Here is a 144179-nt window from a genome sequence, read left to right as displayed (position 1 = left end):
CACTACCTCTCACATGACCCCAGCTGACCACTACCCCTCCCATCACCCCAGTTCACCACTACCTCTCACATGACCCCAGCTGACCACTACCCCTCCCATCACCCCAGTTGACCACTATCTCCACCAAAACCCCCGTTGACCACTACCTCCTCCAACACCCCAGTTGATTACTACCCCTCCCATCACCAACGTTGATCACTATCTCCCACATCACAACCGGCTGACCACTACCTTGAAGAAGATGATGATGGCGCTGACCAGCACGCTGATGCTCTGGAGCAGGTCTCCCACCACGTGCACGAAGGCGGCACGCACGCTGGTGTTGGCCTGAGGTCGCGACTCCGACAACTCATACTGCTGAACGTCCACCCTACCGTGCTGCTCCACATCGCCGTTTCCATGGGAATGGTTTTCCTGGTTACCATTACCGTGTGAGTGGTTACTTTTGTTGCTGTGCCCGTGCCTATTGCCCACCGCGTGGCTGTGACCGTGGTTGCCCTTGTCATTGTTGCCGTGGCTGTGGCTGTGGCTGTGCCCGCTACTGAGGCCCCCGTGGCTATGCCCATGCCCGGACTGGTGCAAGGTGAAAGCCATACTGCCCACAGGACATTCAGAAAGAGATAACATATTAAAAGCCTTGTTATTAGGCATTATAAATGTTTGTATATGCTTACAACAAGTTATAAAGCATTATACCAGGATGCATTACTGCAACATTGAATTTTCATGCTGTGGAAGATATCTGTAGGCTGTTTACATGACAATACTTGTATATCCTTGCTACTGTCACATCTACTTGCTACTGTTGGGTAACACTTTATTTGGATAGTCTGTAGATCATCTATAGATGGACTATCTAGACTATCAGTAATATTTCAATGAATTGCTGTATCTACTAACCCTAAACGTAGCTCTAACCCTAACCTTAACACTAACCTTAACACTTATCCGAACCCTTTCCCAAACCTTAACCCTTACCCTAACCATTATTCTAAACCTAACCCTAACCCTAATAGTAACCTTAGCAAGCAGTTGCTTATTAACAGATAGTTTGTTAATAGTATGAAAATACGGACTATCCAAATAAAGTGTGACATACTGTGGTTTGATTTTCACTTGTGAGTCACTAATATCTAGTCCTGAGCGGGAACCGTTAACAACCCGAAAATACTACTTACAGGGAATAAACCCCACGGCAATCCACGTCAGTTTCTGAGCTTGTCTGTCATCAGTAGTCGTCAATAGTAAATACTACATTAGTCATGGTAACAGCAGACCACGTCAATTCATGAATGGAATAGAATTTCTCTACGAACATCTCAGTTCATGAACGGTGCTGCGTTTCGGGTCGGTGGACTCACATGATGTTTGCAAGCACAGCGCAGCCTGAGGTAATGAGCATGATGGTCCCCTCGATCTCGTAATTATCTCTGATGAGGCGCTGCACGGCCAGGTAGACCAGCACACCTGTCACAAGCCAGATGGTCACCACCGAGAGGAGAGCGCCCAGGATCTCTAGAGGATAGAGGGAGAGGACACACACACACACAGGAGAGGAGAAAAAGAGAACACATCATGTTTAAATCAAGGGAAAGGCAGAGATATATATTATAGAAATGTCATGGACAGATATATTACAGTAAAGAGCTGCAGGAAAACACATTTGATATTGCCAGCAGTCCCCGGCACAACCATGCGGTGCCAGACATACTACATAGTGAGTGCCAAGAGGAAAGGTCTCCAATAAGAGGCACAGGTAGCCTAGTTTTACAAAACTCCAGTTGAAAAGTGAACCATGGTACTATTCACCTGAAAGGGAATTGATGCATGTGATTTTTTTAAAGTATGATTTGTCAGGTTCCTATTGTAAAGACCATGATACACAATCACAACGCTAAAACAACCATTAGGTATGCTCTTCTATAGACATATTAAATCACTCCACTTCTGCTTATTTGTTCCAGAAAGCATGTGAGAGTATGAAGCACACGCATTATGACAATGATGACAACAATGATGATGAGGATGATGATCTCACCTGCACGATGCCAGCCGTAGCTGAGTGTGCGTGTGGCGGGTCTGGACGAGAGCCACAGAGACACCAGGCTGATGATGAAGCTGGCGAAGTCTACCAGCAGGTGGGCGGCGTCTGTCATCACCGCCAGACTCCCCGCAAAGTAACCACCTACAGACAAATAGAGGAGTGAGAGAGAGAGAGGTGAGTGAGTGAGTGAGTGAGTGAGTGAGTGAGTGACTGACTGACAACTAACTAACTAACTAACTAACTAACTGACTGCTGACTGACTGACAGACACATAGAGTCCCTGACTAACTAATCGACAGGCTAACCAATAGTCATGTGTCATTTTACCCCTCACCCAGGATCTCTCCGATCATGAAGACCAAGCAAACAGCCGAGACCACGTAGAGCCTCTTCCTGGCCAACTGCTTCTCCCACTCCCTGTCCTCCGTAGCCTTGCTGTTGTCATGGCAATGATTGATGTTGCTGCCCTTCACCCTCTGCATTATCTCATCTGTGGACACACTGTAGGGGGGGGGGGCAGGGAGGGAAGACAACAGACATATGGTTTATCCAAAAAGAAGGAGAAGAGGGGGTGAAAAGGAGACTAAGAGGGAAGACAAGATAGCTGGACATCCTGAACTTGGTCCAAGAAGGAGGAGGAGGAGGGGGGACAGTGGGGAGAGAAAAGATTTAGGCAGAGCCTGTAAGAATGGCTGTCCCTCTCAAGTTGTGCCCAGAAAGACCAGACAAGCAAGATGGATATCATGAAAATCATCCAAGAATTAGGAGGAGGGGGAAGAGGGGGAATGGAAAGAAGAGAGAAAGACTGAGGCTGAGCAGAGTTTGGAAGAAAGGATGGCGCTCGAGTTGTGCCCAGGTGTGCATGTGGCTAAGAGAAAAAATGTTGCTGTTTTAAAGCTAATTTCCTGCAATTCTACACATGTTGCAATGAGGCAGAGAAAAAACAAACGCCAGTGCAGGTGTTTTTTTCTCAAAATGTAAATTCTACATCTGTGATGTTAATTACATTGTCTGGGATGTTAATTACATTGTATGTATTAAGCATGACATACATCTTTTTTAGTAATATGTTTTGTCTGTCACATTTAAGTGAGTGAGGGTCATTAAAACTGTAACAATGTTGTATGTTGTGGCTACAAATTGTAGTATGCCCAGTGCCTCAAGTGTTTTTACTGTCTTGTCAACAGTGTGTTCTTTCCAACACCCCAGGGAGAATACTGCTGTACCAAATACAGTCACCAGCATATACAGAGCGCCTCCATTTCAGAGCCTGTTTGGTACATGAAAGGAAACCCATCAGGAAAACCAGGTTGGTAGGGGGCCTTATTAGCGCCAATGTTGATAATTTACATTATTTAGGTTAAATCCATAGCTAGGGGCCTTATGAACACCATGCCTTGAACACTGAACCAGTTTCACCTGTTAGGCTAACTGACTAACTGATGTGTCTCTGTTTGTTCAACCTTGTAGCTCCAGAGCTATCCTCCCTTTAAATCCCCAACTAGGGACCAGATAATGGATGTGATGAGAGAGCTGTGTCGGGGAGTAGTGAGTAGTTCAATTAGTCATTTAAATACATTTTGTAGCTTGGTGATAGTTAATGACTTTTTTGCCATGTAGTGGTGTAGCTAACTACTGGAACTACACACTAAAATATGGTTGACGTAGGAAATGTCCTTTCTTTCCTAATTATCACTTGAAACATAGTTTGTGTGTTTAATAGGACAATTTACACATTCTGATAAAATCTGACTCCAGAGAAATCTGTTCTTGCAATTTGTAGTCTATGACATTTCAGATTTAGATATGATAATTTATCATAATGTAGTTTGGATGTAGTGAACTCGCTTTTCAAAGTAATGTTAGTTAAAGTGGAAATCAGCAGTAGAAACAATAACAAAGCATAATGTTTCAGTAAAAAGCTGAGCTATGGATGCAGGGACTGACCATCAATGATATCAAAATTATAGTTTTAACCATGTTTTGAGGTTATATAGTGTTTGTTTACATTTACTTTGTTTACTAAAATTGGAATAAAACAAGCTTATATTTTGGGTTCTGATGGGGTATGACAGTTAAACTGAGCTCATTTAGGTATTTATAAGTTATATTCTTCAAGAATCAATATATCATTAATTTATAAGTCCAAAAATGGATGTAACAACTGCCGATTGCCCCTTTAAGTAAACTATATTTCTTAAGGGTAGCTTTGGTGTAGCTTAACTTCTGCCAGTGTTAAGTAATTGGTCAACTATATTTTCAGAGTAGCTTCCCCAACACTGTGGGAGAGCGTTAATACCACATTTGGTGAGAATACTATGAAATAAGGAAAGATACCTGCGCACTTTAGCATGGCAATTAGGTCTAAGTTACGTTTAACATCGGAGGCAGAAGGACGGTGAACTGACAGTAAGTTATTACCACGACAACGGAGCACTGGTGGGGTGTGACACTTGTGAGTAGTCTCAGCTGAGCTCCTATCATCCTTACTGTGGGGTAATTGCAAACCCAGAATTAGAACCCGTGCGCAAATCTTTTTTTTTCGCATGACTGGAGTGGGGGTATTAGGCTGTCTAAGATTCTCAAAAAAGTTTGTTTTATTCTATACATGAAAATACCAATTCAAATAACTCACCATGGGCACTCAACACCCTCCTCGTACACCAATGACATCTTCCAAAGTTTATTTTACAACATCACAAGCGGTCTCGAACCTCCAAGTTTGCGCAACACTACAGCCAGCCAGAACCAGACCCGTGTGTACAATATTGTAGGCTATAACCCACCCAACCTTGCAGGAGGCGAGGCTGAGCTTGAGGACAGAGAACGCCTAATAAGGTGATCTCAAGGCTGTCTGCTGTATAGAAAACATTATAAAACAAACTGTCACATTAAACAGACTAAAATAAATGTGAAATAAATGTGACTGCAGCGTATGAAATGTGAGAACTAGGCCCAATCACTCATTGGCATAATTCAATAATCAAGTAAAAAAAAATAACAACTAATTGTTGCTGTGGAAATGGAGGAACAAATTCAAATAAATAAACCCTACTTATATGTCTATCAAATTATATTTAGGCTAAAGTTTAAAATTAAATTTTGGTTATTTATCAGACGCCCTTATCCAGTCATATTTCGATGTCATTTTGTTTTCAGATATCATAAATGTAAATAACATAATTGAAAACAACAGACTGACACTTTCAGACAATAAATAAATGGTCTACTTTACCTTTCCATGGTGATGCTGTACATGGTGCCTTTCTCGGTGACCAGTTGAGATCTCTCTGGATCCTTTCTGAACATGATTGAGTGCTTCAGGGACGACAATAAACAATATAAAACTGGTTACAGTAAACAACATAAAACTTGTTAAACTATTAACACCCAGCCAATATATTAGACGGAGAAATAAAAACAGACAAAATAAAAATGCTATTTTCTTTTTTTAAATTGACTAATGTAAAACAAATAGGCACATTTCAAGTGTTATCATCATCTAGATCTCCTCTCAGAAAAGAGGACAAGTTCCATGCATCTTCAAATATTGTTTGAGTGACAATGCAAGCAGTGTTAGTATTTGAAGCCTTGTGACCAAGCACCGTGTGCAAATGGAGCCTCTTGCAGCAACACCTTTAGGCAAAAGTTTCTCATTGAGGGAGAGGGTAGCAATTTGAATAAGATATGTTCTGTTTTGAAAAGGTAAGATTCAGTAAAATAGGCAGTGGTGGAAAAAATACTCAATTGTCATACTTGAGTAAAAGTAAAGATACCTTAATTGAAAATGACTATCACGTTTCAAGGTAAGACCCAGATGCAGACAGATTTAAATTAACAACAGTTTATTAATCCAACAGGGGCAGGCAAAATGACAGGTCAAGGGCAAGCAGGGGTCAGTAATCCAGATAGGTGGGGCAAAGGTACAGGACGGCAGGCAGGCTCAGGGTCAGGGCAGGCAAAAAAGGTCAAAACCGGGAAAAATAGAAAACAGGAACAATTGCGAGACAGGAACAGAGGGAAAAACGGTGGTCTGCTTGACAAAACAAAACGAACTGGCAACAGACAAACAGAGAACACAGGTATAAATACACAGGGGACAATGGGGAAGATGGGCGACACCTGGAGGGGGGTGGAGACAATCACAAAGACAGGTGAAACAGATCAGGGTGTGACCCCACTCTGGGGTGCCACCTGGCATACTACCTGGGCGCATACCCGGTTGACCGGGGTGTCGGCGTTGGAAATCCGCGATGAGGCCTGTATCCAGGATGTCCCTGGCGGGGACCCAGCACCTCTCCTTCGGGCCATAACCCTCCCAGTCAACCAGGTACTGGAAACCCCTGCCCTGAGGCCAGTTGGCCGTTGATGAGACGGGGGAGTGGGGTAGGCCTGGAAACAGGAGACAAAGGGCTGTAAGACATGGGTTTAAAACCTCTTAAGGATCAGGCCCCTTTGTTAAAATGTTTGCCTAAAATGACATACCCAAATCTAACTGCCTGTAGCTCAGGCCCTGAAGCAAGGATATACATATTATTTTTTTATTTTAATTTTTTTATTTCACCCTTATTTAACCAGGTAGGCCAGTTGAGAACAAGTTCTCATTTACAACTGCGACCTGGCCAAGATAAAGCAAAGCAGTGCGACAAAAACAACAACACACATGGGATAAACAAACGTACAGTCAATAACACAATAGAAAAATCTATATACAGTGTGTGCAAATGCAGTAAGATTAGGGAGGTAAGGCAATAAATAGACCATAGTGGCGAAATAATTACAATTTAACATTAACACTGGAGTGATAGATGTGCAGATGATGCTGTGCAAATAGAGATACTGTGGTGCAAAAGAGCAAAAATAAATAACAATATGGGGATGAGGTAGTTGGGTGGGCTATTTACAGATGGGCTATGTACAGGTGCAGTGATTGGTAAGCTGCTCTGACAGCTGATGCTTAAAGTTAGTGAGGGAGATATAAGTCTCCAGCTTCCGTGATTTTTGCAATTCGTTCCAGTCATTGGCAGCAGAGAACTGTAAGGAAAGGCGGCCAAAGGAGGAGTTGGCTTTAGGGATGACCAATGAAATATACCTGCTGGAGCGCATGCTACAAGTGGGTGTTGCTATGGTGACCAGTGAGCTGAGATAAGACAGGGCTTTACCTAGCAAAGACTAATAGATGACCTGGAGCCATTGGGTTTGGCGACGAGTATGAAGCGAGGGCCAGCCAACGAGAGCATACAGGTTGCAGTGGGGGGTGGTATACGGGGCTTTGGTGACAAAACGGATGGCACTGTGATAGACTACATCTAATTTGCTGAGTAGAGTGTTGGAGGCTATTTTGTAAATGACAACGCCGTAGTCAAGGATCGGTAGGATAGTCAGTTTTACGAGGGTATGTTTAGCAGCATGAGTGAAGGAGGCTTTGTTGCGATGTAGGAAGCCGATTCTAGATTTAATTTTGGATTGGAGATGCTTAATATGAGTCTGGAAGGAGAGTTTACAGTCTAACCAGATACCTAGGTATTTGTAGTTGTCCACATATTCTAAGTCAGAACCGTCCAGAGTAGTGATGCTAGTCGGGCGGGCGGGTGCAGGCAGCGATTGGTTGAAGAGCATGCATTTAGTTTTACTAGCATTTTAGAGCAGTTGGAGGCCATGGAAGGAGTGTTCTTGGTACCATTTGAAAGGAAACACTTTGAAGTTTGTGGAAATGTGAAAGGTATGTAGAAGAATGTAACACATTAGATCTGGTAAAAGACAATACAAGTGAAAAACCAAACATTTTTTTTGTATTTTTGAAATGCAAGAGAAAGGCCATAATGTATTATTCCAGCCCAGCTGCAATTTAGAATTTTTCCACTAGATGGCAGCAGTGTATGTACAAAGTTTCAGACTGATCCAATGAACCATTGCATTTCTGTTCAAAATGTTGTATCAAGGCTGCCCAAATGTGCCTAATTTGTTTATTAATAACTTTTCATGTTCAAAACTGTGCAATCTCCTCAAACAATAGCATGGTATTATTTCATTGTAATAAATTGGACAGTGCAGTTAGATTAACAAGAATTTAAGTTTTCTGCCAATATCAGATAGGTCTATGTCCTGGGAAATGTTCTTGTTACTTACAACCTCATGCTAATCACTTTAGCCAACATTAGCTCAACCATCCCGCAGGGGACCCACCAATCCTGAAGAAGTTTTAACTCTGGACACATGAAAGGTGGGGTGTATACGAAGTGTACGGGGCAACAGAAGACGAACAGCAGAGGGGCTAATCATTTTAGGAAGGGGAAACGGGCCGATAAACCGGGGGGAGAGTTTGCGGGATTCCACCCAGAGGGGCAGATCCCAGGTGGTTAGCCATACCTTCTGCCCGAGATAATACCCGGGAGCAGGGGTCCGATGGCGATCCGCTTGTTGTCGATACCTGGAGGTCGTCTTGAGGAGGGCTGACTGGACTCTCCTCCAGGTACAGCGGCGGTCAAACATCTGGGCAGAAGGTATGGCAACCTCTTCTTCATGCTCGGGGAAGAGCGGGGCCTGATACCCCAGGGAACACTCAAATGGCAATAGGCCCATGGCAGAGCAGGGAAGGGTGTTGCAGGCGTATTCCACTCACACAAGCTGCTGGCTCCAGATGGTGGGGTTGGCGGAGACCAGGCAGGGCAGAGTAGTCTCAGGGTCCTGGTTGGCTCACTCCGACTGGTCATCGGACCGGGGTTGGAACCCAGAGGACAGGCTAGCTGACGACCCAATAAGGGTGATGAATGCCTTCCACAACTGGGATGAGAACTGAGGGCTCCTGTCGGAGACCATGTCCATGGATAGTCCATGGATCCAGAAGACAAGCTGCACCATGAGCTGGGCCGTCTCCTTGGCCAAGGGTAGTTTGGGGAGAGGAATGAAGTGGGCGGCTTTGGAAAACCGGTCGACCACAGTCAGGATGGCAGTGTTGCCCTCAAACGAGGGGAGACCCGTGATGAAATCTAGGGATATGTGGGTCCAGGAATGGTGAGGGACAGGCAGTGGTTGCAGAAGACCAGCCGGAACTTGCCGAGGAGTCGTCACAAACACGGACCTGTTTCCCTATACCCCAGCTGAGTGCCGTCACCAGGCATGAGGTGGGAAGGACGGTCTCGGACTCTGGGGTGGTAACCGTTGGGCTATACAAGACAGGGCATCCGGCTTGACATTCTTGGACCCCGGCCGGTAAAAGAGGGAAAAGTTGAACCCGGTAAACAGCAGAGCCCACCTCGCTTGCCTGGAGTTGAGGCGCATGGTGGTGCGGAGATGCTCCAAGTTTTTGTGGTCGGTCCACACAATGAACGGATGTTCCACCCCTTCCAGCCAGTGCCTCCATTCCTCCAATGCCATCTTCACCATGGCATTGAGACGGTGGGAGAAGAAGGCGCAGGGATGCAGCTTAAGGTCCAGGGTAGAACGTTGGGACAGGGCAGCCCCCACTCCGAAATCCGAAGCATCGGCCTCCATCACAAACTGACGGGAAGGGTCAGGATGAACCATGATAGGAGCGGTGGTGAAGCGGTGTTTGAGGTCCTGGAACGCCTGGTCAGCGGCAGAGGATCACGTGAATGGAACCTTGGTCGAGGTGAGTGCAGACATGGGGAAGCCAAGGTGCTGTAACCCTGGATAAAGCGACGATAAAAGTTGGCAAACCCCAGGAAACGTTGCAGCTGCATCCTGGACATAGGCTGAGGCCAATCCACCACCGCTCTCACCTTCCCAGGATCCATCTGGACACTCCCAGCAGAGATGATGTAACCCAGAAAGGGGATGGTGGAGCGATGGAACTCGTACTTCTCCGCCTTCACAAACAGCTGATTCTCCAGAAGGCATTGAAGAACCTGAAGGACGTGGAGCACGTGTTCCTGGGGGGAGCGGGAGAAGACGAGGATGTCATCAATGTAGACGAAGACGAACCAGTTCAAAATATCGCGGAGAACATAATTTACCAGAGCCTGGAACACAGCAGAGGCGTTGGTGAGGCCAAAAGGCATGACCAGATACTCGTAGTGGCTGCTGGCCATGTTGAAGGCGGTCTTCCACTCATCCCCCTCTTGTATCCGCACCAGGTGGTAGGCGTCCCCACAATGATGTCCACATCATTAAGGAATTATCATGGTCCACACACACCAACAGACTCATGAAGAAGGCACCAAAACACCTATTCCCCCTCAGGAGGTTGAAAAGATTTGGCATGGGCCCTCAGATCCTCAAAAACTTCATCAGCTGCACTATTGATGGCAACTGCTTGGCATCCGCCTGCAAAGCACTACATAGGGTAGAGCGTACGTCCCAGTACATCACTGGGACCAAGTTCTCTGCCATCCAGGACCTCTATACCAGGCAGTGTCAGAGGAAGGCCCTACAAATGTTCAAAGACTCAATGCCACCTGAGTCATAGACTGTTCTCTGCTACCACATGGCAAGCGGTACCGGTGCACCAAGTCTGGAACCAACAGAACCCTGACCGGCTTCTACACCCAAGCCATAAGACTGCCAAATAGTTAGTCTGGGTACCTATTGGTTAACTATTTAACTACAGTTCATTTGGGAAGTATTACGACCCGTTGACTTTTTCCACATTTTGTTACATTAATGCCTTATTCTAAAATGGATTAAGTCGTTTTTTCCTATCTACACACAAAACCCCATAATTTTTTATTAAAAACAGAAATACCTTCTTTACATAAAAATTCAGACCCTTTGCTATGAGACTCGAAATTGAGCTCAGGTGCATTCTGTTTCCATTGATCATCTGTCGTGACTTTATTTTCATTAATCTGATGACTGTTATTTACCCGACTAAATGAATCATGTAACAATTAACTCATTAGGAATTTGGGGCACCACGAGAGCGGTTGTTTAAAGAGTTACCATCTCTCGAATTAAACTCTAAAAGTCTTTACCTATCACATCCATAAAACAGTCAACGTATTAACTTATCATACCATCATTCTGAACAGTTGTAACCTCCTGCATTTGAAAAAACCCCAGCCTTACTTATGATTCAGTACTACATACATTCAGTACTACAAACTATTCTCACAGTAATCATATACTTTGCACACGAACTGCCACCCGTTTGAAGTAATAAATCATGAATGTATTTACGTGCAAATGCCTTCGTTTGCCGTTTATCTCTGTCGGAAACCAGGCCTTCTTAGGAAGGATGTGGGCCTTTCAGCGGCACGCTTGTAAGGCTCTGATTGTCCAAAAGAACAGTCTTCTACTGTTCTTCACTCTGGAAGATGCTCCTTGGAAGATAGGCTAGCCAGCCGTGTCAACAGTTCCCACTGGTGATGTAGTAGAGTAGTAGAATATGGTGATTTGAGAAGAGTAGTGGGATAGGATGGTTTGAAAAGTAGTAGGATGGTCCCACTTAAATTCGCTTTTCTAGATATTGGATTTAGGACAGCTAATCAGCTGTACCAGTGATTGTTTGAGAGGTGAGCTTCTCGCCTCCTCCTCGTGTTGATATTTAGAGTTCAAACCACTGAAGAGTCTCAAATATAAAATATATTTAGATTTGTTTAACACTTTATTGGTTACTACATGATTCCATATGTTATTTCATAGTTTTGATGTCTTCACTATTATTCTACAATGTAGAAAATAGTAAAAATTACGAAAAACCCTTGAATGAGTGGGTGTTCAAAAACTTTTGACAGGTAGTGTATATAAGGTCCCACAGTTGACATTGCATGTCAGAGCAAAAACCAAGCCATGAGGTCGAAGGAATTGTCCGTAGAGCTCTGAGACAGGATTGTGTCCAGGCACAGACCTGGGGAAAGATACCAAAAAATGTCTGTAGCACTGAAGGTCCCCAAGAACACAGTGGCCTCCATCATTCTTTATTTGTTTTGATTTAGAATGGACCATTATCATGCACCTGTCTCGAAAAAGGGGCAGGGGGAAAAAAATACATGTCATATATGCACTTAAATAGCAAATGGAGGACACTTTTCCCACGGTTCATTTTCATGACAGCCGGGTAGGCTATACTCCTGTTGTAAAGACAAGCAATGTGCTTAATATTAGGAAGGTTGATAAATAAATATAGTAGGCCTAACCTATAGAAAGCTGATGGGATCCTCCTCTTTTTAATAGAAGCAATCACTCTGTTTTCTCACGCAATTGCATAGCCTATAGAAATGTTGCGCATGAGCTCATGGGCTCTCATTAAGTGTTTGATTAGATTTTCAATCACATTTGCATTGCTGTCAGAGTGATTAGAGGGACAATAGAGTGCTGAGTACCAGGCAGTTAGCAAGTTTGGTAGGCTAATAATGACCATCAGCAGCATTAGCGCTTGGAGAAGCCTAATTACCTTAGTCACGTGGAATTTGACTGCCTTAACTTCTCTAGGGTAGGGGGCAGTATTTTGACGTCCGGATGAAAGGCGTGCCCGTAGTAAACTGCCTGCTACTCAGGCTCAGAAGGTAGGATATGCATATTATTAGTATATTTGGATAGAAAACACTCTGAAGTTTCTAAAACTGTTTGACTGATGTTTGTGAGTATAACAGAACTCATATGGCAGGCAAAAACCTGAGAAAAATCCAACCAGGAAGTGTGGAAATCTGAGGTTTGTAGTTTTTCAAGTGATTGCCTATGCAGTATACAGTGACTTAGGGTTCATTTTGCACTTCCTAAGGCTTCCACTAGATGGCAACAGTCTTTAGAACGTTGTTTCATGCTTCTATTGTGAATAGGTCGAGAATAAGAGGTCCTGGAGTCAGATGACTGAGAGAATGACATGAGTTCAGAGGCGCACACTCACGTGAGAGTTAGCTGTGTTCCTTTTCTTTTTTGAAGACAAAGGAATCGTCCGGTTGGAATATTACTGAAGATTTATGATAAAAACATCCTAAAGATTGATGCTATGCATTGTTTGACATGTTTCTACGAACGTAAATATAACTTTTAGTTGACTTTTCGTAGTGACATTTGCGCGCGCTTCCTGCATTTGGAGTAGTGGACTAAACGTGTGAACAAAAAGGAGGTATTTGGACATAAATTATGGACTAATTCGAACAAAACAAACATTTATTGTGGAACTGGGATTCCTGGGAGTGCATTCTGATGAAGATCATCAAAGGTAAGTGAATATTTATAATGTAATTTTTGTCATTTCTGTTGACTCCAAAATGGCGGGTATCTGTATGGCTTGATTAGATATCTGAGCGCTGTACTCAGATTATTGCAAAATTTGCTTTCGCAGTAAAGCTTTTTTGAAATCTGACACAGCGGTTGCATTAAGGAGAAGTGTATCATAATTATTTGAATAACTGTTGAATATTTTATCAACGTTTATGATGAGTATTTCTGTAAATTGATGTGCTCATTCACCGGAAGTTTTGGGAGGCAAAACATTTCTGAACATTACACGCCAATGTAAAATGTGGTTTTTGGATATAAATATGAACTTTATCGAGCAAAACATACATGTATTGTGTAACATGAAGTCCTATGAGTGCCATCTGATGAAGATCATCAAAGGTTAGTGATTCATTTTAGCTGTATTTCTGGTTTTTGTGACGCCTCTCCTTGCTTGGAAAATGGCTGTGTAGTTTTTCTTGTCTCGGCGCTGTCCTAACATAATCTAATGTTATGCTTTCGCCGTAAAGCCTTTTTGAAATCGGACAATGTGGTTGGATTAACGAGAAGTGTATCTTTAAAATGGAATATAATAGTTGTATGTTTGAGAAATTTGAATTATGAGATTTTTGTTGTTTTGAATTTGCCGCCCTGCTATTTCACTGGCTGTTGAATAGTGTGTCCCGCGGGTGGGATGCTAGCGTCCCACATACCCCAGAGAGGTTTTAATGACTCTTGACTGCCGGGTAACAGCCACTCAGTGGTGGTGAGATAAGATAAATTATATCAGACTCATATTCAATTGACTGTCATAGCCCCACATTTAAAAGTATTTGATTGTGAGTTCAGAAATACTGTTATAATGTTTTGCAATTGACTGCCAATTACAAAAGTAAACATTGGCTGTTAATTACATAATAATTTTTTACATGGTTGGGGTCATGAGAATTTTCAGATATCAAAATGGGGTCGTGGGCCAAAAAAGTTTGGAAATCCCTGTCTTAGAGACTTACCCATAAAGACTCACAGCAGTAATCACTGCCAAAGGTGATTCTAACATGTATTGACTCAGGGGTGTGAATACTTATGTCAATTTATATTTCTGTATTTCGTTTTCAAAATATTTGAAAAAAATTCTAAAAACATGTTTTCACTTTCTCATTATGGGGTATTGTGTGTAGATGGGTAAGAAGAAAAAAAGATTTTATCAATTTTGAATTCAGGCTGTAACACAACAAAATGTGGAATAAGTTGAGGGGTATGAATACTTTCTAAAGGCTAGCTATTTAAAGGTTAAAAACAGACTTGCTTATTTTTGTATTCATTTTTATTTAAACATAGTGCATGTTTTATTTTTTTCAAATACAAGTCAATGTTTTAGTAGGACTATTTTAAATACGGAGAATGTATTATATTTCTGCACTTACAGTACTTTCTAGTTTTTATATTGACAAAGGTTTCATGAGTTTCTAAAGGGAAAACAGACCAAGTTGAATGTATTTCATTGTGGTTTCTCATACAGTATATGTGAATTTGTATTAGAATATTGGAATAGTAATTTGTACACGTGATTTTTTGTAAAGAAAATATGATTGAGTGCTTTATCAAATGAAAAAATTATAAACACTAGAGTAAAGACGTCTGTGACAACTTTAACCATTTCTTCCTGTCTCCCTTTTATTTCTTGTGTTAAACAGAAAACACAAAATGATTTACACATTAGTCCCCATCACTTGGGACCTGTAACACATGCTTGGGTTTTGTTTTGTTTCCCAATGCATTTATGGCACAATTCCAATGCATGTCATGGTATGGCTCCGTACGCATATTAACAAATTGACGCTCTCCTACATATGGCAACCACTTAGCAGATTCAAGGTCACTGAAGAGAGGAGAGGACGGACTTTTGCCCAATTGAGAATTTCCCCATGGTGAGGGTTGAACCGGGATGCGGACATGAAGCTAGGGTTAGGGTTGTGGTTAATGCTTGGGTTATGGTTGCACAGGGATGTGGACATGAAGCTACAGTATGGTTAGGGATAGTGTTAAGGTTTGGGTGAGGGTTGAACCGGGATGTGGGCATTAACGTAAGGTTGGGATAGTGTTAGGGTTAGTATCACGGATCCCTCGGTACTGCTCCTCATTCCGTTCACCAGCTCCGGAGGTCTACGTCACCGGCCTTCCAAGCGTCACTGAACTGGATTCATTATCACCAACCCCAGACTGTCTTGTCTCATTACGCACACCTGGTTCCCATTCCCCTGATTTGTATGTGTATATATGTGCCCTCTGTTCCCCATTGTCCTTGTCGGTTATTGTTACCATGTCCATTGCTCTAGTGAGTACCTGTGATGTTGTATCCGCTTCCATGCTACGTGTTATTGTGCACTTGTTTTACGGGTCTCGTCCCGTGTATTACTTAGAGGTTTACACCTTGCTAAAAAAAACGATTTCATATTCCTGAGCCTGTCTCCAATCATTATACAACGTGACAGTTAGAGTTGACCTGGGACGTGGACACTAAGCTACAGTTAGAGTTGAACTGGGACGTGGACACCAGGCTACAGTTAGAGTTGAACTGGGATGTGGACACCAAGCTACAGTTAGAGTTGAACTGGGATGTGGACACCAAGCTACAGTTAGAGTTGAACTGGGATGTGGACACCAAGCTACAGTTAGAGTTGAACTGGGACGTGGACACCAAGCTACAGTTAGGGTTACTGCTGTAAATGCAGTGTAATAATAATGAGTCCTTACAAAAAATAAAAGTATGACATAAGCTTATAGATCATTTGCTAAGCTTCTGTATATACTGTGGGGTCTGAAATTATCGACACCCTTGATAAAAATGAGCAGTAATGACTGTAAAAAATTAATAATTAAAATACTGAGCTATATTGTAAGCGAAAAAAATATACTAATACAATTGCTCAGTGTCACGTCCTGACCAGCAGAGGGAGCAATTGTATTAGTTTTGGTCAGGACGTGGCAGGGTTGTTGTGTGTTAAGTGTTGTGTTGGTGATTGGACTCCCAATTGAAGGCAGGTGTGTTGAGTTGCCTTTGATTGGGAGTCCTATATAGTAGTGTGTGTTTTTCTTTGGGGTTGTGGGTAGTTGTTTTTGCACTGCGTTTGTTAGCCTGCAAAACTGTTCTTGTCATGAGTATCATTTATTGTTTTGTCACTGTGGATGCTTTGCGTGTTTTTTTCATTAAAATAATATGAGTCTCCCCATTCCCGCTGCGCCTTGGTCTTCTCTCCACTACGACACTTGTGACACTCAGAGAAAGAGTTTTTGTTAAACAATTACTAAATATTTTTCTCAAAAAGGTAAGGCTCAAAATGATTGACACCCGTAAAGATTGTTATAAATAAAGTAGTCAAAAGTTTTGTATTTGATCCCATATTCCTAGCACGCAATGACTACATCAAGCTTGTGACGCTACAAACTTGGATGCATTTGCAGTTCGTTTTGGTTGTGTTTCAGATTATTTTGTGCCCAATTGAAATGAATGGTAAATAATGTATTGTGTCATTTTGGAGTCACTTTTATTGTAAGTAAGAATAATGTGGATGCTAGCATGCTACCATGATTACAGATAATCCTGAATTAAATGTGAATAATGATGAGTGAGTAAATTACAGATGGTCAAAGATCATACCCCCAAAACATGCTAACCTCCCCTGTTATTGGTAATGTATGCTACACTACATGACCAAAAGTATGTGGACATCTGCTTGTCGAACATCTCATTCCAAAATCATGGGCATTAATATGGAGTTGGTCCCCCCTTTGCTGCTATAACCGCCTCTACTCTTCTGGGAAGGCTTTCCACTAGATGTTGGAACATTGCTGCGGGGACTCAGCCACAAGAGCATAAGTTAAGTCGGGCAGTGATGTTGGGCGATTAGGCCTGGCTTGCAGTCGGAGTTCCAATTCATCCCAAAGGTGACACCGATTTTGACAAACCATATCTGTATGGACCTTTCTTTGTGCACGGGGGAATTGTCATGCTGAAACAGGAAAGGGTCTTCCCCAAACTGTTGACACAAAGTTGGAAGCACAGAATCGTCTATAATGTAATTTAATGTAGCGTTAACATTTCCCTTCATTGGAACTAAGGGGCCTAGAACGAACCATGAAAAACAGCCCCAGACCATTATTCCTCCTCCACCAAATTTTACAATTGGCACTATGCACTTGGGCAGGTAAAGTTCTCCTGGCATCCGGCAAACCCAGATTTGTCCGTCTGACTGCCAGATGGTGAATCGTCACTCCAGAGAACGTGTTTCCTCTGCTGCAGAGTCCAATGGCGGCGAGCTTTACACCACTCCAACCGACACGTGGCATTGCGCATGGTGATCTTAGGCTTGTGTGCGGCTGCTCGGCCATGGAAACCCATTTTATTTTGCTCCCAACTAAGAGTTTCTGTGCTGACGTTGCTTCCAGAGGCAGTTTGGAACTCTGTAGTGAGTGTTGCAACCGAGGCCAGGCGATTTTTACGAGCTACGCGCTTCAGCACTTGTTGGTCCCGTTCTGTGAGCTTGTGTGGCCTACCACTTTGCTGCTGAGCCGTTGTTGCTCCTAGACGTTTCCACTTCACAATAACAGCACTTACAGTTGACCAGGGCAGCTCTAACAGGGCTGAAATTTGATGAACTGACTTGTCGGAATGGTGGCATCCTATGACTGTGCCACGTTGAAAGTCACTGAGCTCTTCAGTATGGGCCATTCTACTGTCTGTGTTTGTCTATGGAGATTCCATGGCTGTGTGCTCGATTTTTCCTCCTCCTCCTCCTTCTTCCTCCTCCATAGGGGCCTCATTTTCCTCCTCCTCCTTAGGTGGAGTGTGTGTGTTAAAAAGAGACCCTCAAATGATAAACAAGCTCTGGTCAAAAAAGCTGACATCACTCCTGCTGCATCACACTAACACATGACTGACGCCACTCTACTGTCCCACAAAGGAGGGGGAGGAAAACAGAGGAGAACCTCTTAAGTTTCCAGTCCAGTACAGAACTACCACTGATATGAGAGAGGACACAAGGAAGTGAGAGCAGTGAAGCAGAAAGAGAAGAATTCTCCAGAAAATGCTATGTCTTGCTACTGCCGAGAGAAGCTTAGACCAAACATAGATTCTATAGAGACACTGATTGTTTTTTAGCTCAGATTGTAGAACTTGAAGCCTATCATGATGGAAGTGGTCCTGACTAGACTGAGAGATTTCTCCTCTAAGGACGCCACCTTTGATGCCTGTAAGTCAGCCGGGCCCGTTGTGTCCAGGGACCCACAGACCACCAGAGACCCCTGCCTGGAGGAAGAGCTCCAGATGGAGGGCTGCATTCCCGGAGAATAGGGCAGCTGCCCCTACAAACTGGACTTTGAAAGTGCACTGGCCTGGCTGCACAGGGAACTGGTAAGACTGGACAATTGACTGAAGTCTTAGATTGTGAAATCAGAATGATTACGTCTCTCTAGAACTGATCAAACATGTAGTCTGTCTCCATGGACTTAGATGAGTAAACATATACTCAGCAACATTTACTATATGAATATATTGATGTGTTTGTATTTGCAACAGAAATACAAATTTGGTCTTTCCTGTATGTTTACAGATGATCATGGAAAATGGATTGCGATTATTCAGCACATTTACTGTGAGTTACTGTGAGACTCAAGAGTTATCTTGTCTTTCCATACTTTATATTTGTAGAGAAAGAGGACATGTTAACATGATTCTATGCTAGATATGAATACTCAAGCCCCCAAATCTATGACCTGTATGTGGTCTTCTGGCTCTGTGGGACTAGAGTGGAAATGGAGACATTTTTGTTGGCTATTAGGGCTAAGGTCAACGTATCGCTCACCTAATGAAATGATCCACTTGGTCAGTCATATCGTTAGTGTGTGAGAGTGTCCCGTTAATGCATTCTTGTAATTGAGATGTGCAGACAGGCTGGCGATGTTACGATGTCAACCGCTTGCCATTTAGTCCTTGCCAATGCCTCGTCATGGCAACCAAGTGTCCCGAGCACACAAAACACACTCGGCGTCAGACAGGACAAAGACACACTGGTTAAGGGAGAGAGCTGAAGACTATAGGTTACTTTACTGGCATAGCTCTGGCTTAGTTGGTTGAACAGAATGTGCATTGGACTACAAAACATACAGTACTGTGCATGGACAATATATTTTACATTTGAGTCATTTAGGAAAGATTCTCTTATCCTGAGCGACTTACCTCAGAGTTAAGTGCAGCACATTGACAGATTGTTCACCCAGTTAGCTCTGGGATTTGAACCATCAACCTTTTGGGTACTGGCCCAATGCTCTTAATCGCTAGGCTACCTGCTGCCCAATGGCCAAAACATTTTATATAGATACACTGGTCCACAAAGAGACCATGTTATAAAACCATCTACACTGTCAGATGCACTGCAGGTCTTCGTCCTCTTTCATTTTCGGACCACCAACACATAAGACACCCACGTAAACTCTATCCAATTACCTCCACCTCCCAGTGACCAATGATTGCCGGCCTTTGATTTCATGAGACGTGGGTTTGTGCAGATGCAGTGGGACCGGCCCAGTTCCAGTCCCTGTGTCCAGTATTCAGACAACCATTGTGCCATAGCTGCAACACAGCACAAATAGAAGTGACCTCCACCAATTAGAACCATCGCCTCTCATCAAGTCTCATGGCCCAATATTCAGTGGTTCTCAAAAGAAAAAGCAAGAACTCCAGCAGGAACAAGCACTTGTTTACTGTGTATCCCCCATGGTATATTAGGCATAGTTTATCTGCTGCAATGGCTGGAATACACACAGAAAACACACACACGTCAAGGGGGATATCATCCCACAGGAAGCCCACTGCTCATACTTCACTCAAAGGAAAGTTCATGTTTCTTTTTCTAAAGCTTTTAAAGCCACATCACATCCTTTCAGTCGGAGCCCAATCCCAGTCTGATGCTGTAATTAACAGAGAAAGAAATGCAGATCTGATCATGGTCGGTTTTTGTTTGAACATTCCTCTCCCTGGGACAAACTTGGACTTGGCGATTCAGGGGAATTCCGAATATTCTATTCTCACAATGAGGGCAATTAGACTGGCTCTCAAGAATAGAGAAGAAAGAGAGAGAGAAAAGCATTTGCATCTGAAAGAGGCAGCGCTCAACTGAAATGGTTTAACCAGGTCATGTCAGGGAAAGGACATGAACTTCATCAGCTAAAAGAGACTAGAGGAAGCCGCAGCGCTGTTCAAAAAGAGAGATTTAGGCCTACAAATCAGTAGCTTACTACAAATCAGTAGTTTACTACAAATCAGTAGTTTACTACAAATCAGTAGCTTACTACAAATCAGTAGCTTGCTACAAATCAGTAGCTTACTACAAATCAGTAGCTTACTACAAATCAGTAGCTTACTACAAATCAGTAGCTTACTACAAATCAGTAGCTTACTACAAATCAGTAGCTTACTACAAATCAGTAGCTTACTACAAATCAGTAGCTTACTACAAATCAGTAGCTTACAGATGTGTCCTGCACTGTTTTTTTTTGTTACATGACATTTGGTTCTGTCTTTTGAACTATTTTTGTAAACTACTTGACAATTGTTTCTGCTATCTATGTCTTTCTCTGTAATAGCTAGTATTTGCCTGTGAATACTATATGTCACAGCCGACTAACAGTATTTTACATTTGCTTGTGTCCGTTTCAGTGTATGTTACATCTGTGTCTGTCTTTCTCTTTTATGTCTATTTTTATTTCTTTATTTGATGTGTCGGTGTCTTTGTCGCTCTGTTTAAAATCCTAACTCTTTTGTGCAGATGGAAATGCAATTTCAGGACCAGGCCTTGATACAACAGCTGATGGACCTTCACACAGCAATCCAAGAGCTCAAGTTTGAGAGTGCCGAGGAGGAGGAGGAAGAGGAGAAGGAGGAGTAGGAAGAAAAGGAATAGGAGGATGAGAAGACAGGAGGATAGGAGCTGGGGCTTTGAGAGCGAGGCAGGGGGCAGTGGTAGTAGTGTTTACTCCAGCTCAGGGGAAGTGGGTTTTTCCATATCCTGCCTGTCCACTAGAATGACACCATCTCCTCTTGGGTCATCTCTACCAAAAATGACTTTCAGCAGAAGAAGCTCTGTGCCTTAATAAAACCACAAAAAGTACTCTCTTATGGACTGACCACATAGTCAATGTCAGGCATATACCACAATATCATCTATGCGCACGTGCGTGTGAGAGAATAATTCAACGTCTGAGACTGCAGAGCTTAAGTAAGCTGTGTAATTTTAAACTCTAACTAGATGGAAGAAACAACAACAGCTGCTATCACTGTACAAAGGTCATAAAGGTATCATAGTACATTTAAGAGAGAATAACCATTACTTATGGTAGCATATTGCCTGTAATGTCTCAACAATTTCAATATCATGACTGCATATCATTCCAATAAGCTCTAATACTCTTCCATATTACTTGAAATGGTCTGTTACTGAAATTGTCACATTTCCTTAAGGGCAGGGAGAAGGGGCAGAGTCAAGAGCAGGAGACTGAGGTCCAATAGTGCCGAAGTTTATTTCCACCGAAACAAAGGTGATCAAAAGGCACAGGGTGCGCACAACACCCAAACGGAAAAGGTGATCCAAAAATGATAACGCACGGGGCGCAGCCCAGCAATAAAAATATAGAATGCACCACGCTGAAAACACAAAACAGCGTACACAAAATCACTGCCCGTCGACATACAAATAATCCCGCACGAATAGAGAACACAAAGGAACAAACTAAATACCCCCCCCCCCCACTAATGACAGACAAGAAACAGGTGCGGACCTAGACAGACAAAAACCAAAGAACACAGAAACATAGATCGGTGGCAGCTAGTAGACCGGCGACGACGACGACCGCCGAGCGCCGCCCGACCGAGGAGGGGCGCCATCTTCTGTGGATACTGTGACAGAAATACAGTATTTTTAGAAGGTCAAATTAATATGCAATTTGTATCATCCACCCACATGCTGTATATATTGATTTGTTGTACAACACTGTAATTGCACACCAATGTTTGTAGACTAAAACATGAATGTCAGTAACATAGTGTATATATACTTACTATAATGAATGACAACGCACTTTAGATTGAGATTATGTGTCTGTTCATTGATGGCACACAGGTTGGCATTTTTTAGTAATATCCAGTTGGCTGATCCAGCAGAATCATACTGTCACAAAATCCTTTGTTGTGTTGCAGGGAAGACCAAAATGCAGCAGAGTTGTGGATACTCATATTTTAATTACCAAAAAAAGAGTAAAACATCCACTTGACAAAACAATAAATGATACCCACAACACGAAACAGTTTTGCATGCTCACCAACGCAGTGCAAAAACAATTCCCCACAACCCCAAAGACAAACACACACACCTATATAGGACTTCCAATCAAAGGCAACTATACACACCTGCCTTCAATTGGAAGTCCCATCACCAACATTAAACAAGCACAAACCACCTGCCACATCCTGACCTAGACAAAGCAATTCGCCCTCTGCTGGTCAGGACGTGACACATACAATACAATGAAGGGTCAAGTAAAATGTTTTTTTGAAGAAAGGGCATCAAAGTGAACAAGATAGGATACTGTGTAATGGATATAATGTTTAAGGGACAAGTGGAGGTGTTTATCCTTGCTACTGTAACTGCATTTGGGATAGGTACTGTACATAGCATGCCAGAACAATAAAGATAAAAAAATATGATGTACCGTACAGTTATTTCTGTCATATCCGAAAACATGTGAAGTCAAAAGCCCAACTGTTACCGAGACTTTAAGTTTCATGGTTTATTCTTAAAAAATATATACAGTGGGGGAAAAAAGTATTTGATCCCGTGCTGATTTTGTACGTTTGCCCACTTACAAAGGAATGATCAGTATAATTTTAACGGTAAGGTTTATATGAACAGTGAGAGACAGAATAACAACAACAAAAAATCCAGAAAAACACATGTCAAAAATGTTATAAAATGATTTGCATTTTAATGAGGTATAGAAATACCTATATAAATGACCCCTCTGCAAAACATGACTTAGTACTTGGTGGCAAAACCCTTGTTGGCAATCACAGAGGTCAGACGTTTCTTGTAGTTGGCCACCAGGTTTGCACACATCTCAGGAGGGATTTTGTCCCACTCCTCTTTGCAGATCTTCTCCAAGTCATTAAGGTTTCGAGGCTGACGTTTGGCAACTCGAACCTTCAGCTCCCTCCACAGATTTTCTATGGGATTAAGGTCTGGAGACTGGCTAGGCCACTCCAGGACCTTAATGTGCTTCTTCTTGAACCACTCCTTTGTTGCCTTGGCCGTGTGTTTTGGGTCATTGTCATTGTGGAAAACCCATCCACGACCCATTTTCAATGCCCTGGCTGAGGGTAGGAGGTTCTCACCCAAGATTTGGCCCCATCAAATGATGCGGTGAAGTTGTCCTGTCCCCTTAGCAGAAAAACACCCCCAAAGCATAATGTTTCCACCTCCATGTTTGACGGTTGAGATGGTGTTCTTGGGGTCATAGGCAGCATTCCTCCTCCTCCAAACACGGCGAGTTGAGTTGATGCCAAAGAGCTCCATTTTGGTCTCATCTGACCACAACACTTTCACCAGTTATCCTCTGAATCATTCAGATGTTCATTGACAAACTTCAGACGGGCATGTATATGTATTCTTGAGCAGGGGGACCTTGCGGGCGCTGCAGAATTTCAGTCCTTCCCAGCTGCCTTGAGATCATTGACAAGATCCTCCCGTTTACTTCTGGGCTGATTCCGCACCGCTCTCATGATCATTGCAACTTCAGGAGGTGAGATCTTGCATGGAGCCCCAGGCCGAGGGATATTGAGAGTTCTTTTGTGTTTCTTCCGTTTGCGAATAATCGCACCAAATGTTGTCACCTTCTCACCAAGCTGCTTGGCGATGGTCTTGTAGCCCATTCCAGCCTTGTGTAGGTCTACAATCTTGTCCCTGACATCCTTGGAGAGCTCTTTGGTCTTGGCCATGGTGGAGAGTTTGGAATCTGATTGATTGATTGCTTCTGTGGACAGGTGTCTTTTGTAGACGTAACAAGCTGCGGTTAGGAGCACTCCCTTTAAGAGTGTGCTCCTAATCTCAGCTTGTTACCTGTATAAAAGACACCTGGGAGCCAGAATGTGGAGGCAGAGGGCTCTTAAGGGGTGGTCGAGGGAGTGCTCAGGTAGGTGTATAGGAGTTTCCATCGGTGCAACCACGGTGGAAAGTCCAGACCAAGTCTCCACCGTGCACATTCCCTCAAATACTTATTTCCCTCATTAAAATGCAAATCAATTTATAACATTTTTGACATGCGTTTTTCTGGATATTTTTGTTGTTATTCTGTCTCTCACTGTTCAAATAAACCTAACATTAAAATTATAGACTGATAATTTCTTTGTCAGTGGGCAAACATACAAAATCAGCAGGGGATCAAATACTTTTTTCCCCCACTGTATATAGTAGCTTGTTGCTTCTGCACAGCAAATTGGCCAGCGTAACCTAATGTTGGTTTTTCTGTGTAACAGTTCTAGTATTGATTCGGGAGTTAAATTAACCCTGTAAGTGTAAAATTAACACTCGTTGGTGTAAAAGTGTTGGTGTTAATATCCAGTGTTAAAGCAAAGCCACGCCCATCGTTATCATATTTCCCAGCATGCTCTATTGCAGGTTTGTTTCAATATCTATGTTTTTTTATTGATGTAATCTTATGCTACTCAAATATAAATTACATAAATTTTTCTAAACTAATCCAATCTATTACTTATTGCACCCATTACTGAAATGTTTTTTACAGTTTAGATGCTTTAGGTAGTCTCATATCTTAGGGTGTTTTCACACATCAAATCAATCAAATAAAATAAAATGTATTTATATAGCCCTTCTTACATCAGCTGATATCTCAAAGTGCTGTACAGAAACCCAGCCTAAAACCCCAAACAGCAAGTAATGCAGGTGTAGAAGCACGGTGGCTATGAAAAACTCCCTAGAAAGGCCAAAGCCTAGGAAGAAACCTAGAGAGGAACCAGGCTATGAGGGGTGGCCAGTCCTCTTCTGGCTGTGCCGGGTGGAGATTATAACAGTAGTTGTCGAGGGTGCAACAAGTCAGCACCTCAAGAGTAAATGTCAGTTGGCTTTTCATAGCCGATCATTGAGAGTATCTCTACCGCTCCTGCTGTCTCTAGAGAGTTGAAAACAGCAGGTCTGAGACAGGTAGCACGTCCAAGGAACAGGTCAGGGTTCCATAGCCGCAGGCAGAACAGTTGAAACTGGAGCAGCAGCACGGCCAGGTGGACTGGGGACAGCAAGGAGTCATCATGCCAGGTAGTCCTGAGGCATGGTCCTAGGGCTCAGGTCCTCCGAGAGAGAGAAAGAAAGAAAGAAAGAAAGAAAGAAAGAAAGAGAGAAAGAAAGAGAGAATTAGAGAGAGCATACTTAAATTCACACAGGACACCGGATAAGACAGGAGAAATACTCCAGATATAACAGACTGACCCTAGCCCCCCGACACAAACTACTGCAGCATAAATACTGGAGGCTGTGACAGGAGGGGTCAGGAGACACTGTGGCCCCATCCGATGATACCCCCGGACAGGGCCAAACAGGCAGGATATAACCCCACCCACTTTGCCAAAGCACAGCCCCCACACCACTAGAGGGATATATTCAACCATCAACTTACCATCCTGAGACAAGGCCGAGTATAGCCCACAAAGATCTCCGCCACGGCACAACCCAAGGTTAGTTCGAATCAGAGTTTGATTACTTGTTACATTGTATTTTTTTTATTTGGTCCGCTTGGTTTCGCATTGCCAAATGTCAAATAAACTGAAGTTCAACATTGAACACTACCTCAAGAGTTTGAAACAATCTTATGACTATTACTCATCACATCATATCCAGTCCATTGGGTCCCTTACAGCCAACATCAAACATGCAATGTGACCTTTACAAGGGAATCTTCATTCCATCCAGCAAGGTCTCTTTTGAATAGCACTTCCCCGTATCGGTCTTAGAAATCCCAAATTACAGTCTGGTCATGGGTTCAGACAGGGTTCCATGAACTTCCAGCAACATACCCTCACCCTCACTCTCTGTTTCCCCCAAGGGAGGTGTACTGGTTGGGGATGGTTAGTGGTGTTCATCCCCCTCTGGCTCCAGAGCCCCAGACATTCTCTCCCGCCTCTGGATATCATTGATGAGTCCCAGCAGGGTCTGGGCCAGCTGTTGGTCCTGAGAGCACATCTTAAGCTGCATGGTAATGATGGCAGAATAGATCAGCTTTTCATATCCAACACACATATTCATCAGGTGAAGAATAGTTCATTCAGATAAAATAGGCAGACTGATTCATTGGTATGTTGTTTCTTTATTTACATTACATTGGCACACTTTAATAATGCCTTTGAATGATTCCTCATAAAACAAAGACAAAAAAATGCCATGATATTTTGGGATAATCATGAGATTTAATCAATAGAATGGTACTTCGGAAAAAGGATTGTTGACATATATTTGACATTTGTATCTAAAAGCATAATTGAGAATGAATTAATCAAAGTTGGCATAATAGTGACAATGTGGCCTTACCCAGTCCTCCTTTAAGACCCCATAATATTTCATTTGTAGGTGCTAAAAAGCAAAAATCAACGTCATATGAAGCTTTACCGCTTGCTCTGTAACATGAGTAGTAATTTTGATTTCAATGACAATTTTCTTACAAACAGATTTTTTTTTAAATATCACATTTTTGATATGGCAGATGTTTCTATATATTGTTGAACATAATGTACTCTACGGGCATATCAAAGTTCCAGAGTGGGATCTCTCATAGTTTTAAAGTTATGGCCCATTTTATACAAATAAATTGGCATAGTAGGCAATGCAGCCAATCACAGTCCTCCTTTTACTTGTATCATTGCACATTCTGCAAATTACCAGCAGAAGGCGACCATTTTGTATCCATTTTCACATTCACTCTGTTGTTAATGTTTACAAACTCTAAAAGTAGTAGAGATCCGACTCTGGAATTTTGATATGCCCGTAGATAATATTATGTTCAACAAAATGTTGAAACATTTCCAATATATACAGTTTTTCTTTTTTCTTGTTTATATGTTTATATTAATGTAAGAAATTGGATAAAGACATCAAAATACTACTCATATTACAGAGCAAGCGGTAAAGCTTCATAAGACACCTTTTTTTTCCTACAGATGAAACATTATGGAGTCTTAAAGAAGGCCTGGGTAAGACCAAAATGTCATAAATATGCCAACTTTGATTAATTATTTCTTAATTAGGCTTTTAGATACAAATGTCAAATATATGTCAACCTTCCTCCAAAGGATCCTTCTATGGATTAAATCTCATGAAAAATCCCCAAAATCATGTCCTTTTTTGAGGATTCCCTCCTTTGCAACACAGACATTTCAGGTATTTTGTTCACTGAGGGCTAGATGACTGAAACAGCGCAGAATCACAAGAACAATAAATAAAACACAAATTCATTCTTAGCCTTGGGTTGCACATCTACAGTAAACAATCCAACAATGCTCAACTCTATAATGCCGTACAACAACATATTACACTGTCAAAGAGTCAACAGTATTGTAGGTGCAGATAATTCACCAGTTCAGATCTTAGCCAGGTTATGGCTCCATCTACAGTTGAAGTCGGAAGTTTACATACACTTAAGTTGGAGTCATTAAAACTCGTTTTTCAACCACCTCACAAATTTCTTGTTAACAAACTATAGTTTTGGCAAGTCGGTTAGGACATCCACTTTGTGCATGACACAAGTAATTTTTCAAAGAATTGTTTCAGACAGATTATTTCACTTGTAATTCAGTGTATCACAATTCCAGTGGGTCAGAAGTTTACATACACTAAGTTGACTGTGACTTTAAGCAGCTTAGAAAATTATGTCATGCTTTAGAAGCTTCTGATAGGCTAATTGACATCATTTGAGTCAATTGGAGGTGTACCTGTGGATGTATTTCAAGGCCTACCTTCAAACTCAGTGTCTCTTTGCTTGACATCATGGGAAAATCAAAAGAAATCAGCCAAGACCTCAGAATAAAATGGTAGACCTCCACAAGTCTGGTTCATCCTTGGGAGCAGTTTCCAAACGCCTGAAGGTACCACGTTCATCTATACAAACAATAGTACGCAAGTATAAACACCACAGGACCACGAAGCCGTCATACCGCTCAGGAAGGAGACGCGTTCTGTCTCCTAGAGATGAACGTACTTTGGTGAGAAAAGTGCAAATCAATCCCAGAACAACAGCAAAGGTCCTTGTGAAGATGCTGGAGGAAACAGGTACAAAAGTATCTATATCCACAGTAAAACGAGTCCTATATCGACATAACTGACATAACCTGAAAGGCCGCTCATCAAGGAAGAAGACACTGCTCCAAAACCGCCATAAAAACGCCAGACTACGGTTTGCCTTTGCACGTGGGGACAAAGATCATACTTTTTGGAGAAATGTCCTCTGGTCTGATGAAACAAAAATAGAACTGTTTGGCCATAATGACCATCGTTATGTTTGGAGGAAAAAGGGGGAGGCTTGCAAGCTGAAGAACACCATCCCAACCCTGAAGCACGGGGTGGCAGCATCATGTTGTGGGGGTGCTTTGCCACAGGAGAGACTGGTGTACTTCACAAAATAGATGGCATCATGAGGTAGGAAAATTATGTGGAAATATTTAAGCAACATCTCAAGACATCAGTCAGAAAGTTAAAGCTTGGTCGCAAATGGGTCTTCCAAATGGACAATGACCCCAAGCATACTTCCAAAGTTGTGGCAAAATGGCTTAAGGACAAAAAAGTCAAGGGATTGGAGTGGCCATCACAAAGCTCTGACCTCAATCCTATAGAAAATTTGTGGCCAGAACTGAAAAAGCGTGTGCGAGCAAGGAGGCCTACAAACCTGACTCAGTTACACCAGCTCTGTCAGGAGGAATGGGCCAAAATTCACCCAACTTATTGGGAAGCTTGTGGAAGGCTACCCAAAAAGTTTGACCCAAGTTAAACAATTTAAAGGCAATGCTACCAAATACTAATTGAGTGTATGTAAACTTCAGACCCACTGGGAATGTGATGAAAGAAATAAAAGCTGAAATAAATCATTCTCTCTACTATTATTCTGACATTTCACATTCTTAAAATAAAGTGGTGATCCTAACTGACCTAAGACAGGGAATTTTTACTAGGATTAAATGTCAGGAATTGTGAAAAACTGAGTTTAAATGTATTTGGCTAAGGTGTATGTAAACTTCCGACTTCAACTGTACATGTAGGTAGGGGTAAAGTAGCAGCAGTGAAAATAAAGGGGGATCAATGCAAATAGTCCGGGTAGCCATTTGATTAACTGTTCAGCAGTCTTATGGCTTGGGGGTAGAAGCTGTTAAGGAGCCTTTTCGACCTAGACTTGGCGTTCCAGTACCGCTGCCGTGCGGTAGCAGAGAGCAGTCTATGACTAGGGTGGCTTGAGTCTTTGAACATTTTTTGGGGGCCTTCCTTTGACAACGCCTGGTATAGAGGTCCTGGATGGCAGGAAGCTAGGCTCCAGTGATGTACTGGGCTGTACGCACTACCCTCTATTTTTGAGGATCTGAGGACCCAGGATCTGAGGACCCATCTTTTCAGTCTCCTGGAGGCTGAACCATGGTGGTCTCGGCCAGCATGGAACTATCAAGAGCAGCTGGTGGTCCATCAAGAGGACCCTGTTTAGCGTAGCAGTAGATCAGGGAAAACGGTGGGAACGCGTAAAGCATTGTTGCTGGCGAGAGCGAGAGCAAGGGCGTCCAGACCAAGAGGGCCTGTAGGGTCCGACATCGAGAACCAGCTGTGGCAATGAGTGTTCTCCTGAGATGCAAACAGGTCCACCTGTGCTCTCCTAAACCTGTCCCAAAGCTGTAGCACCACCTGAGGGTGTTGACTCTAGTCCCCTTCCATCTCTCAAGATCATGTCCGCTGCATTGTTCAGGACCCCGGGGATATGTGCTGCTCACAGCGATGCCAAGCGGGTCTGGGCCCAAGGCAACAGTTCCCATGCCATTGGACCAGGAAATGCTGTCATTCCAGGTAGGGCTGGATCTCTTGGAGAGCTAGGTGAACCACCCTGAGCTCCGGCACCTTGATGTGTTGACCACTCCATGGGGGGCTCGAGCGGCCGCTGGCTGCCATGCCTCTGAACACGGCACCCCAAGTCATCAGAGAGGCGTCACAGCACACACCAGCTCTCTGCAGTGGAATCTGATCAGGCTCACCCCCTTTAACAGGAAGAAGTGGGATAGCCACTTCGATAGGGTCCTCAAACATGCACTCATCACCAACAATTGATGGTGTCTGTGTTGTTTTGGGTGCCGGCCGTGGGAGTTGAACCATCGCTGGAGAGCCATGATGAAGTATCCCCAGTGGAACCAACAGTGAGGCCACTGTCAGTAGGCCGAGTAACTATTGGCACACTAACACTAGCTAGTATAGTTACTGTAAAGTAGTGTAACAGAAAAACTGTTGAACACCAACTCAGCTACGCACTGTCTGAACAACAGCAGTGTAATAGACCTGTAATGTGACTTTCCAATGGAAACTAGTATAGTTACTGTCTGTACTAGTAAAGTAGTGCAACAAAAAAACTATAGTAAACCCAGCTACACACAGTGCAATACTGCAGTGTAATATAGCAGAAAAGTACATTTCCAAGGAAAACCAGGATAGTTACTGGAAACTAGGATAGTTACTGTCTGTACTGTAAACTAGTGCAACAGAACTATAGTAAACACAGCTACACACTGAAACTCTCAGTGTAATAGAGCTGAGATGTGAGTTTCCAAGGGAAACTAAGATAGTTTCTGTTTTACTGTATGTACAACAGAAAACTAGTAACCCCAGCTACACACTGTGCAAGACCACAGTGTAATAACTGAAAAGTGAGTTTCAAAGGGAAAACTAGGATAGTCACTGAAAACTAGCATAGTTATCATATGTAGCCTACCTTAAGTAGTGCAACAGAAAAACTAGTAAACCCAGCTACACACAAAAACTAGTAAACCCAGCTACGCACTGTGCGAAAAATAACAGTAGTTACAGAGCTGTCAGTTTCCAATTAAGGGATAGTTACTGTCTGTACTGTAAAGTAGTGCAACAGAACTATAGTGAACCCAGCTACACATTGAAACCCTCAGTGTTATAGAGCTGAGATTCGAGTTTCCATGGGAAACTTTGATAGTTATTGTCTGTACTGTAAAATAGTAACAGAAAACGATCACCACCCAGCAACTGTGTGAAAAAAAAAGTGTAATCTCACTATGGTGAGGCAGAGCATAAACTCAGCCCAATAGTGGAAAATGAAACCAACAGTGTAATATTACTGTGCCTATAGTAAACACTTTGCAATACTGTATGATAGTAAAGATTACTACGGACCCATTATCGGCCTTTGTCTCTTACACTATCTGAAAGAGAGGAGACATGAATGGCTGTAGCTTTTCCTTGTGGAAAAATAATGAAGTCAACAGTGTAATATACTATGTCTGTAGTAAACACTGCACAATGCTATATAATAGTAAAGATTACTATGGAGTTACACTATCAGCCTTTGTCTCATACACTATCTGAATGAAGGAGAGGAGATATGAATGGCTGTAGCTTTCATTAATTAATTAAGCCAACAGTGTAATATACTATGTCTATGGCAGTGGTGTGTATTCATGGATGCCAAGGGAAGCCAGGCTTCCTCAAAAAAATAATGTATCTTTCGTTCCTCTGTATTTCATCATTTTCCTGAATGTATCTGAATGTATCTCACCGGAGAAAACATCAGAGCGAGCGAAACAGCGCTCCTCTGTTTCTGTATGTGTAGTCCGTCTAGCTGATACTATCTGGTCCAAAAGAGTATGAAATAGTTGCCACCCGTAGCATTGAATGCAAGGGAAGCCAGCGAGCATTTGACCTCCCTTGATAAAATGTTTTTTTTTAAATAATAGCCAATCAGCATTGAGCTAAACTGAGTGAGCTCAACTGTGAATGGTCCTGGTGCACCAAAAAAAAGTGTCAAGGGAAGACAGTTTGGATTTGGCATCACTCCTATCAAATCGCATCAAGAGCATACGTCATTGACAGCAACAACTTGAATTGCTGCATTTCATTGTGTGGTTGTCCTCCGGTGGCTAGCTAGCTAGCTAGCTAAAATTGGCCCTTTCCTAAATTAGCCAAGGATAGAGATAGGGAATTGGACTCGTGGTTTTACTTAATTCTCTGTACTGGACAATGATTATAATGGCAATTCTGATCCAACCATTAATTCATACATTGTGCCCCTGGTCTGAGAGGACGGCATTTCAATATGTAGCTAGATGTAGAAGGCTAATGTTAACTAGCTAACGTTGCCCTTGAAATAAAGTTAGGCTAGCGAGCAAGCATTTTAGCCAGGTAGCCTAAGACAACAAAAAATAAAAGCGTGTACTGTATGACAGCGTGATAGACCATTTCGTCAACATGAAAGAGAGGAGGATGGGATTGGCTTTTCTCTAAAAGTAGGGTGAGTCAACATGTTTTTTCTACTTGCACGAACGAATCATGGAGGGCCACATCATACGTATTTAGCTTACGTTGATTGGACTAAATTGTTATTTTATATCTTTTAGTTGTCACAAGCATAGGTGATTTGAGGATGTTGAAACGTTGAAGATGAAATGGTGCTGGAATAGTGAAGGCAGCTCCTGTTTTATTTGCGACTTGCATTAACTCTCTGTGGTTCTAAATCAATATGTTTAGTGGTTCGAAAATGTCTGAAACTTGCTGGACCATGCTGTAGGTTATGTAACTGTTTGTTACATTCAATAAATGCTTTGTGGACTGCTTTATGGACTGACAGAGGTTGCTCTCTGGTTTTGTGATGAAACAAAGGTGTGGTTGAATTTATTCTGCCACTATGTCTTCTTATCGTCTTGACCTTTAGGCCAATACTGTATATCATGGTCGCAAGGCATATGAACTAACAGGTTATAGAGCAAACAACGCAATTATCACAATACATAGGTTGTAATATGGCATTTTTTTGGCTCCCCCAGTGATTTTACCCACACACTACTACCGGTCTATAGTAAACACTGTGCAATACTGTATAATAATATAGATCAATATGGACCTACAGTATCAGCCTCATACACTATGTGAAGCGCCATTCGTAAAGAATGGCGCCGGAGAGGATGGCTGCCATTTTACTGGCTCTTAACCAACCCTGTTATTTTGTTTGTTTTTTCGCAATGTTTGTAACTTATTTTCTACATAATGTTGCTTCTACCGTCTCTTATGACCGAAAAGAGCTTCTAGACATCAGAACAGCGATTACTCACCTCAAATTGGACGAAGAATTTTTCTTTAATGAGTCAGACGGGAAGGATATACTCCAAACACCCGAACAGGCCTCATCCCCGTCATCCGCAGGAGAAAGAAACTGAGATTTTGGTAAAGAGATTGGGGTGCCTTGTGAGGATCTGGCGACGAGTGGCTAATCTGTCTTGGCCATCCGTACTGTTAGCCAACGTTCAATCGCTGGAAAATAAATGGGACGAACTAAAAAAACGAATAAATGGGACATTAAAAACTGTAATATCTTCTGTTTCACCAAGTCGTGGCTGAACAACGACATTAATAACATATAGCTGGCGGGTTATACACTCTATCGGCATGGTAGAACAGCAGCCTCTGGTAAGACACGGGGCGGGGGCCTATGTAAACAACAGCTGGTGCACGATATCTAAGGAAGTCTCAAGGTTTTGCTCGCCTGAGGTAGAGTATCTCATGATAAGCTGTAGACCACACTATCTACGTAGAGAGTTTTCATCTGTATTTTTCATAGCTGTCTACATGCCACCACAGACCGCACTCAATCAGCTGTATACCGCCATAAGTAAACAGGAAAACACTCATCCGGAGGCGGCGCTCCTAGTGGCCGGGGACTTTAATACAGGGAAACTTAAATCAGTTTTACCTCATTTCTATCAACTTGTTAAATGTGCAACCAGAGGGGAAAAAACTCTAGATCACCTTTACTCCACACACAGAGACGCGTACAAAGCTCCCCCTCACCCTCCATTTGGCAAATCTGACCATGATTCTATCCTCCTGATTCCTGCTTACAAGCTAAAATTAAAGCAGGAAGCACCAGTGACTCGGTCTATAAAAAAGTGATCAGATGAAGCAGATGCTCAACTACAGGACTGTTTTGCTATTACAGACTGGAATATGTTCCTGGATTCTTCCGATGACATTGAGGAGTACACTGGCTTCATCAATAAGTGCATCGATGACGTCGTCCCCACAGTGACTGTACGTACATACCCCAACCAGATGCCATGGACTACAGGCAACATTCGCACTGAGCTAAAGGGTAGAGCTGTCGCTTTCAAGGAGAGGGACTCTTACTCGGAAGCTTATAAGAAATCCCGCTATGCCCTCCGACGAACCATCAAACAGGCAAAGCATCAATACAGGACTAAGATCGAATCGTACTACACCGGCTCTGACGCTCGTCAGATGTGGCAGGGCCTGCAAACTATTACAGACTACAAAGGGAAGCACAGCCAAGAGCTGCCCAGTGACACGAGCCTACCAGATGAGCTAAATAACTTATATGCTTGCTTTGAGGCAAGTAACACTGAAACATGCATGACAGCATCACCTGTTCTGGACAACTGTGTGATCACGCTCTCCGCAGCCAATGTGAGTAAGACCTTTAAACAGGTCAACATTCACAAGGCCAGACGGATTACCAGGACGTGTACTCTGAGCATGCGCTGACCAACTGGCAAGTGTCTTCACTGACATTTTCAACCTCTCCCTGTCTGAGTCTGTAATACCAACATGTTTCAAGCAGACCAGCATAGTCCCTGTGCCCAAGCACACTAAGGTAACCTGCCTAACGTCTCCAGCCATGAAATGCTTTGAAAGGCTGGTCATGGCTCAAATGAACATCATTATCCCAGAAACTCTAGACTCACTCCAATTTGCATACCGCCCCAACAGATCTGCAGATGACGCAATCTCTATTGCTCTCCACATTGCCCTTTCCCACCTGGACAAAAGGAACACCTATGTAAGAATGCTATTCATTGACTACAGCTCAGTGTTCAACACCATAGTGCCCTCAAAGCTCATCACTAAGCTAAGGACCCTGGGACTAAACACCTCCCTCTGCAACTGGATCCTGGACTTCCTGATGGCCGCCCCCAGGTGGTAAGGGTAGGTAACAACACATCTGCCACGCTGATCCTCAACACGGGGGCCCCTCAGGGGTTCGTGCTCAGTCCCCTCCTGTACTCCCTGTTCACTCATGACTGCATGTTCAGGCACGACTCCAACACCATCATTAATTTGCAGATGACACAACAATGGCAGGCCTGATCATGACAACAATGAGACAGCCTACAGGGAGGAGGACCGAGCACGCCCCCATTCTCATCGACGGGGCTGTAGTGGAGCAGGTTGAGAGCTTCAAGTTCCTTGTCGTCCACATCACCAACAAACTGACATGGTCCAAGCACACCAAGACAGTCGTAAAGAGGGCACGACAAAACCTATTCCCCCTCAGGAGACTGAAAAGATTTGGCACAGGTCCTCAGATCCTCAAAAGATTTTACAGCTGCACCATCGAGAGCATCCTGATGGGTTGCATCACTGCCTGGTATGGCAACTGCTCGGCCTCCGACCGCAAGGCATTACAGAGGGTGGTGCGTTCGGCCTAGTACATCACTGGGGCCAAGCTTTCTGCCATTCAGGACCTCTATACCAGGCGGTGTCAGAGGAAGGCCCTAAAAATGGTCAAAGACACCAGCCACCCTAGTCATAGACTGTTCTCTTTGCTACTGCAAGCGGTAACGAAACGCCAAGTCCAGGTCCAAGAGGCTTCTAAACAGCTTCAACCCTCAAGCCATAAGACTCCTGAACATCTAATCAAATGGCTATGCAGACTATTTGTATTGCCCCCCCCCCCCTCCATTTTCTACGCTGCTGCTACTCTCTGTTATTATCTCTGCATAGTCACTTTAATAACTCTTCCTACATGTACATATTACCTCAATTACCTCAACACCGGTGCATTTTATAAAACCAAAAGCTTACCTTGACTTGGAAGAGTTCCAATGTTGTGTTGGATAGTCATAGTCAGCTAGCTAACATAGCATCCCTCTGTTTGAGCCGGGTGTTTGAGTAACTAAACTAGCCAGCTGTATTTGCTAGCTAAGTAAGTGAAACTGAAAGTGAAAAAAATGATAAAATCTTTCTCTCTCTCTTGCTTCTCCTTCATTTTTTAATAAATTAATTTGTTGAAAACTTTTCAACTAATGTCTTTCTCTCTCTGAGTCAACTACTCACCACATTTTATGCATTGCACTGCTAGCTAGCTTCAGCTTATGCTTTCAGTACTAGATCCTTTGATTGGGTGGACAACATGTCAGTTCATGTTGCAAGAGAGCTGATAGGTTGGAGGATGTCCTACGGAAGTTGCCATAATTACTGTGTAAGTCTATGGAAGGGGGTGAGATCCAAGGGCCTCCTAGGTTTTGTATTGAAGTCAATATACCAAGAGGAGGACGGAAGCAAGCTGTCCTCCGGCTACACCATGGTGCTACCCTACAGAGTGCTGTTGAGGCTACTGTAGACCTTCATAGCAAAACAGTGTATTTTAATCAATGATTTGGTGACGTGAATATATTTTGTATAGTTTTATCTAAAAAGGATAACTTTTTCAATGTTTTACAATTTTCATTTTTTTGAAATTCACTGAGGAGGATGGTCCTCCCCTTCTTCCTCTGAGGAGCCTCCACTGGTGGGGGTTAAGGTTGTCAGGACGTAAGGGAAAGTGGATTTATACCTGTGCTCAATCCTGTGATGTTTACCTCTCGTTAAGATAGCTACTTTGCATAACTTGTTCACCGTGGAACACACAAGAGTCTAGGCAAGATGGCTGTACCCTGTGAGAAATGAAAATGTGGTGCGCCTCGCGACACCTAGCTCACTCTCAGCTCAGGGGAGAACTGCAAGTCCGCAGGAGTGAAACATACACAGTCTCCCGATCTTGTGGTGTAGGCGCGATTCCCGAACCCGAAGGCTAAAACAGGGAAGGTTCCGGTAGACAGACAAGTCACACAAAACGAATACAAACCTTCAACCAAACTGAGTATCGCCCAGGTAAGTACACTGTCACAAATAATAAAAACAAGGACAAAACCCAAATGAGATGGCACAAGCCAAACCGAGTGGGGAGACAGCAGAGCACCCAGATGGACAGGCTATCTAGCTAGCTGCTCGAGGATATTGAATAGGTGCGGGTATACTTCTGTGCTTAAAATTTCTAGCCCAATGACCTCTGAAGGCCTGAAAACTAGCCCCCAAAAAATGTTCGCAGCAAGAGAAGAGTTGCCACATTTATCCATGAAACTCTTTTTCCATAAAATTATCAAGCGAATTAAGAAGGAATATCTACGTCATTTTTAACGAAGCTAAATTCAGTTTTCCATCAAATAATAATTCTTGCAAGTTTAAAAATATGTCGCAAGAGAAAAGTTAAATGTCCCTTTGTCATGCCCTAACCATAGAGAGCCCTCTGGGTTCTCTATGGTGTATAGGTCAGAGCGTGACTAGGGGGGTTTCTAGTGTTTGTATTTCTATGTTGGTGGTTTGTATGGTTCCCAATTAGAGGCAGCTGGTAATCGTTACCTCTAATTGGGGATCATATTTAGGTAGCCCTTTTTCCCACCTGTGTTTGTGGGATATTGTTTGTGTTAGTGTTTTGTTGCACTACGGCTTTCACGTTCGGGGTAATGTTTATTGTTTTTTTGTAGTTTCACTGTGAAATAAAGTATGTGGAACTCAACTCACGCTGCGCCTTGGTCCGCTCATTACGACGAACGTGACACCCTTATTAAACTTTCAAATCAAATCAAATGTTATTCGTCACATGCCGAATACAACAGGTGTAGACTTTACCGTGAAATGCTTAGTTACAAGCCCTTAACCAACCATTCATTTAAAAAAATAGACTTAAGAAAATATTTACTAAATAAACTAAAGTTAAAAAATAAAATAAAAAAGTAACACAGTAAAATAACAATAACGAGGCTATATAAAGGGGGTACCGCTACCGAGTAAAGGGGTACAAGTTAGTCGAGGTCATTTGTACATGTAGCTAGGGGTAAAGTGACTATGCATTGATAATAAACAGGGAGTAGCAGTAGTGTAAAAACAAAGGGGGCAGTGTAAATAGTCCGGGTGGCCATTTGATTAATTGTTCAGCAGTCTTATGGTTTGGGGGTAGAAGCTGATAAGGAGCATTTTGGTCCTAGACTTGGCGCCCCGGTAACACTTGCCATGTGGTAGCAGAGAGAACAGTCTAAGGTGACTGGAGTCTTTGACAATTTTTGGGGCCTTCCTCAGATCATTTTCTATCAATGGATGTTGATTTAATTTGTTTTGACTGCTATGATTAAACAATAAGGCCCTAGGAGGTATGGTATATGGCCATTATACGACGGCTAAGGGCTGCTCTGTGGACATAGCCCTTAGCAGTGGTATATTGGCCATATGCCACAAACCCCTGAGGAGCCTTATTGCTATTATAAATTAGTAACCAGTAAAAAGTTTTTTTTTGTCATTCCCATGGTACAGTCTGATATACCATGGCTTTCAACCAATCTGCATTCAGGGCTCAAACCACCCAGTTTAGAATTGTAAATAAATCCTGTTTGTGCGTGTACATTACTATAGATAAATCAGACAGAGTTTGAGTGATGAAAGTTGGAAAGAGGATCTCAATCTCTGTGCAAGAAATACTTGGATGAACTTAAAAAAACGAATGTTAGGTTATTTTCTGGCAATTGTGCCTTCATTATGTGCCAGATGTTAAGACTACAAACCGTTATAAATGGCCTATTTGCGAGATAAACGTGTTATTTCAATAGGCATAGGCTAGGCCTACTGACTAAAATATGGGTTTGTAATTGTAATCCAACTTTGCCATGGTTTGCTTAGCTAGATGCAGGTAGCCTACAGCCCCTGAAAGGACAATGTTTCATTTCAGGGAAAAGTCTACAACGGGGATGTCATTAGACATTCAGAACATCCAGGGCTCACCCCCTGAAGACCTGGGGCTGACTCAGGGGTGATTTGATCCCTGCGCGACCGAAATTAAGCAACCCCCACTCTTGGCCTCGCTAGCTAGAAATGAACATTTTCCAGAAACATAACCCAATGTTGTATATCTCACTGCTTTCTTCCATGCGCTGTGCTCTCCTGATGACTAAAAATGACTCCATAATGAAACTGACATTAAATGTGGCCAATGATACATTCACGATAGAGCTGTGACCATGATCGTAATTGATAACTTCCTATTTAATTAACTAAACATGGCCATTAACAATTTCCTAATAACACAAGGCTACAACAACAAACGGAGTTAAAAGATATTTATTAAATCCCTTTGCCAGCTGCAGGAAGGCTGGCACAAATTGAAAATGAATAACAAATGAATAGCTTACTTGATGGCCAACAGATGCAAATTTAGCCTATCATTCTCCACATTTAATATAATTTTAAATGTGGATTTATTTCCCTTAACAGAAGCATGTGAGGGAGTTCCATAACTTCCATTTCTATTTACACTCGGGCAGCACTACAGACCCTAGAGCTGAGCATTGAGTAAAACCCTTCGCTTGACAGGGTTATCCATAAGGAAAGTCGACATTTGAATGCAGTTTACTTTAAACCACCTCTGAGCGAATTTATCTAAAGAGCTCTTGTTCGCCTAAAGTGTCACAGAGGTCGTAAAATGGAGACCAAGACGCAGCGTGGATAGTGCTCATTTTCAAACTTTTTAATGATGATACTTGACAAAATAACAAAAACGACCAACACAGTCCCGTCAGGTACAAAGACTAAAACGGAAAACAACTACCCACAACCCCAAAGGAAAAACAGGTTGCCTAAGTATGGCTTCCAATCAGAGACAACGAAAGACACCTGCCTCTGATTGGAAACCATACCCGGCCGAACATGAAAACCAACACATAGAAAATGATAACTAGAACAAACCCACAAACCCACATAGAAACAGAAAACCCAAAATACCTACAAAACAAACCCCCCTGCCACGCCCTGACCACTCTACTACAGCAAATGACCTCTTTCACTGGTCAGGACGTGACATAAAGACCTTTTCCAATGCTTTGTCGCTGTTCTATCAGTTCTAGCGCATTAATATGTTTTATGGAAACAGGTGTCTCCATAATGACCAATCTAAATAGCCACCCTACAACTGGTAAAAAGTTGTCACGATGTGTGTGCATGCTGCTCTGTCTCGTTGACACAGTTGCCTCTGCTGCAGCACTCTCTCAACCAGTGCTCTCAACGCATACACACACCTCTGGCCCTCCCCACCATTCATTCACCCACTCACTCACTCAGTAACAACCTGCTCACTGCCTGATAGTCAGAAGCAGCAGGTTACAGTTAATATATATATCAGTGGAGGCTCCTCAGAGGAGGAAGGAGAGGACATCCTCCTCAGTGAATTCCATAAAAGTAAAAATGGTAAAAATTTAAAAATGTATGCTTTTTAGCTAAAACGACACTAAATATAATCAAGTCACCAAATAATTGATAAAACATTGTCGTGACTTGACTTCTAACATTAATTTGAAGACTGTTATTTATCTATTCATCCTAAATGTTTAATTGTTACTCAATTAAATGAATCATGTAACAATTAACTAATTGGGATCTGGGGCACCACGAGAGAGGTTCTTTAAAGAGTTACCATCTTCTGAATTAAACTCTGAAGGTCTTTACCTGTCACATCCATAAACAGTCAACTTATTAATCATAACCTCGTATCATATCATCCTTCTGAACAGTCGTAACCTCCTTGCATCTGCAAAAACCCGAGCCTTACTTATGATTCAGTACTACACAAAGGCTCTAATTGTCCAAAAGGGGTTCCTCTGTTGTTCTCCTCTGCAGTCGTCCGGTATCCGGTGACTTGTGTAGTCCTGAACCGAACTACAGAGTTTATTCTACTTCCATAAAATGAATAGAAATTAATTGAATTACTTCTTTGAAGATAGGCTAGCCAGCAGAGTAGTGTAATACAATGGTTTGAAAAGAGAAATAGAATGGTCCCACTTAAATTCACTTTCCTAGATACTTTACTTAGGACAGCTAATCAGCCGTACCAGTGATTGTCCAGGAGGTGACTTTATCGTCTCTACCTCGTGTTGAGATTCAGAGTTCAAACTACTTTAAACTTGAGCTGCAACTCTACGTCTCTCTGGTCTAATATGTTAATTCTTAACCCATAATTTTATACAGTTTGTTCAAAAGGGGTGGTTCCATCAGGCTGGCACGCTACGCTCTCTGACCTCACTCAAAGTGTCACGTGTGCTCCCTCTCCGGCCTCTAGGTCACCAGGCTGCTCGTTATCGTGCACACCTGTCACCATCGTTATACGCACCATCAGACTCATCTGGACTCTGTCACTTCCCTGATTACCTTCCCTATATGTCACTCCCTTTGGTTCCTTCCCCAGGCATTATTGTTTCTGTTTCAGTTTCATGTCTGTGTGCTGTTAGTGTTTTTTGTTTTGTATTATGTTCCGTTTATTTTACTAAAACACTCACTCCCTGAACTTGCTTCCCGACTCTTAGCGCACATCGTTACAGAATGGCACCTCACCTAAGGGAAGCATCAGGGAGTGTTTTTTTTGTTTTATGGAACGTTGTTGGGTCCAGGAGCCGCTCCAGGCTCTCATGATGCCTCAGACAGATCGCCAGGCTCCCCTGCCTCCGCCGGCTCGTCAGGCTCTCATGCCTCAGCCGGATCGCCAGGTTCCCCTGCCTCAGCCGGTCTGTCAGGTTCCCGCACTCCAGCCGGCGACAGGTTCCCGAGTATCAGCAGGGGTGACTGGTCCGCTCCTGAACCCCGGGATCGTCCCTTTGGTTGGCGCCTTGTGGCTGGAGCCGAACACGCTGGGGAGGGGGTACCGTCACGTATGCTCTCTCTCCGGCGCGCTAGGTTGCCATGCTCCCACGTCTCACCCGGACTGACAGGTTTCTCGCGCCTCAGCAGAGGTGACTGGTCCACTCCTGATCCCCGGGATTGTCATTTTGGTCGGTGTCCTGCGGCAGGAGCCGCGTGTCGGGGAGGAGGTTCTGTCATGTATGCTCCCTCTCCAGCCTCTAGGTCACCAGGCTGCTCGTTAAGGCGCACACCTGTCACCATCGTTACGCGCACCTGCGCGTCATCAGACTCCTCTGGACTCCATCACTTCCCTGATAACCTTCCCTATATGTCACTCCCTTTGGTTCCTTCCCCATGCATTATTGTTTCTGTTTCACTGTACTGTTAGTGTTTCTTGTTTTGTATTATGTTCCGTTTATTTTACTAAAACACTTATTCCCTGAACTTGCTTCCCGACTCTCAGCGCACATCATTACACAAGGGGGCGATGATTACTTACTGTGCACAGTTATATAAACAATTTCCTCTTAAAGTTTCTAAAATCACATCCCTCTCTCAACAAAAATATTTTCATCATTTTTCATATAGCATGCACATACCAGAGAATGGAAACTTCGTACATGTAGTGTGTATACTTTTCAAGTTACAGTATTTCCTTAATAACATTTTTAATGACCTCACAAAATAACACCCAAAATGACATTAGTGTTCTTTTAGGTCGTCTCTGACCATTCCCCAATAAATATTGTTCCAGTAGTTATTTTTAAACGTGTTAGAGTTTCAGCGGTAAAAGTATTCTTAAAACAAAGCACATGTGTGAATTTGTAGAGGGATTTCTGAGTGTTCTCTCCTTGATTTACAACACAGGGTGTGAGGTGTTAGGGTGTGAGGTGAGCAGTTCCCTCCTCCCCCCTCTGTGGGTGACAGTCATGACAAAACATTATTTTGCAAAGAAGATCTACAGTAGTCTACAGTAACAACACTCTGTAGGGTAGAGAGTGCTGTTCCATCCTCCTCTTGGTACATTGCCTTCAATACAAAACCTAGGAGGCTCATGGTTCTCACCCCCTTCCATAGACTTACACAGTAATTATGACAACTTCCGGAGGACGTCCTCCAACCTATCCTGTAGCATGAACTGACATGCTGTCCACCCAATCAAAGGATCAGAGAATGAATCTAGTACTGAAAGCATAAGCTACAGCTAGCTAGTACTGCAGTGCATAAAATGTGGTGAATAGTTCACTCAAAGAGAGAGAAAGACAGTAGTTGACCAGTTTCTAACAAATTAATTTATTCCAAAATGAAAGAGAAGCAAGAGAGAAATAGAGAATGATTTCGTCATTTTTTCACTTAACGTTACTTAGCTAGCAAACGCAGCTAGCTAATTTAGCCTATTGGAACACAACAGAGGGATGCTATGTTAGCTACCTTGCTATGAATTTCAAGCACAACACTGGACTCTGCTGACTATGACATTACTTTAGCTAATATGGGGACAACGATGTAATCTGTGTGTAGCTGTTTGGGTTGGAAAGGTTTTTTCGCCTGGTCACATACAGCTGATGTGTTGTGCATTGAAGTCCACACGTGAAGGGAAGAGGTGAGAAGGTGCAAAGATGCAAGAATGACTACAGAGTGGTTTCTATGAAAGTGAACTGTGCTTAGTGAGTGATCAGGGGTGTATTCATTTCACCGATTCTGTTGAAAAACATTTCTTAAACGTAAGCCAATGGAACAAAACGGGGATAAACATACCGGAATTTGTCAAATAGAAACTCTCGTTTGCAACTGTTGGAATAATGATTACACCCTATATCAGCTAGATGCAGGCAAGAGTGTGCAAGGCTGTATTGAATGTCACTGTCTGTCCATGTGTCACTGTCTGTCAACTCGAATTTGTCTCTCGACCTGTGTGCACCTACGTTGTAAACTTTCATTCATAGGCTAGGTTGTAGCAACCTCATGATGGGTATGGGGCAAATTATGGTATGAGAGTATCATATAGTAGCCTAAACCTATCGATGTTACATTGAACTGGGTGAATGGAATATGAATGACAGTAATCCGACATGCTGTAATAGAAATAAGGCCATGCTCATGAAAAAAATGTGTCCTCCGTCATTATTAACAGCACTGACCGCCACTGATATACAGTACCAGTCAAAAGTTCGGACATACTTACTCATTCAAGGGTTTTTCTTTATTTTTACTATTTTTTACATTGTTTAATAATAGTGAAGACATCAAAGCTATGAAATAACACATATGGAACCATGTAGTAACCAAAAAAGTGTTAAACATCTCAAAATATATTTTATATTTGAGATTCTTCAAAGTAGCCACCCTTTGCCTTGATGACAGCTTTACACACTCTTGGTATTCTCCCAACCAGCTTCATGAGGTAGTCACCTGGAATGCATTTAAATTAACAGCTGAACCTTGTTAGAAATGTATTTGTGGAATTTCTTTCCCTCTTGATGCGTTTGAGCCAATCAGTTGTGTTGTGACAAGGTAGGGGTGGTATACAGAAGATATTTGGTAAAAGACCAAGTCCATATGGCAAGAACAACTCAAATAAGCAAAGAGAAACGACAGTCCATCATTCATATTAAGACATGAAGGTCAGTCAATACGGAAAATTTCAAGAACTTTGAAAGTTTCTTCAAGTGCAGTTGCAAAAACCATCAAGCGCTATGATGAAACTGGCTCTCATGAGGACCGCCACAGGAAAGGAAGACCCAGAGTTACCTCTCCTGCAGAGGATAAGTTCATTAGAGTTACCAGCCTCAGAAATTGCAGCCCAAATAAATGCTTCAAAGAGTTCAATTAACAGACACATCTTAACATCAACTGTTCAGAGGAGACTACATAAATTAGGCCTTCGTGTTCAAATTGCTGCAAAGAAACCACTACTAAAGGACACCAATAAGAAGAAGAGACTTGTTTGGGCTAAGAAACACGAGCAATGGACATTAGACCGGTGGAAATCTGTCCTTTGGTCTGATGAGATTATCGGTTCCAACCGTCGTGTCTTTGTGAGATGCAGAGTAGTTGAACGGATGATCTCTGCATGTGTGGTTCCCACCGTGAAGCATGGAGGAGGTGTGATGGTTTGGGGGTGCTTTGCTGGTGACATTGTCAGTGATTTATTTAGAATTCAAGGCACACTTAACCAGCATGGCTACCACAGCATTCTGCAGCGATACGCCATCCCATCTGGTTTGCGCTTAGTGATACTATCATTTGTTTTTCAACAGGACAATGACCCAACACACCTCCAGGCTGTGTAAGGACTATTTGACCAAGAAGGAGAGTGATGGCGCGGGCAGGTAGCCTAGTGGTTAGAGCGTTGGACTAGTAACCGAAAGTTTGCAAGATCGAATCCCTGAGCTGACAAGGTAAAAATCTGTCGTTCTGCCCCTAAACAAGGCAGTTAACCCATTGTTCCTAGGCTGTCATTGAAAATAAGAATTTGTTCTTAACTGACTTGCCTAGTTCAAAAATTAAATGGAGTGCTGCATCAGATGACCTGTCCTCCACAATCACCTGACATCAACCTAATTGAGATGGTTTGAGATGTGTTGGACCACAGAGTGAAGGAAAAGCAGCAAATGCTCAGCAAATGTGGGAACTCCTTCAACACTGTTGGAAAAGCATTCCAGGTGAAGTTGGTTGAGAGAATGCCAAGAATGTGCAAAGATGTATCTGCGGCTATGTGATGTAGTATGTAATTTTCAGGCGGGCACTTTTGGCTTGTGAGTGATACTTTCTAAAAAGTATAACAAAGTACCGAGAATCTCTTTAAAATTTTGGTCAAAAAAGAAATACAAGTATTATCGGAGTCTTCAGGGGTGAATGACCACTGAGACTGTGTCCAAAATGTGCTATCATTATGTAGCACTATTTTGGATCACTCTAACATGGCATTCTTCCGCACGGCAGGATACATTCCGAGAAGGATTTCAGATTAGTCCCGTGTACATTATAGTGCTGATGCTGCGGCTGACCCCCTTAAATAGCTGCCGCTGCCCTACTTCCACCTCCTAGTTTTGGTGGGAAAAGTTGTGTGTGTCAGCTGTAGGGGTGCTCATGTTGCTGGGGATCGGAGGTGTCCGGTGCGTGAGGCAGGTTGAGGTGGCCAGGTCAGAGTAGTGTCGAAGGTGTCGTATGCTGAGGTAGTGAAGGAAGTAGAGTAGGGTGGATCAAAGGTGAGGGATTCTGAGAGGATCCCTGTGAGTAGTAGATCTGTGCCAGAGCACTAGGATAGGCCAATGAATAATATATGCTTCCGTAAGCTTGGCTTCTTAGGATTCATAGCAATGGTTGTCAACTGTACCATAGAGATGGAACATCAGTCACAGAAAATTGATTTTGTGGTGGCAGCTGCAGAGAAGTACTTGGGGGTATGAGATTTGACTTCAGAAGAATTACAGCGTGTGTTGAGTGGTAGTGTCCAGTCCTATCAGGCTGTTCGCCTGGGTTAGGAACAGATAGGGTTAAACTCCACCGAAGAAGAGGCAGACTTCCACCTCTTCAGGGATGACTAGTTCGCAGTTTTCTCGCCAAATTGGACTACTTTGAAAACGTCGGTAAAAATGTCGCCGGTAAAAATGTATTGGCTGGTGTCGGGTTTTTGGGCTACTACTAAATTGTACCACGGTCGCCATGGCATTTCTCTTAAAAATGTATATACGGTTCCAGTCAAAAGTTTGGACACACCTACACATTGAAGGGTTTTTCTTATTTTTTTAGCTATTTTCTACATTGTAGAATAATAGAGAAGACATCAAAACTATGAAATAGTAATGTAGAAACCAAAAGAGTGTTAAACAAATCAAAATATATTTAATATTTTTCAAAGTAGCCACCTAAAACCCTCACAAACTTTTACAGATGCACAATTGAGAGCATCCTGTCGGGCTGCATCACCGCCTGGTACGGCAACTGCATCGTCCATAACTGCAGGGCTCTCTAGAGGGTGGTGCGGTCTGCACAACGCACCACCGGGGGCAAACTACCTGCCCTCCAGGACACCTACAGCACCCGATGTCACAGGAAGGCCAAAAAGATCATCAAGGACAACAATCACCCAAGCCACTGCCTGTTCACCCCGCTACCATCCAGAAGGCGAGGTCAGTACAGATGCATCAAAGCTGGGACCGAGACGGAAAAATAGCTTCTATCTCAAGGCCATCAGACTGTAAAACAGCCATCACTAACTCAGTGAGCCTGCTGCCTACATACAGACTTGAAATCATTGGCCACTTTAAGAAATGGATCACTAGTCACTTTAATAATGCCACTTTAATAATGTTTACATATCTTGCATTACTCATCTAATATGTATATACTGTATTTTATACAATCTATTGCATCTTGCCTATGCTGCTCGGTCATTGCTCATCCATATGTTTATATGTATATATTCTTATTCCATTCCTTTACTTAGATTTGTGTGTGTTAGGTAGAAGTTTTGGAATTGTTAGATTACTTGTTAGATATTGCTGCCCTGTCGGAACTAGCGAACAAGCGTTTCGCTTCACTCGTAATGACACCTGCTAACCATCTGTATGTGACCAATTTGATTTGAGTATGTGTACTATGTCATTGCTCTGTCTCGTGCTCGCTCTTTCTTCTTCTTCTTCTTCTTCTTTAAAGTTTTAAGGCAGACTACACCTATTGGTGTATTGCCAACACCTACTGTACGGGGTATTGAAACAAAACAAAAATAATATATTCCATTGCAGGAAGGTGGGTCGATCCGAGATAATACAAAAATAAATCCAGTCACATTCAAATCACATCCCTACACAGGCTCATATTGTACAAGCTTTCATTGTCTGCTTATATATTTGGGCTCCTGATTGGCGCAGCGGTCTAAGACACTGCATCTCAGTGCTAGAGGTGCCACTACAGACCCTGGTTCAATTCCAGGCTGTATCACAACTGGCTGTGATTCTGAGTCCCGTAGGGTGGTGTACAATTGGCCCAGTGTTGTTAGGGTTTGGATGGGGTAGGCCATCATTGTAAATAAGAAATTGTTCTTAACTGACTTGCCTAATTAAATAAAGGTTAAACAAAAATATGCCCCCTTTATTTATCCTTCGCTTCTGACTTGGTGTACAGGGAGAATACTGTAAGAAAGGCCCATGTTCTGAATTGTGTCGCTGTACATTTCAAAAGTGCTGAACAAATACACTGCTCAAAAAAATAAAGGGAACACCTAAACAACACAATGTAACTCCAAGTCAATCACACTTCTGTGAAATCAAACTGTCCACTTAGGAAGCAACACTGATTGACAATAAATTTCACATGCTGTTGTGCAAATGGAATAGACAACAGGTGGAAATTATAGGCAATTAACAAGACACCCCCAATAAAGGAGTGGTTCTGCAGGTGGGGACCACAGACCACTTCTCAGTTCCTATGCTTCCTGGCTGATGTTTTGGTCACTTTTGAATGATGGCGGTGCTTTCACTCAAGTGGTAGCATGAGAAGGAGTCTACAACCCACACAAGTGGCTCAGGTAGTGCAGCTCATCCAGGATGGCACATCAATGCGAGCTGTGGCAAGAAGGTTTGCTGTGTCTGTCAGCGTAGTGTCCAGAGCATGGAGGCGCTACCAGGAGACAGGCCAGTACATCAGGAGACGTGGAGGAGGCCGTAGGAGGGCAACAACCCAGCAGCAGGACCGCTACCTCCGCCTTTGTGCAAGGAGGAGCAGGAGAAGCACTGCCAGAGCCCTGCAAAATGACCTCCAGCAGGCCACAAATGTGCATGTGTCTGCTCAAACGGTCAGAAACAGACTCCATAAGGGTGGTATGAGGGCCCGTCGTCCACAGGTGGGGGTTGTGCTTACAGCCCAACACCGTGCAGGACGTTTGGCATTTGCCAGAGAACACCAAGATTGGCAAATTCGCCACTGGCGCCCTGTGCTCTTCACAGATGAAAGCAGGTTCACACTGAGCACGTGACAGACGTGACAGAGTCTGGAGAAAGTTCTGCTGCCTGCAACATCCTCCAGCATGACCGGTTTGGCGGTGGGTCAGTCATGGTGTGGGGTGGCATTTCTTTGGGGGGCCGCACAGCCCTCCATGTGCTCACCAGAGGTAGCCTGACTGCCATTAGGTACCGAGATGAGATCCTCAGACCCCTTGTGAGACCATATGCTGGTGCGGTTGGCCCTGGGTTCCTCCTAATGCAAGACAATGCTAGACCTCATGTGGCTGGAGTGTGTCAGCAGTTCCTGCAAGAGGAAGGCATTGATGCTATGGACTGGCCCGCCCGTTCCCCAGACCTGAATCCAATTGAGCACATCTGGGACATCATGTCTCGCTCCATCCACCAACGCCACGTTGCACCACAGACTGTCCAGGAGTTGGCGGATGCTTTAGTCCAGGTCTAAGAGGAGATCCCTCAGGAGACCATCCGCCACCTCATCAGGAGCATGCCCAGGCGTTGTAGGGAGGTCATACAGGCACGTGGAGGCCACACACTACTGAGCCTCATTTTGACTTGTTTTTAGGACATAGTGTGGTGTGGTTTCCCACTTTAATTTTGAGCGTGACTCCAAATCCAGACCTCCATGGGTTGATAAATTGGATTTCCATTGATTATTTTTGTGTGATTTTGTTGTCAGCACATTCAACTATGTAAAGAAAAAAGTATTTAATAAGATTATTTCTTTCATTCAGATCTAGGATGTGTTGTTTAAGTGTTCCCTTTATTTTTTTTAGCAGTATAGTTATATTGACTACATCCGTCCTAGCTTGCTGTCTTAATCGAAGTTGCAGATTGCCTCTTACCCGCTCATCGTCCCCTTATGACATAGTTTGTACATCAAATTGTCAGTAGAAACCATATTTGTTTAAGCAAGTCAGCCATATCAGCTATGTTTTTTTTAAAGGCAGTAAATTAGGCTGAATTACATTTACATTACATTTAAGTCATTTAGCAGACGCTCTTATCCAGAGCGACTTACAAATTGGTGCATTCACTTTGTTTCACTGCCAGAGAAGGCTCTGCTGATAGCCAGGTGTAGCAGTGGTAAGGATTCACTCCAAGGTGCTGAAAAGAAAGCTCTGCTGTTCGAACAGCTTTATGTAGGGCCTAACATTTGGTCACCGTTGTAGTGCAATTAATGTATTGTTCAGTGGCTTTGCTGGCATGCATCTAAATAAAACTAATATTTTCAGTTTGCCCCACCAAGATATACATGCTAAAATCGCCACTGGCCACAGATAGACCAATGAAACAGATATTTCACCGGATGTATACATGTGAAGCAACTGTTTGGAGTTTCCACTACCTATCAAATATGGTAGTGAAGGAAGTCCAGTGGCCAGGAGATGGACTTTGGGTGACATTCTGCAAATGTTCTCATCGATTAAACATTTTATCTCAATACGGTTTTCTGTTCCCAAAACTGGAATATGTTTTGAACAGAGTGGGCTAAGTTCTGTAGACTTAATTCTTTGCCAAAGTTTTAAAATATCGCGTTGTTTAGAAGGACTGCAAAGGCGAATTTAGCTATTGCACATTTCAGAGTAGGCGTTCCCTAATGGAAATATGCAGATGTATGCTTTAGAACAGGCAAATGGGATCTCGTTAGCTCGTGTTTGGTTCTGCCTACCATGACTCATTAGTTCCCGTTGGAAACGACAGGGTTTGTTTGATCTTGGTTTAGTTCTAAAAAAATATTCGCTGTTGCCTGACCCCACCCGCTGACTTGAGTCGGCACTAGTAACCACAGCCACAAAGTCATAAACCCCGCCTATTTAAAAAATGTATCTGATTAAAATGTAATTTTAAACCTAACCACATATTAAGACCTAAAAGCCAATTTTTTTGGTTTTCATACATTTTTACCAGATATACAATTTTGACTTCATGGCGGTAACTAGTAGAAACCGCTGATGGTCTTTGTAAACATCCTGTGGATTTGAAAATAATCTTTGGGCGGGCGGAAGAAAGTAAAAAGTCAGCGCCATTATGTTTGTTTTTAGTGGGAGGAGTGGAAAAAAGTAAACTACGGCCGCCAAAAAAAACTACAATTGGAGCGTAATTGGTGAGTTGTTTACATTTTAAATATACTTTCATGTACTGTACTGGAATGAAGAAAACATTTTGCAAGTTAGATTCCGATTTTGTAGACACGAACCAACAAAATCATATCAGAATACGCGCTCTGTTTTGGAAATGACAGGAGGTTGTTGATTACTGTACGTTGCACACAGTGTCACTGGTCGGTAACATTAGTTAGCATATTATGCTAACTACCTACATGTTATTCTGTGGGTATTTAGCTACAGTACCTTCACATCGGTTTATTAAACTGGAACGCTATATTGTACCAATATGTATCGAAATGAATTTGGATCACTGGCGTGCGCGTTTCCTGCAAAACCTCAAAAGATAGCTGGCTACCGTTAGCTAGTTGGGTTCGCGCCGAGGTCCCGGATCTCTTATTTTTCTTTACAATTCAAACTATTGCCTTCCTAACTAATTTAAGTAGGTAATCGAGTTTTCTATGTATCATTTTTGACAACTGAGCTAGTTGTCCATTGTTAATAAATGTTCCGATGTGTTTAAATACAGTATGTGGTTGAATTTACGAAAAGCAGCTCTGTGCCAACCTACGCCCCCCTCCACATGGACGGTGTTAAGATAATGGGCATAATGCCAACCCAGAGATGGCGATAGTGGGGCACCTATTTAGGATATATAAACAGGTGCATTATGAGTGTCTGATTAGGATGTTGTGACCTGTAACATGTTATTCCTGAGTAAAAGATTATGCTTGAACTTTACCAAACTCTCCGACGTGAGTTATTCACATACACATAAAAACAATATGCTACCAGTTCGACACTAGGACAAGGGCTAACATAAGACCGCCCCTGCGGTATGGGGACTATGTCCCCTAAGAGATGGACAATTATGTTCACTGTGGTATGAAGTGCTCAAGCTAATTGTATATGAAAAGGAAGATGTTAAGATAATAGGCATAATGCCAACCCAGAGAGAGCGCCAGTGGAGCACCTATTTAGGATATATAAACAGGTGCATCATGAGTGTCTGATTAAAACAAACGGTACCGAGAGTCAAGATCAGGACAGCGCTCATATTGGGCCTCAGTCGCTAACTAGTCAGCTTGACCGATATAGCGGCACATTCTTCGGTTAAGTAAACAAATCACAAAATTACCCAATTGTTATTGATTTAATGACTTAACTTAATTTCTTAGTATTCAATCATTATTTGTTCATTTAATTAGCATTTATCCACAACGCACTTTTTTCATGCAATGTAGTGCGATTTTTTTTTTTTGGTCGGCCAGCAGAGAGGACTGATAACACAGTCAAATTGAGTAATGCAAAGTGTAAATTAAATTAAATGTATTTCTCAAAGTCCAATCTTTCCTTATTCAATATGACCATCAAAGTGTATCACTTCTTGTGATTGGATGTTTTTTCTAACCTTTGTCCCTGCAGGTTGGTGTCCCCCCCTCACCCTTAGGTGAGAAGGTGCTGGGACAATGTTTTATGCTCACTTTGTCCTCAGCAAACGTGGGCCGCTGGCCAAGATCTGGCTAGCGGCCCACTGGGATAAGAAGCTCACCAAGGCTCATGTGTTTGAATGCAACCTGGAGAGCAGTGTGGAGAGCATCATCTGCCCCAAGGTAAACAAGCGATCATTAATACAGGGCTTCTATTATGTGTTTCAATCATGTGTCTAGTCTCCATTGAAGTAATGCTGCCGTAAGGGTACTTTGACAGACTAGTGTTGTGTAGACCAGTAGAAGTCAATTTTCAACTCACTGGCTGTGGGTCAAGACTAGAGGTTGACCGATTAATCGGAATGGCCGATTTAATTAGGGCCGATTTCAAGTTTTCATAACAATCGGTAATCAGCATTTTTGGGCACCGATCATGGCCGATTGCACTCCACGAAGAGACTGAGTGGCAGGCTGACCACCTGTTACGCGAGTGCAGCAAGGAGCCAAGGTAAGTTGCTAGCTAGCATTAAACGTATCTTATAAAAAACAATCAATCTTAACATAATCACAAGTTAACTACACATGGTTGATGATATTACTAGTTTATCTAGCGTGTCCTGCGTTGCATATAATCGATGCGGTGCCTGTTAATTTATCATTGAATCACAGCCTACTTCGCCAAACAGGTGATTTAACAATCGCATTCGTGAAAAAAGCGCTGTCGTTGCACCAATGTGTACCTAACCATAAACATCAATGCCTTTCTTAAAATCGATACACAAGTATATATTTTTCAACCTGCATATTTAGTTAATATTGCCTGCTAACATGAATTTCTTTTAACTGGGGAAATTGTATCACTTCTCTTGCGTTCTGTGCAACAGAGTCAGGGTATATGCAGCAGTTTGGGCCGCCTGGCTCGTTGCGAACTGTGTGAAGACCATTTCTTCTTGACAAAGACAGCCAACTTTGCCAAATGGGATGATTTAACAAAAGCGCATTTGCGAAAAAAAACACAATTGTTGCAGGAATGTACCTAACCATAAACATCAATGCTTTTCTTAAAATCAATACACAGAAATATATATTTTTAAACCTGTATATTTAGTTAAAAGAAATTCATGCTAGCAGGCAATATTAAACTAGGGAAATTGTGTCACTTCTCTTGCGTTCATTGCATGCAGAGTCAGGGTATATGCAATAGTTTGGGCCGCCTGGCTCGTTGCGAACTAATTTGCCGGAATTTTACATAATTATGACATAACATTGAAGGTTGTGCAATGTAACAGGAATATTTAGACTTATGGATGCCACCCGTTAGATAAAATACTGAACGGTTCCGTATTTCACTGAAAGAATAAACGTTTTGTTTTCGAAATGATAGTTTCCGGATTTGACCATATTAATGACCTAAGGCTCACATTTCTGTGTGTTATTATATTATAATTAAGTCTATGATTTGATAGAGCAGTCTGACTGAGCGGTGGTAGGCAGCTGCAGGCTCGTAAGCATTCATTCAAACAGCACTTTACTGCGTTTGCCAGCAGCTCTTCGCAATGCTTCAAGTTTGTTTATGACTTCAAGCCTATCAACTCCCGAGATTAGGCTGGCAATACTAAAGTACCTATTAGAACATCCAATAGTCAAAGGTATATGATATACAAATGGTATAGAGAGAAATAGTCCTATAATAACTACAACCTAAAACTTCTTAACTGGGTAACGGTGAATATTGAAGACTCATGTTAAAAGGAACCACCAGCTTTCAAATGTTCTGAGCAAGGAACCTAAACGTTAGTGCAATATGTGCCATGTAAAAAAGCTGTTACTTTCTTCTCCAACACTTTGTTTTTGCATTATTTAAACCAAATTGAACATGTTTCATTATTTATTTGAGACTAAATAGATTTTATTGATGTATTATATTAAGTTAAAATAAGTGTTCATTCAGTATTGTTGTGATTGTCATTATTATATATATATCGTCCGATTAATCGGTATTGGCTTTTTTTGGTCCTCCAATAATCGGTATCGGCATTAAAAATCGTAGTCGGTCGACCTCTAGTCAAGACATGGAGGATGAGCATACTAGAGTTGTAGATGCTGATTTGAAGTGAGTTATCTCGCCATGGGGGGGGAGTGTGTATTTCTGAACACGATGTTCTTTCTTATTCTTTAATTGTCCAGGTGAAAATGGCCCTGCGTACGTCAGGTCATCTGCTCCTGGGGGTGGTGAGGATCTACAACAGGAAAGCCAAGTACTTGTTGGCTGACTGTAATGAGGCGTTCATTAAGATCAAGATGGCCTTCAGACCAGGTAATGTATTGTCTAGGGGGCTGGACTGGTCCAACATATTCTTCGGGTTTTTTTACATTCAAGACTCAGAGTTACAGTTTGGCTCAACCTCCATCTCATTTAAATCTTCATTTTACTGTTGATTTTTGGCATTTTCATATACTGTTGAATGAACTGAAATTGGGGTCTCCTGAAAGAGTCCCAATATGAAACTTGTAAGAGGCACACTGGGCTGCTAGGCTGTACTGACATTGTAGGAAGATGTTATGGCTGTGTATTGTGTGGGTCTGTGCTAGCCTGACCCCTGCCTCCATCCCTGCCCTCTCAGGTGTGGTGGATCTGCCAGAGGAGAACAGAGAAGCTGCCTACAACGCCATCACCATGCCAGAAGAGTTCCACGACTTCGACCAGCCACTACCAGACCTAGAGTGAGTCCTGCATGTCATCAGAGCCCAACAAGTTGAAATGTGTTTTTTGAGATTTTTCATGTAGCATCGACGAGTGCTCTGTCGCCATTGATGTATATGTTCTGTATGCTCTTACGAGTATTGATTTGCTTGTATCAAGTGCATTAATGTTCCTTCGTTCAGTGTTAGTGATTTATGTTGTCTTTGCAGCGACATCGACGTTACTAAGCAGTTCACATTGAACCAGAGTCGAGTGGAAGAGATCACCATGAGGGAGGAGGTGGGCAACCTGAGCCTGCTGCAGGAGAATGACTTCGGTACATAGCCAGGCCTCCTAGTCCAATCCTTTCACCACCTCACTCCTCAAACTAACCTTGGCTGCATCTCATTACTCATTACTGCTGTATGTACACTTGCAAAAATGCATTCTAACATACTCAATGTTCTCCCCCTCCAGCTGACTTTGGAATGGACGACCGGGAGATGATGCGTGCGGAGAGTGCCTTCGAGGTGGACATCATCCACGGGCCGTCAGCCTCTAACCTGCTCCTAGACCCAGAGACCTCGGTTGCCCAGATCCCAGACAACTCCAACCACCTGGAATACGACGACCAATACAAAGATGACTTCGGAGAGGACCCCATGGCTGAGAGCGAGGGAGGCATGCTGGGTAAGAAGGAAGGATATCCTGGGTTGTGATATGCCAAAATTCTGTTAAAAGCTTTTCTTTCCTTGTCTCTTTGTGTGTGTCCCAATAATATCTCCTTCCTCCTGAAGTGTGCACAGGTGTGGGAGGAAGGAGATGTAATTGGGACACAGCCCTTGCCTTGTCCATTACTGTGGCCAATTAATTGTTTACATTAATGAATGTATCTAGTGTAAAAACCCTGTTTGCTAAGGTTTTAACTCCTGCTGAGCATTGCCACTCCTGTCTCTCTAGTTGACAAGCTCCTCAGTAACGAGGATGGGGGTGGCATTTTCGACGACCCTCCCGTCATCACCGAGAGCGTGCTGAGACTGCAGGACCACGATGACGAAGACGACTTTGATGCCTTCTCACGTGAGATGCAACACTTACCATATGCTGTTCCCAAAAGTGACTTTAAATTTTCAAGCTGCAATATGTAACGTTTTGGGCGACCCAATTAAATGGACATAGAAATGTGTGTTATAGCTGTCGTTCTCATTGAAAGCAAGTCTAAGAAGTGGTGGATATATTCTATGTGCGCTATTTCTATGCTTTCTGTACTTAAGTTTTGTACACCAGCTTCAAACAGCTAAAAACACTTTGTGGTTATGGAAAATATATTTCACTGTGATTTTGAGATGGTACAAAAAGGTCACCAACCTTTTTTGAGTCAAGATAACTTTCTGTGTCAAAATGCAAGCTGAGATCTACTGTTCAGATTTTTTTTTAACATGACTTAAAAACGTGAGCCTATGCAACATTAACCTATTAAAAACAGTACTGTAGTAATGAGGTTTGTGCAGTAGGCTATAGGCCCAAAACATCATTGCATATTGTCTTTGCTTGTCTTGCCAATGCATTGTTCTTCTCAGAATAATTTTTATAATTCAACATTTGAGATAGGCTATATGATCAGTTGTTGTATTACTTGTGATGCACAGCTGAGTGTGCGTACATTTTTTATAATTAGCTTTTTTATTTTACTGGGCTGATGGAGCCTGCATCAGATGGAGAGGGGAGCAGACAGGATCCGCCTCTCAGCGTCCCTCCACTCTCTTTCCTCCACTGACACTGACTGAAAAGGGACACCGTCTTCCAGCTGATGGCGAAACTCGAGTTGCACCGCGTTATTTCTGCCTCATGCACAAATTGATGATGTTACTCCTATGACCAGAGAAAGTGAAATGTTCATGTATATATATGTGTGTGTGTGTGTGTGTGTATATGTGTATATATATATATATATATATCAAAAAAATTGCTTTTCTTTAAAAAACAAGGACATTTCTAAGTGACCCCAAACTTTTGAACGGTAGTGTACATATAAAAAAGACCCACTGCGCTAATAATAACACAAGCCTATCAATACACTTTCCTACGCATTCATTACCGCTACAGTGCTGGTTGTAGGTAGAATGTGGCTTTTTTTATGGCTTATAAGTGTTGACTAGAAAGTGTTGACAGTGCTGAGTAAAACTTAAACATGAACTCACTCATATAAACAGTCTCCTCCCCTTCATCTACGTTTCTTATGTTTTGTACACTGTGTGTGTGTGTGTAGCGGGAGGTCCAGACAGCCCAGACTCAGGCCCGGCGGAGCCCCTGCCCGCCATGCAGGACCAGACAGAGCAGACCACGCTGGTACACAACGAGGAGGAGGCCTTCGCCCTGGAGCCCATCGACATCACAGGTCCGCCCACAACCTCAATAAATATTGATATTCATGTTATATTATAACAAACCCGTACTGTTATGTCTGTCACTGCATCAGGTAGGCCTGTGCCATAACATATTCAATTAGTAGCACCACTGCACTCAAGAAATCTTCAACACTTTGAGCTCTGCTTGTCAATCAAGGCATCCCTTCCACCCTGGATCCTACTTCTGCCACCAAATGTCACTATTCACTTACAAGTTATTTTTCTCTTTACAACTCACAGTGAAGGAAACCAAAGCCAAGAGGAAGAGGAAGCTAATTGTGGACAACCTGAAGGAGCTGGACAGCAAGACCATCCGTGCCCAGCTCAGCGACTACTCCGACATCGTCACCACGCTGGACCTTGCGCCGCCCACCAAGAAGCTGATGATGTGGAAAGAGACGGGAGGTGTGGAGAAGCTCTTCTCCCTGCCAGCACAGCCCCTCTGGAACAGCAGGCTTCTCAAGGTAACCCAGCAACTGGTCTGGTAGTTAGACAAACAAGGGCTGTTTACTGTGTTATTGTTCTCAATCCAGCACCTGGCAATGGCTTTCTGTTTTCGCCCCAGATGTGTGCTTGTTAGTTCCTCAACCTCTTTCATTAAAGCTTTTCTAGATATATTTCTATTCTCGACAATTAGTTTGAGGCCAATGTAGCCACTACTTTTAGGGGCTTGTGCATGTTGTTGCCACCTAGCCTCTTCATTTTTTCAGCACTGACTCTATCCTCTCTCCCTCTCTTTCTTCCCCTCTCACTCTATGTCCCTTTCTTTCTGTAGATGTTCACCCGCACCCTGACCCCCCTGGTGCCAGACGAAATGAGGAAGAGGAGGAAGGGGGGTGAGGCAGACAGCCTGGATGAGTTCCTAAAGGACTTGGAGAACCCTGAGGTGCCCAGAGAGGAGGCCATGCAGAGGGACATCATCGGTGAGATACTCCATTCAGTTAACGCACTACTGAATGGCAACAGTCCACCCTCTACATTGGATGCCATTATAGGCTAGAGGGCAAACTCTCAGCATGGATATAATATCAAGATATAGGCTACTATTCAAAGTAGACACATGGATAAATTCAAAGTAGTAGACACATTCAAAGTTGTACACTGGGCGTCGGTCTCTACCCAAATCTGACACAAGCACCTCATCCATAACAGTCATGTACTTGTACTCAATTGCCCTTGTTTGGTATAGTTTTTAATGTTCTTTCTGTGTGTAATTGTATGTGCTCCAGACCAGACCATCCTGGAGGAGCTCAGTGTGCTGCAGGCATCAGCCATGGAGGGCAGCAGGACCACCCTGGACGAGTCAGTCATGCCCCCACCATCCTCCACGCACGGCCAGAAACGCAAGGCACAGGACACAGAGCCAGGCTTGCCCGTAAATGCCTCGTTGCTCCTCTCTTCGCTCAGGCCCTGTTTAACCATGGCTAGGGAAACTTTAAAGACAGTTTGTCAAGCATACAAGGATTTTGGGGGTTTGATATTATATGCACTGAGAGATCTCATTAGTGTTTTTTGATAGAAGTTTGACATGCTTTTACCTTTTTGCCCATACTCAAGCCCCTACTCAATCACTCTCTCAAACATTCTTCCTCTCTCCATCCAGATGGGTACTCTGGAACAGGCCACCAACCATTCAGGCGTGTCCCAGCAGTTGGACATGACAGTGTTGCTGCCCCCCGAGGACAGCACCAACCTCAGCCAGTTCCCTGAGCTCGACCTGATAGAGGAGAAGAAGGACAAGGACGGAGAGGACGGCTCAGATGAGGTGAGATAGACACGAAGCCGCCAACCCTGGTCCTGGAGAGCTACAGGGTGTGCAAGCTCGTGTTCCAAGCACTAAACAGCTGATGGGATTGCGTGCGTTAGTAAAGGGCTGGAGGAATAGCCTGGAAACTAGCTTTCTTGGGACCATGGCTGGTGACCACTGATCTATTCTGTCTTATGTTCCTTTGGAAGCTAAATATGTAGGCCTACTACCGGTCTTGTGTTGCTTGTACATTGGCTAATGTGTAGTATGTATGTAGAGTTAATGTTATGTGTGTTCAATGACAGGATGAGGAGGGTCAGGCCGGTGACCAGGACCGAGAGGAGAGGAGGTGGAACAAGAGAACCCAGCAGATGCTCCATGGCCTGCAGGTATGTCATAGGAGAGCTTTTACGAGAGAACTTGATTAAATGTTGACCCACCAAGTGAACAACCCCTACATTACTAACCAGAACCGGGTCTTACGCCATGCCGAAACCGGACGCCATCGTACGCAAATTGATTTTGTCCCCCCACACCAAACGCGATCACAACACGCATGTTAAAATATCAAAACAAACTCTGAACCAATTATATTAATTTGGGAACAGGTTGAAAAGCATTATACATTTATGGCAATTTAGCTAGCTAGCTTGCAGTTGCTAGCTAATTTGTCCTATTTAGCTAGCTTGCTGTTGCTAGCTAATTTGTCCTATTTAGCTAGCTTGCTGTTGCTAGCTAATTTGTCCTGGGATATAAACATTGAGTTATTTTACCTGAAATGCACAAGGTCCTCCGACAATTAATCCACACATAAAACGGTCAAATGAATCGTTTCCAGTAATCTCTCCTCCTTCCAGGCTTCTTTTTCTTCTTTGGACTTTGTATGGCGATTGGCAGCTAACTTTCATAATAAAGTGCATTACTACAACCGACCTCAGTTCATCTTTCAATCACCCACGTGGGTATATGTTCTAAAAAACCAATGAGGAGATGGGAATGGCTGCACTTGCAGCGTTTTCTGCGTCACAAATAGAATCAACTTCCATTTTAGCACCTGGCAACGCATATGCTCGCAATGATTGAAAAACATGTATGTGTCTATTTTTGCAACGCCTGCGCACATGACCGGTGTTGTAAGCATGTTAGCTGTGACCTAACAGTTCTCTCCCTCCCTTCAGAGGGTGATGGCCAAGACAGGAGCCCAGCAAATTAGCCTGCTGGATTTGTGCAGGAACAACAACAAGAAGCAGGCCGCCGCCAAGTTCTACAGTTTCCTGGTTCTGAAAAAGCAGCAGGCGGTGGAGCTCAACCAGACCGAGCCATACAGCGACATCATCGCCACCCCTGGAGCCCGCTTCCACCTCATCTAGACTCAACACTGGCTGCTTTTACTCAAAAACAGTTTTTTTCTTCTCTTACCTATGTGCTTTTGTCTTGAGATTAAAAAACATTCTTAAGGTCAAGTGTGGGGATGAAGTCTCTGAAAGACATGATTGGTGGGATTATTGTAATTCTGTGTATTTTGGGCTTTTGTTATCCAATGAAAGCACTTTGTGTTTTGCTAGAATGTGAGAGTGATAATCCAATCATGTTGCATTCCAAGGTTCTATTTCTCTCCCATTAAAAATAGTTACTAAAATACTATTGGTCTTCAAACTAAGATTGCTGGTGGATGCAATTCAGTTGAGTGTTTCAGAAACTTGCTCAATACATGTTCCTTTTGGTTAAAGGGTTTCTGAAACACTCAACTGAATACCCTTTAACCAAAAGGAGCATGTAGTATTGAGCAAGTTTCTGAAACACTCAACTGAATTGCATCCACCAGCCATCTTAGTTTGAAGACCAATAGTATTTTAGTTGCTTCAAGCATTCCAATAGGTTTGTTCCTAATTCTACGTTTACAGTCCCTGACTGTAATTTGTTTTTATATCGGCATACATTTAGGTCTCCATTGTGGGATTTGAGAATGGGCTCCTGAGTGGCGCAGCGGTCTAAGGCACTGCATCTCAGTGCAAGAGGCGTCACTACAGTCCCTGGTTCGAATCCAGGCTGTATCACATTCGGCTGCAATTGGGAGTCCCATAGGGCGGCACACAATTGGCCCAGGGTAGGCCGTCATTGTAAAGAAGAATTTGTTCTTAACGTACTTGCCTAATTAAAGGTTAAAATCATGTAGATTTAAAAAAAAAAATAATAGAAACTGTCTACCCTCATTGCCTGCTCCAGTTTAAAATATACTTTATTCCAAGTAATTGCTCCTGAATTGCATTTTTATGGTATTACTTCAATAATTCCCTTTAAGTCACATACTGTGACAATGAAAATACTTGTATCAATTATCTATGTTAATGGTTTGGCCAGAATGAGACTTAGTTGAGGCTGCATTTTTCACATAAGCTATTTAACAATCTCTACACTTCAAGTCAACTGTGGGTGTCCGGAAATTACATTTCATTCAACTCTTTGATGCAGCTGAATGTCAAGTAATCTCTGGCATATCAACTTTTATTTGGTATTAATAATCTAAAAGACAGTTTTGATGCAATGATAACTACTGGGAAACATCATGGCCAGTCTTTATGTGCTTAGGTGTTGTGACAGTCATTCTTCGATAGCTTGAATACAATATTGCTCATCTTATGGTTCATAGCTGCAGAGCACAATTTATAATCATTCTGACCATCCTTTACCAGTCTGTCCTTTACAAATGCATTGTTTTGAAATCCACAAGCTTCTGAAATTGTATATCATGTAATGTTTCAGCTCATCCCTTTTAAACTCTGCGCCGGTAAACTTACATTCTCCTTTTTGTATAAAACCCAAAATGACACCTCTTGTAGATACTGTTGCTGAAGTGTATTATGATGCCATGCCTGTAGTCCTGAGGCCCAGCAACATGTTACTTTTCTAATAAAATGAATACTGTTTCAACAGTTCGTGTCAATGAATCCTTTTCATAGCTGCTTCATTGAGCATAATGGCTATGGACTTACTATAATGACTTAGATCAATACCTTGATGTTCAAAAAACAAGAATGAACTGTTTAAGGATACATTTTTAGAAGCATGCTGACATCATGGCTGTGTGCTTCAAAATATGTTCTCCAGACATTGAATTGGGATACCTTTAAACTGGCAAATACAGAGGAGCAAATTGGTTTAGTAAAGATATAAACGGTCATTATCTATGTATAAAAAAAAATATGTACAGTCTTTCTTATATTCAGTTGTTCAACCTTTGGGAATAGTGGGGGGGGGGGGGGGGGCATTGGTTATATCCTGCCCTCAAAACATAAGTCTCTTCCCACCACTAGGGGTTTGGGGTTGGTTTTAGGGATGGACCCTCCCCTCCCTCTAGCTTGCGGCGTTTCCTTTGCCGGCTCCGTTTCTTCTTTTTGCCCTCAGTCTTAAGCAGCTGTGTCTGTGGCTGTTTTTTCTTCTTCTTCAGACAGCTGAGCGGGTTGGGGATTTTCCTCTTACGCTTCTTGCCCTGGCGCTCTCCATCCTGCCCAATCCCCTGCACCTCCTTCAGGCTGTTGATGCTCTGCTGCTGGGCTGGGGTGACCATCTCTCTCAGAGCCACAGCCTGCACATGGTTCACAGAGCATAGGCTGGGCTTGTCCAACACTATGGTGTTGAGGATAATATATAGGAGTGGCACGCCTAGGATCTTCTTTAGGCCTGATGTCACCTCTTGGTCCTGAAATTTAAACATCAGACAGGAAGAGGTGAATCAATGCATCTGGTATAAACTGGATGCATGCAGCTAGATAGGGGGCACTATTGGTTGTTGACGCTGATGAGACAAGTGCCTAGCACAGGGATCATCAACTAGATTCAGCGGCGGGACGATTTTTCTTGAGCGGTTGGTCGGGCGATGGAACATAATTACAAATAATTTATAGACTGCAAATTGACCGCAAAAAGCCCAAACATAGAACATTTGACTAAAACAATAATTTCAATCCTTGCTTACATGAGTCTCTCTTATGCGCTGGAACAGATTTTCAAAATTAAAATGACATGGTGTTTAGTCTTATGTCCAACAATGAAAAATCTAAATTATTTTCTCAAAACTTGGGGGGCCAAATTCAGCCCGCAAGTTGGGGAACCCTGGTCTAGCACATTGGCCGTGTTCCTCTGCTCAAGCGTTGCTGGCGCATAGCAGGTCTTACAACGCCTGGATAGGCATTTCATGTAGCAGCTAACCACATGGTCGTGTTCCCCTGCATCAACCAATGGTTGCTTGCCACGTCATCACTTGTGCCATTGGGCACCAGATTGCTATAACAGATGTGGTTAGCTGATACCCATCCAGGGTTGTAAGATCTGGCATGTGTCAGCAACATCTGAGCAGAGGAACACAAGCAATGTTATAGCAATCTGGTGCCCAACTGCACAGTCAATTGAGGTAGCACGCAACCATTGGTTGATGCATGCAACATCTAAGCAGGGAAACTCGATCATTGATTGACCCAGGTACATAAAGATAGATATAACACATACCTGTGTGGCAACAAAGTAGTGGTGAGGATTAGTCCCTTCCAGCATGGACAGCAGACACTCTGACACAGAGACGGGGTTCTTGAAATGCTTGCAGTTCCTAACCTGATACCGCTGCAGGATGAGTTTGGCACCATAGAGGTCCTTCATTGATTCAAGTTCCTTCAGCGCACAACTGTATGACATAAAAACACATTTAAACTGAATAGTAAAAAAAACTAAAAAAGTCATTGGGTAAAACTCATGACAGTGTGATATTAACTAACACAACAGCAACCCCCACTCACTTTGTAGTACAAAGTTGTACCTCTCCCATTAGGTATTTCGGCATCTGTTCTTTGATTTGGATCTTGTTCTTTAGTGCCGCCTGACAAAACGTCCCGTCGATCAGAATTTGAAAGGGCTCTCTAAAACTGAAGTTGTGTTTGTAGAAATTGATGGTTTTTTTGGCTTGCTTTTGTCTTTTGATCTTCATTGTAACTAACGTAGCTTGCTAGCCTAATAATGTACTAAAATGAGCTAACATTAGTTAGCTTGTCTGACAGGATAAACGTTACTTGCTGAAAAATCCCACTCAAATTAACGCAATTGCATATCGGAGAGCATTATCTATATTCTGTAAAGGTTCGTCAGTAGCGGTTTACTAGTACACACTATTCGCGGATTCATAACAAATCAAGCAGCATGGAAAATATAAACACACGTTTGCTCCGTTGAGTAACAGCTAAATATGTCCGTCAGAAGCAAGACTTTCGTTGACGTCTCAAGCCAGTTCCGTTATGTGCTGGGATACCGTGTTCACGAACTAGTCAGAACTAGAAAACTGACATTTCCGATTTTCTAACTGGTGTAGTTATACACGTGCTGCGTTCAACCAGTTAGCAAGTTGGACATTTCCTAGTTTCGACTAGTACTTGAACGCGGCATCTAGTACTGATGATTAAATATGCCTATATGAAGTAAAAACATTATTTTGTGAAACGTAACTTTTGAAAATCGAATCTGTGAAGAATAACATATTTTACACAATTAATACAGTATTATCTCACTGAGTTACATGGGTGTGAAAAGACCCTTCATCCAACTTTGTAAATAACATAAATAAATACATACTGTATGAAAATACTTCTGCCCTTTGTAATCATGTCTAACCATTCAACCCATTGTGTCGGCAAATTATTATGTGCAAAGGTAGATGGCAGCCTGGCAGCCATGTGGGCTATCAGTGACTTTGTCAGAGCTGGATATGGCTCTGTACATCAATCCCTTTGATGCATAGACCAGTCCTGTACCACCCTTTATTTTCACAAACATCCATGTCAGTAGCATTGCCTGTCTCAGTCAGTAGTTGGCTTAATGATGTAATAGTACTGGATTGCTAACAGTAAATCGTTGTTTTAAGCACTTGTTTAGGGAAGGTATTCCCAAACTGGTGTGCAATGCCGTCAGGGGTACGCCAAATAAAAAAAAATTTTTTTTTAAAGTATATATTTTTTGCCCTTCACATTTTCAAACGGTTCATTTATATTTTCCAACGGGGCTATACATTTGGGTGAGGATTGAGTGGCCTCACCTGAGTGGCCTCGTTTCACTGCCAAAAATACAATTTAACCATCTAGTGTTCAGCGAAATAACAACACAATACATGTAGCCTAGTCAAATAATTAACATCCAATCACATTAACCGTTACGCTCTCGCGGAAATTCCACTAACGGTCCGTATGTAGCCAAACGTAGCTGCTGCTCATCTTGGTATCTGTACTGATTGCGCAAAAGCCATGACAGGGAGACATAGTGGAGTGGTAACACGTGTGCAAGCAGTTGCTTCCGACACCACTTGGGTATACTGCAGCATCCACCCACTTGGGTATACTGCAGCATCCACCCACTTGGGTATACTGCAGCATCCACCCATTTGGGTATACTGCAGCATCCACCCACTTGGGTATACTGCAGCATCCACCCACTTGGGTATACTGCAGCATCCACCCACTTGGGTATACTGCAGCATCCACCCACTTGGGTATACTGCAGCATCCACCCACTTGGGTATACTGCAGCATCCACCCACTTGGGTATACTGCAGCATCCACCCACTTGGGTATACTGCAGCATCCACCCACTTGGGTATACTGCAGCATCCACCCACTTGGGTATACTGTAGCATCCACCGAGAGGCTCTTGCTGCCAAGGGAATGCCTGACAGCTTGAAAGACGTTTTGGAAACTACAGTGAAAATAGTTAACTTTGTTATAGCAAGGCCCCTGAACTCTCGTGTATTTCCCGCATTATGCAATGATATGGGCAGCGACCATGTAATGCTTTGATCAAGGCGCAAAATATTGACACATTTTTTTTAAATGAGAGACAAGTCAAGGTTTTCTTTACTGACCATCATTTTCACTTGTGTGACCGCTTGCATGGTGACGAGTTTCTCACACAACTGGCCTATCTGGGTGATGTTTTTTCTTGCCTGAATGATCTGAATCTAAGATTACAGGGACTCTCCGCAACTATATTCAATGTGCGGGACTAAATTTAGGCTATGATTAAAAAGTTGGAGCTCTTCTCTGTCTGCATTAACAAGAACAACACACAGGTCTTTCCATCATTGTATGATGTTTTGGTGTGCAAATGAACTGAAGTTTCTGGACAAGGTCAAATGTGATATAGCGAAGCACCTGAGTGAGTTGGGTGCGCAATTACGTAGGTACTTTCCTGAGCCACTGCCAGATTTCTGGATTGGGCTGCGCTCAAAGTATCCTGCCTTGGCAAATCGAGCTGTTAAGACACTGATGCCTTTTCAAATCACGTTCCTATGTGAGAGTCGATTCTCGGCCCTCACTAGCATGAAAATTACATACAGGCACAGACTGTGTGTGGAAAATGATTTAAGACTGAGACTCTCTCACCCAACATTGCAGAGTCATGTGCATCTTTTCAAGCACACCCTTCTCATTAACCTGTGGTGAGTTATTCACAATTTTCGATGAACAAGTAAGGTTTTATATGTAAGATGGTTAAATAAAGAGCAAAATGATTGATTATTAATATATTATTATTTGTGCCCTTGACCTATAAAAGCTCTTTGTCACATCCCACGAGCCGGGTTGTGACAAAAACTCACTCATTCTTATGTTTAATACATTTATCGTATAGTGTGTGTGCTTACAATGATGGCAAAAAACAACATTTGAGAGTACGCTGACCCTGGTGCTAGAGGTGCTACGCAGCTGGAGGTTGAATATTTGAAGGGTTACGGGACTATAAAAAGTTTGGGAACCACTGGTGTAGGAGAAGTGGAATTTAGATAGCATCCACTTCGTCGGCAATAACAAAGGTGAATGCCATGTCTGCCATTGCCGCATTTCGTAGAAACAGCAGAAGTTGTCCGACTTTTTATATTATATTCTTTTTTTTTTTTTTTCTTTATTACATTTATGGGGTAGACCAGCTTTGTCGTGGAAATGTTCGCTCAATCATATTTCTCCATACCGAAACATGTGAATTCAAATATACTTTATATAAAGTAACAAGTCGAGCTGGCCAATGGACCAACTGCCTGACTCTTTTTATACAGTTTCATGCTTATACAACTTTCATAGTCCCTCCACTTTATGCTAATAACCATATCCCCTCGGCTTTACTCCACCATTGTTTCCAAATCTAAGTTCTTTCCTCTAGGCGGGGTTTCACCTCCCCTCTAGTTCCTTGGAGAAATTATATTGGTGGCGCGCCTATACATTATTTCCAGAAAATAATAAGTACAGATTACCATAGGCAATTATAAGCTTGCTACATGCCATTATCGTATTATAATATTACTACAGGCCATTATAGGATTAAGTACAGATAACTATAGGCCAATATAGAATTATACCAATAAATATACTTAATCCCAGGATTACACATAGTGCCTTTGCTTACTCACTTTAGTGCTATTTAGCCTTTTAACAAGAAACACATTCTCTTAACAGAAAACACCCATAGCTTTAATATTGCTGATAGATTGTAGCTTCCATCAATGTAATTGTCTGCATCGCTTCCAATCCCCCATATATATTTTTTCAAATATAATATATACATATATACCTACATCTTTAAAAATATGTATTTCCTTTATTACCCTACAACCCCTACCCCCAATTAGAGCAAACTAGTGAACAACAACACTTAGGCCTGTATTTCCAGCTTATACATGCTATATACATTTTATGGACACAGTCTATTTTACAATAGTTTTATTTTGTTTGTTTTTAACTCTTGTCCTTCCTCTACCCTCAACCTCTCCCATATTTGTATGATGTCCCTCCGGTTTGATTTCTATTTGCTATATCTTTCAAACAGTGCTCTTTCAAAAAAAGTTCTTAACCTATATACGTTTTACGGGCACAGCATGTTTTATATGAGTTATCTTGTTGTTATTAGTCCCAACCTTCAGCTGTTAACACCATCCATATTGGATTTCTATTTGCCATATATTTTTCAACTGTGCTGTGATGTTTCACAAAAGTTCTGAACCTTTCTATTCTCATTATTTTTGCAGATTGTAAATTGAAAATGTTATTTTTTGCTAAAAGTATTATTATATTTGTTATATCTAGCCTAGCTGTAGAAGAACGCACGTCTGCACGGTTTCACATTGTACATCACTCTGTCGTTTTAATGACATGTGCCACTCATCCTGACAACCCATTCATCCGTAAAGCAGCACACTGTCGTAAACCATAACAACGTATAGTATGACGTACAGCACGTCGTACCATACATAACAATATTATTGATCGATTGACTATGACTTTTCAGATCGCCCAGTAGTGCTATCTGCGGAGTTAATATTGGTAAATATTGCAATTCTTCAGCCATTCCTGTACCTGTGACCAAAAACAAGCTACATATGGACTGTACCAAAACAAAACAAATGAAGTTGTCCGACTTGCTGTTGGTGCATATGTAGGCTACCTCCCCCGACTTTAGTCGTCGACTTTCGTCTACAGTCGGCTACTTTCGCCTTACCACTCAAACACGCCAGTGTCTTTCTCCCGCTTCTCAAGCACTGAGGTCCCGCAATTGTGTGGGAAGTAGCTGGGCTAGTTGGGGCTTTCAAGACAACTGGGAACTCTTAAAAAAAACGAGGTCAAATCATGATGTCAATGATTTTCAGGCCGACAAGTCGAAGCTCTGGAAAGATGCCCAAGACTCAGACTCGTCGTCTGGCTTCAAAACTTTAAGTCCAACTCTAGCGGTAGTTAAACTGTAGATCTCGTCTGTAGCTGTAGGCTATTCCATCTAGTCACAACCTTTAAAGGTCATGAACAGTGAAAATCATGTTTTTCATGAAATTGGATGATATTTGGATGAAACCAGATTAAAGTATGATGACCAAAGTATGAAAAATACTGTTGCTTCTACATTTGTAAAGTTTGATCATAAAGTTACTGGTCCTCTCCATGTCAAACATTTGGATACATTTTTAAGAGGAAAGGGTGACATCACCCTAACTCTCATTTTAATACACCAATGGTAACATGATATTCTCTTACCTAATTTTAATAAGTACTGCCTTGAAACATTTGAGAAGGTGTGTTTGCAAAAAAATTGATGTAGGGTGTCGGCAAATATAATAAAACGTTTACACTATTCATCTATGGCAAAGATACTTATGTATTTCTCCTTTCTAAGGGCTCCCAAGAGCCGTCACTGCAGTACCTGGTTCGAATCCAGGCTGCATCACATCCGGCCGTGAGTGGGAGTCCCATAAGGCGGCACAATTGGCCCAGCGTCGTCCGGGTTTGGCTTGTGTAGGCCGTCATTGTAAATAAGAATTTGTTCTTAACTGACTTGCCTAGTTAAATAAATAAAAATTGTCTGGCTAGCTAGGTCTTCAACCAGCATGGACCAAAAGGGGAAGGGGTTCGTTTAAAACTCTGATGCAGTTGGTATGTCAACACATCAGTCAGCACTTCTGTGAATCGCATCACAAGAGACATGCCAAATGGGAGATTTGCAAATTTCAATGTTGTGTGAGTTGCTTTGTGTATCACTGCAACCTTCACATAGGCGTTTCATAGAGCTGCCAGTAAAGCTCGTTTTCTTATATTTTTAGCATTTCTATCCCCCCACAATATTATAGGTGATATTTCAGTCACAAACGTCTATTTTACATGGGAATCAGAATGACTGATCAGGACCTTTAAACTCCTCCTAGTTGTTTCTTTTTGTTTACGGAAACGGGCGGGGTGGTGCACAGGTACGGTGAAACCTCGAAGCTAGCTCTCTTCTGGCGGAGTTATTACTTTTTCAGTAAACAATAATGGCGGCCGCGGATCCCTGGTCCTCGAGTGACAGCGGGCCCGCAAGCAGAGGAGGGTTCCCGGATGGTGAGAACAGCAACGAGCGCGATGGACCTGGAGGAAGCCGCGGAGAGGCAGAACGCAAGCCGGATCGGGCCACATTCGAATGCAACATTTGTTTGGACACAGCAAGGGACGCTGTCATCAGTTTGTGCGGGCACTTGTTCTGGTACGAGGCGGGGGTACTTTCGATCAGTCGTCGAGTAGGGAATGTTGTAGGCTGATAGCAGCTTGCTTACACAACTAGTCATCTGACATAGCCTTGTTTTGTCTTTCTAACACATTCCAGCTAGCTAGTTTCTCTACGTTAACAAGCGGGTTGTTTGTTGGATCACACCCATATGTCGATGACAAATGCATGCACAAGGCTTATTTTTTTATATAGTTAAATGTTAGCTAGCTACATGGCTAGAAAGCAAGATGGCTAACTTGGAGGTCTAGTTAATAGCGAACGTTAATCATGAATGAGTGTTGTTGGTTGGCTGAGCTTCATATGCATTAGCCAACCTATCGAAATAAAGTGGATTTGACAATGGCGTATGCTCATCACCTCATGCCTTTACAAAAATGTTCGCACATTTTTATTAACATTCATTCAATTTACAGTTTGTTACATTTGATGTTTTTTTTGTGTGATATGAAAGTAGAGTGATTTATGTTTCTAGAATAGTACCGCAATTGAGAATCGATTCACGTTTAGATGGAGTATTTAGCTGTTTTGGCTTCCAGAAACGATTCGCTTTTCTGAGGGCCAGTCTCTCTATCTTACGTTCCACTCCTTGCCATGGGCACATGTACCCGGAGTGGATTAGCTAAAGAGACTGGTACCCAGGCTACCAATTCGGCGTTAAACAGAATATCATTGGTCTATAAGGACTAACGTTAGGCTTCTTTAGTCCATTATTGGAAGTAGCCTAGTTGCCTAGCCATCAGCATCTTGCCAAAATCATTCTTTTGGAACTTGATTTATGTCCCATTCCAGCTTCACCTGTGCGCCAGCTACAGCAACAATGTACCAGTGAATGCCTCTCTGGTACACACCTGGTTGCTGTATGGAACTCAGTCAGTGGTTGAGTTTCTGCGTTGGGTGTATTAATAACTAGTAGACACTGCACAATGGATAACTTGGGTGACTCACACTAAACAATCACTGATTTTTACTAAGCACATGTCATCACTGGTTTAGATTTTCCCAATATTGCCACCTGAATCATGTATTACAAACAGCAGGCGTTGACCTTCAAGTTTCTGCAAAGTTGTTGGCTACAGTTGCATTGTTTGTAATGTAAACATGCATGCATCGACTCATTCATGTGGAGTTCAGTCACATATCCGGGGTTAAGAGTGGGATTGGTGTCAGAGGCACTGTCGCTATAGAGGAGTAAGAATAGACTGTCCTCGACAGAAAAAAACTCTCCAGTCCAGTTGATCAATGAGACTTGATGGAACACATATTACTGAACTGAAAAATATAACTAGATATTTTATGTATACTGAACAAAAATATAAACGTGACAATTTCAATGATTTTACTGAGTTACAGTTTATATAAGGAAATCAGTCAATTTAAATAAATTCATTAGGCTCTAATCTATGGATTTCAAATGACTGGGCAGGGGTGCGGCCATGAGTGTGTCTGGGAGGGCATAGGCCCACCAACTGGGGAGCCAGGCCCAGCCAATCAGAATTGGTTTTTCCCCACAAAAGGGCTTTATTCCAGACAGAAATACTCCTCAGTTTCATCAGCTGTTGGGTTGACTAGTCTCAGACGATCTTGCAGGTGCAGAAGCCGGATGTGGAGGTCCTGGGCTGGCGTGGTTACATGTGGTCTGCGGTTGTGAGGCCGGTTGGACGTACTGCCAAATTCTTTAAAATAACGTTGGAGGCAACTTATGGTAGAGAAATGAACATTTGATTCTCTGACAACAACTCTGGTGGACAGTCCTGCAGGCCAATTGCATGCTCCCTCAACTTGAGACATCTGTGGCGTTGTGTGAGAACTGCACATTTTAGTGACCTTTTATTGTCCCCAGCACAAGGTGCACATGTGTAATGATCATGCTTTTTTAAGCAGCTTCTTGATATGCCACACCTGTGCCGTGTTACTGTACATGTACCATCCTTCTCTCCCACAACGCATTAATCTGGCCAGCAGCGAGGTGAGACTGTGCTAATGAGCGATGACCAATGGAGCTAATTAACATTAGCGATGGGGATGATTTTAATCACTCACATCGTTAAGGTCAGAACAGGGTAACCAGATGCGCCCTGTAGGTGGGGGGGGGGGGCTACTGGAAAATAAGGTGAATATGGATTCCAAAATCTAGCACACTAACTAGGCCTATGGGAGAGTTTCAATTGCATACTCCTTGCGTCTTCTCTCCTCGCCACCTTCTCAAAACCCATTGGAGGAGAAGGTCAGAGGGGCGGGACCTCAGCTTTCTCATCCAATGCGTTTTGAGGAGGTGGCGAGGATGCGAGGAGTATGCAATTGATAATCTCTGTATCAATTCAGACTCGATGAAGTAGGCCACTAGGAGGTTGCTCCAAATGTCACCGTGTTTCTAGGTGACGTCATTCATAATACCCACACTAATCTTTCTCCTTTTCTCTTTCACAGCTGGCCCTGCCTTCATCAAGTAAGTATGCCATTTTAAAGGTGTTGTCTTTAGTTTCACAGTGGTGGTAAATATTAGGCTACACTTTTTCTACTGGTTGAAACCAGCTCCCAGTCCGATGACATGACCTGAGACCACCTTGGTCAGTCAGTTGACTCAGTGCAGCTTAAAGTTGATAAGGTTCTCAAGCTCCCATTCATTACCAGTGTTTTATGTGAACCCCCTTTTTGTCTTTGCGGTGCTTTTAGATTATAGCACTAGCTGTAACGTACATTGCACCATGCATAGTATTGCACATCCTTCTCCTTTGAGAATCAGTCAATGTTTTTCTTTCATTAGTTACTGCGCTAACTCTGTTGATAGAATAGTGTCAACACACCTGCCTTCAGTGCCTTGTGTACCTAGCTGTTTGTATTTGACACTGTTTTGTGCTATATTGCACAACTGTCTTATATTACCGACACAGAAAGTGCATGGTATAATGTGGAGTTTTATTTTTTAATAAGTCATTCTACTACAGTATATTGACTCATCCTTCTACATAACACAGAACAGCACATAGATCTACCCTGTGTGTGTGGAACGTTGCAGTAAGTCAGTGCATGCCAATAGACTGACGGTACTGAGCGGACGGTGCGGTATGGCTTCTGTCTCACCTGTCATATGATCCCTCTTTCTCTCCCTCCTCGGTCGGTGTCAGTGGTTGGAGACACGGCCCAGCCAACAGCAGTGTCCTGTGTGTAAAGCGGGCATCAGCAGAGAGAAAGTCATCCCCCTCTACGGCAGAGGGAGCTCCAGCCAAGAGGACCCCAGGTACACTGTGTGTGGTTTTTTGGAGTCTGAGCGTGCGTATTTGTGAACGTGTGAAACTGCATTGGTTAACTGGTGTTTCACCCTCCAGGTTGAAAACCCCGCCTCGTCCTCCGGGACAGAGAACAGAGCCAGAGAGCAGAGGGGTGAGTCTTCCTCTCCTCTTCATCGCTTACATTTGAATTGATGTTTAAAGGGATACTTCAGTATTTTATCATTCTAGCAGATACCCAGAGACTTCCAGTCATTGCGCTGACGCTAGATAGCATTGGTTCGCAAAACTAACTCTAACTTCCTTCATACCGGACGCAGAGACATAAAAATGTTTCCACGAGTTCATCGGACTCTGGGGAAATAGATACAGGGCCTCATTGCCAAAATCCCGAAGTATTTTTAATATGATGTTTATTACATGGTTATTTTGTGTGTTCACTCTATTTGTAATGAGAGACCACTGTTCCTTTCTTTCTTCTTCTTGCAGCCCTTCCAGGGGTTCGGGGACAATGGCTTCCACATGTCCTTTGGGATCGGGGCTTTCCCTTTCGGCTTCTTCACCACAGTCTTCAACACCAATGACCCCTACCACAGAGCAGGTACACACACACACAACCATCTATTTATTCCTTGATGCGATAGCTGTTGGCTAGTCATTGCAATGTTATCACTGTTCCCCCAGACGCATATGCAGCCGATCACCAAGGCAACGGCAACAACTGGCAGGACTCTCTCTTCCTGTTCGTGGCCATCTTCTTCTTCTTCTGGCTGCTGAGCGTGTAAGGGAGAGGGAGTGGCTGAGTGTCTGTGGGTTTTTGCTCTTCCTATGTACTTGATTGACGGATTAAGGTCACTAATTAGGAAATAACTCCTCACCTGCTGTCTAGGTCTTTATTTAAAGGAAAAAACAAAAACCCGAAGACACCGGGCCCTCCATGGAATATTTGACACCTCTGCATTAGACTATAGATGGGTGGTGGTGGGATGACTGGCATTTCACTCTTAGCAAGAGATATCTTGTGCAGGAAACACAAACCAGTCAAAGATTTGTGTATCCCCCAAATGATTTACGAGACTCACTTGGATAGGGAGAGTACACTGAGACGCCACTCTGGTGGTGGATGATACCCAAGCGTGACGGTGAGTAAAGCGAAGACACTATCGCCCTCTTTCTGTGTACTTGTACATAAATGCGCGCACACACACAGGGGTGGGGGTTGGCTGACTTTTAGGGATGGGACTGGTGGATAGTCAATATTAAATGATTGGAATGATTTAATAGTAAATTAGGGGATGATCTAAGTAATTTTACTGTACCACAAAACATATGTGGTTAACGTAGGACTATTTAGACAAAATAGAATTACTTGTTTTTGCCCCTTGAATGAATTTCAGCTTTAATTCCCCAAATATTAGAGCTTGTTTGAGTTTTAAGGGAGGGTGAGAATGGGATTTACCTGATAACATAATGTTTTTTTTAAATCACTATAGCCACTTTTTTCTCCAGGCCAAAGAGTAACGTATGACCGTCAAGTACAATTTGGGGAAAATGTATTTGGATATTACTGTTTACAATTTAACTGATTAAATAATTTGTCCGTAGATTTATGAACCCAATTTATGAATTTTCTTTAGACTAGTGTACAGATGGGTACACTAACAACTTTATATATAATCCTAACAAACTGCCATTACACTGTGAAGTCATATAGAGAAGACAGACCTAAATGTGGATTGGACCTACAGTGTATTTGAAAAGTATTCAGACCCCTTCACTTTTTCCACAATTTGTTACAGCCTTATTCTAAAATGGATTCAATTATTTTTCTCAATCTACAGTCGTGGCCAAAAGTGTTGAGAATGACACAATTATTAATTTCCACAAAGTGTTCTGCTTCAGTGTCTTTAGATATTTTTGTCAGATGTTACTATGGAATACTGAAGTATAATTACAAGCATTTCATAAGTGTCAAAGGCTTTTATTGACAATTACATGAAGTTGATGCAAAGAGTCAATATTTGCAGTGTTGACCCTTCTTTTTCAAGACCTCTGCAATCCGCCCTGGCATGCTGTCAATTAACTTCTGGGCCACATCCTGACTGATGGCAGCCCATTCTTGCATAATCAATGCTTGGAGTTTGTCAGAATTTGTGGGGTTTTGTTTGTCCACCCGCCTCGAGGATTGACCACAAGTTCTCAATGAGATTAAGGTCTGGGGAGTTTCCTGGCCATGGACCCAAAATATCGATGTTTTGTTACGCGAGCCACTTAGTTATCACTTTTGCCTTATGACAAGGTGCTCCATCATGCTGGAAAAGGCATTGTTCGTCACCAAACTGTTCCTGGATGGTTGGGAGAAGTTGCTCTCAGAAGATGTGTTGGTACCATTCTTTATTCATGGATGTGTTCTTAGCAAGCTCTGTACTGGTAGTGCCCCGATCCTGCAGCTGAATCAACTTTAGGAGACGGTTCTAGCGCTTGCTGGACTTTCTTGGGCACCCTGAAGCCTTCTTCACAACAATTGAACCGCTCTCCTTGAAGTTCTTGATGATCTGATAAATGGTTGATTTAGGTGCAATATCCTTGCCTGTGAAGCCCCTTTTGTGCAAAGCAATGATGACGGCACGTGTTTCCTTGCAGGTAACCATGATTGACAGAGGAAGAACAATGATTCCAAGCACCACCTTCCTTTTGAAGCTTCCAGTCTGTTATTTGAACTCAATCAGCATGACAGAGTGATCTCCAGCCTTGTCCTCGTCAACACTCACACCAGTGTTAACGAGAGAATCACTGACATTATGTCAGCTGGTCCTTTTGTGGCAGGGTTGAAATGCAGTGGAAATGTTTTTTGGGGATTCAGTTCATTTGCATGGCAAAGAGGGACTTTGCAATTCATCTGATCACTCTTCATAATATTCTGGAGTATATGCAAATTCCCATCATGCAGACTTTGTGAAAATTAATATTTGTCATTCTCAAAACCTTTGGCCACGACTGTACACACAATACCCCATAATGACAAAGCAAAAACATTTTAGAAATGTTAGCAAATTTATTAAAGGGAAAAAAGTATCACATTTACATAAGTATTCAGACCCTTTACTCAGTACTTTGTTGAAGCACAATGGAATATTTGACACCTCTGGTGTTTTTTCCATCATATTAAAGGGATACTTCGAGTGTTCTTGGGTATGACGCTACAAGCTTGGCACACCTGTATTTGGGGAGTTTTTCCCATTCTTCTCTGCAGATCATCTCAAGATCCAGGTTGGATGGGGAGCATCGCTGCACAGCTATTTTAAGGTCTCCAGAATTGCTCGATCAGGCTCAAGTCAGGGCTCTGGCTCGGCCACTCAAGGACATTCAGAGACTTGTCTCGAAGCCAGTCCTGCATTGTCTAGGCTTTGTGCTTAGGGTTGTTGTCCTGTTAGACTGGGGCGAAGGTTCACCTTCCGAGGTCCTGAGCGCTCTGGAGCAGGTTTTTTTCAAGGATCTCTGTACTTTGCTCTGTTCATCTTTCCCTCGAGCCTGACTAGTATCCCAGTCCCTGATGCTGAAAAATATTGCAACAGCATGATGCTGCCACCACCATGCGTCACCGTAGGGATGGTGCCAGGTTTCCACCAGACGTGACGCTTGGCATTCAGGCCAAAGAGTTCAATCTTGGTTTCATCAGACCAGAGAATCTTGTTTCTCATAGTCTGAGAGTCCTTTAGGTGCCTTTTGGCAAACTCTAAGCGGGCTGTCCTGTGCCTTTTCCTGAGGAGTGGCTTCAGTCTGGCCACTCTACCATAAAGGCCTGATTGGTTGAGTGCTGCAGAGATGGGAGAACCTTCCAGAAGGACAACCCATCTCCACAGAGGAACTCGGGAGCTCTGTCGGTGACCATCGGGTTCTTGGTCTCCTCCCTGACCAAGGCCCTTCTCCCCCGATTGCTTAGTTTGGCTGGGCGACAAGCTCTAGGAAGAGTCTTGGTGGTTCCAAACTTCTTCCATTTAAGAATGATGGAGGCCACTGTGTTCTTGAGGACCTTCAATGCTGCAGACATGTTTTGGTACCCTTCACCAGATCTGTGCCTCGAAACAATCCTGTTTCGGCGCTCTACGGACAATTCCTTCGACCTCCTGACTTGGTTTTTGCTCTGACATGTACTGTCAACTGTGGGACCTTTTTATATAGACAGATGTGTGCCTTTCCAAATTATGTCCAATCAATTGAATTTACCACAGGTGGACTCCAATCAAGTTGTAGAAACATTAAGGATGATCAATGGAAATGGGAAGCACCTGAGCTCAAGTTCGAGTCTCATAGCAAAGGGTTTGAATACTTACGTAAATAAGGTTTTTCGTTTTTAATACAGTTGCTAAAATTTCTAAACCTGTTTTTGCTTTGTCATGGGTTATTGTGTGTAGATGAGGAAAAAAATAAATGATCCATTTTAGAATAAAGCTGTAACAAAATGTGGAAAAAGGGAAGGGGTCTGAATATTTTCCAAATGCACTGTATAGTGGATATAATCACACAATTTAAGAGTTCTTTATCATATAGGTTAACAGACTACAATACAGTGTTAAAGAGTCATGAGGATAGTGTATGAGAAGGCTGGAGTGTGCAGTATTGTATTGTGTACAGTTGTGCTTTGTGGAGAATTGGCCACATATGAGCAAATAGTCTGGGGACAGTTTTTGGAACATTTTAAATCTACAAAGTAAAGTGATCTGGAATTGAATTGAACACAACACAGGATCATTCGATCTGGATTAAATGTTCTGAAAAACTGTCCCTGGGGGTTTTGTTGCTGGGCACAGTGCTGCACAGGAAAATATGACAGCGGGGTCATGTTCATAAAAAAAAAAACATTTTGCAACATAAGTGTTGATTTGATGAATTCAGACTGTTTCAGTTCACCGTTTTCTTCCACTTTGTGCCTACTGAACACGGCCCAGGTGCAGAAGTTAATAGTGTTTGCCAGAGCCTTTTTGACTCAAGTCAGAATGAGTATTTGTCATTATCATCTGCAGCCAAGAAAATAACATGCGGTGAGAAACATGAACTGTTCCCAATGTGACATGGACTATTATCATATCTATTGCAATGTGTTTCTCCTGATTGTGTGTGTATACATTTGTATATATGAATATTGTAAATGCTGTTTTTACCTTTTTCTGAACGACCAGCCATGGGATTGAGACAAGATGTGAGAGACCTCGGGTTTAACCAGGCAACCTGACATGTGGCCGAGTCCCCCTCTTCCACTAGTGAAAGACAAGTTACTCTTCTGTACTCGTACAATGCTCACTGAATGGTACAATCTAATGCATATGAGCCAACCAGAGGCAAGTGAGCAGTGTATGAAAAGGAAACTAACTCCCATTTCACCCTACCCATTTAATTATGATACAAGTCCTGTGAAGTATATGAAATGGGCTCAAGATCAAGTGTCCAAGAACTCTGTAGCACCTTACTAAACAACACCAGCCGAGTAACATCCATGCAAGGGGTTGAGGAAAGGAAGGGCACAAAGTGGTAGATGATGGGGGTACAGGTTATGTATTTTCTTGCATATCACTGTCTGATCAAGTTAAGCATTTCTATTAGGAGTTTATTTTGACAAAAAAGAAATGGAAATTACATTTGTATTGAGTCTTGTGCAAGACAACAGTGAGACATTGTGCAAAACCAAATGGTCACAGAGCTTTGGAAATTGTTTTCCTGCTGTCTGAATAAATAGTTGTTGAATACATTTAATATGGCCGGTGTTGTCTCAGTTTATGAAATGTCCAAATATGCTGAATTGTGAAAGGCAATGGGTGAGGCAGATGCGATTCTTTCAACCACAAAGAACACACTAGATCCATGTCAAGAATAAAATAATTACTCCGCTTCATTGTAACCTAAATTAGCTGGATCAGGTGTATACCATCTATACTACGCTTGTAATATGATTAACAGAACTGGTTGCACAGGTTGTTTACCCCCTCAACTGTTCTAGTAGCATTACAGCAATGTAATGCTACTAGAATTTGGCTCAACAGTAGAGACACTTGCTCTTGTACTGGACTGTTGAATGATCACATGATACAACACATGACTGCAGACTCCCACATGCATTCCCTCTCTGGGTCTCAGGAGACAATAGGTTGAGGAATGTAGTGAGATGACATATTGGGTAGTACAGTATGTGGTAAATTAACATTGATACTTGACAACTGAAAGTACTGTAGTTGTGTTGAGTGCGTGCAGCCAAATGGATGGATGTGCTCACTCTAGACTGAATTTGATTTGTTCCAGGGTCCATACTTAATAGAAATAGGGGACCAGACGTAATATAGTAAACTTACATCCGGGACACTTAAATTAGTATGATATATTACGTTTGGTATGGTTACATAAGACAGAAGGTTACTTAAGGCAAAAACGAAAATAGGGTGGGTGGGCGTATAACGTGAACGTCTAGCAAACCAAAGGTTGCGTGTTCGAATCTCATCACGGACAAGTAACATTTTAGCTAATTAGCAACTACTTGCTACTTTGCAACTATTTAGCATGTTAGCTACCCCTTTAACCTAACCTTAACCCCTAGAGATAGCTGACGTTAACATTAGCAACAACAAATTGGAATTCGTAACATATTGTAGATTTTGCAAATTCATAACATTGTAGATTTTGCAACATATACTAAATTGGATGTAAGCGAGCCACAAATAAACACATACCATTAGAAACTTAACATGTCATACTAAATGGAGTGTCTTGGATTTATGTACAGAATAATAGGAAATGCTCAGATCACGTTGAGATACCTCTGACTTGCTATTAGTTCTGCTAAAGAGAGCTTTGTCTTCAGCTCCCATGTACAAGGGGCTGCAGCCTGCAAGTGTCTCAAGATTTTCAGAACATTTCAGGTCACATGCACCACTGATTCAAGCTGATGTGTGAAATAAACCAGAGGTGTATTCCTGTAGAGCAATCCATTACTGCGCAAGGCAATATACAGGAGTGATGTCAGCATGGGAATTATTTTTAATAAATGTGTTAGATAATCAAAATCACAGTAAAAATTGTAAAAAATATCTACAATATTACATATCATAATAAAACTGAGTGTTACTTTAACAAATAAACTAACAGAGACCTTAAACTGAAACAATATACAGAGCACTGAGGATCATTAAAAAAGTATTTAAAACAGTTATGGCGACGATTTCTGTATCTAATAAATAATTTGCTCACTTGAGAAAAAGGTATATTTTCGGAAAACAAATAAGCACTGGGAGAGAATAAACATTTGGTTTTGGTTAGAGTAATAAAAAGCTCTAGTTTTAGTAAATTAAAATTGTTAGGAGTAGCTCGAATTTAAGAAAATATCTCATATCTAATCACACTCATAAGCCTGGACACATACATGTAATCTCAAGTTGAAAGTGCAAAAAAGTTATCCATTATGGGTCAACTTTGACATGTCAGAAGGGGGAAAACAGAAAGAGTGAGAAGGCTGAAAGATCTGAAAGAAAAAAGGTCATTTCTAGGATGTTGTGATGTTTCTAGGATATTGAAAGTAACTGGTTCTATTTCGTCTAAAGGCACTATTTCATCAATCCTTTCCTTCGCCATTTTTAGGTCCCCTGTTCTTTTTTTTGAGGATTTTCATCAGGTTCTTGGACATGTAATATGGCTTCTGCATCGTTCCGTCATGTCGCTCCAAGTCCTCCACTGTGAGAAAGGGAGAGAGAAAATCAACAGGCATGTTGAAAAAAAAAAATGTAATGCATGAGTGTTCAGTATTTGATACAGTAATATTTGTTGCTGGAGGTGTTCTACTCACAGAAGCAGAGGAAAAGTGTGTCCACACACATGCTGTACACACTGAAAAATCCATGAGCAATGAGGTATGCTCCCACCACAACCACCTGTTACCCCAAACACATACACACCACTGTCAATTTCTTTCTCTAACACACATTTAATTACATATATATGACTGTCACTTACAATAATGGGCATCCAGTAATAGTTGAGCATTTCAGTACGGAAATTGCTGCTTGGTAGTCTTATTCTGCCAGAGAAGAAAAAGAAGGCCAGGACACCTGAGAAGAGAAGAGTAGAGGAGGATTGGTTAAAGATTAGATTAATTTAGACCGGTTATCCAATCACACTTCTGGCCTGTAAAATGCACCAAAGGAGCTCCCATTCAGAACTACCACCAATGATAACACCATAAGAATTATGTTGTCCTCTTACCTACTCCTCCCACCACTAGCATCTTCCCAAAGAACAGCAGCAGGTCCGTCACTTTATCTAGCACCACCACCCTGAGTGGAGAGGCACAGTCAGGAAAACATGTCCCCACCACTCAGCTTTGGTTCCACAGCAGTCAATCAAATCCATGCAAAATGTTCTTGTGTAAGAGGGAAAAAACAAGTCTACACCTTCCCACAGGCATACCAACCATTACTAGAGCACATACTGTACCTGACAATGTTCCTCATTAGAAGCATGAATGCGTTTTTAGCGGAGACACAGAAGTTTTTTCCATATACGGCAATCTAGGAAAAAGAGGAGTGTGTATTAGACACATAGCCTTAGCCTACCAGAAATATTCTACACTGGGGGAACGAGATTGACTGACAGGGACTTGTGATGATGTTATGGTGACGTAGTGGAGACTGACCATGATGTAGGCGTTTCTATTGAGGAACTTGATGAACTTCTCCAGACACCAGAAGCAACACTTCAGACAGCACATGAGGAACCGAGAACAGGGGTTTTGAGCCGCTAGAGAGAAAGAGACACATATACATACACATATATAATAGAGCGATTACATGTTTGAATCGGATAATAATAACAGGTTAAGGGAAGTCCAAGGCGGCCTCCAGCCTTACCTCTGGTCTTGTGGTCCAGGTACTCCAGGATGATCCGGATTATCTGGATGAGGGTGAGGATCAGAGCACCAAACGCCAGGGAGCCAACATGGTATCTAAGAGAAACAGACATAGGGGGAGAGAGGGAGTTAATTGAATGGAAAGCTAACAAAATACAACATTTGATTCTGGCTCAAATTACAGAGTGTACAAAATATAAGGAACACCTGCTATTTCCATGACAGACTGACTAGGTGAATCCAGGTAAAAGCTATGATCCCTTATTGATGTCACTTGTTAAATCCACTTCAAATCAGTGTAGATGAAGAGGAGGAGACAGGTTAAATAAGCATTTGTAAGCCTTGAGACATGGATTGTCTGCCATTCAGAGTGTGAATGGGGAAGACAAAATATTTAAATGCCTTTGAACGCGGTACAGGCACACCGGTTTGAGTGTGTCAAAAAGTGGTTAGAGCATTGGGCCAGTAACCGAAAGGTTGCTGGATCGAATCCCCGAGCTGACAAGGTAAAAATCTGTCGTTCTGCCCCTGAACAAGGCAGTTAACCCATTGTTCCCTGGTAGGCCATCATTGTAAATAAGAATTTGTTCTTAACTGACTTGCCTAGTTAAATAAAAGGTCAAACTGCAACGATCAACAGTTTCCCGTGTGTATCAAAAACCACCCTAAGGACATCCAGCCAACTTAGAACATTGGAGTTAACATGGGCCAGCATCCCTGTGGAACACTTTGACATGTTGTAGAGTCCATGCACTGACAAAGTGAGGCTGTTCTGAGGGCAAAAGGGGTGCAACTCAATATTATGAAGGTGTTTCTAATGTTTGTACACTCAGTATATGGTCTGTGGACCCTCTAGTGGCCAGCCAAGGAAAGGCACCACCACAGCCCTACTGTTGAAGCGTTTGTCTACTCCCTTACCGTATTGTGCGGATGAAGGCCTGGGACAGGGGGAAGGTGGGGATGTCCGAGGGCTTGTTTAAGGCCCAGTAGTAGGAGGCGAAGGCCCCGGCCAGGCTGCACTGGCCCATGGCGATGACAAAGTTGACGCACCACAGGAAGGCCACCCCGTTGTAGATCTGCAGGTTGAACAGGTTCCTCTGCAGCAGGCCCTCGTTGTTGTACTTGATGAAGATGCAGCGCGCCGATCGGCACCACAAGTAGTCTGTAGAGTTGTAGAATGTCTGAGGGAAAGACAGGAGGGGGGAGAGATGAAAGAGGAAGGGATGAGATATGAATGGAGAGATGGAAAGGGGTCAAACTGTTTTTTTGTTCGTTTTGTTTTTTAAGTAGACGGCTGAACTAAGTAGACACCTTTTCTGTGTATTTCTGAGTTGGGCTTTCTGCATGTATCTCTATGGATTCAAAGTTTTATCAGGGACACTTACCTGTGGGTCACAGGTCTCATTGCTGCTGATTTGGCCACAGTTATCCTGAGTAGAGTTGAGAGCCACCACTTTGTACACTGGAATACCTGAAGTGGCCAGATACCTAACAACCTCTGTTAAGTGGGTTAACGATACCGTGGAGTTTGTAGACTGTGCTCAGTAGAACACAGACACAAAACAGACCTTTTGTCATAAAACTATATAATAGGCAGTGTCAATACCCACAAATATTTAAATGAATGAGAGGATACAGAGCAGTGATGCCCCAATAGGCCACACACACCACCAGGAGAACAAAGGTGATGAGAGGGTAGAACAGCGTAGACATCATGTGACTGACAGCCCTGTGAAAGAGAGCGACATAGTTACAGGACGTGTGCTGAAAAGTTAGGTTGTATCGCAATATTGGTAGAATATTTGTCACAATACATGGTTGTGTGTGTGTGTGTGTGTGTGTGTGTGTGTGTGTGTAAGCATGGGCCAGTATGTGTAATCCTGGCTCATATATCTAACATGACTCACTTGCTGGACTCCTGGATGAGAGCGATGGCGATGAGGATTCTGGTCCGCAGAAAGATCAAGGTCAGGAGAAGAATGCCTTCTACCACAGACAGGATTATCACTGAGCAATAAAGAGAGAGAGAAAGATGGTGGGAGGAAGTAGATAGGTCAACACAATGTTACAAAGTTGTCATCAGAAAGGAATGACTGTTTTCTTCTGTACACAGACTGACAGAGACATAAAATGAGCATGTGTAATATCAGACTCACAGAAGGCCAGCCAGGTCTCCTTGACCTGAAGATAGACCTTGAAGTCGGTGGTGAAGCCTATGTCAGTGATGGAGACAGTCGACTTTCTGTAGTTGTCGTACTCCCACCAGCAGTGATATATGCCTACAGACAGACAGGCAGGCAGGCAGGGGGAGAAAAAAAAATGCTTTAACCACCCTGAAAAGTCCATGTTCTTAAACCAATGTGAACTACATACTTTTGTATATATAGTGTATGTGGACACAGCTTCAAATTAGTGGATTCGGTTTTTCAGCCTCACTCATTGCTGACAGGTGCATAAAATTGAGCACACCGCCATGCAGTCTCCATAGACAAACATTGGCAATAGAATGGCCTTACTGAAGAGCTCAGTGACTTTCAACGTGGCACCGTCATAGGATGTCACATTTCCAATAAGTCAATTCGTCAAATTTCTGCCCTGCTATAGCTGCCCAGTCAACTGTAAGTGCTGTTATTGTGAAGTGGAAATTTCTAGGACCAATAATGGCTCAGCCGCGAAGTGGCGAGAACGCTGAGTGCTGAAGCATGTAGCACGCAAAAATCGTCTGTCCTCGGTTGTAACACTCACTACCGAGTTCCAAACTACCTCTGGAAGCAACGTCAGCACAATAACTGTTTGTCAAGCGTAGGCTGGAGTGGTGTAAAGCTCGCCGCCATTGGATTACTAGAAGTAATCCTTCTAACCCCCCCCCCCCCCCCTAAAAGATTTAGATGCACTATTGTAAAGTGGTTGTTCCACTGGATATCATAAGGTGAATGCACCAATTTGTAAGTCGCTCTGGATAAGAGCGTCTGCTAAATGACTTAAATGTAAAATGTAAATGACTGGAGTGATGGATCACACTATACCATCTGGCAGTCCGACGGACGAATCTGGGTTTGGCAGATGCCTGGGAGAACGCTACCTGCCCCAATACATAGTGCCAACTGTAAAGTTCAGTGGACGAGGAATAATGGTCTGGGGCTGTTTTTCATGGTTTGGGCTAGGCCCCTTAGTTCCAGTTAAGGGAAATCTTAACGCTACAGCATACAAATGACATTCTAGTCAATTCTGTTCTTCCAACTTTGTGGCAACAGTTTGGGGAAGGTCTTTTTTCTTTTTCAGCATGACAATGCCCCTGTGCACAAAGCAAGGTCCATACAGAAATGGTTTGTCGAGATCGGTGTGGAAGAACTTGACTGGCCTGCACAGAGCCATGACTTCAAACCCATCGAACACCTTTGGGATGAATCGGAACGCCGACTGCGAGCCAGGCCTAATCGTCCAACATCAGTGCCGACCTCACTAATGCTGTTGTGGCTGAATGGAAGCAAGTCCCTGCAGCAATGTTCCAACTTCTAGTGGAAAGCCTTCCCAGAAGAGTGGAGGAGAGTGGACCAACTCCACATTAATGCCCATGATTTTGGAATGAGATGTTCAACGAGCAGGTGTCCACATACTTTTGGTCATGTGTGTTTAGACCTACTAGAGAGAGTACACTACATACATGCTAGGTGACATATTATTACCATACCTGATATTATCAATGACTTACCATAGGCACCTACTGCCAACACTCCAAATATAAGGACCCAGACCATAACAGGGGCGATAAACCGCAACAGAAGGAGGAACAGAAAGCTGACCACCATGGCTATGACCAGTGCACTGAGGGAGGAGAGGAGAGAGGAACACAGCAGGGTAAGAGAGTGGATTGGAAGAGCGGAGAGAGTATACAGTTAAAAGGAGGTGGAGGAGACCAAAAATTCGAAAGAAGAGACATTTCTGGTCATTATTAAAATATAAGGCCGGTGTCACAGATTAAGGATTATTACATAATTGACTTAAGTGATTTGTAAATATGTATTAAGCCATCGGATATACATGTCAGAGCCATTATCTAAAGATATGGGTCTGATACAGGTAAAACACATACTTTGACACCTACAGGTTTGTCCAGTTTTATAAGCACTTAGCGTCATAAGCATTAGGGCTGTGACGATACCAGTATCGCAATATTTTTTTCTTGGCAAAAATGAAAACACGAAGCAGACCAAACTCGTTTGTCCTTTAAAAACCGTCTGTATGTAAAATATTGTGTGCTGTAGCTTGAGAAATATATAAATGTGACTCTGGATGACAACATAATGATGTTTGTTTCCAACATTAGGGCCGTTTTCCTAAAGAAGTGAAATCCGCTTCGTGTTTTGTTTCCTTGCCGTAATACTGGTATCGTCCCGGCCCTAATAAGCATGCCATCTCTTATCAATGTTTGCTGCAGAAAGAAGCTCTCATATTTAATAAGGTAAATGTACTAAGTTTAACGTGAAAGATAGCACAGCCATGCAAACTTCTCTGGTTTCTCCTGTTCTAATACGACAGCACACTGGAAATTGTGCATTGACAAGTAGGGGGTGATCTGATGAGAGGTGAAAATGAACCCGAGAGAGACTCACGCGATGATCCACTGCCATGACGACGCAAAGTCCTCAAAGATTCTCACTCCAATCTCCTTGGCTTTGAAGCTGTTTACTATGTCACTACAAGACACACAGGGAAAAGACATGTTAATGCTAGTAATTACTGACAATGTCTTTGACACAAAACAGCATGATGAAGAGTACTACAGGATAAATGAAGATAAAAGCAGAGACGATTTAGAAATAGAGAAGGAGATAAAAGGAACAAAGAAAGGGAAATGTGAAGAGTTTGCTTTGTAATAGTACATTCATGAATTGGTGGCATTTATAGAGCTCAATAGAAAAAGAAGCTTTCTTTGACTGCTGGTATTCAGTAGCAGTAAGTGTATTGATTACTACAGCACATTGAGGGATAATTTGGGAGGTTGTACAACAGCCCACTGACAGTTCCTTGGGTTGTTTGTGTATAAAATACTAACAAATGCCCACTCTTACACCTGTTTATCTGTCAAAGGATGAACATAAAAGTCTAATAGCCTAGTTATCTAGTTGTCATTTTTTAAATGTAATAAACTAGGAATAAGACCACTCAGGTCTGGACATACCCGTAATTACAAAGCAAACCGGTTTTTAGAATTTTTTTACTCATTTATATATACAAAAACTGAAATATCACATTAACATAAGTATTCAGACCCTTTACTCAGTACTTCGTTGAGTACTTGTCCCGAAGCCACTCCTGCGTTGTCTTGGCTGTGTGCTTAGGGTTGTTGTTATGTTGGAAGGTGAACCTTCGCCCCAGTCTGAGGTCCTGAGCGCTCTGGAGCAGGTTTTCATCAAGGATCTCTCTGTACTTTGCTCCATTCATCTTTACCTCGATCCTGACTAGTCTCCCTGCCACTGAAAAACATCCCCACAGCATGATGTGCCACCCCCATGCTTCACTGTAGGGATGGTGCCAGGTTTCCTCTAGATGTGATGCTTGGCATTCAGGCTAAAAAGTTCAATCTTGGTTACATCAGACAAGAGAATCTTGTTTCTCATGGTCTGAGAGTCTTTAGATGCCTTTTGGAAAACTCCAAGCGGGCGGTCATGTGCCTTTTACTGAAGAGTGGATTCCATCTGGCCACTCTACCATAAAGGCCTGATTGGTGGAGTGCTGCAGAGATGGTTGTCCTTCTGGAAGGTTCTCCCATCTCCACAGAGGAACTCTAGAGCTCTGTCAGAGTAACATCGGGCTCTTGGTCACCTCCCTGACCAAGGCCCTTCTCCCCCGACTGCTCAGTTTGCCAGGACGGCCAGCTTTAGGAAGAGTGTTGGTGGTTCCTAACTTCTCACACTTAAGAATGATGGAGGCCACTGTGTTCTTGAGGACCTTCAATACTGCAGACATTTTTTAGTACCCTTCCCCAGATCTTTGCCTCGACACAATCCTGTCTCGGAGCTCTAAGGACAATTCCTTCAACCTCATGGCTTTGTTTTTGCTCTGACATGCACAGTCAACTGTGGAACCTTATATTGACAGGTGTGTGCCTTTCCAAATCGTGTTCAATCAATTGAATTTACCACAGGTGGACTCCAATCAAGTTCTAGAAACATGATCAATGGAAATAGGATGCACATGAGCTAAGTTTCTTCAAGTGCAGTAAATAAGGTATCTGTTCTGTATTTTTATACATTTGGAAAAAAAAAATGCTTTTCGCTTTGTCATTATGGGGTATTGTGTGTAGGTTGCTGGGAATGTTGTTTTTTTAGTCCATTTTCGATTAAGGCTGTAACATAACATGTGGAAAAAGTAAAATGGTCTGACTACTTTCTGAAGGCACAGTATATACAGTACCAGTCAAAAGTTTGGACACACCTACTCAAAGGTTTTTCTTTATTTTTACTATTTTCTACATTGTAGAATAATAGTGAAGACATCAAAACTATGAAATAACACATATGGAATCATGTAGTAACCAAAAAAAAGTGTTAAACAAATCAACATGTATTTAACATTGAAGAATCTCAAAAGTAGCCACCCTTTGCCTTGATGACAGCTTTGCACACTCTCAACCTCGTGAGGTAGTCACCTGGAATGCATTTCAATTAACAGGTGTGCCGTGTTAATTTGTGGGATTTCTTTCCTTCTTAATGCATTTGAGCCAATCAGTTGTGTTGTGACAAGGTAGGGGTGGTATACAGAAGATAGCCCTATTTGGTAGAAGACCAAGTCCATAATATGGCAAGAACAGCTCAAATAAATAAAAAGAAATGAAACTGGCTCTCATGAGGACCGCCACTGGAAAGGAAGACCCAGAGTTACCTCTGCTGCAGAGGATAAGTGCATTAGAGTTAACTGCACCTCAGATTGCAGCCCAAATCAATTCTTCAGAGTTCAAGTAAGACATCTCAACATCAACTGTTCAGAGAAGACTGTGTGAGGCCTTCATGGTTGAATTGCTGCAAAGAAACCACTACTAAAGGACACCAATAAGAAGAAGAAGAGACTTGATTGGGACAAGAAACACGAGCAATGGACACTAGACTGGTGGAAATCTGTCCTTGGTCTGGAGTCCAAATTGAAGATGTTTGGTTCCAACCGCCGTGTCTTTGTGAGACGCAGAGTAGGTGACCGGATGATCTCCGCATGTGTGGTTCCCACCGTGAAGCATGGAGGAGGTGGTGTGATGGTGCTTTGCTGTTGACACTGTTCACTTAGAATTTAAGGCACACTTAACCAGCATGGCTACCACAGCATTCTGCAGCGATACACCATCCCATCTGGTTTGCGCTTAGTGGTACTATCATTTGTTTTTCAACAGGACAATAACCCAACACACCGCCAAGCTGTGTAAGGACTATTTGACCAAGGAGAGTGATGGAGTGCTGCATCAGATGACCTGGCCACCACAATCACCCGACCTCAACCCAATTGAGATGATTTGGTATGAGATGGACCGCAGAGTGAAGGAAAAGCAGCCAACAAGTGCTCAGCATATGTGGGATCTCTTTCAAGACTGTTCAAAAAGCATTCCTCATGAAGCTGGTTGAGAGAATGCCAAGAGTGTGCAATGCTGTCATCAAGGCAAAGAGTGGCTACTTTGAAGAATCTCAAATGTTAAATATATTTGATTTGTTTAACACTTTTTTGGTTACTACATGATTCCATATGTGTTATTTCATAGTTTTGATGTCTTCACTATTATTCTACAATGTAGAAAATAGTAAAAATAAAGAAAAAACGTTGAATGAGTAACTGTGTCCAAACTTGACTGGTACTGTAAATATAAATAAAATATATTTTCCTTTATTATTTTCCCCTAACCCTGATTTATATTTGCCATTTATTTTTCAACTGTGCTGTGATGTTTATTTTTTTTAATAATAATTTTTAAAAAATATCCTTGAATGAGTAGGTGTATCTAAACTTTTCACACACACACACACACACACACACACACACACACACACAACACCCTACCCTTTTGCGTTCCTGATGCCATTGACTGTATCATTGATGCTTGATGGCAAGCCCCACGTATTGGCAAAGTCATTAGGAATATTTTCCAGAGCGGTAACATCAGGTACGCATCTTCCCAGCACTAAAGGAAAATATAAAAAGAAAACAAAATTCAATTGAAATGTTTATATTTAACGACTTAAAAGCATCTAGTTTCAGTGCATTCGGAAAATATTCAGACACGTTGACTTTTTCCACATTCTGTTACGTTACAGCCTTATTCTAAAATGAATTAAATCTTCCCCCCCAATCTACACACAATACCCCATAATGAAAAAAAATAAAAATAAAAAAAATGTTTTTTAGGAATGTTAGCAAATTCATAAAATAATCTAAAACTGAAATATCACATTTACATAAGTATTCAGACACTTTACTCAGTACTTTGTTAAAGCACCTTTGGCAGCGAGGCTAGAGCCCGGACTTAAACCCTGATCAAACATCTCTGGAGAGACGTGAAAATAGCTGTGCAGCGATGCTCCCCATCCGACCTGACAGAGCTTGAGGATCTGCAGAGAAGAATGTGAGAAACTCCCCAAATACAGGTGTGCCAAGCGTGTAGCATCATACCCAAGACAGCCTCAAGTTTTCTTGGGTATGATGCTACATGTTTGGCACACCTGTATTTGGGGAGTTTCCCCCATTCTTCTCTGCAGATCCTCAAGCTCTGTCAGGTCGGATGGGGAGCGTCGCTGCACAGCTATTTTCACGTCTCTCCAGAGATGTTAAATCAGGGTTTAACTCTGGGCTGTAGCTGGCCACCCAAGGACATTCAGAGACTTGTCCCGATGCCACTCCTGCGTTGTCTTGGCTGTGTGCTTAGGGTCGTTGTCCTGTTGGAAGGTGAACCTTCGCCACAGGCTTAGGCCTGAGCACTCTGGAGCAGGTTTTCATCAAGGATCTCGCTGTACTTTGCTCTGTTCATCTTCCCTCGATCCTGACTAGTCTCCCAGTCCCTGCCGCTGAAAAACATCCCCACAGGATGATGCTGCCACCACCATGCTTCACCGTAGGGATGGTTCCAGGTTTCCTCCACATGTGACGCTTGGCATTCAGGCCAAAGAGTTCAATCTTGGTTTCATCAGACCAGAGAATCTTGTTTCTAATAGTCTGAGTCCTTTAGGTGGCTTTTGTCAAACTCCAAGCGGGGTGTCATGTGCCTTTTACTGAGGAGTGGATTCCATCTGGCCACTCTACCATAAATGCCTTATTGGTGGAGGGCTGCAGAGATGGTTGTCCTTCTGGAAGGTTCTCCCATCTCCACAGAGGAACTCTGTAGCCCTTTCAGAGTGACTACCAAGGCCCTTCTCCCCCAACTGCTCAGTTTGGCTGGGCAGCAAGCTCTAGGAAGAGTCTTGGTGATTCCAAACGTCTTCCATTTAAGAATGATGGAGGCCACTGTGTCCTTGGGGACCTACAATGCTGCATAAATGTTTTGGTACCCTTCCCCAGATCTTTGCCTTGACACAATCCTGTCTCGGAGCTCTACGGACAATTCTTTCGACCTCATGGCTTGATATATGCTCTGACATGCACTGCCAACTGTGGGACCTTATATAGACAGGTGTGTGCCTTTCCAAATCATGTCCTATCAATTGAATTTACCACAGGTGTACTCTAATCAAGTTGTAGAAACATCTCAAGGATGATCATTGGGAACAGGATGCACCTGAGCTCAATTTCGAGTGTCATAGCAAAGGGTCTGAATACTTATGTAAATAAGGTATCCGTTTTATATTTTTAATACATTTGCAAACATTTCTAAAAACCAGTTTTTACTTTGTCATCATGGGTTATTGTGTGTAGATTGATAAGGATTTTTTATTTTTATTTAATCCATTTTAGAATAAGGCTGTAACGTAACAAAATGTGGAAAAGTCAATGGGTCTGAAAACTTTCCGAATGCACCATATGTAATTATGAAAGTGAATTTGAAAAAAGCAAGGCACACTCACCAGAGATTGTTGGAGTGTAGAAGAACGGACACAGCTCTTGATCCACAATTTCCTTAACTTTCTGAGGTAAAGAAAAAAAGGTTAAACTACTAACTTTGGCTATTCAGAGTAAAAAACTAGAAAAACCCTCCAGTTAAATCGATTTCCAAAAGACAGTCCAAAGGCTTTGAGGAGTCACTGAAAACCATGATCAATGAAAGCCTATTTGAAAAAAATGTGAATTTACAAACCTCCGTAGTAATAGGATGGAACTTTTTAAAATGTATTAATAAAACAAATGAGGCAGATCAGCTTTAATATTGCAGATAGACTGTTGTTTCCATCATTGTAATTGTCCGCATAATTTCCCACCTCCAATATGAATGAATGAACATACAGTACCAGTCAAAGGTTTGGACACACCTACTCATTCAAGGGTTTTTATTTATTTTTTCTTATTTTTGACATTGTAGAATAGTATAGACATCAAACTGTGAAATAACACATATGGAATCATGAAGTAACCAAAAACAAAAAGTGTTAAAGAAATCAAATATACTGCTCAAAAAAATAAAGGGAACACTTAAACAACACATCCTAGATCTGAATGAAAGAAATAATCTTATTGAAAACTTTTTTCTTTACATAGTTGAATGTGCTGACAACAAAATCACACAAAAATAATCAATGGAAATCCAATTTATCAACCCATGGAGGTCTGGATTTGGAGTCACACTCAAAATTAAAGTGGAAAACCACACTACAGGCTGATCCAACTTTGATGTAATGTCCTTAAAACAAGTCAAAATGAGGCTCAGTAGTGTGTGTGGCCTCCACGTGCCTGTATGACCTCCCTACAACGCCTGGGCATGCTCCTGATGAGGTGGCGGATGGTCTCCTGAGGGATCTCCTCCCAGACCTGGACTAAAGCATCCACCAACTCCTGGACAGTCTGTGGTGCAAAGTGGCGTTGGTGGATGGAGCGAGACATGATGTCCCAGATGTGCTCAATTGGATTCAGGTCTGGGGAACGGGCGGGCCAGTCCATAGCATCAATACCTTCCTCTTGCAGGAACTGCTGACACACTCCAGCCACATGAGGTCTAGCATTAGGAGGAACCCAGGGCCAACCGCACCAGCATATGGTCTCACAAGGGGTCTGAGGATCTCATCTCGGTACCTAATGGCAGTCAGGCTACCTCTGGCGAGCACATGGAGGGCTGTGCTGCCCCCCCAAAAAATGCCACCCCACACCATGACTGACCCACCGCCAAACCGGTCATGCTGGAGGATGTTGCAGGCAGCAGAACGTTCTCCACGGCGTCTCCAGACTCTGTCACGTCTGTCACGTGCTCAGTGTGAACCTGCTTTCATCTGTGAAGAGCACAGGGCGCCAGTGGCGAATTTGCCAATCTTGGTGTTCTCTGGCAAATGCCAAACGTCCTGCACGGTGTTGGGCTGTAAGCACAACCCCCACCTGTGGACGTCGGGCCCCTCATACCACCCTTATGGAGTCTGTTTCTGACCGTTTGAGCAGACACATGCACATTTGTGGCCTGCTGGAGGTCATTTTGCAGGGCTCTGGCAGTGCTTCTCCTGCTCCTCCTTGCACAAAGGCGGAGGTAGCGGTCCTACTGCTGGGTTGTTGCCCTCCTACGGCCTCCTCCACGTCTCCTGATGTACTGGCCTGTCTCCTGGTAGCGCCTCCATGCTCTGGACACTACGCTGACAGACACAGCAAACCTTCTTGCCACAGCTCGCATTGATGTGCCATCCTGGATGAGCTGCACTACCTGAGCCACTTGTGTGGGTTGTAGACTCCGTCTCATGCTACCACTAGAGTGAAAGCACCGCCAGCATTCAAAAGTGACCAAAACATCAGCCAGGAAGCATAAGAACTGAGAAGTGGTCTGTGGTCACCACCTGCCGAACCACTCCTTTATTGGGGGTGTCTTGCTAATTGCCTATAATTTCCACCTGTTGTCTATTCCATTTGCACAACAGCATGTGAAATGTATTGTCAATCAGTGTTGCTTCCTAAGTGGACAGTTTGATTTCACAGAAGTGTGATTGACTTGGAGTTACATTGTGTTGTTTAAGTGTTCCCTTTATTTTTTTGAGCAGTGTATATTTTATATTGTTCAAAGTAGCCACCCTTTGCCTTGATGACAGCATTGCACACTCTCAGCATTGCATTCACTCAACCAGCTTCATGAGGAATGCTTTTCCAACAGTCTTGAAGCAGTTCCCACATATGCTGAGCACTTGTTGGCTGCTTTTCCTTCACTCTGCGGTCCAACTCATCCCAAACCATCTCAATTGGGTTGAGGTCGGGTCATTGTGGAGGCCAGGCCATCTGATGCAGCACCATCACTCTCCTTCTTGGTCAAATAGTACTTACCCAGTTTTGAGGTGTGTTTTGGGTCATTGTCCTGTTGAAAAACAAATGATAGTACCACTAAGCGCAAACCAGATGGGATGGAGTATTACTGCAAAATGCTGTGGCAGCCATGCTGGTTAAGTGCGCCTTGAATTCTAAATAAATCACTGACAGTGTCACCAGCAAAGCACCCCCACACCTCCTCCTCCATGCTTCACCTACTCTGCGTCTCACAAAGACAGCGGTTGGAACCAAAATTCTCAAATTTGGACTCATCGGACCAAAGGACGGATTTCCACCAATCTCATGTCCATTGCTCATGTTTCTTGGCCCAAGCAAGTCTCTTCTTCTTATTGGTGTCCTTTAGTAGTGGTTTCTTTGCAATACAACCATGAAGGCCTCACACAGTCTCCTCTGAAAAGTTGATGTTGAGATGTGTCTGTTACTTGAACTCTGAAGAATTTATTTGGGCTGCAATCTGAGGTGCAGTTAACTCTAATGCACTTATTCTCTGCAGCAGAGGTAACTCTGGGTCTTCCTTTCCAGTGGCGGTCCTCATGAGAGCCAGTTTCATCATAGCGCTTGATGGTTTTTGTGACTACACTTGAAGAAATGTTCAAAGTTCTTGAAATTTGACAGATTGACTGACCTTCATGTCTTAAAGTAATGATGGACTGTTGTTTCTCTTCACTCATTTGAGCTGTTCTTGCCATAATATGGACTTGGTCTTCTACCAAATAGGGCTATCTTCTGTATACCACCCCTACCTTGTCACAACACAACTGATTGGCTCAAATGCATTAAGAAGGAAAGAAATTCCACAAATTAACAAGACACACCTGTTAATTGAAATGCATTCCAGGTGACTACCTCATGAGGCTGGTTGAGAGAATGCTAAGAGTGTGCAAAGCTGTCATCAAGGCAAAGGGTGGCTACTTTGAAGAATCACAAATGTTAAATATATTTTGATTTGTTTAACACTTTTTTGGTTACTACATGATTCCACACGTGTTATCTCATAGTTTTGATTTCTTCACTATTATTCTACAATGTAGAAAATAGTAAAAATAAAGAAAAGCCCTTGAATGAGTAGGTGTGTCCAAACTTGACTTGTACTCTATATCTAAATAAAAAATATATTTTCAAATATATTTTCCTTTAATATTTTGCCCTAACCCTGATTTATATTTGAAATATATTTTTCAACTGTGCTGTGATGTTTCACTAAAGTTCTGAACCTTTCGATTCTCATAGATTCTACATATTGTAAAAAAATAAAAAAAAGATTGCTTAGAGTATTATTAATCAATTGACTATGACTTTTTGAAAATCACCCAGCAGTGTAATTAGCAGAGTTAACTTCAAGCAAATAGATGATACTTACCAGTGTAGTTCTTGCTAGATCAAAGGATGGCACGCAGAGTGATTGGTTGAAGTAGTCTTGTGGCTTGGCATTTGGTAAGTAGGCAATAGGATTGAGAGCCCAGAACACATCTGGGCACTTTTCCACACACACCTACAGGGTGAGGAATGAAGAGGTATTCACATTGTGACTGAAACCTGATGCCTCTCCCAGATATGTAGATACACATGACATTTTGGGATGTAGAGACCATAAGAAAAAAGCCTCACAGAAATAAAAATTAAATAGAAGAGAACTTGTATGAACGGGTTGGTGAAGACATTACATATAAATACAATTTGACCCAGGAACACACACAATGGGACATTGTAGATGTGCACAGAGTTACTTATTACGCCTGACATTAGCCTTAGAAACTAGGACATTATGGTGTGATGTTACTCTACCTGTGTGGTGGGGCACTGTAACCCATTAAGGGTGGCGGCCATGATGTTGATTGATGTGACACATTTCAGTATGTCAAAGTAGAACACACTGGGTTGAGCTCTGGGAAAGGAAAATGTAACAGTTTGTATTGTACTCACAGAATCCTAACTATGCATTGTGAATGAAATATATAATATGACAGTTCAATATACTGTATCGTGAGGCATGCCAAGATTGAATTATTAACCCAGATGACATGTCTGACTGGATTGGCCAGATTTCCCACTTTTATCTGTTGCATTTATGGCAAAAATGCATGATTAGTAAATTCACATAACATAGCCTCAAGTCTTCTAAACTTCTGAATAAAATTATACTTGGTTCAGAAAGGATTTCAAGTTCAAACACATCACGGACCCCAGAGAGGTCCTTACTTATTGAGCCCGATGCCACAGAACATTCCGGTAGAGTTCCGTGGGTAGAGGACATGTCGGGGATCACCATAAAGCCAGGCTGGTGGAAATATAAAAACAAAACACATCAATATCTAAACAGAGAGGTGGGGACCCCTATACATTTACCACAGTCAAAGAATACAAGAGCAAATTACTCATACATTTGTCAAAGGCAACCAAATTAACATACACTACCATTCAAAAGTTTGGGGTCACTTAGAAATGTCCTTGTTTTTGAAAGAAAAGCCATTTTTTTTGTCCATTAGAATAACATCAAATTGATCAGAAATACAGTGTAGACATTGTTAATGTTGTAAATGACTATTGTACCTGGAAACGGCTCATTTTTAATGGAATATCTACATAGGCGTACAGAGGCCCATTAACAGCAACCATCACTCCTGTGTTCCAATGGCACGTTTTGTTAGCTAATCCAAGTTAAAAGGCTAATTGATCATTAGAAAACTCTTTGCAATTATGTTAGCACAGCTGAAAACTGTTGTTCTGATTAAAGAAGAAACAAAACTGGCCTTCTTTGGACTAGTTGAGTATCTGGAGCATCAGCATTTGTGGGTTTGATTACAGGCTCAAAATGGCCAGAAACAAAGGCCTTTTTCTGAAACTCATCAGTCTATTCTTGTTCTGAGAAATTAAGGCTATTCCATGCGAGAAATTGCCAAGAAACTGAAGATCTCATACAATGCTGTGTACTACTCCCTTCACAGAACAGCGCAAACTGGCTCTAACCAGAATAGAAAGAGGGAGGCCCCAGTGAACAACTGAGCAAGAGGACAAGTACATTAGAGTGTCTACTTTGAGAAACATACACCTCACAAGTCCTCAACTGGCAGCTTCATTAAATAGTACCCGCAAAACACCAGTCTCAACGTCAACAGTGAAGAGGCGACTCCGGGATGCAATGTGATGGTCTGGGCATGCTTTGATGGTGGTGAAGTGGGAGATTTGTAAAGGGTAAAAGGGATCTTGAAGGAGGAAGGCTATCAGTCCATTTTGCAACGCCATGCCATACCCTGTGGACGGTACTTAATTGGAGTCAATTTCCTCCTACAACAGAACAATGACCCAAAGCACAGCTCCAAACTATGCAATAACTATTTAGGGAAGAAGCAGTCAGCTGGTATTCTGTCTATAATGGAGTGGCCAGCACAGTCACTGGATCTCAACCCTTTTGAGCTGTTGTGGAAGCAGCTTGACTGTATGGTACGTAAAGAAGTGCCCATCAAGCCAATCCAACTTGTGGGAGATGCTTCAGGAAGCACTGGGTGAAATCTCTTCAGATTACCTCAACAAATTGACAACTAGAATGCCAAAGGTCTGCAAGGCTGTAATTGCTGCAAATGGAAGATTCTTTGACGAAAGCAAAGTTTGAAGGACACAATTATTATTTCAATTAAAAATCATTATTTATAACCTTGTCAACGTATATTTCCTATCCATTTTGCAACTCATTTCATGTATATTTTCATGGACATTTATAAGTGACCCCAAACTTTTGAAAGGTAGTGTACAAAGCTCATTGACATCAACTACTTCATTTGGTTGTATATACTAAACCACTACTCCCCTCCTTTCAATAAAAGGCCTACTGTATATGCACAATATCCTATCCCATCAATCAGATACTATGCTATTGACATTGGCAATATAGTCATATGACCTTATCCGGCAGCTCTATTGACTCAAGAAAAAGCAGAGTGAGTGTGCCTGCTGGAATGTGTTTGATGACAGGTCATGGATGTCGTGGGTGAGGGTGAGCTTCTGCTTTGGAACTGCTTTTTAGAACCACTCTGGGTGGGAGTCAGAGGAGAAGGAGGCCTTTCGACCGAAAAACAAAAAGGAGGAGAATATCAAGGCCATAGAGATACCTTATAATTATATAGAAAGGTGAGGGTATAGACTTTGAAGAGGGGAAAAGTCAGAAAATCATAGAACCAATGACAAGCTTATGTTTCCAGTGCACTCTCGATAATGGAGGTGCTGTTCTCACTTTTGAGTGGCGATTTGACGAGCTGTTGGAATTGAGGAAGGGACCAGGGTGATTACGTCACTGTTGTTTTGTTTAGCCAGCATGGCCTGACTGTGCATTCTGCCTGCTAATACTACATTTACATAAGGCATTATGGCGAGGACACCTGAGTTTCAAAAGGGATGTAAGAGTCATATAGAGAGATTGACAGCCAGAGAGATAACGGCAGGAATCAGACGTCATCTAATAGTGAGAGAAAAAGAAAGAGAGAAAGAAAGAGCGAAAGAGACTGAGCGAGAGAGAGAAAAAAAATACAGCAACACATACGTAATGAGTAAGTGTGTGTGAGAGAAAATGTGAGAGGGGCTGAGAGAGAGGTGGGAGGTGCGTAGAAGGCCCATCTTACCCAAAATCCCCACCGCCATGTATCCAAGGATGACGACAATGAAGAGAACACAGCAGATGATGTCAGTGCAGCCTCTGAGGGAGAATGGAAATACAATGACACACATAGTGATTTTGAGCATTGCTGTGGCATAGATGCCCCAAGGCTGAAAAATATGTGACAGAAAGTGTGCCCACGAAAAGCACTTGAGACATACAATGGACAATTTGCACACAGAGATAGTGGTAGTTAGGGCCTTGTAGAGAGCAAGAGACAAAATTATTGAGAGAGAGAGAGGTAGTGAACTCATGGGCTCCTGAGTTCTTCTGCTAAAAGATAGCATTAGAGTTGGATAAATATAGATAAACTTGCATTTTTTTTCCCTCGCAAGGACTAACCTCAACATCTAAACCTTCAATCCAAATCGAAATTCCATACATAAAACCTTGATTTTGGACAAAATTACCTGAATGGACTATTACTACCAAGGACTATCAAGAAAAAAAAATTCTAACAAACCAAAACCTGCAGAAGAAACACTGCGGAACCTGGAAATACCGTAGGTAATTTTGTTACAACTAAGTAAATATGTATACTAAGCTACCAAGCTGCTAGGACAGAATAGACCTGGCTGCAACTTCAATTAGCACTGAAGTGTGAAGTCAGATGTGTGAAAACTCTTCAGCCAAACAATGGCAGGAGTTTCACAGCCCAGGACACTCCCCCAGAGAAGCCAGCAGAACAGCCCACCTCAGACACGGACCACAACGGGACAGACAACCCAACGGACACCCCACCCCCTCCTAACAGCCCCTCTGTCAGCTCCCCTGATAGCACTCGACAACCCCCACACATCCACTAAGAACACAAAGCTAGAGATTGTGCTCCTCATTGACGCAAATGGCAAATACATTCAAGAGGATAAACTTTTCCCAAACACAAAGTGGCTAAACTCTGGTGCCCAAACACTAGGCATGCCCTGGAGCTGTTGTCAGAGGACAAACTAGGGTTGAAAAAGCTTCTTCCACCCCAACACACAAGTGGTAATCTCCACCCTGCCACCATACAGTGAGTGAATGCAAGCATTTTGCGAGACTGTGCCTCAAAACCTAATGTCTACCTGGCCCACCACACCACACCAGCCTTTACAACCAGGTCCACCTCTACAAGGCAGCAATCCCAACTTTTGCCAGGACCCTGAAGGACGTCACCCTCGAACCGTAGCCCCAGCACCACACACAGGAGCAACGGACACCCTGTCCAGACCAATGAGACACCCTCCTAGACCTGCAAGACTCCCTCCCGAAGGACCTGCACCAAGAGAACCGACGCCAAGAGGACCTACACCCAGACCACAGCATCCCATCCACCAAACTACCAGGCGTGAAACAGGGAAGAGACTCGTGGGGTATGGTCATTTGGTATAGAGCAGACCTAACCCACTCAAATTAAAATAGTCAAAACAGGAATATTTTACATCTGGCTAGAAATGATCTCAACAGAGAAAAATGTCCTTGTGTGCTACCTATATCCCCCTAATAGAATCCCCATACTTTAACGATGACAGCTTCTCTATCCTAGAGGGGGAGATCAACAATGTACTAGTCTGTGGCGACCTAAATGCCAGAACTGGACAAGAACCTGACACCCTTGGCACACAGCGGGACAAACACCTACCTGGAGGTGACAGCATTCCCTCCCCCATATACCTCCCTCGACACAACTACGACAACATAACCAACAAAAACAGGTCACAACTCCTGCAGCTCTGTCAGACGCTGGGTATCTACATAGTCAACGGTAGGCTTCGAGGGGACTCCTATGGTAGGTACACCTATAGCTCATCTCTTCGCAGTAGTACGGTAGACTACTTTATCACTGACCTCAACCCAGAGTCTCAGATCACAGAAAAATCACACTCTACTTGAACAAAGCTATGCTGAATCATGAGGCATCAAAGCAAATGGAAATGAATACTATTAAGAAATGCTATAGATGGAAGGAAAGTAGTGTGGAAATCTACCAAAAAACTATTAGGCAACAACAAATTCAATCCCTTCTAGACAATTTCCTAGACAAAATGTTTCACTGTAATAGTGAAGGTATTCATTTGGCAGTAGAAAACCTAAACAGGTTTTGACCTCTCAGCTTCTCTATCAAATCTAAAAATGTAAAGTAGACAACCTAAGAAAATGAAAAACAATAACAAATGGTTTGACGAAGAATTTAAAAACCTAAGAAAGAAATTGAGAAACCTATCCAACCAAAAACATACAGACCAAGAAAACCTGAGCCTACGCCTTCACTATGGTGAATCACTAAAACAATACAGAAATACACTACGGAAAAAGAAGGAACAGCACGTCAGAAATCAGCTCAATGTAATTGAAGAATCCATAGAATTGAACCACTTCTGGGAAAATTGGAAACCTCTAAACAAACAACAAAGGGTTATCTATCCAAAACTGAGATGTATGGATAAACCACTTCTCCGATCATTTTGTATCTATAACAAAGAACAAACAGCAAAAACATATACATGATCAAATACAAATCTTAGAATCAACTATTAAAGACTACCAGAACCCACTGGATTCTTCAATGACATTAAATGAACTACAGGACAAAATACAAACCCTCCAACCCAAAAAGGCCTGTGGGGTTGATGGCATCATAGATTAAATGATAAAATATACAGACTTCAAATTCCAATGGGCTATACTTAAACTATTTAACATCATCCTCAGCTCTGGCATCTCCTCCAATATTTGGAACCAAGGACTGATCACCCCAATCCACAAAAGTGGAGACAAATTTGACCCCAATAACTACCGTGGGATATGCGTCAACAGCAACCTTGGGAAAATCCTCTGCATTATCATTAACAGCAGACTCATACATTTCCTCAGCGAAAACAATGTACTGAGCAAATGTCAAATTGGCTTTTTACCAAATTACCGTACGACAGACCACGTATTCACCCTGCACACCCTACTTGACAAACAAACAAACCAAAACAAAGGCAAAGTTTCATGCTTTGTTTATTTCAATTTGGCATGAGGGTCTGCTATACAAATTGATGGAAAGTGGTGTTGGGTGAAAAACATACAACATTATAAAAGTCATGTACACAAACAACAAGTGTGCGGTTAAAATTGGAAAAAACACACATTTCTTTCCACATGGCCGGGGGGTGAGACAGGGATTCAGCTTAAGCCCAACAACATATCAACGAATTGGCGAGGGCACTAGAACAGTGCAGCACCTGGCCTCACTTTACTAGAATCTGGTGTCTACTGTTTGCAGATGATCTGGTGCTTCTGTCACCAACCAAGGAGGGCCTACAGCAGCACCTAGATCTTCTGCACAGATTCTGTCAGACATGGGTCCTGACAGTAAATATCAGTAAGATAAAAAATAATGGTGTTCCAAAAAAGGTCCAGTTGCCAGGACCATGAATACAAATTCCATCTAGACACCGTTGCCCTAGAGCACACAAAAAACGATACATAGCTCGGCCTAAACATCAGCGCCACAGGTAACTTCCACAAAGCTGTGAACAATCTGAGAGAAGGCAAGAAGTGCCTTCTATGCCATCAAAAGGAACATAAAATTTGCTATACCAATCTTGCTAAAAATACTTGAATAAGCTATAGAACCCATTGCCCATTATGGTTGTGAGGTCTGGGGTCCGATCACCAACCAAGAATTCACAAAAATGGGACAAACACCAAATTGAGACTGCATACAGAATTCTGCAAAAATATCCTCTGTGTACAACATAAAACAGCAAATAATGCATTCAGAGAAGAATTAGGCCGATCATCCGCTAACAATCAAAATCCAGAAAAGCGCCGTTAAATTCTACAACCACCTAAAAGGAAGCGATTTCCAAACATTCCATAACAAAGCCATCACCTACAGAGAAATTAACCTGGTGAAGAACCCCTTAGCAAGCTGGTCCTGGGGCTTTGTTCACAAACACAAAAAGACCCCACAGTGCCAGTGGCAGAATACCTGACCACTGTGACTGACCCAAAATTAAGGAAATCTTTGACGTATAGACTCGGTGAGCATAGCCTTGCTATTGAGAACGGCAGCCGAAGGCAGACCTGGCTCTCAAGAGAAGACAGGCTATATGCTTACTGCCCACACAATTAGGTGGAAACTGAGCTGCACTTCCTGACCTCCTGCCAAATGTATGACCATATTAGAGTCACATATTTCCCTCAGATTACACAGACACAAAGAATTCGAAAATAAATCCAATTTTGATAAACTCCCATATCTATTGGGTGAAACACCACAGTGTGCAATCACAGCAACAAGATTTGTGACCTGTTGCCACAAGAAAAGGGCAACCAATGAAGAACAAACACCATTGTAAATAGTGCCCTCAAAGCTCATCAATAAGCTAAGGACCCTGAGATTAAACACCTCCCTCTGCAGCTGGATCCATGACTTCCTGACAGGCCGCCCCCAGGTGGTAAGGGTAGGTAACAACACATCCAACACGCTGATCCTCAACACAGGGGCCCCTCAGGGGTGCGTGCTCAGTCTCCTCCTGTACTCCCTGTTCACTCAGGACTGCACGGCCAGGCACAGCTCCAACACCATCATTAAGTTTTCCAATGACACCAACGGTAGGCATGATCACCGACAACGATGAGACAGCCTGTAGGGAGGAGGGCAGAGACCTGGCCATGTGGTGCCAGGACAAAAACCTCTCCCTCAACGTCATCAAGACAAAGGAGATGATTGTGGACTACAGGAAAAAGAGGACCGAGCACACCCCCATTCTCATCGACGGGGCTGTAGTGGAGCAGGTTGAGAGCTTCAAGTTCCTTGGTGTCCACATCACCAACAAACTAACATGGTCCAAGCACACCAAGACAGTTGTGAAGAGGGCACGACAAAACCTATTCCCCCTCAAGTGACTGAAAAGATTTGGCATGGATCCTCAGATCCTCAAAAGGTTCTACAGCTGCACCATCGAGAGCATCCTGATTGGTTGCATCACTGCCTGGTATGGCAACTGCTCGGCCTCCGACCGCAAGGCACTACAGAGCGTAGTGTGAACAGCCCAGTACATCACTGGGGCCAAGCTTCCTGCCATCCAGGACCGCTATACCAGGCGGTGTGAGAGGAAGGCCCTACAAATTGTCAAAGACTCCAGCCACCCAAGTCATAGACAGTTCTCTCTGCTACCGTACAGAAAGCGGTACCAGAGCGCCAAATCTAGGTCCAAGAGGCTTCTAAATAGCATCTACCCCCCAAGCCATAAGACTCCTGAACACCTAATCAAATGGCTACCCAGACAATTTGCATTGACCCCCCCCCCCCCCCTTTTACACCACTACTACTCTCTGTTGTTATCATCTCCCTTCAATAACTCTACCTACATGTACATATTTCCTCAACTAACCGGTGCCCCCGCACATTGAATCTGTACCGGTACCCCCCTGTATATAGTCTCGCTATTGTTATTTTACTGCTACTCTTTAATTACTTGTTACTTTTATTTCTTATCCATATTTTTTAAAACTGCATTGTTGGTTAGGGGCTCGTAAGTAAGCATTTGTGACTAATCAAATTTGATTTGATTTATTTCACTTGCTTTGGCAATGTAAACATATGTTTCCCATGCCAATAAAGCCCCTTATATTAAATTGAAATTGAATTGAAAGAGATACTTAGTGGAAAAGGCTACCTTTTCTGAATGGGTCCATTGAAGGTGGGGTCATACTGAGCAGGTTCCCCTGAAAAGAAAAGGCAGTGAGATAATGGGTCAATAACAGAATTGAAATATCTTTTCTGAAGGTATTTACAATGACTTAACACAAACACCTGATAGCAGTGTGATGTTAGTTCCTTGTTTACACATTACACAGATCGAATACATAGGGAAAACATCTCTCGGTAATGTCAATTTGCATTGATATTCAAAAGAGCTCCACTGTGTGTAAGAGTCTATGGAGAGAATTACGTGCCTGTGAGTTTGAGGGTTTGTTGTGGGGGGGGGGGGGGGGGGGGGTGTTGCTATGCAGCGAGAGTGGCCTTTGTTAGTATGCAACTCATTGAGTTGATGAGCAACAGTCTTCAGCTTGAGAAGGAGGAAATGTAGCAAAAACAATAAGACCTTGACACATCTTTATAGGTCAAACAATCTGTACATACACTGGAGAGTTTTGGTGGTGATGACTGGGTTGATGATGATGATTGGGTTACGGGAATTACATTGCTAAGAGTCACTTTCTGGAACACTAGGGCAACTCTTAAGAGTTGGCCAATGGAGAAAAATAGAGAGCAAGATATGGTGAAAGAGAACTATTAAGATATGCATCTTTCATCATTCCTCTCTTTTAATCTCTACATTGCGTAAGTCAATGTTTTTATGGCAAATTTGACAGTTTACGCACCCTTAAAAGTAAGGTAGCCTTAAACTAAAAAGAAGGGGCAGTATGTGATTAGGGAGATTTGAATTGAATTTGAATTCAAAGATGGAGGGACTAGGCTCAAAGCAGAGCAGTGACTTTTGAAAGGGATCTCCCAAAAATATTCCATCAGACATTTTCCACTGAAACCCTGTGTGTCATGGTCACTCACAACTAGGGCCGGGACAAAACCAGTATTGCTTTGCACGTTAGTATCGTGGCAAGGAACTAAAACACGAAACAGCCCTAATGTTGGAAACAAAGATCATTATGTTGTCATCCAGAGTCACATTTATTTATAGGGCTCCCGAGTGGCGCAGCGGTCTAAAGCACTGCATCTCAGTGCTAGAGGCGTCACTACAGACCCTGGTTCGAATCCAGGCTGTATCACAACCGGCCGCGATTGGGAGTCCCATAGGGCGGTGCACAATTGGCCCAGCGTCGTCCGGGTTAGGGTTTGGCCGGCATTGTAAATAAGAATTTGTTCTTAACTGACTTGCCTAGTTAAATGTTTTATTTTAAAATATTTATTTTCCAAGCTATAGCACACAATATTGCACATTCAGCAGGTATTTATGTTCATGTTTTCATTTTTGCAATGGAATAATTATTACGATACTGATATCGTCAAAGCCCTACTCAAAATGGACAACATTCCCCTTTAGCTTTGTTTGGTTTATATTCTACTTAGCAAGCCAAACATTTCTAAGAGATGTTTTGCTTGGTCTCATGGGCTCCTCACAATAAACCAATCAAAATCCCAGAATAAAATGCCTTCATAAAATGACAAATTAAAGATACAGCACCTGTTGAATCTTGCACTTTTGTCCATGGAATATGCAGTTGAGCGTGCCGTTTATTTTATTTTTTTTCAATTAGGCTACTATAGGATAAAGTATCAGGCCAAGTCTAGTTGGACATTACACCCTTCACTGATTGGAAGCAAGCAAAGCACTCATGTCAACAATGAAGTCAGCATCTATGGCTTAGAGTTATTGAATTTACATTACAATGTAGGCCTGTTCATTAGGTCCATGGCCTACAATGTCTCACACTGCGGTATAATCTAAAAAGCCCTAAATATCAAATAAATGAATCATGCTTAATTTACTTTTAATATATTCTCTATCAACTATTATCGGACGAAACCTTTACATCCTATATACCTACTAATCCTGTTTTATGGGAGCTCAATGTTTTAGTAACAACTTCCCAGAGATTAGTGAAAACTGAAGCTTTGTAGTGAGTACACAATAAAAAGGTATAGGATATTGACAATCATACTGTTTGTTTTGCGGCTACTAAGTACAAGGCCTACTGTATGAAAGATTTAGACTGAGGCATGCAGTTGGCTTCCAACTGACAGAATACACATAACCATAAACATCTAATAGAATAGTCAATATAGCATCCACTGCATTTTCAGCTAAGCCTTGTACACTGAGTGAAAGTCAGAGAGACTCGATTTGCTTGCCCCCAAACAAGGAAACCTGTTCCTCTGCCTCATTGCCGGCTGTAAATGAATATCAGATTACAGTAGAATATAAGGCTGTCTGTTTAGGGCAAATCACAACCTGGAAACTGACTGGCAGTGACCCTTTCCTGATGTCGTGTTTATACTCCCTGCTTTTTACCACCGTCTGATCACATAAAGAATAGAAATGTCTGGAGCCTACAAAACTTGAACCTCAGACGTAAGGGCATTTTTACTAGTACTAAAGGCCCAAACAATGCGTGTGTCTGTAGGTGATTTCAATTCATTTGGCTTGACTTTGGATAGAGTGGTGACGTAAAAGAAGGATCCATTTTTTTGGGTCCAATTTAGAGCCTGACAGGTATATCGGTTCACTAATATTATCGTCAGATATTGGCCTTTCACCATTATACTCAGTATCGGCAGATAATTCCACAGATAACCAATATTCAATAAATAGGATGAAAAAAGGGAATCTCATGCTTATCTGAACATTTGCGGGCATTTTCATGATGGCATTATTGTCACAATGTAAGAAATCAACATCTGAAGCATATTTCTTGGACAGTTGCTCTTTGGGATGACAATTTATGAGAACTCTGTGGAAAAATTACACCTTCATTTCCCCTCTGTAAAACAGTATATTGGCAGATACACTATATATACACAAGTATGTGGACACCCCTTCACATTAGTGGATTCAGCTATTTAAGCCACACCCGTTGCTGACAGGTGTATAAAAATCGAGCACACCGCCATGCAATCTCCATAGACAAACATTGGCAGTAGAATAGCCTTTCTGAAGAGCTCAGTGACTTTCTACGTGGCACCGTCATAGGATGCCATCTTTCCAACAAGTCAGGTTGTAAAATGTCTGCCCTGCTAGAGCTGCCCTGGTCAAATGTAAGTGCTGTAATTGCCATGTGGAAACATCTAGGAGCAACAATGGCTCAGCCGCTAAGTGGCAGTCCACACAAGCTCACAGAACAGGGCCGCCTAGTGCTGAAGCGCATAGCGCGAAATCGTCTGTCCTCGGTTGCAACACTCACTACCGAGTTCCAAACTACCTCTGGAAGCAACATCAGCACAATAACTGTTCGTCAGGAGCTTCATGAAATGGGTTTCCATTGCCGAGCAGCCGCACATAACCCTAAGATCATGCACAATGCTAATCGTCGGCTGGAGTGGTGTAAAGCTCGCCACCATCGGACTCTGAAGCAGTGGAAGCGTGTTCTCTGGAGTGATGAATCACGCTTCACCATTTGGAAGTCTGACGGACAAATCTGGGTTTGGCGGATGCCATGAGAACGCTACCTGCCCCAATACATAGCGCTGGGGCTGTTATTCATGGTTCGGGATAGGCCCCTTCGTTCGAGTGACAGGAAATCTTAATGCTACAGCATACAATGACATTCTAGACGATTCTGTGCTTCCAACTTCCAAACATTTTCATTGTCTCAGCATGACAATGCCCCTGCACACAAAGTGAGGTCCATACAGAAATGGTTTGTCGAGATCGGTGTGGAAGAACTTGACTGGCCTACACAGAGCCCTGACCTCAACCCCATCAAACACCTTTGGGATGAATTGGAACGCCGACTGCGAGCCAGGCCTAATCGCCCAACTTCACTAATGCTCGTGGCTGAATGGAAGCAAGTCCCCGCAGCAATGTTCCAACATCTAGTGAAAAGCCTTCCCAGAAGAGTGAAGGCTGTTATAGCAGCAAAGGGAGGACCAACTCCATATTAATGCCCATGATTCTGGCAGGTGTCCACATACCGATAAACACTATATGACCAAAAGTAAGTTGTCCCCCCCAAAAAACAGAATCAGTGTCGTATGATGTGGCGTTGTGATTATTTTTTGGGAGGGTATATTAGACCGCATAGTTAGTTAGTTGTGTGCATGTATGTGCGTGTGTGTGCACGTGCGCGCATACCAGTGCCTATGAGGAAACAGTGCATTGGGCTGTCAAGGCCAGCATAAGTCAACCAATTAAGTGATGATGTTTTACTGTGAGATTTAAGGTAGGCCTACACGCACCCCACCCTCTTCTAATGCAGAAATGGAGGCTTGAGGAAAGGATGTAGGGTGGCCCAGCCCCCGAAGTGACTCTTATCAACTGTTTCCAAGGATTCCTCTGTGTCGTCTTAGGAATTCAACATTCTCTGTGTTGATCTCACCAACCCTCATTGTCACACCTCTGGGTTCATTCATTTTACAATGCAATTAAATATCTGCCTTTAATATAGACAATTCTCATGACCATTCCTTGATCTCAGTCAGCTAAAGGCATAATACTTGATTGCACGTGGTTTAACTGTAGTCTCTGGCATAGTGCTGTATTATTTTATGGAGTCAGATAATTCATTTGATGTGCTAATTGCTTAATCTTATCACATGCGAGGCATATAAAATATGCATACATATTAGGGCTAACCCCATTCAGTTGACTGGGTCAATAAGCTGTTGGTTGACCGAGATTTATTTAGTCGAGCAGTTGCAAAAAAAATATATATATCTCATAGTGTACAAGACACCTGTCTGATTTGCGCTGAGTGGACTGATCCATTGTGGAGGCCGTGGGGATGGCACAGTCCATCAGATTAAGACATGTGCTACTGAAATTGTATATGGTTAGACAATGGTGCAACAATAACAAAAATTATATATTTTATAACAAATGCGTTTTCTCCCGCGTTGGATAGCGGTCGCTGTCCATGGTTCTGAAACAAATCAGTGTGCTGTTGAATTGGCGCCTTTTCCTAGACCATGTTGCTATGTGCATAATAGCAAAGTTAACTAGCATATTGATGTTGAGAACAATGCAGTGGAGACAGCAGCAGAATGAGGAGATGAGAAAACAGCCCTTGCCTTATTGTCTAAGAAAAGTGAGGAGAGAGGAAACCCGTACTTAATTAGGTCTATAATCAATAGCCTAACTGTTAAATGTGCCTGGCTTTATAAATCATCAATACAGCTACAGAAATAAGACAGATCCTGCTTCTGTTGCCTGTTTGAGGGTTTGTTTAATAGCCAACTGATTCCGTGAGCACCAAGCCTCACACATGTCAAGTAAACAATTTCAACAAATCCGGCTGAATTTAATTTTTGCTTTGCTGTAATAAAGGCTTTACACTTTTGTTCATTATAACAACCAGATTTATTATTATTTATTTAGTGTTTACACTGTTCCAAATTGTCGGGAAAATTATATTTATAATAATTCTTCTTTTTCTTGATCTCCTTATTGTTAATAATAATAATAAACATTATCATTAGTAGGCTTAGTATAGCAGCCTTGCATAACCACCATCGAGCTGTATGCCTAACACCATGCCCAAACCGGACACGTTGTGTGTGCGAGCATTGAAAAATAAATGTACACATAGGAGGGAAAAAAGTATTTGATCCCCTGCTGATTTTGTATGTTTGCCCACTGACAAAGAAATTATCAGTCTATAATTTTAATGGTAGGTTTATTTGAACAGTGAGAGACAGAATAACAACAAAAAAATCCAGAAAAACACATGTCAAAAATGTTATAAAATGATTTGCATTTTAATGAGGGAAATAAGTATTTGACCTCCTCTCAATCAGAAAGATTTCTGGCTCCCAGGTGTCTTTTATACAGGTAACGAGCTGAGATTAGGAGCACACTCTTAAAGGGAGTGCTCCTAATCTCAGCTTGTTACCTGTATAAAAGACACCTGTCCACAGAAGCAATCAATCAGATTCCAAACTCTCCACCATGGCCAAGACCAAAGAGCTCTCCAAGGGTGTCAGGGACAAGATTGTAGACCTACACAAGGCTGGAATGGGCTATAACACCATCGCCAAGCAGCTTGGTGAGAAGGTGAGTTGGTGCGATTATTCGCAAATGGAAGAAACACAAAAGAACATTTTCTCTGACCATTGGAACATTCTATTTTAATCTATATAGCAACTGTTTGGCACACATAATATGCATGCAGTGCTCGCTCCTTACCTTTTTCTTGATCTCCAGAATTTTCCACAACTAGTCACATTTATTTCACACATCTGACTTTCCCTTTACCTCCTGAGCAACGTGTAAACATTGCCCGTTTCAAGTTTGTCACGTCCTCTGCATCTATTTTGCTGTTACGGTGTTGAGTTTTATAACCAATTTATTGACGTGATTATGATATGCTATGCTATAGGCACAGCCTGCCCGCTCATTAGGCAGGATTAGGCGGCCGCCTATAGCGGCAGATTGACCAGGGCGGCATTTTCTGAGCTAAACTGACCAAGACGCACTTCCAACAACACATAAAACCTCACATAATTCAGCTCAAAAACAATTACAATTTAATTAAATCAATCAGTGGCATGTTGCGGCTGATGCTGGTCTTTGATAAGCATTTCCCACTTTGTCAAAGGCAGGCCCACAAAATATTTTGCTTGTCCATTCCCAGCGCGCCTCTCCAGGGTGCTGTTGGAGAGATGCATCTCTGCAGCGCTCCACCAACGTTCAGTCAAAAAATGAACATAAATCATGTAGCAGATATAGGATACGGTAGAGTATGTAGACTTTTCTGAAGACTACAGGCTGGAGATAAAATGTATGACAGATCTTTACATCATGCAGGTTTCTCCGATCAAATAGCCTAACCTAAATGGAGCTCAATCAAATAAAAATGTGCCCTCATGTTAGCAAAGCAACATATCCTAAAAACAGGACAGGTCAAAGTAAAATGGGAATGGACAATCACAACTGCTGTCCAGGAGTTTCACCCCATTGTCATAATCAGTGGTTTCACATTTGTATCTGTACATTTTTGACAAGCTGATCATAGTGAAAAATAAAATACTTCAGCATTTCCTGCTGTTTAAACACATTGCAAATAGGCTCGCGATAACTCCTGATAAAGTTGGATAGCTGATATTCAAGGCTTAAATAGCCAAATTGATTAGTCATTGGAATCAGGACTAATAAAGCCAATGCAATAGCCTGTTTTACAAACGGTGGGCATTCATAAAATTCCATTGCGGGCCAACATGGTATCGGCTTGAGGGGGGATATACATGGCTGTGACATTAACTGTAAGTACGAGCAGACTTCTTTTGAACGTCTTTTTTTGGTCCTGTCCGGATGTCTTTTTTTGTGTTTTACGAACGGTAGGCTTACCACATAAGCCTACCGTTCGGTAAGATGGCACCAACAGAGAGGGTCGGCTCGCTTCCAGTATTTAGTTTTTTTATGTATTATTTCTTACATTGTTAGCCCAGAAAATCTTAAGTGTTATTACAAACAGCCGGGAAGAACTATTAGATATCAGAGCGACGTCAACTTATCTTATCAACATTACGACCAGGAATACAACTTTCCCGAAGCAGATCCTTTGTTCGCACCACCACCCAGGGCATTTGATCTGATCCTCGAGGCTGAATCAAAACAACATCGCCACAGAAGAGGTAGACGGAGCGGCCTCCTGGTCAGACTTTGGAGGCGTGCACACTACCCACCGCGTCCAAGTATATTACTCGTCAATGTCCAGTCTCTAGAAAACAAGGTCGACGAAACTAGGGCAAGGATTGCTTTCCAGAGAGACATCAGGGATTGTAACATACTCTGTTTCACGGAAACATGGCTCTCTCGGGATATGCTGTCAGAGTTGGTACAGCCACCTGGATTCTTTGCGTCGTGCCTACAGAAATAAACATTACTCTGGGAAGAAGAAGGGCGGGGGTGTATGCTTCATGATTATAGACTCATGGTGTGATCGTAACATACAGAAACTCAAGTACTTTTGTTCACCTGATCTAGAATTCCTCACAATCAAATGCCGACCATATTATCTCCCAAGAGAATTCTCGTCAGTTATTGTCACAGCCATGTATATCCCCCCTCAAGCCGATACCATGACGGCCCTCAAGAAACTTCACTGGACTCTATGCAAACTGGAAACCATATGTCCCGAGGCTGCATTTATTGTCGCTAGGGATTTTAACAAAGCAAATTTGAGAACAAGGCTACCTAAATTCTATCAGCATATTGATTGTAGCACTCGTGCAGGCAATACACTGGATCACTGCTACTCTAACTTCCGCAATGCATACAAGGCCCTCCCCTGCCCTCCCTTCGGCAAATCTGACCACGACTCCATTTTTCTCCTCCCGTCCTATAGGTAGAAACTCAAACAGGATGTACCAGTGACGAGAACTATTCAAAGCTGGTCTGACCAATCGGAATCCACGCTTCAAAACTGTTTTAATCACGCAGACTGGGAAATGTCCCGGGCAGCCTCAGAGAATAATATTTATTTATACGCTGATTCGGTGAGTGAGTTTACAAGGAAGCGCATTGGAGATGTTGTACCCACTGTGACTATTAAAACCTACCCTAACCAGAAACCGTGGATAGATGGCGGCATTCGCGCAAAACTGAAAGCGTGAACCACATCTCCACTTCGCTGATCCTCAACACTGGGGCCCCACAAAGGTGCGTGCTCAGAATTTGTGCTTTGATTTCATGTTAGATGGGCATTCATAAAATTCAATGAGGCAACACTTGTAGGCTACACCTCTATAAGCATGGAACAACGCCGACACTTTTTGGATGTCTTTTTTTGGTGCAAATCTGAACCACTCATAGATATCTTTGTTTGGTTCAGATTTTGTCCATTCTAGAGTAGCCTTTATTTGGTCCTAACATAGATGTCTTTAAATGACTTCTTTTCAACTTTCAATCAGAACCAAATCTGAATTTTTAACATCAGGAAAAAAAGTATTTTCAACTTCCATTCAGAACCTGATTTCAAAATCTGTAAAATACGTATTTTCAGTGTCCTGGAAAACATATTTTAAATATACGGAAAATACCTTTTCACCTTTCATTCGGAACCTTTATTTATGCCTTAGACCACTGCGCCCGAGTGGTGCATCGGTCTAAGGCACTGCATCTCAGTGCTAGAGGTGTCACTACAGACCCTGGTTCGATTCCAGGCTGTATCACAACCGGTCGGGTTTCTTAGTCCCATAGGGTGGCGCACAATTGGCCCAGTGTCGTCTGGGTTAGGGTTTGGCCATGGTAGACCGTCATTGTAAATAAGAATTTGTTCTTAACTGACTTGCCTAGTTAAATAAAATTAAATATAAAAAAAAAATAGAACTTCAACTTCTTTTAAATAAGTATTTTAGATGTCTTTTCAACATAATTTTGCTTACTGGGCCTATTCTAGTTTTGTCCCGTCCGAATCTGCCATGTCAGTAATGTTTACATGGCAGGAGAGTAACAATTCCATCCAGAATAACCTATTGTTTTTTGGTGAACTCCAAGGTCCTCTGATAATACTAGTCCCGTGCGAATTGACACCCCTGTGTTTTGAGTTTGACATGTGTTGCTTGCACTTTGTGCAAGAAAACAATAACTGATTCAATAAATGTAACAAACTCCTGTGCATAAGCTATACAGTTGAAGTCGGAAGTTTACATACACTTAGGTTGGAGTCATTAAAACTCGTTTTTCAACCACTCCACAAATTTCTTGTTAACAAACTATCGTTTTGGCAAGTCGGTTAGGACATCTACTTTGTGCGTGACACAAGTAATTTTTCCAACAATTGTTTAGACAGATTATTTCACTGTACCACAATCCCAGTGAGTCAGAAGTTTGCATACACTAAGTTGATTGTGCCTTTAAACAGCTTGGAAAATTCCAGAAAATGATGTCATGGCTTTAGAAGCTTCTGATAGGCTAATTGACATCATTTGAGTCAATTGGAGGTGTACCTGTGGATGTATTTCAAGGCCTACCTTCAAACTCAGTGCTTCTTTGCTTGACATCATGGGAAAATCAAAAGAAAATCAGCCAAGACCTCAGAAAAAAATTTGTAGACCTCCATAAGTCTGGTTCATCCTTGGGAGCAATTTCCAAACGCCTGAAGGTACCACGTTCATCTGTATAAACAATAGTACGCAAGTATAAACACCATGGGACCACGCAGCCGTCATACCGCTCAGGAAGGAGACACGTTCTGTGTCCTAGAGATGAACGTACTTTGGTGCGAAAAGTGCAAATCAATCCCAGAACAACAGCAAAGGACCTTGTGAAGATGCTGGAGAAAACGGGTACAAAATAATCTATATCCACAGTAAAACGAGTCCTATAAATCGACAGAACCTGAAAGGCTGCTCAGCAAGGAAGCAGCCACTGCTCCAAAACCGCCATAAAAAAGCCAGACTACGGTTTGCAACTGCGCATGGGGACAAAGATCGTACTTTTTGGAGAAATGTCCTCTGGTCTGATGAAACGAAAATTGAACTGTTTGGCCATAATGACCATCGTTATGTTTGGAGGAAAAAGGGGGAGGCTTGCAAGCTGAAGAACACCATCCCAACCGTGAAGCACGGGGTGGCAGCATCATGTTGTGGGGGTGCTTTGCTGCAGGAGGAACTGGTGCACTTCACAAAATAGATGGCATCATGAGGTAGGAAAATTATGTGGATATATTGAAGCAACATCTCAAGATATCAGTCAGGAAGTTAAAGCTTGGTCGCAAATGGGTCTTACAAATGGACAATGACCCCAAGCATACTTCCAAAGTTGTGGCAAAATGGCTTAAGGACAACAAAGTCAAGGTATTGGAGTGGCCATCACAAAGCCCTGACCTCAATTCCATGGAAATTTGTGGGCAGAACTGAAAAAGCGTGTGCAAGCAAGGAGGCCTACAAACCTGACCCAGTAACACTAGCTCTGTCAGGAGGAAGGGGCCAAATTTCACCCAACTTATTGTGGGAAGCTTGTGGAAGGCTACCCGAAACATTTGACCCAAATTAAACGATTTAAAGGCAAAGCTACCAAATACTAATTGAGTGCATGTAAACATCTGACCCACTGGGAATGTGATAAAAGAAATAAAAGCTTATTCTGACATTTCACATTCTTAAAATAAAGTGGTGATTCTAACTGACCTAAGACAAGGAATTTTTACTACGATTAAATGTCAGGAATTGTGAAAAACTGAGTTTAAATGTATTTGGCTAAGGTGTATGTAAACTTCTGACTTCAACTGTATATGCATGCGATGCATACATGTGTCACGTAAAGAGAGCAAGGGTTGAGGGAAAAGGGAATGTTCTTCCTAAACAAATGAGGGATTTCGGTAATAGCCAGTCAGAAATGGATGTAATTATGTTGCAGCTTCAGCAACATGGACAGCGCGACAAACACTTTGATAAACACTGGTGTTCTGTGGTGATCGCTGCAGCAGGGAGGAGAGAGACACCACGGGTGCTTATCAGACACTCGCTGTCTTTTTTTGTTTTTAACACATGCGCAGCAAGTCTGAGCCTGGCCTAGCACAGTCAAATAAATTGCTGGTGTGACTCCCTCTAGTCATTTGTGGGTCTTAATTATTCAGTCAAACTATGTGCTTAAAGCCTCAGACAAGCTCAGTGAATATAGTTCATTTGATTAAAACACAGAGGATGTGTCAATATTGTGTCAGACTTGCCTAGTTAAATAAAAATAAATAAATATATTGATTGTAGCACTTGTGCGGGCAATACACTGGATCACTGCTACTCTAACTTCCGCGATGTGTATAAGGCCCTCCCTTCAGCAAATCTGACCACGACTCCATTTTGCTTCTCCGTCCTATAGGTAGAATTGGTCTAAATAACTGAGGACTCTTTGTGGACCAAGATTTTTTGGGGTCGGGGACAGCCCTAATATAAACTCAGTAAAAAAAGAAACGTCCCTTTTTCAGGACCCTGTCTTTCAAAGATCATTCGTAAAAATTCAAATAACTTCACAGATCTTCATTGTAAAGGGTTTAAACACTGTTTGCCATGCTTGTTCAAATGATCCATGAACAACTAATGAACATGCACCTGTGGAACGATCGTTAAGACACTAACAGCTTACAGACGGTAGGCAATTAAGGTCACAGTTATGAAAACTTAGGACACTAAAGACGCCTTTCTATGGACTCTGAAAAACAACAAAAGAAAGATGCTCAGGGTCCCTGCTCATTTGTGTGAACGTGCCTTAAGCATGCTGAAAGGAGGCATGAGGACTGCAGATGTGGCCAGGGCAATACATTTTAATGTCCATACTGTGAGACACCTAAGACAGCGCTACAGTGAGACAGGGCGGACAGCTGATCGTCCTCGCAGTGGCAGACCACGTGTAACAACACCTGCACAGGATCCGAACATCACACCTGCGGGACAGGTACAGGATGGCAACAACAACTGCCCGAGTTACACCACGAACGCACAATCCCTCCATTAGTGCTCAGACTGTCAGCAATAGGCTGAGAGGCTGGACCAGACAGGATTGGCAAAAAGTGCTCTTCAGTGACGAGCCGCGGTTGTCTCACCAGGGGTGAATGTCGGATTTGCGTTTATCGTCGAAGGAATGAGCATTACACCGAGGCCTGTACTCTGGAGCGGGATCGATTTGGAGGTGGAGTGTCCACCATGGTCTGGGGCGGTGTGTCACAGCATCATCGGACTGAGCTTGTTGTCATTGCAGGCAATCTCAACGCTGTGCGTTACAGGGAAGACATCCTCCTCCCTCATGTGGTACCCTTCCTGCAGGCTCATCCTGACATGACCCTCCAGCATGACAGTGCCACCAGCCATACTCTTCATTCTGTGCGTGATTTCCTGCAAGACAGGAATGTCAGTGTTCTGCCATGGCCAGCAAAGAGACCGGATCCCAATCCCATTAATCACGTCTGGGACCTGTTGGATCGGAGGATGAGGGCTAGTGCCATTTTCCCCAGAAATGTCCGGGAACTTGCACGTGCCTTGGTGGAAGAGTGGGGTAACATCTCACAGCAAGAACTGGCAAATCTGGTGTAGTCCATGAGGAGATGCACTGCAGTACTTAATGCAGCTGGTTGACACACCAGATACTGACTGTTACTTTTGATTTTGACCCCCCCCCCTTTGTTCAGGGACACATTATTCAATTTCTGTTAGTCACATGTCTGTGGAACTTGTTCAGTTTATGTCTCAGTTGTTGAATCTTGTTATGTTCATACAAATATTTACACATGTTAAGTTTGCTGAAAATACCCCCAGTTGACAGTGCGAGGACGTTTCTTTTTTTGCTGAGTTTAGTTTTGATGTCTCACTATTATACTACAACGTAGAAAATAGTAAAAATAAAGAAAAACCCAGGAATGAGTAGGTGTCCAAACTTTTGACTTGTACTGTATATGCATAGAATAATGCTTGTTTAATGTCAGTATTGCCTTGTAAATTAAGCTTTATGCCTTCTATGTGAATTCCTTCATTTTACAATGAAATTAAATATCTGCCTTTGATATGGAAAAATCTCATAACCCTGATCAGCTAAATGCATAATATTTGATTAACCATAGAATCTGGCATATTGCTCTATTATCTTTTGGAGTCAGATAATTCATTTAATTTGCTAATTGCTTAGATCGCATGTGAGGTCTATATAATATGCATACATATCAAATATGTATCCCACTACAAGGATATACAGTAGCTAGCCTCATCTTCCATCACCCATTCCTTCTCTCAGTTCACTACTTTGTGGAGATGTAGATAAATATTAGCATACTAATAAATAATTATAACCTGATGGCGCTTCTAAAAAATAGATGACACAGGTGACCTCAGAGACATTTGTTGTTCTAACAGCATCTCACATGAACAAAAACCAGACTAGGTCCAGCACCTTGGCGACAGCATTTGTAACTACATTGCTAAAAGCAGCAGAAGTGTTCAAACTAGTGTGGTCTTTGTGTAGTTGAATCATTGCCTTTCAAACTTGGTTCTCCAATGTTCTTTGCTCTTAGGCCTGGCTCACCTCACACTAATGACTGGTCAATGATTAGCAGGCCATTATTGTAGGCTTTTCAGTATTAACCACACAGTCTAGAGCAGGGGTGTCAAACATAGCAAACAGGATGGACAGACTGGACACTGGGACCTTTACTTATCCAAGAGGCAGCTGAATTTACATGGAGTGGCTTTTTGAATACCAGGGTCTAAGATACATTTAGCCTCTGAGACATTTTGTGGATATGGGCCCTGGCCTTTACATTGGTTTACCTGCTGCTCATTTACCCATTACTTTTATTTTCCTGTCTCCTCTTCTGCTCTTGCTCTCTACGCAAACATCCCTGTACTGTTTCAAAACTCCCAGACTGTCAATAGAGTCCATTCATCTCGTACAAACAACTGGAGTATGTCCCAAATGGCCCTATGGGTCCTGGTCAAAAGCAGTACACTATAAAGGGAAACAGGTGCAATTTGGGATACAGCCTTGAGTAAGGTGGACAGGTAATAAGACACAAGAAGGCAGTGAGCCTTTATACACAGGCACACCCAGAGACGGACATATGTAAAACATGGTTCTGTAGGAATAAAACTCACAGAAGACTGACAGAGAATGAATGCCTCACAACAAAACAGATTTTTCATACAATAAATACTCAAACTTCCTACTCTATATTTCCCCATTCAATGCAAAAACCTACATGAAAACATTGGCATGCCATAGAATATCAGTGCCCTTCCGTTGTATTCAGCTGAGTTAGAAAGTTGACGTGATGTAGCCTGTAATGTTTACTGAAAATTGATTTTATATCAGAGATTGAAATGTAAAATTCTAAGTGATTTTTCGCTGCATTTATTTATAAATAATATATTTCGTTTAAAATATTAAATAACCAAATACATATGATTGATGTAGTATTTTTGTAAAATACATCAATAATATATTTGCATTTTGAATGTCACTAAAACAATTATTAACTTTGCCTATAACTACATACAGTATATATGTACATCTTGAATAATAAGCAATCGACAATGTCACATTGTTATTAGGCTAACGTTACTCAGATATGCGGACATCGGCTAAAGACCCAAATGTGACACCTCTGGAGAGGTAAGCCTAATAGGGGTCACCACTCATAAGGAACTGGAAAAACGCAAATAGGCTAGGCTAGTGACAAATAAACAAAAAAATGTAATTGAACAAAAATATGACACAGAATGACACTATTCTGTGAGGTTAGAAAAATACTAATCCAGCTAATGTAACGGGCGATGTGAAATGAACTCACCATATTCCGACGACTCCGAGTTCTCTTCCTTCTGGTTTTTACCCATTTTCTATCCTTTCCTCCACCTCTACTAGTTTATAATCGTCTAAAACGTCTAAAGAGGTGTTACCTACACTTAATGCACATAAAAAGCAAACTTGCGTTGAAAAATCTTTCTCCCTCGAGCTCCAGTAACTAGGGTTGTGACATCACGAACGCACCTGTTGTGTGACGCGCACCTGTAGGCACGCGCGGTGTAGCATTTCCGCCTCTTGACCTCCCTTTACTGAATGCCCCCGGCTATTTGATGGGCCTGCATGTAGTAAATTAAATTACTTTTTTTCTGATTATTTGGCTGTATGCCTAAATAATATATTTATATTTAAAATACCTGAACAAACACTCTGATGACATTTCAGTTGAAAATGATCAAATTGTGTATGATAATGTTTGAGACATACAGTGGCAAGAAAAAGTATGTGAGCCCTTTAACAACCAAGTAGTAGCTGTTCTTTAATTGGATTTCTGTACAAATTGGTCGTAAAATTAGATCTGATCTTCATCTATGTCACAACAACAAACACAGTCTGCTTCAACTAATAACACACAAATTGTATGTTTCTTGTCTATATTGAATACATCATTTAAATATACACAGTGTAGGTTGGAAAAAGTATGTGAAACCCCAAGGCTAATGACTTCTCTAAAAGCTATTTGGAGTCAGGAGTCAGCTAACCTGGAGTACAATCAATGAGACAAGATTAGAGATGTTGGTTAGAACTGCCCTGCCCTATAAAAAACACACACAAAGTTTGAGTTTGCTATTCACAAGAAGCATTGCCTGGGTCTCAGAAGACCCAAGATTAAGAATTGTTGACATGCATAAAGCTGGAAAGGGTTACAAAGGTGTTCATCAGTCCACGGTAAAACAAATTGTCTATAAATGGAGAAAGTAGAGTACTGTTGCTACTCATCTTTGCAGTCATCTGCAAAGATGACTGCAAGAACACAGCGCAGAATGCTCAGTGAGGTTAAGAAGAATCTTAGTGTCAGCTAAAGACTTAAAGAAATTTCTGGAACATGCCAACATCTCTGTTGATGAGTCTGCGATATGTAAAACACTTAACGAAAATGGTGTTCATGGGAGGACACCATGGAAGAAGCCACTGCTGTCCAAAAAAAACATTGCTGCACGTCTGAAGTTCGCAAAAGAGCATCTGGATGTTCCACAACGCTACTGGCAAAATATTCTGTGGTAAGATTAAACTATGTTAAGATGTTTGGAAGGAACACAATACACCATGTGTGGAGAATAAAAAGGCACAGCACACCAACATCAAAACCTCATCCCAACTGTAAAGTATGGTGAAGGGAACATCATGGTTTGGAGCTTCTTTGCTGCCTCAGGAACAGGACAGCTTGCTCTCAGACGGAAAAATGAATTCCCAAGTTTATCAAGACATTTTGCAGGAGAATGTAAGGCTATCTGTCCACCAATTGAAGCTCAACAGAAGTTGGGTGACGCAACAGGACAACAACTCACAACACAGAAGTAAATCAACAGAATGGAAAATACATTCTTCTGGAGTGGCCCAGTCAGAGTACTGACCTCAACCCGATTGAGATGCTGTGGCATGACCTCAAGAGAGCGGTTCACACCAGACACCCCAAGAATATTGCTGAACTGAAACAGTTTTGCAAAGAGGAATGGTCCAAAATTCCTCCTGACCGTTGTGCAGGTCTGATCCGCAACTACAGAAAACGTTTGGTTGAGGTTATTGCTGCCAAAGTAGGGTCAACCAGTTATTAAAACCAAGGGTTCACATAATTTTTCCACCCTGCACTGTGAATGTTTACAAGGTGTGTTCAATAAAGACATGAAAACATATTGGTTGTGTTATTAGCTGAAGCAGACTGTGTTTGGTCATAAAATTTGATCTGATCTTAACCTAAGTCACAACAGACAATTTGAGAAAGTCCAAGCAATTCCAAAGGGTTCACATTTCTTGCCACTGTACATAGACAAATACAAACATTTTATTTTGATTTTTGAGGGAGTGACTTTTCCTACCATCACACTAAGAGCCCTTCCTTATTGCTTTGGAAATGTTAAATGTCTCACCCATGTTCTTCAGTTCACCACAACATGAAACCTGGCACAACCCAACCAGATAGTGATTAACATAAGTCAATTTGACAGCCTTCTTTTTCCGTCAGTATTACTGAATGTTATAAAAGCAGAGTTCATGCTCCCTTTCCCATCATGAGTTGTAGAAGACAGCAATAACCATGAATCGGGCCTGGGGAAGGAAAGCATGGTTTAATAGTTACCTATTGAATAGTTACCTATAGTTACCTATTCAACACGTCCCAAGAACTCTATCAAAGACCAGATTAAGGTTCAAACTCAAATAAAGACACAGATGGAATGTTACATTAATCGCTAAAACTTTTTAGCAATCTATGCCAAAATTAGAACCACAAATTCTCTGGTGTGTCTGGGCTGCTTGATATTCATGGAGTTGTAGGAAAAGCAACACTGCTGAAACAAATGACAGTGGATCCATTTGTAAAATTTTAATCAAAATGTATTAAATGACAAAACAAAGTACATTTTGTATAAAAACAGACTTCAATATGACTTCAATACTACTCGAAAGTCAGCTGTCGGTAACTTTTTCAATTACTTAACAAGTAGACAGTATCATGGTAGAGTACTGTAAAATGAATTGTTCAGTATGTATTTGGCACAGCATGTGGTGAGCATAACTGGCATTTCATAGCATGCTGTAGTGCCACTGATGTCTCATGGCAAAGAGGCATAGCAATATTATAGTAAACAAAAAATACTGTACTGTATGTATGGGTCTTACACAGAAGACACCTTTTTTCAGTCATTTATATCAGATACGTGGAAAAAGTTAAGGCTCGTCTACCACACAAACAATAACTGCACAAATTCATACGAAATGTAAGAGTGAGTGTAGAAACTGAGAAATACATGCACCAGGCCGCAGGGGAAGCCTAGAAGTTTCCTAGCATGGCAAGCCCAGGGTCAGTATCCAATTCTGGGCAGGTCTCCAGTCGAGCGAGCCTGCTCTGCTCCAAAGCGATGGCCTCCGCTGAATGTTTGCATTTCTCTGATCCACACTGGCAGGTGAAGTATTTACTCTTGATGTCCCAGAAGCGGTCTCCATAATCAAACCTGTGCAAACATAACATTGATCAAATTCTCAGCCAAGAATTACAATGTATGTCAATATCATAAATCAGTGGAATAAACAATATACTCAGGCCATTTTATTTCTGGTGCAAGAGAAGTGATACATGGAATAGATGCCACTGTTACAGAAAAAGTGGTGCCAAATCATGTTCCACTCTGCTTTCCGAAGGCAGCATCAAAACCACTCCACTGGGCGTCCATTTTGTGTCTGTGGCTCAGATCCAAAGTGTGTGGGGGGGTGCAGCCTCTCACCCAAGCTCCTGTCCTGTCAGTATGTCTCGGGAGCTGAAGAAGGCGATGCGGGGGAAGCGCAGGTCCTGGTGCAGCATGAACACCCGCACCGGGATGATGTTGGGGTCGCACAGGTGGTTGATGAAGCGGCTGATGTTACCGTAGTAACGGGCATCGATGCAGTACACCTCCCCGTCCTTTAGAGGGAAGGAGAGAGGGATGGTGATGTACTTAGTTGCATTGGTAGATCAGTGGTCTGTTTTTAGACTTCTGTGTCTAAATGACAGTAAATCAAAACCTGTTGTATTCAGTGCATGTGACAAATACAATTTCATGTATTCTATTTTTTTCCATGTGTAATCCCTATGAGAGGAAAAACTGATGAGGTACCTTGTTGTCCAGGTCAAAGAGGTAGGAGTCATCTTCCCTTACATCTGCCTCTGCATCAGAGATTAGTTCTCCTACGTATCTGTGTGGAAAGAAATGTTACTTCCAACAAGACAATTAACTAATTGATAGAACTGGCAAGACACATTAGATTAGTATGATTAGCCAATTTCCTTTAAATAACCACACACACACACACTTACTCGCAGATGAAGCTGCCTTGGGGAATGTCCTGTAGAGCCCGAACTCCCCATCCCATCTTCTCTGTTCGGTACAACTGGAGACGCACCCTAAGACCAAGATAAAGTATACAAGTGAGATTGTACCAGGACCCAGACAGTAAGATTAACATTTTAGTCATTTAGCAGACGCTCTTATCCAGAGTGACTTACAGTAGAGAGTGCTTACATTTTTCATACCAGAGTGACTTACAGGAGAGAGTGCATACATTTTCACACTGGACCCCTGTGGGAATCGAACTCACAACCCAGGCATTGAAAGCGCCATGCCCTACAAATTGAGCCACACGGGACAACGTAAATGTCGAACACAACAGCAGACAATGTCATGAAGCAGCATTACCCAAACTCAGTCCTGGGGACCCGAAGGGGTGCACGTTTAGCTTTTTGCCCTAGCATTACACCGCTGATTCAAATAAATCAAAGCTTGATGATTAGTTGGTTATTTAAAAATCAGCTGTATAGTGCTAGGGCAAAAAACAAAACTTGCCCCCTTGGGGTCCCCAGGGCAGCGTTTGGGAAACCCTTTCATAAGGTCTGCAGAGATAAACCAAAAAAAGTGTGTTTGAGTAAGAGATGAGGGTACAGTCATAGATAGTGCCTTCAAGAAAGTATTCATACCCCTTGACTTATTCCACATGTTGTTACAGCCTGAATTCAAAATGGATAAAATGTTTTATTCCCCCTCACCCATCTGAACACAATACCCTATAATGACAAAGTGAAAACATGTTTTTAGAGTTTTTTTGAAAATGAAATTAGAGAAATATCTCATTTACAAAAGTATTCACACAACCCTTTGCCATGACACTACAAACTGAGCTCAGGTGCATCCAATTTTCTTATATCATCCTTGAGATGTCACTACAACTTGATTGGAGTCCATCTGTGGCCAATTGAATTCTTTGGACCGGATTTAGAAACATACCTGTCTATACAAAAAACTATACCATGAAGTCCAAGGAACTGTCCGTAGATCTCCAAGATAGAATTGTGATGAGACATATAACCCTTTCTAGAGAGTTGAAAGTTTCCAAGAGCACAGAGGTCTCCATCATTGGGAAATAGAAAAAAATATGGTACTACCCAGGCTCTGCCTAGGGCTGGCCGTCCGATCAAACTGAGCAACCGGGCAAGATGTACCTTGGTCAGAGAGGTGATCAAGAACCCAATGACCACTGACAGAACTACAGAGTTCCTTGGCTGAGATGGGAGAACCTGCCAGAAGGACAACAGTCTCAACAGCACTTCACCAATCTGGGCTTTATGGGAGAGTGACCAAACGGAAGTCACTCCTGAGAAAAAGGCACACGACAGCACACCTGGAGTTTGCAAAAATGCACGTGAAAGACTCAGATCATAAGGCAAAAGATTCTGTGATCTGATGAGACAAATGTAACTTTTGTCGCAAAGCGCTATGTCTGTAGAAAACCAGGCACAGCTCATCACCCATCTAACACCATCCCTACTGTGAAGCATGGTGGTGGCATTATCATGCTATGGGGATGCTTTTCAGCATAAGGGACTGGGAGACTGGTAAGGATATAGAGAACAATGAATGGTGCCAAATCCTTGATGAGAACCTGCTTCAGAGTGCAAATGACATTTGACTTGAGCAAAGATCTACATTCCAACAGGACAATGACCCTAGCCATAAAGCCAAAGAAACACTGCAATTGCATCAGAACAAGAAAGTCCTTGAGTTGCCCTGCCAAAGCCCAGACTTTAATCCCTTTGAAAATCTGTGGAAAGACTTGAAGATTGCTGTTCACCGCCACTCCCCATCAAATGTTTTAAAAAATATATATTTTTATTTTATTTATTATATTTCGTCTGACCTCTGCAACTCCCCAACAGGCTCGGCAGAGGTGAAGGTGGAGTCATGTGTTCTCCGAAATATGACCCGCCTAACCGCGCTCCTTAACACCCGCGACCTTAACCCGGAAGCCAGCCGCACCAATGTGTCAGAGGAAACACCATTCACTGCATTGCAGTGCCTTAGACCGCTGCGCCACTCGGGAGGCCACTCCCCATCTAATTTAACAGAGCTTGAGAAATTCTGCAAGGAAGAAAATCTCAAAATCCAGACGTGCCAAGCTGATACAGACATACCCAAGACGATTCAAAGCTGTAATCACCTGAGCTTGAAGAATTTTGAAAATAATAAATGGGCAAATGTACAATCCAGGTGTGGAAAGCTCTTACTTACCAAGAAATACTCACAGCTGTAATCACTCAGGGGTGTGAATACTTATGTAAATTAGATATCTGTATTTCATTTTCAATGATGGGGTATTGTGTGTACATGGGTGAGAAAAAAAAAGAAGTATTTCAACCATTTTGAATCCCGGCTGTAACAACAAAATTTGGAATAAGTCATGAGGTATGAATAATTTCTGAAGGCACTGTATCTAAAATAGTTCTAATTTGATTTCAAAGCGTACAGTGATGTAGTAACAGCTCTTACTTGATGCCGGCCTGCACCACTCTGTTCTTGCAGGTGCGATAGCAGGAGCAAGCCAGGTTACATTCAAATATGAGAGGCGGTTCGATCTTATTGAACTCCTGGAGCAACCGGTGGTCCTGGTAAACACAGAAAACACATGGGTGAAAGATAAACATAAGATACTGACTAACTCGATAATTAAAAACAACTATAAACATGTCCCCCACAAATTATGCAGTGTCCCGCCTCGGGACAATTAGTGAAAACAAATGAAGCTCACTATAGAGCCCCACTTGGGCATCTCAGTGCAATTTTATAAATGCCAGATCTCTATGGCAAGACACATCATTCACCCATGTTTGTCAAAATCAGGCCAGTGGTGTCAGATATTGGTGTGTGACTAACGTACGTACGGAGACAGATCCATAGTCCCCCCCAACGATTTCATTGTAGGGGACAATAATGATGTTTTAGCCTTCCACCGTGAAATTAGAAATAAACGAAAGAAAAAAAAGGACAGAGCCCTCCAAATGACCTCGCCAGTCTTTCGAGAGAGATGGCTTGGTGACAGCTTGGAAAGTAAATTCTGTCTCGTATGACTGCTGGGTGTATCCCTAACCATGATCAAAAAAGGCAACAGTAAACAGTAAGCATGTAGTCCCCCACAAATGATGCACTGGGCAAACCCTTGGGTCAATCCGTGTAGTTTTGTAAATGCCAGATGTCTATGGCAAGACACATCATTCACCCAAGTGAAAAAATAAAGTGGTGTCCGAGACATCTCGGGGGTTAGCTAGACTCATAACCCTGAGCATGTGTGACAAATTTCAGCACTCTGAGTCAAACAGATCAAGAGATAAACATGTGTCCTTAAAGCACCACTGTGTGGACAATATGAATGCTCATGCACATGTTGAGTCTTGACAGTGTTCGCAACTTGTTCTAAATTGTGTTACAATACGAATATCCTTTGAGTGATTTATATGCATTTATGTGCCAGGCCACACTCATGCGAATGTTTATTGGTCCATAGCAGCCATGTTGTTTTAGGTACTCTAAAAAAAACATTGCATTGAGAGACCTTTGTCAATGGAGGCCACATACTTTTGTATATATAGTGTATGTGGACACCCCTTCCAATTAGTGGATTCAGCTATTTCAGCCAGACTCGTTGCTGACAGGTGTATAAAATCGAGCACACAGCCATGCAATCTCCATAGACAACCGTTGGCAGTAGAACGGCCTTACTGAAGAGCTCAGTGACTTTCAACATGGCACTGTCATAGGATGCCACCTTTCCAACAAGTGAGTTTGTCAAATTTCTGCCCTGCTAGAGCTGTCCCGGTCAACTGTAAGTGCTGTTACTGTGAAGTGGAAACGTCTAGGACCAACAATGGCTCAGCCGCAAAGTGCTAGGCCACACAAGCCAGAACAGGACCGCTGAGTTCTGAAGTGCGTAGGGTGTAAAAGTAATCTGTCCTCGGTTACTACACTCACTAGAAAGTTCCAAGCTGCCTCTGGAAGTAACGTCTGCACAATAACTATTCCTCGGGAGCTTCATGAAATGGGTTTCCATGGCCGAGCAACCGCACACGAGCCTAAGATCATGCACAATGCCAATCGTCGGCTAGAGTGGTGTAAAGCTCGCCACCATTGGACTCTGAAGCTGAAGCAGTGGAAACGTGGATGAATCACGCTTCACCATTTGGAAGTCTGACGGACGAATCTGGGTTTGGCGGATGCCAGAAGAACATTACCTGCTCCAATACGTAGTGCCAACTGTAAAGTTTGGTGGAGGAGGAATAATGGTCTGAGGCCGTTTTTCATGGTTCGGGCTAGGCCCCTTGGCTCCATTGAAGGGAAATCTTAACGCTACAGCCTACAATGACATTCCAGATGAATCTGTGCTTCCAACTTTGTGGCAACAGTTTGGGGAAGGCCCTTTCCTGTTTCAGCATGACAATGCCCCAGTGCACGAAGCGAGGTCCATACAGAAATGGTTTGTCGAGATCGATGTGGAAGAACTTGACTGGCTTGCACAGTGCCCTGACCTCAACCCCATCGAACACTTTTAGGATGAATTGGAACGCCGACTGCAAGCCAGGCCTAATTGCCCAACATCAGTGCCCGACCTCACTAATGCTCGTGGCTGAATGGAAGAAAGTCCCCGTAGCAATGTTGCAACATCTAGTGGAAAGCCTTCCCAGAAGAGTGGAGGCTGTTACAGCAGCAAAGGGGGACCAACTCTATATGAACGCCCATGATTTTGGAATGAGATTTTTGACGAGCATGTGTCCACATACTTTTGGTCGTGTAGTGTATCAAGTTTCGTGCAGATCGGTCATTCAGTGCCAGAAGAGTAGCGTTTTAAGAATTTTCACAAAATTCAAAATGGCCGAAGATCTATCGTGGCGGAACTTATGGGTCTCTGAGGCAAATTTGCTCCTTGTGAGGAGAGGGACCTATATACTGAATTTCATGACTTTAATTCAAACAGAATAAGGGTGTGACCTTTAAAAGTTAGCATTTTCAATCTCTTGTTATAGCGCCACCATCTGGCCAATCAGTGTAATTTTGTAAATGCCAGATCTCTATGGCAAGACGCATCATTCAAAGTTTTGTCAAAATCAGGCCAGTGCTGTCTGAGATATCACGTGATTAATGTACGAGCGTACAGACAGAGACAGATCCACAGTTCAATAATATGTCAAATTTGAAGAATGAGAGCAAACTCTCTCTGAAAACCCAGGATATTTACAAGGTTCTAGCTCTTGTCAGTTTCCTTAATCAAATATAACCTTCAACACCAAAGTTCACAGCTAGAATGGCTGAATACCTTTACATCCAAATAAAGCGGGATATAAAATAAATAATTTGTCACTAACCTTGTCGTACCAGCAGCGGATACTGAGCTGTCCACACAGACAGTTGCTGGAGGAGCAGTCCTCTGTGCAGCTGCAGTGCTGAAGGACAGAGACAGACACAGATTTATAGAAAGGCAAGATGTATGTATGATCAATGATAATTATCATATGTATCATCTAAAGGTGTGTGGTGTTACTGTATGTACCTGTAAGTGCGTGATGTTGCGGTCGATGTTCATGGCTGAAGTCTCACAGTTCTCGGAAACGTACTTGTAGTCTGAGGGACATCCCTCATCATCCACTGCGTTCACACAGGGGATAGGCACGTTCTCATACCCCTGGGCTACATCACTGCTGATGATCTTCTCTGTACGAAGCATACGATTGGCTATCCCCCTCCGCAGCTTCCTGTTTATCTGGAGTGACACCCAGACGGGCGAATCGGAACGCGCCAGAGAAAGAGGGGTGTCCCCTTCCCTGTTCATGATGTCGATGTCTGCCCCCCTAGAGAGGAAGAGCCTGTAGAGAGGGATTAAGCAAACAAAGGTGTAAAGTTGCCATTAGGCACAGATCTAGGCTCAGATTTCCCTTCCCATATCCTTACAACCATTATGGGCGCAAAATGCTCAAACGACTTCAGATCTATATCTATGGACAAATTCCTTCTATTCGAAATTACCAGACTATAGAAGTGACTAGGGCTGTAGTGGTCATGAAATTGTCAGCCGGTGATTGTCAAGCAAATAACTGCTGGTCTCACAGTAATTGACCGTTAATTAATAAAACACATTTAGCATCTCCTGGCTTCCACACACAGCCTACAAGCCACTGATGCAGACCTTTGGAACATCTACATTTTAAAAAGTCTAATAAATCCATGTAATATAGCCCACACCATCACAATTAAATCGGCAGGTAGCCTAGTGGTTAGAGCGTTGAGCCAGTAACCAAAACGTTTTTAGTTCGAATCCCCGAGCTGACAAGGTAAAAATCTGTCGTGCTGCCCCTGAACAAGGCAGGTAACCCACTGTTCCTAGGTCGTCATTGTAAATAAGAATTTATTCTCAACTTGTCTGGGCTAGGGGGCAGTATTTTCACGGCCGGATAAAAAACGTACCCGATTTAAAATGGTTACTACTCTTTCCCAGAAACGAGAATATGCATATTTTTAGTATATTTGGATAGAAAACACTCTGAAGTTTCTCAAACTGTTTGAATGGTGTCTGAGTATAACAGAACTCGTATGGCAGGCAAAAACCTGAGAAGATTCCAAGCAGGAAGTGGCCTGTCTGCGATTTTGTAGTTCTCCCTTTGCTTCTCTATCGAAACTACAGTGCCCGTGGGGTTATGTAGCACTTTCTAAGGCTTCCATTGGCTCTCTAAAGCTTTCAGAAACCGGATTGACGCGTCTCCTGTCTCTGGGCAGATAACAGCAGCACAGTTTGTCAGTGGACTGCCTGGTGATAGAGAGACTGGAAATGTGCATTCACAAGACCTCGCCATTTTTTCTCTTCCTTTTTGAATGAATACAGCATTGTCCGGTTGGAATATTATCGCTATTTTACGAGAAAAATAGCATAAAAATTGATTTTAAACAGCGTTTGACATGCTTCTAAGTACGGTAAAGGAACATTTTGAATTTTTTTGTCTCGAAATGCGCTCGCGCGTTACCCTTTGGATAGTGACCTGAACGCACGAACAAAATGGGGATATTTGCACATAACTATGGATTATTTGGGAAAAAACAACATTTGTTGTGGAAGTAGTTGTCCTGGGAGTGCATTCTGACGAAGGACAGCAAAGGTAATCCAATTTTTCTAATAGTAATTCTGAGTTTAGGTTGCCCCGAACTTGGCGGGTGTCAAATTAGCTAGCCGTGATGGCTGAGCTATGCACTCAGAATATTGCAAAATGTGCTTTCGCCGAAAAGCTATTTTAAAATCTGACATAGCGATTGCATAAAGGAGTTCTGTATCTATAGTTCTTAAAATAATTGTTATGTATTTTGTCAACGTTTATCATGAGTAATTTAGTAAGTTCACCGGAAGTTTTCGGTGGGAATACAATTTCTGAACATCACACGCCAATGTAAAAAGCTGTTTTTTTATATAAATGTGAACTTGATTGAACAAAACATGCACGTATTGTATAACATAATGTCCTAGGAGTGTAATCTGATGAAGATCAAAGGTTAGTGCTGCATTTAGCTGTGTTTTGGGTTTTTGTGACATATATGCTTGCTTGAAAAATGGCTGTGTGGTTATGTGTCTATGTACTCTCCTAACATAATCTAATGTTTTGCTTTCGCTGTAAAGCCTTTTTGAAATCGGACAATGTGGTTAGATTAACGAGAGTCTTATCTTTCAAATGGTGTAAAATAGTCGTATGTTTGAAATATTGAAATTATTGCAATTTTGTGGTATTTGTATTTCGCGCCACGCGATTCCACTGGGACAGCAACCACCCGAGCCACTGCCTGTTCACGCCACTAACATCCAGAAGGCGAGGTCAGTACAGGTGCATCAAAGCTGGAACCGAGAGACAGCTTCTATCTCAAGGCCATCAGACTGTTAAACAGCCATCACTAACATTGAGTGGCTGCTGCCAACATACTGACTCAACTCAAGCCACTTTAATAATGGGAAAATTGATGTAATCAATTTATCACTTGCCACTTTATATTAGATACTGTTTACATAACCTACATTATTCATCTCATATGTATATACTGTACTCTATACCATCTACTGCATCTTGCCATCCTGATGTAATGCATCACTAGCCACCTTAAACAATGCTGCTTTATATGTTTTCATACCCTACAATACTCATCTCATATGTATATACTGTTCTCCATACCATCTACTACATCTTGCCTATGCCGTTCGGCCATCACTCATTTATATATTTTTATGTACATATTCGTATTAATTCCTTTACACTTGTGTGTATAAGGTAGTTGTTGTGGAATTGGTAGATTACTTGTTAGATATTACTGCATGGTCGGAACTAGAAGCACAAGCATTTCGCTACACTTGCATTAACACCTGCTAACCATGTGTATGTGACAAATAAATTTGATTTGAAATGTTGCGCAACATGAACTCATGGGCTCTCATGAAGTGTTCGATTAGATTTTAGATCACATTTGCATTGATGTCAGAGTGATTAGAGGGACAATAGAGTGCTGAGTACCAGGCAGTTAGCAAGTTTGGTATGCTGACTAAACGGTCATTTGGAATTTGACGGGCATTATGAATAGTGACCGCCAGCGTGGCAGTAATAGTCACCGTAACAGCCATAGGAGTGACCGATGGATGCGATTGACAGGGTATTGGTCTACTCACGTTACACAATCGAGGAAGCCCTCCCTGGAAGCGATGTGTAGGGGAGTGTCCCCGTGCATGTTGACAGAAGTCAGGGGGCAGCCGGCGTTCAGCACCATCTCTGCTATCGTCACACAGCCTGCGAAGGACGCCCAGTGGAGACACGCGTTCATCTCCTAATAGAGAGAGCGAGAAGATTATTTTTATCATCCCAGAGGGACTTGCATCACAATAAATGAATGGATAGAAAGAAAAGGTACGGATTGGAGTACTACAACCAAATTGACCCATACCTTCAATAAATCAAGTATCAAGAAGCAAATGCTGTCGTTTCAAGGATTTGTGACTTGCCGTGCCTATAAATCCGCCACATCCTCCTTCAATATCAGTTTGGCCTTTATATGCCCATACGTTGTTATAACCAGGACAGAAAGACTAACCTTGTCTTTGAGGGTGACGTCAGCCCCCCTGTTAAGCAGTGCTCTGATGACCTTGATGTGCTTGTGCTCTGCAGCCCAGATGATAGGAGTCCAGCCTCCACTATCCTGAGAGGAGAATACAACACATTGACTCAGAGGGTTAGGGGACTGGACTATACAGTGGTACTCAAGCCAATACAGCCTAACACAAGTGCTATGGTTCAACACAAGTGCTATGGTTCAACACAGTACATGGGACTGGAAGATAGATTAAACATGCATGTTTAATCTCTGGTGGTAATAGTTAACTCCTATTGACAAATTAAGAACTACAGGTAACTAGCATTGCCAAGTGACACATGATACCGTATCTGTTATTGAGTACATTGAATGATTACTATACCTACAAAGGAGAGTGTTAGTGCTACGCAGAATGAAGGGATACTACACCGCAGAGACACACATATGAAATGTATGCATTCACTACTGTAAGTCGCTCTGGATAAGAGCGTCTGCTAAATGACTAAAATGTAATGTAAATGATAGATTTGTAAAAAAAACAAAAAAAAACTGAAGGTTACAACTTAATATCAAATAAAGTGAATCATTATCTTCAACTGTGCATGCATAGTCTGAATCAAAATAAAGATGTTTAGTTAGCAGCAAAAAAAATGTCATTAAAGCTATTCTCAGAAAACAAACAATGTGGTCATTGGACATGATGTAGTGTGAAGTATGCAGTCGACAAAGAGTGTCACAGACTGATAAACACACTGACTTGTTGGTTGTTGCCACCCTGTCTAGAGCCCAAGAGTGTTCCTCTCTCGCTCTTTCCCACCTGTGCGTTGATGTCCACCTGTCCCGTCTCCAACAAAAGGGTGACAATGTCCAGACTGCCCAGTTTGGCCGCGTGGTGGAGACCAGTGTAGCCATCTTCTTCCTGGAGAGCAGAGGGGGAGAAGAGAGGGAGGAGAGGGAAAAGAGAGTGAAGAAAGGAAGAGAAAGAAAATTGAAAAAACAGAATAGTTGGGGGGGAAGCGAAGAGAGGAAAAGCCAATAGGAGAGGTGAAGAAAAAGATAATAATCTTCACATTTTAATATTGTCAGAAGGTGAGAATTTGATTGCAATCAAGATTGTATTAACATGCCACCTACAGGTCCTAGCTCCAGTTACTCTATAATAGATCCTACTGTTGACTGTGGTTCTGAGGTGACTCAAGGTGATGATCAAATTCTTTCAGGTTTAAATCCTTTACGGCTCATGTTATTAGAGCCGCTACTAGTGTTAGCCAGCCAGCTTTGGTATAGGGGCTGTTTACCAGGCACTCACAGTGTGATAGACGCAGGCTCCACTCTGGACCAGGTACCTGGTCACCTCCACATGGTTGTTGACGATGGCCTCCAGGAGAGGGGTCCTCATGGATTTATCTTGGATGTCCAGTTTAGCACCTGCCTGTAAATAGACAAATGTATTTGAGCACTCTGGTGAATAATAACTCTGAGTGACACTCTGATCCATTTTGGGGGGGGAATAAGAGTAAAAGGAGTCACTTCTATCATTGAACATAAAGATAAAGAGCAGGGTTGTAGTCATTTGGGCACACCGTAGCAAAACATTCGCAACAGAAATGTAAACAAGCATTTCTTATTGGACAAGTTCAGGTAGTCCCTCCCCGATTCAGTCGGTTTTCTTCAGTTTGGAGCCTACTGAATATTACCCAGTTGTAATGATTGAAGTGCAAAGGTTGTTCACCTGCACCAGCATGTAGCAGACCTCCAGCAGGCCTCTCTGGGCGGCAACGTGGAGAGCACAGCGTCTGTTCTGGGAGTCAGCCTGGTAGGCTGGGTCTATGCCCTCCACTGAACCAAACAGAGAAAGTAAGTGGAGTGGAAGGGTTATCAGCAGCAGTAGGGGTCAATATCATCTCATTCCTTCACTTGCCCTTATGTGAAAGAACAGTGGACAACAAGAGTTTCCAGAGCAGATGGAGAGATGAGAGCAAGCCACTTTAGACAAAATATGCAATCAGATCAGGAATGTCTATTTAATCTCACAGTAAAATACTAACAAAGGACTCCTTATGACACTTACTGAGCATGAGCAGAACTCTCTGCACCTCGCCCTGCTTGGCAGCTGGATAGAGCTGGCGGGGGTGGAACCTCAGCTTCTTCCTCCTGACCAATCACAACCAAGAATCACCACGCGAGAACAGCTCCTATCAGAACTATGTAAAATGCATCTCTCCCACATTCCTATTCCTTGGACTAAATCACTGGATCCAACACCATTAAATACATTTCCCCTACATAGCTTTCTACAATTCAATCAGTTCAGCAAATTTAGAATTTCAACAAAAGGAGGAAAGATGGATGTATTTTCAAAGCATTCAAACAAGACCCAAGTCTAGCTGTAAACAATTCCCATCAATCATTGATTTGCAACAGATAGTCTAAGTCTTATAGAATAGAATTATTACTCATCTATTTTATTATTTTGTCTCACTTCTCAGTGTCCTGGGTGAGAATGGCCTTCTGCAGTGCCGCCCTACTGGGCCCGGGGGGAAGTGCACTGGGACAGACTGGCTTCCCATTGGGCAGACAGAGGGAGGGTCCCACACTGTCCACTCCCCCCTCGCCTGGGGGGGCTGCATTGACAGGCCCTGCTGCCAGAGCGGCTTGGGGGGGCCGCTGATCCTGGTCTCTCTTTACTACACCACGCATCCTCGCACTGACAGATCAAGAAGACAAAGAGAGAGGGAGTAAAAAAAGGTTGCGATGATTAGGGTGGTGTGAACAGCTATTATTTCCATACGAATAGTTATCAAACAATAGACTCAGACACAAGCTCAAATCAATCAATTATCCACAAATACACAACAAGCAGAGCAAAATCACCCAGTTATTGCACTCCAGCCTACACTTAGTCATATCACATATCTTTATCTCCCTCTTTCTCCTCACCTGATAGGACCCTCCGGCCTCTTCCCGTTCTTCAGCGGCCACGTGGAGGCCGCCAGGGAGAGGTCAGAGGGGATGGGGGGTGGGAGGGACGGTGTGGTGGTGGACGAGGCGGAGGTGGTGACCACAGTGGCCGCGGATGCTGGGGGGGGGATGGTGACCTCTTGGGCCTCCGAGGCATCCTCGCCACAGTGGGGGCAGAAGAGCATGCCTGTGCCCATGCCCCTGCCCCTTCCAGCCCCCAGCACTGTCACACAGCCCCGGTGGAAGCGGTGGGCGATGCGCTGGTCCGGACAGCACTCTAGGAAGGTGCCCTGGGAAATCAGAGAGAGGGAGGGGTGTAAGGTCACGAGTCATGAAGGCAGTCAAATTCCACATGACCGCTTAGTCATGGTAATTAGGCTTCTCCAAGCTCTAATGCTGCTGCTGGTCATTAGTAGCCTACCAAACTTGCCTACTGCCTGGTACTCCGCACTCTATTGTCCCTCTAATCACTCTGACATCAATGCAAATGTATCGAAAATCTAATCATGTGCTCATGTTGCGCAACATTTCTATAGGCTATGCAATTGCGGGAGAAAACAGAGTGATGGCCTCTATTAAAAAGAGGAGTATCCCATCAGTTTTCTAAAGGCTAGGTCTACTACATTTATTTTAGCCTAGCCCAATAAGCCTAAACCTTTTAATAAGATTTGTATCACAACTAAAGTGGCCAAATAACTTCATAAAATTAAGCACATTAATCTGCTTTACAAGGGTGTAGAGCCTAAATGGCATACATAAGCAGCACGTGAGTTTCAAGTTTGGGAAGATCATTTTCACCATAAAAATGCACCCTAATAATAAAAGCATTACATGCATAATTGCATTTGCAGTCACTTTTGATTATGCCGTTTTCCGCTAATGGGACATTCTCGCTTATAGCCTACTACCATGTGCGCATTGCTGCGCTTGTAATGTGAAGAAATAGCCTAATAGTTTATCAACATTTTAAGCTAAACATTCTGATCTGTTGCATAAGCCACATTGCATAAAGGTTTTTTGATGCTAGTGGTTGTATTAATTTGGGATCTATCGCATCCCACTACTGTCCCAGACTATGTTTGGAATATTTATTTCTCGCACAGAATATTTCGACTTTTGTACTATGGGGACAGTAGATTGACATAGGCTAGTGCTTTTGCTATTCGTTAGGCCTACTCATCTTGTTGGCTGACGAAAAGTAAATGTGGACAGTTCTTCCAATATCTTCAATTTGCACTTTGGAATTGGATAAGGACGCACGCTGTTGCGTCCCCGATGTGTCTGTCTTCACTTGTAGCCTGTGAGAAAGACCCGATCAGTGACTGAGAGCCATGTGAGTGAGAGGCGCGTCGGATTGCACAGCACACTCAGGGAGAAGGGCACAACGCAGCACAAATGGCATGGATTTTTTTTGGGGTGCATTAAGGCCCAAAAGGGGATGCCGCCATGAAATTCGAGGCATTATCAATTGCTTGTCAAATTGTGAATGAGAGACTATTGGAGTGTGTACAGCCTGCGCAAAAAAACTAAGCAGAGCTCATGCCTTTCAAGCAACTTTTTTCAAATCATCATTAGCGTCTCATCATGCAGCCTTACAATGTATTAAAAATCAAAACATATAGCCCAACGTTTGTAGAACAACAATTTTAATAACTCTAAATTAAGCATAAAGGAGTACCTATTTCTTTGTTAGCCGCTCAACACAGAATAGCAGCATGTCAAATCGTTGAGAAAATATTTTTTTTAAATTCAGCTTTGTTCAATTGTATTCTTCATACTATAAAATAATATAATTCCAGGGAATTATAAACTAATATTGTCTGCTTGTCTGTTGGCACAAAACCTTACTGCGATACAGAAGTATCCACATCCAGGGCAGCAGTGATGTTTGACCATATGTGACCGGTGGCTTTCGCACAGCACAATGAGGGAAACCCGACTGGACGGCCGCATGGTCTCCCCCTTCTGAATGATATTAGTACAGCCCACCAGCTGCGAAAGACAAGAAGAAAGTGAACAATTGAAAGGGGAAGTAAATAGTGAGTCATATGTTGATTCCAAATGAGATATGTGAGATGGAAAAGCTTACCGTGTTGCCCCTATATTCATTTAGCAGCGACTCTCAAAAAATTGCCGCCACACCCAAAGATATGATGCAAAAAAAATCTTTAAAATAAGTACAATAGATAATGGAGCTATATATTTTTTTATAATATCATCTTTGAGAACTAACAATCACCAGAATAAAAACTAGACAGTCATGGAGAATCTAAAATTCAAAAAAATGTCATGACATTGATTTTGTTATAACGTTTGAGTCACTTAGATAGCATAAGAACACGGCATAAGCCATGGTAAAATGTTCAGAATTGTAGGAAATTTACTTTAAAAACAGCAACATTTTGTATGTGCAGACGGAGCCCCCCTCCACACTAACTTTGCCACCACTGCTGATAAAAATAGGGAAAACATAGCGTCACAGAGACTACACGTGCACAGCCACACACAAACCTCTCCGTTCACGCTCTCTGTGGCCATGCAGAGTCTGTTGGGCCGTCTGCTGGCGCTGTCTACGCGTGGTGCCTCCATCCTGCAGCTACACAGAGGCAGCTCCTCCAGACGCTCCGTCTCCCCAGCGTCACTGCCTTCTACACAGACACGCAGATATGACATTCCCTCATCGGTGTCATATGGTACTATTCAGTGTAGCAGATAATCAGTGCTATTCACTGAGAACCAAATTGTGGCTTTAGTTATGTACGCAAATCATGTGTTCACAAGACATTAATAGGAGATTTGTGTCAAAGTTACAGGACTCATACGTCAAGCTAGGATTTGACTCTGAGAGACCACGGATAAAGACATGCAGATTGTGTATTGTGTGTGAATACAGTCTACCCACCGTGGTGAGGTGAGAGTGTTAGGTTGTCTGCTGCCACGATGTCCAGGGAGCCCAAGGCAACCTCTGTGTACTCGCAGGACCCACCAAAAGTAGCTGCTGCTGACACTGCTGGATGTTACAACAGACATGAATAATTTACAATCAAATAGCCACTGTGGTGATAATGATAGTGGCGATGATAAGACTATTTATACAAACGAATAGATCTCCCTGTCACTCACCTCTTCCTGCCTCTACTCCTTCGGCTCGCTCTCTCCCTTTGCCTCGCCCTGGGCGAGTCCATGGCGAATCACTGCTCCCTTCGTTCCTCTGGCCCTGCCTCTGTGGGTCCGACTCTGAGCTCTGAGGACAAAGAGGGTTTGGTTGACCGGCAGAGGAACAATGCTTTGACCAAATAAAAATGATGTTCCAGCAAGTGAATCTTATGAAACACATGTTGCCCAAAACGGCCTGGTAAATGATTGTAGCTTCCAACTCTGACACAGGACCAGTAAAACTACTCACATGATCTGACATGTTACCAGATGCATCTGCATCTCTTTCATGTAGCCTTTCCTTTAGTCCACCATCTTCAGACTGCAAAAGGAAAAATGGAAGGTACACATATGGAAAAAGAGCAACATACAGTTTCCTTGTATCTATTCAAAACCGTGGCTATTCAGCATTAACCCTTTAACTGGCACACCAAGAGAAAAATAGATTGTTTTCTTCTTCTGTATCTGTATTTAGCCTCAGTATAGACGATATATGAAAATGTGTTTGAATGACTTAAACTTCGATAATTAACGCATCGCAAACATCTCAACCAGCCGGTTGCCCAATACTAATTTTGTATTGGAATTTGCAGAGAATTTTAAATAATCTGCTTCATTTACTTTTAAATGGAAGATTGGCCTAGTTAAATGAGGACTTGATATCAAATATTAAAATAATACATTTGTGTGTCAAAATATGAATATTTGAATGCATGTAAATGTATGTATTTACAGTTTATATGCTTAGAATACCATTAAAATTACATGTACTGAATGATATTCTGAAACATATTGAAGATAACAGGCAGACAGTGAATACTGATATGGATTTGAAAGGGTTTTTGTATTTGTACAGCCTAAAAATCCCATAACAATATTTCTCCACTTTCCATTGTCACAAGCTTTGACTTAATATCATTCCTTTAAAATAGACAACTCAACTGCCTAATAGAGCATATTTTTCAAGAGTTCCTAAAATTGTTAAAAAAAACACAGTATCATCCTTAACTTATGTTTTAGAGGTCAATAACATTTTATGTTGTAATGTCCCATTTTATACACAATTAGTACAACAACAAAGAAGTATGGTATGAGGTTCAGTTTTGCTCACGTTCACATCCTTGTTTTCAACCATCTTTGAATGCAGGTTTCAAAAAACATGGCAGTCCGATAATGAAAATCACACGATTTTACTAAATGGCATTGGTTGAGATGATAAAAATATGCCTAACAAAATAAATATGTTTCACTTAGTTTAAAATTGGTTGTCAAAAGGACCTCGCCTGGTTGAGCTGCCTGTTAAAGGGTTAATTAGCCTCTGACCTTGCAGTCGGAGTAGGCTGCGTCCGTGTCATCTCTTGCATAGGGGTTATAGAGAAGAAACTCGTTCTCATCTGCATCCTCCAGCCAACTGTCACGCCGTCTCGCCGCCTCTTGGAGTACATGATCTGCCTGAAATTCAAGTAACAAAAACAAAACGTTAGGTCAGGGTCACTACTTAATATCTCAGCATGAGACCTATTATAAGCAACTATTATCTTCATTCTCTAATAAAGCACTGACACACCCCTGCCCTGTCTTTACCTTCTGCTCTGTGCCTATAGCGCTCTCTGCCTGGACCAACCTTCTCCTTTTTGCTGCTGCCGAGTAAGAGACAAAAATAACGGGACAGGATTCAAACTCAACAGTAAGTAATCTTACATACAAACGTTAAAAAAAGATTCACCCATTTTAAAATGTTATATTATATTTGTGCATCTCTGATTCTCGGGGAAAAACACATCGTACCGGCTATATTTCTGCCTGCTTAAACGGTGAATAGCTCAGATACCCCGGGAATCAATAGAACGTCGCTCAAATACGATGTAACATTCAAAATGGGTAAATCTTTCATTCAAATCAATCTAAATGTATGCAATATTTCAACATTGACCAGTATCGCTGTCTGTCACGAAGCTGGTCGTGGGGTCTGTGGGGTTGACTGGCACGATTGGTGACTCGATGCACCTCATCTGAAAGGCAAAGAATCAACGGATCAGATGGTCATGAAGGGGATAACGTGACAGGAATAAAATTACTTCCGAATGGTAAAATACTCAGATTTTCAACAAACTAACTCAAACATAAGATATAGAGTGATATCAATCAAAAAGGGCACAAGTGGCTATTCTAAAAAAATATAGCGCTTCTACCAGCCATCATCTTAGAAGACTCACCTGTGTTGGGGGAGGTCTGTTCATAGTCTTGCGAGCACGGTGTATCTTTACTGTCTGGCCGGGGACAGGAGGCGGAGAGGACGATGAGGGAGGTGGCAGGAGAGCTTTACTTCCAGGACCAAAAACACTCATCTTTGCTCTGCCAGAAGGAGAGGAAGTGGAGGAGGAGATTGAAGAGGAAGATGTGGATGGAAGGCTCTTCGCTGCATGTCCTGTGGGGGTGGATAAACAAAGGAATCATAGATTAAACCAATTGATGAAAACTAAGGAAGAGAGAAAAATAGAGAACTGACAAAGAGAAACATGAAATCAATGTTTTTGTAACCATGGATAATAGACAGATCAATCTTTACCTGCGAGGGTTCTGACTGACACAGAAGAGGATGTTGTTGATAGTTCTTCGCTCTCCTCCCCGTTTTTCAAACCATCTCCTTGAATCTCCTGAAATAGCAACTGTGACAGCCTCCCACCCATGGGCTCGGTCTCCTTGGTAACCACTGCTGTGTTGGTACTTGCATCACCTAGGAAACATTCAAAGCCTCTGCATCAATATGCACAGCATATACACAGCTTTTATGGAAACAGGGTTTCCATAAAAGCTGTGTATATGTCTGTATGTATGAATATAGACAGATATGTCTAAATCTATACATTCTAATGTACATCCATACCTTCATCCAACTGGCTTGAGAGTCTCACTTCAGGATCAGTTTCCAATGCATCACTTTCAGACAACTCCTAACATTTGGAAAACCAAATACCAGAGCAGAGCCACATATATCAAGCAGATGAAGGAGCATTTTGAATTTATTTGATGTGCAAAAGTTGCAGATCACATTCCAAATCATGTACTGAATGAATGAATGAATGAATAAATGCAACCGTAACAATAATAGTTAGAAGTGTTGTCCATATCCTCCAGAGGTTGTGTTGACATTGTAGTGAGTGACACTGGAAAATGCAGGCACGCGTAGAATTTAAACTATTCCTATTGTATGCACGAGCCTAATAGCTGGCTACTGAAGTTGAATGTGAAACATTTTAGGACCACTGAAAACGTTGGACACTCAATCTCCACAAAACGCATTGCAAAATGTAGGAATATTTGCTATGAGTGTTTTATTGTAACCCTTTACCTAATCTTTCAGAGCCCTTTTCTAGCTATGTGGCTAGCTAGCTAATTGTTCAAGGAGGGCTGCCTTTATGCTAGCAGAATGCAAGAAACAAGACTTTGCAAGCAAAACAACAAACAAATTGCTTGTAAAGATTGCATTTCAGGTATGCATCTTCAAGGTATTGAATAACGGGCAAATATGCAATGTCCATAGCCATTGTAAACTCGCTAGTTAGCTAAATAAAGCTAATATTTCTTTACCTTGGACGTTTTCTCAGATGCCGACATGTTTCCAATAAAATTTGACGTATTTTACGTGGTGTGCGTAAACGTCCATTCTCCGCCCCTTTGTTCATTGATTGGCAGAGCTGACTGAACTAGTTCCAAGTCAGTTTGCCAAACTAGTAAAAGGGATGCGTACTGGAAAAGTATGGAGCCAGATACCTGCCAAAAGGTTGAACGTACGTGTTATGGGTGTAAGATGGCATCACTGTGCCATCTACATGCGAGCGCCTTGGGTTTATTAACTTCACCATCCCAGCTGACCTTAACATTATAGACAAAGTCCAAGCTGGGCCCCTGAGCAAGGAGACACTCCTAAGCAAGTACCATGATGTCTTCAACGCACCGGTCGAGTCAGTTCCCGGCGAAGTCCACTTTGAGTTGGACGCAGCAATCCAGCCTGTCCAGTGTGCACCCTGCAATGTACCAGTGGCCATGAAAGCAGCTACAAAGGCTCAGCTTGACAAATACGAAGCAGATGGCCACATGATATCCGTCACCGAGCCTACAGACTGGATAAGTAATATGGTCATCGTCAAGAAACCAGACAAGCTACGGAT

General features: G+C 42.4%; 6 protein-coding genes and 1 long non-coding RNA gene across 13 annotated transcripts in view; 3 read left to right on the top strand and 4 right to left on the bottom strand.

Annotated features, from left to right (window-relative positions):
* The window catches only part of LOC115173414 (zinc transporter 8), a 9108-nt gene extending 3450 nt beyond the window's left edge, over positions 1-5658 (bottom strand). Inside the window, exons 1-5 of one of the 2 annotated variants that reach the window (XM_029731461.1) lie at positions 5280-5658; positions 2379-2545; positions 2039-2185; positions 1362-1515; positions 232-595 (exon numbers count right to left, since the gene is read on the bottom strand). In XM_029731461.1, the coding sequence (XP_029587321.1) occupies positions 232-595; positions 1362-1515; positions 2039-2185; positions 2379-2545; positions 5280-5353 (906 nt within the window). In that variant the 5' untranslated portion in view covers positions 5354-5658. Of the gene's footprint in view, positions 1-231; positions 596-1361; positions 1516-2038; positions 2186-2378; positions 2546-4679; positions 4798-5279 lie in introns of those variants that run through there. The other variant, XM_029731462.1, reaches the window with a different exon arrangement.
* Positions 5659-18192: 12534 nt separating this feature from the next.
* LOC115173196 (uncharacterized) lies at positions 18193-21964 on the top strand. Its single transcript, XR_003871566.1, has 3 exons — positions 18193-18581; positions 18781-18822; positions 20995-21964. It is a non-coding gene; the product is annotated as an uncharacterized LOC115173196 (long non-coding RNA).
* Positions 21965-51220: 29256 nt separating this feature from the next.
* On the top strand, positions 51221-62526 carry LOC115173411 (double-strand-break repair protein rad21 homolog A). Its single transcript, XM_029731458.1, has 14 exons — positions 51221-51324; positions 52751-52938; positions 54943-55072; positions 55380-55479; positions 55669-55775; positions 55916-56128; positions 56399-56518; positions 57708-57836; positions 58087-58310; positions 58622-58769; positions 59076-59221; positions 59450-59611; positions 59899-59982; positions 60772-62526. The coding sequence occupies exons 2-14, from the start codon at positions 52795-52797 to the stop codon at positions 60961-60963; spliced, it is 1899 nt and encodes a 632-aa protein (XP_029587318.1). The 5' UTR covers positions 51221-51324; positions 52751-52794; the 3' UTR covers positions 60964-62526.
* Positions 62153-64836, bottom strand: LOC115173412 (rRNA-processing protein UTP23 homolog). Its single transcript, XM_029731459.1, has 3 exons — positions 64384-64836; positions 64100-64271; positions 62153-63293 (listed from the first exon to the last, which is right to left on the bottom strand). The coding sequence occupies exons 1-3, from the start codon at positions 64569-64571 to the stop codon at positions 62904-62906; spliced, it is 750 nt and encodes a 249-aa protein (XP_029587319.1). The 5' UTR covers positions 64572-64836; the 3' UTR covers positions 62153-62903.
* A 5105-nt stretch (positions 64837-69941) lies between these two features.
* LOC115173413 (E3 ubiquitin-protein ligase RNF5) lies at positions 69942-75195 on the top strand. Its single transcript, XM_029731460.1, has 6 exons — positions 69942-70618; positions 73070-73088; positions 73768-73880; positions 73969-74023; positions 74359-74470; positions 74554-75195. The coding sequence occupies exons 1-6, from the start codon at positions 70410-70412 to the stop codon at positions 74652-74654; spliced, it is 609 nt and encodes a 202-aa protein (XP_029587320.1). The 5' UTR covers positions 69942-70409; the 3' UTR covers positions 74655-75195.
* A 5677-nt stretch (positions 75196-80872) lies between these two features.
* Positions 80873-120965, bottom strand: LOC115173410 (choline transporter-like protein 4). Of its 2 annotated transcripts, none has more exons than XM_029731457.1 (22): positions 120756-120965; positions 105479-105527; positions 99790-99863; positions 97376-97454; positions 96962-97061; positions 96537-96668; positions 92794-92854; positions 90800-90920; positions 87370-87453; positions 86469-86581; positions 84913-85035; positions 84664-84763; positions 84393-84485; positions 84142-84244; positions 83675-83937; positions 82758-82852; positions 82544-82647; positions 82345-82418; positions 82114-82184; positions 81865-81959; positions 81698-81782; positions 80873-81585 (listed from the first exon to the last, which is right to left on the bottom strand). In XM_029731457.1, the coding sequence occupies exons 1-22, from the start codon at positions 120799-120801 to the stop codon at positions 81467-81469; spliced, it is 2184 nt and encodes a 727-aa protein (XP_029587317.1). In that variant the 5' UTR covers positions 120802-120965; the 3' UTR covers positions 80873-81466. The 2 variants fall into 2 exon arrangements, with proteins under 2 accessions (XP_029587317.1, XP_029587316.1); XM_029731456.1 differs by lacking the exon at positions 120756-120965 and adding an exon at positions 105616-105720.
* Positions 120966-123286: 2321 nt separating this feature from the next.
* On the bottom strand, positions 123287-143830 carry LOC115173409 (histone-lysine N-methyltransferase EHMT2). 5 transcript variants are annotated; one of them, XM_029731454.1, is made up of 27 exons: positions 143599-143753; positions 142895-142961; positions 142577-142744; positions 142224-142435; positions 141941-142019; positions 141592-141647; positions 141331-141459; positions 140258-140329; positions 139975-140095; positions 139754-139861; positions 139363-139496; positions 138700-138843; positions 136831-137141; positions 136373-136597; positions 135962-136044; positions 135623-135729; positions 135200-135322; positions 134708-134809; positions 133891-133995; positions 133472-133626; positions 130331-130643; positions 130146-130223; positions 127282-127397; positions 124779-124865; positions 124579-124657; positions 124210-124385; positions 123287-123939 (listed from the first exon to the last, which is right to left on the bottom strand). In XM_029731454.1, the coding sequence occupies exons 1-27, from the start codon at positions 143623-143625 to the stop codon at positions 123759-123761; spliced, it is 3558 nt and encodes a 1185-aa protein (XP_029587314.1). In that variant the 5' UTR covers positions 143626-143753; the 3' UTR covers positions 123287-123758. The 5 variants fall into 5 exon arrangements, with proteins under 5 accessions (XP_029587314.1, XP_029587311.1, XP_029587312.1 ...); XM_029731451.1 differs by having other exon boundaries at positions 139363-139499; positions 139754-139858; positions 143599-143751; XM_029731452.1 differs by having other exon boundaries at positions 139363-139499; positions 141592-141644; positions 143599-143751.
* Between the last annotated feature and the right edge of the window lie 349 nt (positions 143831-144179).

Source organism: Salmo trutta, chromosome 34 (assembly GCF_901001165.1).
Source record: "Salmo trutta chromosome 34, fSalTru1.1, whole genome shotgun sequence".
In the NCBI taxonomy this organism is placed as follows: domain Eukaryota; kingdom Metazoa; phylum Chordata; class Actinopteri; order Salmoniformes; family Salmonidae; genus Salmo; species Salmo trutta.
This window is presented reverse-complemented; position numbering and strand designations above follow the sequence as displayed.

Bases quoted from the DNA above. Each gene is read 5' to 3' on its own strand.
- LOC115173411 (XM_029731458.1), top strand. From the start codon at position 52,795: ATGTTTTATGCTCACTTTGTCCTCAGCAAACGTGGGCCGCTGGCCAAG. The intron at 52,939-54,942 runs GTAAACAAGCGA...TTAATTGTCCAG, and splicing joins AGAGCATCATCTGCCCCAAG to GTGAAAATGGCCCTGCGTAC. The intron at 59,222-59,449 runs GTAAATGCCTCG...CTCTCCATCCAG, and splicing joins ACACAGAGCCAGGCTTGCCC to ATGGGTACTCTGGAACAGGC.
- LOC115173412 (XM_029731459.1), bottom strand. From the start codon at position 64,571: ATGAAGATCAAAAGACAAAAGCAAGCCAAAAAAACCATCAATTTCTAC. The intron at 64,272-64,383 runs GTGAGTGGGGGT...TATGTCATACAG, and splicing joins GTACAACTTTGTACTACAAA to TTGTGCGCTGAAGGAACTTG. The intron at 63,294-64,099 runs GTATGTGTTATA...TTTAAATTTCAG, and splicing joins ACTACTTTGTTGCCACACAG to GACCAAGAGGTGACATCAGG.
- LOC115173413 (XM_029731460.1), top strand. From the start codon at position 70,410: ATGGCGGCCGCGGATCCCTGGTCCTCGAGTGACAGCGGGCCCGCAAGC. The intron at 73,881-73,968 runs GTACACTGTGTG...TTCACCCTCCAG, and splicing joins TCCAGCCAAGAGGACCCCAG to GTTGAAAACCCCGCCTCGTC. The intron at 74,471-74,553 runs GTACACACACAC...CTGTTCCCCCAG, and splicing joins TGACCCCTACCACAGAGCAG to ACGCATATGCAGCCGATCAC.
- LOC115173410 (XM_029731456.1), bottom strand. From the start codon at position 105,670: ATGTATTCGATCTGTGTAATGTGTAAACAAGGAACTAACATCACACTG. The intron at 97,062-97,375 runs GTAAGGACCTCT...TTCCTTTCCCAG, and splicing joins TGTGGCATCGGGCTCAATAA to AGCTCAACCCAGTGTGTTCT. The intron at 82,185-82,344 runs GTACAGTATGTG...CTCTCCACTCAG, and splicing joins CTAATGAGGAACATTGTCAG to GGTGGTGGTGCTAGATAAAG.
- LOC115173409 (XM_029731450.1), bottom strand. From the start codon at position 143,625: ATGTCGGCATCTGAGAAAACGTCCAAG. The intron at 141,648-141,940 runs GTCAATGTTGAA...CTTACTCGGCAG, and splicing joins CGTGACAGACAGCGATACTG to CAGCAAAAAGGAGAAGGTTG. The intron at 140,096-140,257 runs GTGAGTAGTTTT...CTTTGTCCTCAG, and splicing joins CTGGTAACATGTCAGATCAT to AGCTCAGAGTCGGACCCACA.